Source organism: Python bivittatus, unplaced genomic scaffold (assembly GCF_059951505.1).
Source record: "Python bivittatus isolate LINGU-HERP-01145 unplaced genomic scaffold, Pbiv_v1 ctg000340_np1212, whole genome shotgun sequence".
Classification (NCBI taxonomy): Eukaryota; Metazoa; Chordata; class Lepidosauria; order Squamata; family Pythonidae; genus Python; species Python bivittatus.
Window position 1 is genome coordinate 18820215 of NW_028277056.1, and position 144179 is coordinate 18964393.

Sequence of the window (144179 nt, forward strand, 5' to 3'; positions counted from 1 at the left end):
TGTTTTATGTTTGTGGTTTTCCTTTGGCAGTTGATTGTGGAACAAACTGCCCTAAACTGGCCTTTTGGACAGATTCAACAAACCTTTCTCAGGTTGTTAGTTAGAAGTGAATTTCTTGAACTGGTGGGTATATTTAGAGTTTTGACCATTTTTGTGAGTGCTGCCACAAAACGACTTTCACCTGGAGGTCCAGTTTCTAAGTAATTTGTTATTAGTAGTGAGAGCCAGTTTGGTTTAGTGGTTAAGGCACCAGGCTAGAAAGCAGGAGACTGGGAGTTCTAGTCCCGCCTTAGACATGAAAGCCGGCTGGGTGATTCTGGGCCAGTCACTCTCTCTCAGCCCAACCTACCTCACAGAGTTGTTGTTGTGGGGAAAATAGGAGGAGGAAGGAGTATTACATATGTTTACCATCTTGAGTTATTTATAAAAAAAATAATAAAGGCAGGATAAAAATCAAATAAATAAATTACCAGTGTCAGTCTGGTCAGTCACAAAATATTTTACCAGGAGTAAAATATGGGGTCTTTCCTAGCTAATCCCTTATTAGCCCTTCAGGATGTTATCACCCCAGCATATCTTTGTCTCATGAAAGGCAGAATAAACAAGATAAGATGTGATCTATGTATGTGTTTTTAAAATAACCAATATATATATATATAATTGGGTAGGTGCCCATGAAGGTGTCTTTGGCATGTTGATGCCCATAAGCATCCTGTTCTTAAACATGGCCTACATGCCCCACAAGTGTCATATGCAGTTGCTGGGTAAAATTGTATGGAAATGTGGCACTAAAAGGTTAGCCTAGCCAAGCTCATAACCTGAGTGAGGGTAAACAACCTGATTCCAAATCTACATAGCAGAGTGCAGTGGTTCTGGCAGCCAGCCAGAGCATAAGCTTTTGTAACCACACTATACATAATAGAAATTGTTACAGAAGAATGAACTGATAAGAAAGAGAAGCCAACTGATGAATGGACCTTCCTTGCACAAACAAAGTTAAGATGTGGTTAGCTAAACATACAGTATCAGCCCACCACTGATTAGCTCTTGCCTTTATTATTTGAATATGTATCAAGGATTTTACTGCACATACTTCAAGTCAACAGGAAAACCGCAAATAGACGCAAAGGACACATACACACACTCTGGTCTGCAGGCTCAGGCTAAGTTATATAGAGGACCATAGCAAACACATTGGAATGTTCAAGCAATTCCTCCAGATATCTGTTTGAAAAGGAGAGTTCTTGCACTGCTTCTGGGCTGATGTCTTCCAATTTGTATGGTAATTAATAGTTGTAGGGGTATTCAGCACAATTGCTACCAATTTAGACATGGATGGAGGAAAGAAAGACAGATACACCCCCTCCAAAATAAAATAAGGTAGAGAACTTGAATAAAAATTATGTGCATAGATGAAAGCTAGAAGTTCTTGCTGTAATTCAGTAATGGGCAAGAATGTTGCTGACCTCCAACTCTTACTAGCCTAGATAGCATGATTTATTGTGAGGAATAATGGGAATTACAGCACAACATCTGGAGTTGTTGCTAAATGTTCATGTAAATTAAAAGAAATACAATACTTGCTGTCAGAGTGGGAAAGATTGTTACCAGATAACCTGTTCAGTTTGTTTTCCAAATTTGGATGAGCAACTGTTCTTTATCTTTAAACCAGACGTGGACTGAACTGCTTTTGAAACACATGCTGCCACTAACAGAGGACTGTCCTCAATTAAGCAGCACAATTGGTGATCATCCATCAACAATGCAAGGGCAGAGGACTTTATCAGGATTGCAACATCTATATTTCCCATATTTTATATTAACAGCTGAAAATTGTATTTCAGAAATATTAACAAGCATTTCCTTGTTTCTTTTTCTCAACAAGCTTTGGGCCAGTTTATTAGTATATCTTAACACTACTCTTAACTGATAAGGCTCTATTTGCATGTCTGGAGGTCTCCGTCACTCCCTTTGAGAATGAAGTTTAAGAATGTGGTCTGGTACAGGCATGACTCAAAGATTAGCCACAGTTCTTAGAAACCTGAGTTATTAAAACTTAAAAGCTTGCAACTTTTTGTAAAACTTCAATTAGTCTAGTACTGTCTCTATGGATTTTAAATTATATTTGTTTTCCCTTTATCTGTAGAAATGTCAATTCATAGGAATATAACTATGTCCAGCAAATTATGATTGACAGAAGACGTGGAATAGAATCCTTTCAGTAACATACATTGTGGAGAATAACATCTTTATTGGTCGTTTCAACTTGCTGAACTTTCACAGCAATAAAAAGATTTTTAAAGCCTATGTTCTTTAGACACATCAGCAATCAAAACCCATTCTAGGAAGGTCAATGTAGTTGCGACAATGTCGAGCTGTCAGAAGTGATTAGTATTTCCAACCTCCCCTGCACACACACACATACACAGCACATCTGTCTCTTGCTTTTGGGACTTTAATACAGTAGAGCTGTACATTGTCATGCCCAGTGGTGCATGACCACTTTTTAGAGATCTAAACAGGGTATTCCATCCAACTGTTTGGTTTACACCAAAACACTTAAGTGTTGGGCAACATTTGCCTAGGAATCACGGATACCTTGTATAACTATAGTTCCATTGGATGGACAACATAATACAGTGGTACTGTAGTACCAAATGGAACACTATTGTATACCCATTCTACTACTGTCAGCACCCAAGGTCATGGATTCCCATGGTCTGAAGTAATGAACCAAACAGGACGGAAAAGACTGACTTCTGGAATCTGGGGACAGTAAAAAACAATATCCTGAATCATCCCCATATCTCCTCTTGTAAGAATTCTTCTAGTGGGATTTGTAGGTTGATTTGCAAACCATGATGGTGTGTTGCACTGAGTCTGGATAAAATCTGAACTTTGCTATCAAGGGCAAGAGAAAACTCTTATTGCTGTAGTACCAGAATCCATTCCCATGTGCTATCACGTACTGGCCAAACAGACTCTTCTTATCAATGGTAAGTCAGTCCAGATTCAAACCACCACCAAAGACTGGAACTTTGAAATCAAGCAAAACTTTGAAGTCATGCAAAAAGCCAAGTCAAGTCACAGGGCAGTTACATCTGATATTGCTATGGAGTTATAGTCAGAGATATTTTCTGCTGCTTGGAAAGGCAGGATGCCTCTACCAAGAAAACAGTCAAATTCCTTTCATTGCCTGAGATTGAGCTGGAAGTTACAGCTACCTATTCCTCACAGAAATGCCTGGAAGTGGCCCAACAAGCAAGTTCGGTTGTTGACAATCCTGAGAAGCACTATAGAATATGAGCAGTGGTCATCACATTACCATTGTAATCCTCTATCAGATTGTATGAAGCCATACATTAGATTTTCCTTGGCTGCTTCTCCTACCATAGGATTTGGAGTAGAATATTAAAATAGAATTTGACACCTTTCCTGTTGAAGCTTGTACAATGTCTAAAGCCAGTTTTTGCAATAAATCTTTAGCTGGCTTAAACTGAGTTAGGAGCACTAGTCAAGTCAATGGTTCATAGGCATCCTTGAGTATTACCAGAAAAATTGGATTATCCACTAAATAAGTATACTGAAGTTTGACAGTGTATATCATTTGCAGTAATTATTCTATGATTATCTTCAGAAAGGAAGCCCACAAACTAATTGTTTGTGCATGGATCTAAAAAGGGAAACAGTGGGGTTTCCAAAACCCTGTTCTCCAATTCCAAAAAGCAGTCTTCAGGATAGGTTGCTGTGTTAGCTGGCTGATCTGTCTTTTCATCAGAGGTCTCAATTCCGGCCACAGTTGCATCTTCTGCAGCAGCATTCTTTCATCATAGCGGGGTTCCTGAACCACAGATTGAGAAGCTTCCGCTTCCCAGGTAGCAGTGGCACTAATCCAGGATATATTGATCCTGAAGACAGGTGTTCTGAACATCCTCCTTGCCAGGTGGCAGGTAAATGCATTCATAGATCTTAGACATCCTCTATAAAAATAAGGGAAATCTCACATAGATGCAGAGAGAGGCCCATAGCTGCTCCTCTGCTGAAAACTGGGAAATTAAGAATACTTTAAAAACCAAGCAGAAGTTGCTGAGATTGAAAAATAAGTATGGACTACTATGTCCCCAGTCTCTGATACACAGCTGGATTCTGTGGGGAAATTGAGTAATGTGAAAAGCAGAGGGAGCATCTATTTAAGAGTCCTTTTTCTTGGTTGAGGTAGGTAAAGGCCTAGCCAGGAACTTGTGTTAATTATGAGGTTTATTTTTTTGTGTTGTGCAAGTCTAATATTCTTTGACCAAGCTTAATAATTGTACTTTAGCTCTTTATGCATATATCAGGTTGTGCATGAGGATATTTTCTTTCTGTCAAATCTCATATGGTCTCTAGTATTAAATTGGAACTTGCCATCCTGTCTCTTTCATTTTATGGAGATGTTGGGGCAGTAAATATAAGGTAATGGTAGTGTTGTGCTAGCATATGATAGTGAATTCACTGAAAGGGAGAAGGGATTGCTGGGGCAATATGTTGGAAAGGTATCTATTTTTATATGGCAAACGCTGAAGCGAGAGCATTTTACATGAATTATTATGCAGACACTCACATTCACGATCCACATAATGTTGCTCCTTCCTTGATTTGCTCTGCCCCCTATTGGTGTACGATTGCATGTGCTAACTTAGTTGTGATTACAAAATGAAAAGATCACAGCATTAAGGTAATTAAATTGTACAAAACTACAAAGCAGTGGATCTGTGGAACAGAAATCCAAATGTGTTAGCCATTACACTTTGACCGCTTCCAGAAAGAAAAACTGTTATAAAATCCATTAAGTACCTAAGTTACACCTTAAAGACATGGTTAGCCATGATTTCTTTAAATATGCTATATGGAACAAACCTCAACTGGCTAGGACTATTGGCTAAATTACAAATCATGATTTAGAAGCTGCAATTGCTAGGTTCACATAAATATTAAACCAAAACCAAAGGAAGTATCCTGTGATCTAGTGAAACATATAAATCCAGCCAATATCTTAAGGTATATTTTACAAAATTGTTTAGGTAACTATCCGTTACTAGGTATGAACTATTTCTGACGGTGAAATCGGGAAGATGGCAACTTCCCTTCTCTGCAGCTCCCAAACCTGCTGGAGGGGTGAAATGCAGTGCAGTTTTGTGGGGTATGGGCAGAGAGGCAGTGCCCCTCAGCGGAGATGGACAAAGTCTTTTGCATGAATGTTTCCTTGCAAAGTATTGGATTCTTCAAAAGATGGATTCACTGCTCCAGTTCTTCACTAATGTAACATACCATGCTATTTTCTTTCTGGATAAGCAACTTTATACAAAGTACAGAAATTGGTAACTTAAATGCATGTGTAATTGAAATAATTTTGTGCTTTAAGATTATACACCTCTTATAGGAAGAAACCCGTAAAACCTGTCTGTTGTAAAATGCTACATATGTAGCTAGCAATATCTAAATAATCTAAATGTTTAGCCAACTTGTTAATTAAGCAGTCGGAGAGGAGAAGTCTGAGGTCAACTCGCGCTGGTTTTGGAGGCCCCATTATCACTATCATTGTGCCAGATGTGATGCAGGACTGCAGGAGGCAGAAGCATTTTGGAATGGTGCTGCAGCCATGAGCTCTCTAAATTCCTCTTGACTTCCTCTTGACTTCCTCTCTACGTTTCTGGAGAGTTTTTTAATACAGACTTGGCAAGTCTCCTTGATTCTGCACATTTTAATGGCTGACTGTATTTCTACTTCAGCTTTAGGAGAAGCTATGGTGTTCTAAAGGTTGATAAACTATAATAGCCAGCAATCTGTCCAGCATAGCCCGTGTTTGGGGATTCTGACAGCTACTGTTCAGCCAGATCGGGTTACCAATCCCGGGCTGCAAAACTCGGAACTCTCTAAACGGCAGCAAAATGTCAGGTTTGTGTATTTCTTTGCTGCTAATGGTCATCTGGCTTATAGCTGCTCAGTCGACAATCCCTACACTAGCTCTGTATAAGTGGGCTGCTAACCCGGCTGTTTCTGCAGTCGCCCCCTCCTCGTTCCGGGTGAAGAGCTTCAACTGTTACGCGTCTCGGATGTCTGGCTCCCATTTGAATGGTCCAACAGCAACAACCTCCCGAGGACGCCCGTTCTGGCCACTACTGTCTTGTTACACATTCCCCAAATCCCTAAACGGAAAGGGAGCCGGGGCAGCCGGCAGAAAGGGAGCCGCGTAGGCAGAGGGCAAGCCTGGGAAGCCAAGGCAGGCGACTGGGTGCAATCCCCAACCCAAGCGCTCCCGCCGAGGCACTCTGCGCATTCTCCGTAGCACGCATGCGCCCGAGAGCTTCATTTCCGTCATTCCCGTAACCCGTCTTCCATACAGGGAAGTCCCGTGCATTTTGCGGCACCTCTGACGTCGGCAGCGTAAACACCTACGAGAATAGCCGCTGTGGATTCTCCTTGGATAAACGGGCCGACCTTTGGATTTCAGCAACTGGTAAGTAAGCGGAAGTTGCTCGCGCTGCTTCTTCCGCCGCCTTCGTAGAATCGCTTTCGCCTGCCGTTGCAGCATGGCCACCTCAGGTTGCTTCCGTCTTCTCTCCCGAGCTGCGCCGTCTTCCTCCTGGCGGCTCCTGGCGGCTCCTCTCCGGACTAGCACCGGCTGGAGTAGCGCAGTCCGCCTGGGCCCTTGCCGGCCCTTCCACGCCGCGGCGGGGCTCAGGTAAGCGGCGGGGAGCAGCTCCATCTCTTCGCCAAGTCACCTTCCCGGCCTGAATTGGAGGTGGGCGGCCGGGTAGCTCAGTTCGCATTCCTCTCCTCTTGCTCCTAGGGAGTTAGCGGCTCCAGATCAGGGAAGACCGCGAGGTTGGCTCGAGGAAGAAGGGCGCGGTGCCCATCTCTTGGATAGTCGGCTTGGAGGTCGCAGAAAATGCCAGCCGTGGCTGCGGTCCCTTTCCCCGCCGAGCGCAACATTGTTGTGTAACACTGCTGTGGCTGGACTGCAAAAACGGGTTTTTGTAATCAGTTATGGGACCCCAGTGTTGACCGAATGCGGCCCCTGAGAGCAATTTATAGTTCAGTGTGTTGCGCGAGCAAACAAAAATAAATAAACCATGGTTCTGTTAACCATTGGTGCTTGTGTTTATAGAACACTCTAATCCAAATGGGAATCTGCTTGTTTGTGGCTTTGGGCTTGCATAACATACTTTGACTTTGACTTGTATACCACGGTTTATGATTCAGCAAGCTATGTAAGCATATTATTTAATATCTACTCAGTAAGCTTTTCAGTAAGCACAATTAAGTATGCAGTGGCCTCAAGTTTCATAGGCATCTAGTTTCATCTTACGAAGTGCACTGCTTGCTTTCCACATGTGAAAACAAAATGGTGTAAACAAAATAATTAGTTGCGTTAGGACAAGATATGCTAGCCTTTGTTTTTTGAGTTAAAGGAGAGTTGTAAGCAGTCCATTGTTTCTCCATGTAAATGCAATTCAGTCAACAAATAAATATTGTTGTGTAACACTGCTGTTACACAACCCCACACACAATATGGAGCAAGCCCAGCAGTTCTGTGCTCATATAGGCACAGGATCCATTAAGTTAATCTTGTTCTTTTAAAGTGGGCTGCTGAAATGGGAGTTCAAATGGTGGAAGTGAGACCAAGTGAGAACTCGCCACTATTGCAGGATAACCACTGTCCTGAACATATACTTGTCTAATCGCTCTCTGGCAGTTGCACTTTCTTTTTTTGCAAAGTAGAGGAAAACGTACCTTTCTCTAAGCATTCCAGATCTGCTCTGGAGGATCCCCCAGTCCTATGCACATAAGAGGAATAACCCCATGCAAGTTCTGCACATTGGATTCCACCTATGTTAATACAATGTGGTGTATTTTGTAATTGTGCAAGGCTTCTGCTTCCTTCAGCTAAGATACAGTAGACTACAATTCGTTTTAGAGTGGATGTTCAACATCAGCTGTTTGACTGTTTAAAGCCCCCAAACGGAAATGAGAAGTAAAGGACATATACCCCAGGGGCTTTAGTTCCCCTAGTTAGATAGCTATTTAATCAGCTGGTTGGCATGATGCTGGGATAATTCATAATTTGACAATCCACCAATGACTGCTGTTCATCTGCCACAAATAATCTGGAAAGAAAGAAGATGATGGGGGATTATCTGTCCAGAGTCAGGAATTTGAGATTGATATCCATATACATTGAAATAAATTAAACATCTATCAGCATATGTATTTGTGTGCACTTGAATGTCACATTTGGGATCAGAAAGGCTAAGTAAAATAAAGTATTCTTCAATCAAGCTTGAGTTTTAGTAACTGTAGATCTTGGAAACAACACGGAAGTAGTTTTCTATTGCCACTTTCTAGATTTTTTTTTTTTTTAATTTCCTGGCTTAGTCTTCATCCCTGAGATTTCCTGATTTCCCATTCAAATAGTATCCAGCTTCAACCTGCCTTACCTTTTTCAAGATGCGCCAATGTGGCCAGTTAGGGTTTTTTTCCCTTCTATGAGCAAAAAAAAAAAAAAAAAATTGTCTATCCAGACCCTCAATGGTCTGAATGCAGAATACCCAGAAATGGAAGCTGAGTAAAAGAATAGGATAAATATTCCAACCAGTACTGGCCAAACCAGTTAGATCAAATAGAGGGAAACTCGTATTGATCCCAGATTTTCAGGAGATTCAAGGGCTGTAGCAAGAAGGTGCAGTTTTTCAGTAGCAGCACTGACAGTGTAGAACAACATCCCAGTAATGATCAGTCCTTATTGATGTTCTAGAAGTTACTAAATATGACCTTATTGATGTTCTGGAAGTTATTAAAAATTTCCAAGAGCCTCTCCCTAACTTTATCATGCCATCTTTAACTTCTGTTTTTAACTGTTTGCATTATGTCTGGTTTATGCTGTTTTTATGAAAGTTTGTACTATGGATGTTTTAATTGGTTTTTATATTATGTAAACTACTGAGAGCCTTTGGTTGCTGTGAGATAGAAATGTGAAAAATAAATAATTATAGGCGCTATGGAAATGCTCAGTCCCTAAACTCTGAGCTGAGTGGTTTTTCTGATGGAGATTGGAGCAGAATTGGAGTAATTAAAGCATGTGAAAAATTGGATTAAAACAGAATAATAAAATACTGGATTATTTTATTTTTTTCAGCTCAGAAGAAAAAGTTACAGTGCACTTTATAAATCGTGATGGTGATAAACTAACAGCCAAAGGGAAGGTTGGAGATTCACTTCTAGATGTTGTGATAGATAACAATCTAGACATAGATGGATTTGGTAAGTAAATGTATTTACTTTCCTATAAGGAATTTAAATTCATTTTTAAAAATTGAAACTTGGTGACTTTTGATTCAAAGTTAATCACTTCTAAGCATCACTGGTATAAGTTTTTTTTTTACTAAAATTAGTAAAAAGAATGCCCTAATATTGTTGGTTTGTGTAATATTTCAACAGGTATGTGTTTATTCTCACATCATGTAGTTTATCCTTCTATATAATCTGTCCAGTTGAAGTCAGCTCTGCTTCTCAGTTTGAAAGAGTCCTCTATATATAATGGGGGAATCTTGGTTATACAACTGAATTTGGACACCCAAGGCTGGATTTGTACATTGTGTTAAATGACAAACCATGTTATAACCATAATCTTTTGGACAAGAGATGGCAGCAAAGTTCAAAGTAACCTCAACCCATCAGCAAATATTTACAGACATAATGATAAGATCCACAGCTATACTAAGCCAAAAGCAAACAAATTGTATTGTGGCTTAAATAAAATATGTAAATTCTTCTGAAACATATAAAGCTAGTGGCCAGCTGCTTTTCTGTTTATATTGCTGTCTTTGCTACGACAATTATCCTGCCTTCTTCTTTGGACTTAGACATGGTCCTTCCCAGTTTTGGTTTCTTTGATGCTTTATCTCACCAAGGGTCTCTAATGCACTGCACTGAGTCCAGTGCCACTTTAGTAAATCTATTTATTCAAAGACATACAGCCTTTTTTCAGTGAGTTTATGGAAGCTTACAAACATAGACAGCATAACAACAAGCATTTTAAAACGTAGATAAATTGTGATTAACAGAGCTAAAAATATCAGGAAATTGTAACAGATTTCCAGAAGGGTAGCCATAATAGTATTTTCCAGAAAACAAAAAATTAGCCTCAAACTAATTTGCATGTGTTAGCATATTGGAATCATATGGCATCTTAAAACTGACTTCACACTTTTTAATATTCCAGATACAGAAAGTAAAATTGGAAAGTTTAAAAATACTGTCCACATTTTAAATTCTCAATCTTCTAAATTATCAATTACATTGATAATGCCTAAAAAAGAAAATTGTGTCTGTTCCAACTTTTTTTATGTCACTAGGGGGCATGGCAGACGCACAAATAATATGCTGATGTTTCATGTTTTAAATATTTGCCTGCTTGATGAAATCCTTCTCTTGTTTAGCATAATTTTCTTTCAGTTAAAAGGTTCTGTTGCTGTTACAACACAAATATTCATGTTTTATCTTTATTTGTACTGTATCTGTACAGATCTAAACATATCTGTAGTTTATTTGTACTATCAGGATACGTCTTCTGCATACATTATACTAATTTGTCACAATTAATGTTGCCTTTGATGCTTCTTACTATATCTTTAAACTATTTGAAAGGAGAGAGGAACAAATATTGTAACTCTGCCTTCTTCAGCTTGGTGTCCTCAGATATGTTGAATTAAAATTATCCAGAAAGTAGTTATGAATCGTGGGAGATTTAGTCCAATACATGTGGGGTGAGTGACTTTACTGAAAATGACTTTACTGAAAATTGTGAACAAGACTATTGCTTCATGGTTAACAAACTAATTTGTGTTACAACTTTCATGGCACTTTAAGCTTATTTCATACATCTGTTTTGCCAAACTGTGAAATGTTAATTATGAGGAGGAAACAGCATAAATCCTTCCATTCCCTCCCCCCCTCAAAGATCATACACTTAATATCCATGAAATGCGAAGTTTCTGTACGAATGTGGTTGTCTCACATTAATGTATGGGACAATGTTGATGTTGAATGATGAACACTCAGTGATGTTGAAATGTAATGGAGAGCTCTTAAATGTGTGCTTAATTGTTTCATCTTTAGGTGCATGTGAAGGAACACTTGCCTGCTCTACGTGTCACTTAATTTTTGAAGACCACATATTTGAAAAATTAGATGCAATTACAGATGAAGAAATGGATATGCTGGATCTTGCCTATGGCTTGACAGAAAGGTAAGGTAGAATCAACATAAAATCTATGAGAATATCTTAACAGTTGTCATTCAGTTGACCACATGCTGCTTAGGTCAAGGACAGGCAATGCTTATCTGTCCATGGAAATTACTCTTGACAGGCATCATGCTCCCTTTTCCACCTGTCCTCTGTTATTTTTTAGACTTTAAAAGGAGAGATGGTATCATTTTATTTATTAAAACATAGGCCCTATAAGCATTCTTATATCAAAAAGCTACAGTCCAGAATTCTGTTGGAAGTGTGCTCACCTATTCAGAAAACAAAGATGCCCTGGAACAGTAGGGAGTGAGAGGGAATTCTGTAGAGTGTGGTATGAATTAAGTTCATTAATACTTTGTGATTGAACATACCCACTGTGGCTGCCATTAATGAACATTTTGGTAGAATGTTCACTACTACTTTCAAAATTCCAAATGTGCCCCCTAGCTAGTGTGTTTGCTTATCCTTGCTTTGAATTATACTGTCTAGTTTTTTTATCTGCAATGTATTACTGGTTATCAGGTCAGGAGAGGATCGGACATTTTTGCTTCAGCATTTAGTTAACGGTAGCTTACCAGTTTAATCCAAACCTAATCACAAAGTTAACTTTTGTTGTCCAGTCTTAGGCTCTAAACTTTGACCCTTAAACAGCTGGAATGTTAAGTTTCTTGTGCAAGGTATTGTTTGTAAATCCCTATTTTCTTTACCTTTCTAAGGTTTGCTTAGTGGCGTCTCAGAATTAATATCTAAAACAATGTTATATCTTCACAGAATAAAGGAAATTCATTTATTTAAGTTACTCTTCCATGAAGCTTTACCTTTGCAAATAATCTGCGTTGCCTTATTCTGTTTGTGTAACTTGAAATATTTCTGGAATTATCCTTTCTTGTGATCTTATATCAAAAAGTTAAAGGAATAAAGAGTTAATCACAATATATGTTGTACAGATTGGATGTAGGAAATTTAAAGTTTACTCTTTCTACCTTTCTACCTTAGCTAGAAAATGTGTGAATTACAAGAAGTGAATATGCAAAGCAGATTGAAAAGTCTAAAGTAGTCTTTCCCAGTCAAGGCACTTTCCAGATGTAGAAACCACAGCCCCCAGAATTGCCAAGCCAACATGGTCACTGCTGAGAATTTTGGCAGTTGAAGTCTATACAACTGGAGGGCCCCAAGTTGAGAAAAGCTGATTTAAGGCTAAGTATTTATAGAAACTCTTTCTTTTTAGTTTTTTATCCTTACACGTAATTCTGAATAGACATTACTTCATCAATATATTCTTACAAGTGGTGTTTGTAATATTGTAATTGTAATATTACAATTGCAATATTACAGTAGTACAGTGTTATAATATTGTCTTTGATGCAATATACTTTTTTCCTTCTATAGATCACGTTTGGGTTGTCAAATTTGCTTGAAGAAATATATGAACAATATGACTGTCCGAGTGCCTGAAGCTGTTGCTGATGCCCGACAAAGTATAGATATGAGCAATAATTCTTAAACTAGTGCTTAGGGCATGTTTTGTGATATTAAAAATATTTTACCACTTATTTTTAATTTTTTAATGAAATTTGCAAATACTCATCCTTTGATTATTTGTGTTAAAGTATGAATTTTTAAAAATTACAGTCAGCCTTATTTTAAGAGGATAAAACAAGAGATTTAGAAGGGATTTGTAGAATGATAGACACATGATAAAATACAGTTAAAGAGCAGGCACTTTCCTTGTAAGGAAATAGCTGCTTTTATTTTCATTTAATAACACATCATCACTGCTGTTGCATTCAAGTTTTCCTGAGGTAATAATTACATGCTGGGTTTACAGTAGCTCAAAATAAAAGTCCCCTTTTAAATTATATTTTTCATACTGAGGCACTGACAGTACATTTACCAGAGAATGAGTCACTAGTGATACTAGTCACTATCAGCTGATCAGTTTTGGCATAAATTAATTGTACAATTGTGTAATTGTGCAAAGTCCTCTTGAGACTTATAGGAGTTGCATATGCATAGCTGTATGCCATATTGTGGCCAACATGTCAGAAGCATTTTAAAAGATTTTTTATTAGGAATACTGCATAAGTACCATATTATTTTGAGGAAGTTGTATAGGCAAATATTTACATTTCTGGTGTTGGTCTTCTGGGCTGTGTGGCCGTGTTCTGGAAGTTTTCCAGAAACTTCCAGAACACAGCCACACAGCCCGGAAGACCCACACCAGCCATCGTATTCCGGCCGTGAAAGCCTTTGACAATACATTCACATTTCTGTTTTTGTAGTATGTTTCATTTCATGAACAGATGTTTTATTCCCAAGATGTCACTGAGAGGGAGCCATACATTGCATTGCCATGGGGGCTTTATAGGCATATAAATTTAATAAATAAATAAATAAATGTCCAACTCTAACCCATTTCCTCTTCTATCCACATATTAAAACTGGCAACAATATAATCACAGTTAAAATTTTAAAATAAAATTGTCTTTTTTTGGTACAAATAGCAACAATCAGGCGAGGTTCTCTGGTTAGAGAACATCAGAAACTGAGAATGGGCTTTTTTCAGCTACCACCCATCTCACATCTGATGGCACAGGCACCTGAATGAGGGGCTCAGATTATCTCAGCACATAGACAGCTGGGAAATGCATTCCTTTGGGTACACTGGTCCAAAGCCATGTAGGAAATTTCTTAAATAGAAATACCAAAGCCATGGTATTTCTTACATAGATCTTTTGGGTCTCTTCCATCTTCTTGAAGTCTTTCATATATGCTGAAGCACGGGCCTTCTAGACTACATAGGACATTAATTTGTGTTGTATGGCATGTTATATAAAAGAATGTGATTAAATTATTTCCAGTATGTACCAAGCCATTAAATAAGCTAAGTTAAAAATAAACATTGTCATCTTCCTCAATCAGTCTGTAAGAATTAAATAGCCACATAGATTATAATGAATCCATTTGAGAGGGGAGGGGGGAGGGAGGGAGGAAAGAAGGAAAGGTTATGCTTTCAGTCCTCTGTTCCTTCGTCTGTATTTTGAAGGTGGGGAAGAAATTAATATTACGTAAATGTCTTAGATTTTACTGACAAAAAACTTCATAGATACTGGATATTTTGATTTATCTTCATCGACCAAAACAACAGTTATGAAATGACAAACACAAACAGACTTTACTGTCAAGTTGATCTTTGCTTCCTTGGAAAAGAAAATGTTTCTTGAAATTGTTGGTATGAAAAATTAAACTAATGTAAACTAGTATCAATACTTAGTTTCAGTTTTGTACTTATAAATATTGATTATTTAAACTGCTGAAGAAGTACTTAGTATTTTTCAGTTGTTTTAAGAATCTGAAAATAAACCTTGTCTCTATTTTTCTAAGCTGCTTCCTTATGAGCAGATGTCTTTCATTTTCTGAATATTAGCAATCATCAGGAAATCTTTAACTGGAAGAAAGAGTTCTCTTAAAACAAATATAAATGGTTGAAGCAATATCTTCCATACAGTTGGGTGTTTTATTTTCCCCCATAATAATAATACTCTGAGATAGGTTGGGTTGAGAGAGAATGGTTTATCCAAAATCACCTAAAGAGCTTTCATGGCTGACAGCTGGTCCAGCCCTAATCTTCTATATTTGAAATGAACATGTTTTGGTGTGTGACATTTGAACAATAAAAAATAAACACTTTATCATAACCCTTCCCCACACAATAAAGTTGTATTACATTCCTCCTTAGTTACACTGGTTGTGGCAAAAAAGCTTCCGTACCGAGAAGAACTGGCAGAGGGGGACCATCACTCAACTCTTAATTTTTTTTGTGAGTGTGCTTTGTTTGCCCAATTGTGAAGTCTTCGCAAAAGAGATTTGAGAGCACTATTGTGTCTTGTACCACAGCTTAGTACATCTGGCTTTAATAGAAAAGCCAAAGCTGCATTCCTGGACTCTTGGCCATGCTTTGTGTTTCTTTTATCAACTATGGGTTTAAAGTGGAAGAAAAATTCACAAGCAGATGCAAGAGTCCATAGGCCCATTTAGAACGTTTTCCATCACTGATAATTTTACCAGTATGAGGTGGGAGATAGAAACGAATAACATTTCATTTCTAATGCCTGCTTGTTCTGTGTACTATTGTACTGTGACAATAGTTTGGAACCTGAAGAGTTACTTCATCAATTTTTTAGACTCTGGCTGTTGCCAAGGGCCATTGCATCTAATTCTGGGAACAGTGGGAGGCTGTATCTGGATTGACTGTCCTTTGGAGAAATGCCATATGAATGATCAGAAGAAACGTTTGTTTTAAAATCTAGTGTTTGAGGAAATAACACTGTTTCTGCTAAAAGATATTCTATCTGCCAAACCTGCATCACACTTTATATATCAATCAGTTGCTGCTTTGGTGGATTCCCATGATTTTTTAATTAATGATGCTCCCTGCTTTGACCGTTTTCTGTTGAATTAGTTTGTAGTAGGTACATAATTTGAAGCATCACATCTCCAGTGTACTGGAAAAACAAAGTGTATTAGCTTGAGCAGGTTCAAATACTGAAATGTGTATCAGTTGTCAAGACTGGCTGGCAGCAACTTCAGGAAATTACTCTTGCTCAGTTTTGCAGGGATTGTACAACTTGTTTTCAGATCAAGAAAGATTTAAGCATTTATTGAATTAATACTCCACCTTCTGCTCTGGTGAGCACCGAAAACAGTTAACAGAAGTTAATATATAAACAAAACATGGATTAAAGTTAAATACTAAAATCATCTAACCAAAAAAAAAAAAAAGATCGGTGAAAGAAATGCCGAGATTTGCCAAATCCCCAAAGGGGATGCATACTGAGAGCAACACAGGATGTGGTCCTCTCCTTATGCCAGAAGGATTGGCCTTTGACAGCAGGATCATCTTCAAAAGGGCCTCTCGGTAGACCTTAATAACTGGATAGGTCCATAATAAATTTGGTCTTTTGAGAACAGTTCTGACCTCATTAGGTTAACAACAACAACACTTGGTTAAATACAATTGGCTAATCGAGTTGTGCAAACACAGTCATTAACATGAACCAATTCTCTGCATGCCTTGCTAGCTGGCATTCTGAAGAGCATTACACAAACAAATATTTTGTTGCAGTTCCCACTAATTACAACCTAGTGAAAAGCTTGATCTAGAAGTTTCTTATAAAACAAGTATTAAATATATCTTGTCTGCAAAACAAGTTTTAAAAAAAATAATGGGCTTTTTTCATCTCAGGAATTTCAGATCTTGAAGATTACTGTGTGCTGGGAAGGAGAATAAGTTACTTTCTGTTCTCAGAATGCAGTGATTTTCCTTTTGTTTCTGACTGGCTTATCTCTTACAGAGTAAAGGCTCATCTGGGATTTCTGTTTGAAAGGATTGCATGAAACTAACCTTTTTGGTGTTCTCTTGAAACCTGTGGTATTTATAAGCAAATTCTGTTTACCTCTTCAAATCAAATTGGGTTGTCTACCAAAATGGCAGGGTTATAAAAGTGTATGTAACTTCTAGAACAATTCCTTAGTGATAGCTCCACGCTGTAGGATCTATTGAACTTTGCCACTTTTGCCAAAACAGAGAAATAATCTAACCTTTCACTTTAAAAATGCCTTTGACTACAATTCCTTTTATCCTGCAGGGAATGAAGAGAACTGCAGCTAAAATATCTACAGCATATTCGGCTGGAGAAAATTGTAACACTTGGTACTGAGATAACAACTTTGAACTGACCTTTCTCTGTTCTCCTTTTGGCAAACGGGGTAAATCCTCCAAAAGGGAGTAGGTTATTTTTTATTATTATTATTATTATTTTCCAGCTGCTTTCAATCTCAGGTTGTTCCTGATGAGTGCAGTTCTCTTGTGTTTAGAAATTTCTCCAAAATCCTGTTCCTGCAAGATCAGACACATTAACCTGTATCACCAATCATGTTTCTTTTTATATATACTGTAAAATGGAAGGGGTGATGACATAAATCCTCTCTGGCAGATTCCCTTTGCAGGAGTTCCCCAGAAAAAGGTAGCTATGATTCCTGACGCTCTCTGTCTGTCCAACTGGAAAGTCCTTAGCCCTCTTAGCCAGGACATCTTCCTTCAGCCCAACTCTAGGAAAATAGAAAGGGAGGTGCTTTGGATCTTTCTGCCTTAAGCCCCGAATGCAGAGATTATTATGCCTGTCCTGAAACTCAAAACTATGGAACCATGTGGTCTTGAGGAGGTTTTAATGAAAAATTCCCTTCTAAAATGAATAAAGCCAGATCTCTAGATAAAAAGAAAGGGTTTATTGGGAGATTTCCTGTACTGGGTCATAGAAGTGACTTCTGAAGCTTTTTATACTTCCGCTAGCACAGGGAGTCCTTAACCCGAGGGTCTGTGGATAGTTTTCAGGATGTCCATGAACTTGGATGGGATATAAAATTACAACTTTATTTTCACTAACCTCTACCTGAAATTTAGCTTTAATTTATATTTTCATTCAATAATAATGTAGGCAACAAAGTAATTTATGGCCTCCAGACTCCAAAAATGAGTGTTGATTTCAATAAATCTCACTATCTAAAATTATTATACCTTTAAAAAGTGAAACCAGAATACGTTTTATTGTGTGCAATACCCTTTTCTCCAAAGCCATGTAATTCATAATGGTCAACACAGTTTGTATTTCAAAGGTTCTTTTGTACCTAAATATCCATACAAGCCAGTAATATTTTGATAATTGTATTTGAGCATAATTGGTTTCCTTTGTTACACAATTTATATATACATATTTTATTTTATGCATCTAAATACATTTTTCTGAGAAGGGGTCCATGGGTTTCATTAGATTCTCAAAGGGGGTCATGGCCCCAAAAAGGGTAAGGACCCCTACTTTGGAATCTTTTTTCCAAATAAGTAAACTGCTCCTCCTGGAAAAGCTCTCCCAGAGAGACAAAGTCAAGTTAGGGTCAGGGTGTGCTACTAATCCTATTAATCAAAGTCTTGGAAGAGTGAGGTACCTCATGGGATAAACATATCAAAATGTATCCTTGGTCAAAGATCAAGGCAAAATAAGAAAGATGGTCAAAACCAATTTGAACAGAGAGGTTCTTTTAGAAAATCAAGTGTTTAAAAAGTAAAAATAAATATGTCCATTAGTTGACCTGGACTTCTGGTGACAGTTCTGAAGACAGGGCTGAATAAAAAGTGAGAGCCTTCAACCTTTCACTCTCAGGGGTCTTTTGTTTTTGTTTCTTTCACACCTTGACATCATCTTCTGCCCTCATCTTCCCCATCTTCTGGGGAATGGCTGGCTGGGGAATTCTGGGAGTTGAAGTCCACACATCTTAAAGTTGCCAAGTTTGAAAAACAGTGGGGTAGCTGCTTGATAGTTTCTACTGCCACCACCTATCTGCTTTGGGGTACCTTTACCTGGCATCTCCCCACTTAAACCTGTTGCAAAAGAAGAGATCTCCATAGCCTATGGCCTGACTCATAACCAAAAAGTGAAAAAAATGCTAAAACTGAAATGTTAAAACACTACTTGTAGCTTTGAGGCATGCAGCTAGAGAAATTGGCTCCCCCACTTTCCTTTGATCAATAGCACAGGATATAAAATACACTTTATTAAAAATAAGAAAACAATACATAAAGCTTCCATTTTAACTTTGGGCAGTCACATGCAAAAACAGTTAAGAGTGGATGATATAAGCAGCACAATGCTGATAAAAGCATCTTAAAGGAATCTTCCATAAAAAGGTGTTGGGTAGAATATACGCTTGGGGCAGATCCAAGGTGGTGGTGGGGAATCTGCTATGCAAAGAGCCCAGAGTGTAACAAATGTACAATAACTGAGCTGGGGCAAATACAATAAACCTTGATCACAATCATTATAGAAGGAAATTGAAGGTTACTATATAAGCAACACAGGAAATAAGGAATAATCATACTGTAATCTTGAGTAGACACTTACACCTTTTGAATGTGAAGCTCCTTCCTGATTCAGTTTTACGGTACTTGCTTTTTAGTTTTCTGGAAGTTCCAAGCTTAAATCTGAGACTGAGGGGAGATGGTAAGACCCACTGGTTCCCACCTTGTCATCCTTTCTGCAATGCCCCTGCCTCTTCTCACCTGAATAGGGAGGGATTTGTTATTTATTTATTACAATTATTTGTAGGCCACCTACTCAAACAACTCTAGGCAGCTTACAATCTGTTTACATTTATAATGTCCATGAAAATCAAGGAACTATTAACATAGTTAATTTTCTGCTTCATCTATCCCATAACCTAAATTCTAATTCTAACCCAAACTCTCTATGGATGAGGATGGGTTTAGCCCAGTTTCTAAAGGATCAAGGGCAAGGACTAGCCTGACTTCAGAGGATCAGCTGTTCCAAAGGGAGGAGACTGTCACTAGAAATGCAACTGGGTTGGGGGACTCTCTTCCTGCCTGTGTGAGCAGGCTGGTGTCATACTTACAAAGTTCTCGGTCAAGAATTTACACACCATGGTCCACATCATATTTGTTAATATGTAAATGTAAACGTAGCTGGATCAGACTTTAAATAATAAAGATCTGACTTGTCTGCCTTCTCCTGTTTGACACAGAAATAACTTCTGCATCCAGAAGAAGCATTGTTCCCAAATGAGCAATATAACTAGAAGGGAGATCTTTCTGACAAAAGCTTTATTTCAGAGAACAGTCAACTTTGCCAGCATATAAAATAAGCAAACAGATGCCACACAAAAAAGGTTGTAGAAATGTATTGTGGAGCAAAGAAGTAGAGACTCTCCACCATATGCAATGTTCACACTATTTTTAGTGGAAGAAAAGTGTTTATTTTAGGGGCAAATGGGATACTCAGTGCTGTAGTAAGCGAACAGATTTGATGCAGCCAGGATCTCACCTATTTTCTCCCACAATTAGGACTAACATTCATGGGAAATATATATGGGAAATAGAAACAATCATGAGCTCTTTGCCCAAGGAATTCTCATTCAAATTTTGTGGCACAGGAATTCCTGGCTTTTGAGTATGACCAACATGTCTGGAATGTTCTGAAAAAAAAGGCATATAGTTGGGTCCTACTGGGGGTATATAGCAAGATACAGAAAATGCTCTATCCCTTTTCTGCCATCTAGTGGTAGTTTAGAGTTTTGCCGCCCAGATTTGGTAGCCTTCAGCCTATCATAGAATGTTGAGGTGTTTCTTGCCATCATCACCATAGAAAGGTCTCTATCACCACACTTATGACAAATTTGCACACATACCAGAAAGTACTGAATTGAGAGTATCTTCTATTGTATGGCCCATACAAGGCCTAGAGGCCTTCTCAAATAAATGCTAGCAGCAGGATGCTGCTTTACAGCATGGTAGCTAGCTTCTGATTTACTTTTTTAACAATTAAAAAATTAAAAAGAAATTAAAGTTGATAGGAGAAGACATCTATAGGCACCTTCGTGCCTATGGGTGCCGTAATGGTGTTCTGGAGAGGTTATCCTTTATATTTCACGAACTGTAAATATTATTCCCATCAGGCATCTGATTTGCTTCTCAAGCAACTTTCTAATCTGCTAAATTTTAATTTATTGCTTTAATCTACTTTTTAAGCATAGCTTTTCCTGCATGCAGCTTAATTTTTCTTATCCCTGTAATTTATATTCTGTTTGATATATGATTCTTATGTTTGGTATATGATTCATCTAGAGCTTTCTTTCATATAACATTGTTTATTCAAAAATAAAGAAAATTTAAAAAACAATTATAACAAAAGCAGGGAGAAGGTTATACAAATTAGATGCTAATATCTGGAGACCTCTGTATGGAAAGCTGTGTCATGTATGACATATAGGAAGTGTAATGAACTGTACCTTAAGGAATTGCAGATCAACTAAAGTCATACCAAAATATACTAGGATTTAGTCAGGTTTCCCAACTATAGAGTTTAGCTTCATAGCCTGTCTGGAAAAATAATGATTAAAACAAATAGCTCAGAAGAGACATTGCTAAAGCTTATTGGTGAGTTTCAGGTGGTGGTCCTATATCCAAATACTGTCTCTAAAATTATGGAATTTTAACTCGGCATAAGGAACCCCATATTGAGTTTTTTAAAAACCCTTTTCCCTCTACAGCAGAGTGGCTCCTGTTCTTTTGTCTCCTTCCTAACCACCAACCGACCAGATAACAACTGCTTACTATCCTCATCCCTACACACACCCCAAGGAGTCAACCACTTTCAGGCCAGGTCCTTCTCTCTCTCCCTTCCAGGTAAGAACAAAGCATTGAACTCTGGCTGTGGGTACAGGGAGCCTCAAGATCTAGGAGTTTATCATCTTTGGTTCTTGACAGGGTTGCACTACCCCAGACAGACCCAGCACATAATCTGGGGGTGCTCATAGACTCATGACTCTTGTTCAAAGGACAGGTGGCAGTCATGGCTAGGAGGGCCTTTGCACAACTTCATGTTGTGCGTCATTTATGCCCCTTCCTGGATTGGGAGGCTCTCCGCACGGTCGCTCATGCCCTGATCACCTCCCAGTTGGATTACTGCAATGCGCTTTACATGGGGCTACCCTCCGGAAGCTACAGCTGGCACAAAACGCAGTGGCATGGACAGTTTTGAATGCCCCCAGGGGGCTCATATAACACCTCTGTTACATGAGCTGCATTGGTTGCCGGTTTGCTTCTGGGTCCAATTCAAGGTGTTGGTTATTACCTTTAAAGCCCTTCATGGCACAGGACCAGGTTATCTGAGGAGCCATTTTGCCCCTGTTATATCAGCCTGCCCCACTTGATCCAGAAGAAGGGGCATGTTGTGGACCCCACCGGTCAAGGAATTTCGACTGGCAGGGTCTAGGAAGAGGGCCTTTTCTTCTGTGGCCCCCGCTCTGTGGAACAACTTACCACCTGAGGTGCAGTGTGCCCACACTCTCAGGATCTGATGGGGGCTCACATCATTGGAATTGGCTCATGGGCTAATTGATTCTGTGCCCCCATCTTGAAGTTTATAGTCTTTTTATGTATATAGTCTTTTTACTGTATATATGATTTGTTTAGCTAATTTAATGTGGATATTTATATTTTTTACTGTTTTTGATATCTGATTTTAATTGTGAGCCATCTGGGAGAGATGGGTGGCATATAAATTTAATAAAGAAATAAAGAAACTCTGTGGTGGAGATCAGTGGCTTCTACCACGGCATATGGCAAGAGAACAAGGCGAGGTGCAGATCAACAAATACAGAAGGTATCAATTTCCTGAAGGCACAATTCTGCTTTCCAAAGATTCTACGTATCTCATTCATATCAACTAGGATAGCCTAAAGATTTTCTGGACTGTTATGGGACATGCAAGGTTCCTATCCTTTGCAAAAGCTTCCTTCTATGCAGAGATGTCATGAATCAATTGATAATAACTATTAATACTGACTTAAAAATTCAGCTCATGTTTTATTTAAAAAAATCCCAAAGTGGGTACAATGAAACAACAACAATTCCTGTGTGACCTGGGGACATTTCCCTTTTCTTGCAACATATGGTTTGCCTCATTTGTATATCCAGTTAGTATTCAAAATGCTTTCTGTTGTCATTTTCTATGGTCCTGCTTGCTCGCTGTCTCTTGTTCATTATGGCTCTTTGTGGATGATTGACAAAAGATTGATAGGGTGGGGGCTAGATTTGCTTGCAACAGTTGCCAGATTTAAGAGAACTGGAGCTGGAGAGGGGGAGTCATCTAGTTTCAATTTCTTAGTAAAGCAGAGAATAGAAAAGCACAGTTCAGCACATTTTACAGAAATGCAATCTCCTGTCCATTAACAGGCAATAACTAAATAAATAATGCAATATAATTCATGTTCTCTGCCATAGTCATGAATGCTGACAAAAAGTTGACATCTCAAGAGTGCATTTGATTCTAATTCCACTAATCACACATCATAGCTGATGATCTCTTTTCTTCTTCATGATTCAAACCCTACCCAAGGATTTGGGAATCATAAAGTTAATGTACAGTTGTGTGAAAAAGAAAGTACACCCTCTTTGAGTTCTATGGTTTTACGTATCAGGACATAATAAAAATCATCTTGTCCTTAGCATTCTCAAAAGTACAACCTCAGATGAACAGCAACACATGGCATATTACACTATGTCATCATTTATTTTACAAAAAGAAAGCAAAAATGGAGAAGCCATGTGTGAAAAACTAAGTACACCCTATGTTTCAATAGCTTGTAGAACCACTTTAGCAGCAGTAACTTGAAGCAATCGTTTTCTGTATGACTTTATCAGTCTCTCACATCATTGTGGAGGAATTTTGGCCCACTCTTCTTTACAACATTGCTTCGGTTCATTGAGGTTTGTGGGCATTTGTTTATGCACAGCTCTCTTGAGGTCCCGCCACAGCATTTCAATCGGGTTGAGGTCTGGACTTTGACTGGGCCATTGCAACACCTTGATTCTTTTCTTTTTCAGCCATTCTGTTGTAGATTTGCTGGTGCGCTTGGAATCATTGTCCTGTTGCATGACCCAATGTCAGCCAAGCTTTAGCTGTCGGACAGATGGCCTCACATTTAACTCTAGATACATTGGTATACAGAGGAGTTAATGGTCGACTCAATGACTGCAAGGTGCTCAGGTCCTGTGGCTGAAAAACAAACCCAAATCCACCACTGTGCTTGATGGTTGGTATGAGATGTTTGTGCTGATATGCTGTGTTTGGTTTTCACCAAACGTGGCGCTGTGCATTCTGGCCAAACATCTCCACTTTGGTCTCATCTGTCTAAAGGACAGTGTTCCAGAAGTCTTGTGATTTGTTCAGATGCAACTTTGCAAACCTAAGCTGCCATGTTCTTTTTAGAGAGAAGAGGCTTCTCCTGGCAACCTTCCAAACAAACCATACTTGTTCAGTCTTTTTCTAACTGTACTGTCATTTCTAATTGTACAGTACAACTTTAACATTTCACATACTAACTGAGGCCTGTAGAGTCTGAGATGTAACTCTTGGATTTTTTGCAATTTCTCTGAGCATTGCACGGTCTGACCTTGGGGTGAATCTGCTGGGATGTCCACTCCTGGGAAGATTGGCAACTGTCTTGAATGTTTTCCACTTGCGAATCATCTTCTTCACTGTAGAATGATGGACTTTCAATTGTTTGGAAATGGCCTTATAACCCTTCCCAGATTGATGGGCAGCAACAATTGCTTCTCTAAGATCATTACTGATGTCTTTACTCTTTGGCATTGTGTTAACACACACCTCAATGCTTGAAACCAGCAAACTCCTAAAACTTCAGCTTTTATAGAGGTAGTCACACTTGCTGATGATCAATTGATCAAGGGCATTTGATTAGCAGCACCTGGCTGCTACTTAGCCTCTTCATACCTACAGAAACAGTAAGGGTGTACTTAGTTTTTCACACATGGCTTCTCCATTTTGGGTTTATTTTTGTAAAATAAATGATGACATGGTCTAATACATGATGTCTTGTTGTTCATCTGAGGTTGTATTTACCTACTTTTGAGAACTGCTAAGGACCAGATGATTTTTATTATGTCCTGATATGTAAAACCATAGAACTCAAAGAGGGTGTACTTTCTTTTTCACACAACTGTATATATGAGGTGCCCAACAGTGTTGTTGTTTGTAGCTGAGCTGTCATGAGTTGTTCCAAATTTAGGCAATCCAGATTCTAAGTCCTCGTGTTATTGTACCTAGTGCCCCAATAACACTGGCACCAATGTCTACTATTTCCAGATTTTTGCAATCTCTCTATTCCAAATCTCAGTATTTTGTAATCTTTTTTGTAATCTTTTCCAATTCTATGTTTTCAACATTACTGTCTCTTGGAATGGATGCATCAACAAACCAAACGTGATTCTTTTCAATGACAGTAATGTCTGGTGTATTCAGTCTGAATTTTAAAATACCATAACATGTTCGATTACTTTGTGATGTCATAGTTCCAGGAATTCTTACTGATTGTGAATCCATATCTTTTATGTAAATACCAGTGTAATATCTTCCCAACTCAATCATGCTTTTTTCTGTATTCTGTGTCTGTGTAATTTTCCTGCCTCCAGTTATATCGTCAACTATTTCAACCTTATCTCAGCACAATTGGCATTTACTATCCAAACTGGTCTTTTCTATTTTTCTTTTGATAACGTTTGTGATAGTGCTTGTTCTTGGTCAATAAAAAACATTCCTTCTATTTCCTCTTTTAATGCACCATTTTCAAGCTACTGCCATATTCTGCTGTTGTACAATTTTTCTTTGCTTTGGTTTTCCGATTTTCTAATCTCCTTTCAAGCTGTTGCTTTTTATAATCATGTTTAAATTCCATTTCTGCAAATATCCCTTCCTTCTGACAATCTTTCAATAGTTTTTTTTTTTTTTTTACTTAATCGTTAAGTCCTTATTATTTTTTCCCCTTCTCTACTGCTTGACCTACCTGTAAAGCCGGCTGCGTGGCTCTGGGCCAGTCCCGCTCTCTCAGCCCAACCCACCTCACAGGGTTGTTATTGTGGGGGAAAATAGGAGGGGGAAGGAGTATTAGGTATGTTTGCTGCCTTGAATTATTTATAAAAATAATGACAGGATAAAAAAAATCTTTAAAAAAACAGTACTCACCCACCAGTCTTCCTTGGAAGATTTAATGTATCAACATTACTATGAGGTTGTAGGGCATTATTCATAGCAATCAATTTCTGGTTTCCCTGTCAAGGTTACCAAAGGGCCTCTGAGTCCATCCAACTATTCTTGCAGAATATCAAATCATTGGTATTGCCCATGAGCTGATGGCCCTGACTATTTTCCCATCATTCAGGCTAGATTGTAGGATTTTCCTTAACCACTTGCAATGTTTTTCTCTTTACCTGGCTATACAAAAGATTCCCAAATACCTATAAGCTTGCTCAGGTGCTAGACTTTTGATGGTTGTTCCATTTATGAGTTTATGAATTGAATATCTTCTTGGGAATTAGTGACTTTCCCTTTCTTTACTTCCACAATCACATATTTATCAAGTCCAAATCACTATCACTACTAAATATCTGAACAGTGTTTAGTAATGATTTCAGCCTGGCTTTTGATTTGGCATATAATTTTAGGACATCCATGTTTTAAAAGGGAGGTTTTTTTTTAACTTGGTTGGAAAATCAATGGTCATGTTTTGCCTTACTTAGCATCTTTGTCAATAGGATCATTGCCAAATTGAATGATTTCCCTTTTTATTCTGACTTGACTTAATTCATCATTATTAAGCATTTACTTTATCTTCCATGATTTTTTTGTTGTTTCTATAAAACCTCAGATATTCTAACTGATACCAAAAAATTCCATACTTTTCATGATCCAGCTATCTAGAAAAGTCATATCTTCTGTTTTAGTTCTTCTGGAACTTCAGCTATGGTTCTGGTTCCAATATTATATTGTTTTTTAGATCCAATTTCACTTGTTCCTCTTTCCATTCTTCTAAGTTTTAGATTTTTCAAATTGCTAAGGTTTGCCTGCAGACTGTTCACTTTCAATTCTAAATTAATTTTTCATTTGGGTTTACCTTTTTTAATGTGCTTTTGTTCCTTAATTTCTTGTCTAAGTTCTTTGGGCGATGGCATAAGTAGCAGAATATATTAAGCTGGTCTGTATCATCAGGTGTTGATCATGAAATGGTTTCTGGTACTTTGTGAAGAATCTCCAGTAAGGCTCTCCTATTTGTTTGCATTTAAGACAGGAAGTCTCATTCTTGCTATCAATTCCAATATTTTTTAATGACTTTTTCAGCCTTCCTGTTAGTTATGGTTACTTGTCTCTGCAAATTGCTACATTTTCTTGCCTAAGATCATTTTCTTGAGAATCTTGATCCTACTTTCTGTTTCTACTGATAGATGGGAAGGCCCTCTATCATGCATCTGTAGCTCTTCAGGTTTTTCCAATTGCCCATTCGATTCACGTTCCAGTGCTTCTAATTCAGCTTCTGCTAAGCATTTGGTATCTAGAATGAACCATCATCAGTCCACTGTTCAATAATGGCAGAATCTAGGTTCTTTTCATTCCAAATCTGGTACATCAATTTTTGAAATACCGTTGCTGAATGATTGGATTCAAAACAGCCTTTCATTCTGTTTTGAGCAATAGACTAGGATTTCCAGTTTTGCTTGTCTTCCAGATGCTTGGCAGTTCCTTTCCCTGACCGATTAGCAGCGGGAACTGTGTTCTTTAGCCCACTTGTCACCTGATGCCCAACAGCCATAACATCAGATGCAGCCCTGATTGACCAGCTGATGGTCAATCCAGTATGGAAATTTATTTTCAAGTATTCATAGTTGCTTGTGGGATGCACTTAGGCCAGGATTTCAGCTGACACCTTTCTGTTTGGTGACCCTTGTGATAGCTAGATTGTCATCAGATGTAGAGAGTGAGATGACCGTTACAGAGATTAGGCCAGATCCATTATCAAAGTGACAAGGGGAAAAACATGAGTTAAATCCAAAACAAGATGAAGGAATGCACAAGCAATTCAGGCAGACACCTCCCTAATTGACATGAGTATGTGGGGGGGGGGCGGGAGGGAGGAGTAAAGCACAGTCAGATTTGCAAGATTCTATTACTATTTTTGTTGTTGTTCAGTCGTTAAGTCGTGTCCGACTCTTCGTGACCCCATGAACCATATTGCACCAGGCCTTCCTGTCCTTCACTGCCTCCCTGAGTTTGCTCAGTTTCATGCTCATTGCTTCAGTGATGCTATCTAACCATCTCATCCTCTGCCGTCCTCTTCTCCTTTTGCCTTCAATCTTTCCCAGCATCAGGGTCTTTTCCAAAGAGTCCTCTCTTCGCATTAGGTGACCAAAGTATCTGAGCTTGAACTTCATTATCAATCCTTCCAATGAGCAATCAGGGTTGATTTCCTTTAAGATTGACTGGTTTGACCTCCTAGCAGTCCAGGTGACTCTCAAGAGTCTTCTCCAGCAGCACAGTTCAAAGGCATCAATTCTTTGGTGCTCAGCCTTCCTTATGGTCCAGCTCTCACAGCCATACATTACTACTGGAAAAACCATAGCTTTGACTATGCGGATCTTTGTCGGCAAGGTGACGTCTCTGCTTTTTAATATGCTATCTAGGTTTGCCATAGCTTTCCTCCCAAGGAGCAAGTGTCTTTTAATTTCATGGCTGCAGTCTCCGTCTGCAGTGATCTTGGAGTCCAAATAAATGAAGTCTGTTACTGCTTCCATTTCCACCCCTTCTATTTGCCAGGAATTGATGGGTCCAGATGCCATGATCTTAATTTTTTTAATGTTGAGTTTCTAGCCAGCTTTCGCACTCTCCTCTTTCACCCTCATCAAGAGGCTCTTTAGTTCTTCTTCACTTTCTGCATTATCTATTACTATAGCCAATATTAATAAAAGTAGTTTGAGCCTTCTTGTGGAATTGATTTCTTGGTCTGGTCTACATAGTGAGGCTGATACCAGCATGGCTCTCAACATCATTGGGCCACAAAAGCCCACCACTACAGTTAGGTGGCATCCCATGGCAAGTGAATTTGATGATGATGATGATGATCATCATAATCATCATCATTATCATCATCATCATCATCATCATCATCCCACTCTTCAGGGAAAAGTATACTTTGGAAATAGAACAGAGAAACACACTCCAAGGTTGCTTTGAATGTGATCAGGCAATTAACAGAGGGTAATGTTGTCCATTTCTGATCTCCAGAAAGAGTTGTCTGTTCATTCTGGGGGCAAAGCAACTGGACAGAATGGATAAGTCCTAAAAGACCTATTTTCAGTAAAGAATAGCTTCCATTTTATCCCATATCAAATTCAAATATCTGATTGTAAAATGCATTTGGTAAACTTGTCTACTGTCTTGGGTGTCCATAGGAGACAGCAAGCGGGTATAAATGATATCACACAGGTTATGGCACCATGGTGGTTTGTAACAGATGCCTATATCAAGTGTCATTATTTCTGGAGAAGTTAAAGTCAGGAGCTATCATAAATTTACCCTATACATTAGATTTAAGACATTCCCTAATCTCCTGACTGTGGTAGCTGGCCATAATCGGATTGTAGTCCAGTACTTCTGAAGACCAGCAGGTTGATTGATTTAGAGGTTAAAAGAAGATGGCAAGGATGAGCTGAAGTCAAATGTGTGGTTCTTGAGTAATTACTTCTGAGTTTCACATTGCTTTCCTCCTTGAATTTTTTAAAAAATGTATGTATGTATGTATGTATGTATGTATGTATGTATGTATGTATGTATTTATACATCACATTTATATAGCTGCCCATCTCACAAAGCATCAAATACTTTGATCCCCCTGCTGCCACTTCTTAATGAAGGAAATATTTCCATATTAGAATATCAGTTAATACTACATGTTATATCAAATCTATATTTTAAATTATGAAGTTAATAGGGAAGGCATCTTTAAAGATTTTTCCACATACCTATTTGGGAAGAAATTCTATTAATTTAGGTTACATGTGTTTTTTTTCTATCTATATGTTAGAAAAAACACATTTGCAACCAAAATTAAGCTTAAAAAAGATTCATGCTTGCTTTAAGTATTTACTGCAGCAGAACTAGAAGCAGTTGTAAACATCTGCTATGACCAAAAATGCCCACGAGTTTATCCCCCCTCCCAATGCTTAACATGTAAGCTTTCTTTGATAATATCACATGATTTCATATTATTTCACATTTCTTCATCTGGCACACTTGGCAACCAGCAATGTGGAACAATGGAACTTTGTGACAGTACAACATGAGGCAAGTTCTACAAGCAGTTATAGAAATGCTTTCTTTTCTGCCTCATTTCAGCTCCAGCTGGGTTGGAATAATTGCACTCTAAGTAGGGATTTCTAAGTGCTTAGGAGATAAATTTTCCTCCTTCAGCTAGAATTTCTGTTCCCCTGCTGTGCAATCACTATGTATGAAAGTCATGCATGAAACCAGAAGGCTGACAAGTTGTGATATACTGTTAAATCCTAAAAGCTCAATAGTAGGACTTACTGAATCTATACTAAGATAATATATGCATTTAATTACTCATGGATTAATAACTGTAAAATAACATTAACAATATTGCAAGGAGAAATTAAAAGAAAAATTAAAATGTGGACCAGCGATGAGCAGCAGTAGAACCACTGAAACACTGATATATTGCAGGAAGTTTAAATGGCATTTCAGAAGGCTATGTTTGCAGGGCACATCTTCCCATAGTTACTTTCCATGGTTTATTCAATGAATCCAGTTTTTTATGTTCACACAGCCGACTAAACTGTAGATAACTACACTGGCTGTGTTTGCACAACACACTTGGCTACTGTGTCATACAAGCATAATCCAAAACATTCTGACTTCATGCTAGCCCTCATTCACTGCACCCTGGCTAGTATGTTAGGATAACATAATATTGAGGATTGGCTTTATGCCAGAGGCAAAGTATATGATTTCTGTATACTAGCCCTGTTCATACAGCACATTTAATCAGATCAAAGTGGTATGGGGAGTTAGCATGTAAACAAATATAATTAATGGGGCTGGGGGTGTTAATGCAAGCTAGTTACTCATTTTGCCCTGGTCAGAAGCAAGAGGCCAGGCAAGCATGCACAAGAGGGTTGATGGGGCTGCAGAAACAGATGACATCATATGGAGTCACTCCAAGTCTGTGTTCTTTTTATGTCCTTCACCTTGTGGGCACCTAGGGGGTGTGGATGTGACATCCCAACTACATCTGGGGTGATGCTGAGAGCAGCTAGGCCACTACAAATATTTTTTTGCTCCAGGGGAAAGCAGAAAACACCCAGAAGTGGCACCCTCCCAGCCTCCTTTCTATTGCTTGCAGTGATGAGGGAAAATGCCCTCTATTTTTCTATTCCTCAGAGTCCTCAGTCATGGATGATGTGGTTAGTTAAGTTGTAAGAACATGGCCCAAAGATTGCACTCCAGTACCAGCCACCATCTCCCCAACCCTTGGACAGTGTTTGCTAATTAACACAATTCTGGGCTGGATGGACTAATGTTCTGACCTGGTATGGCATCTTCTGATATTCCTGATAAAAGAATTTAGGGAATATCATCCCAAATCTAACACTGGTGTCACCGGAATGTCATATGGTATTAATTTTCCATAAGGCAAATGGTACAAAGGGAAACGTTTTATCTAGATAAAATTGAATAATCACATCTAAATGAGGTGAGTCTGCCATTAACGCTGCATCCTAATTCATCTGAAAATGCAGCCTTCTTGTCTTTAAATGTTTTCATTTGCTAAACTGAAAAGTCTGCACATATGGATCTAATTTCCAGTAGAAGACATATGTGTGGTCTACATCATTGAAAAAAAAGTGGTGGTAATAAAAATATTTGCCAAAAAAAAGTGCATATACTTATACTCTGTGTGTGTGTGTGTATGGTGTTGTATCCTATAATATGCCTTTTCTGGTTGTAAATAATACTAGAAGAACTTGAATGTTGCCATGTATTTTTATAGTTTATATTCTCTCTTTCCTAAAAAAACTCCACGTGTTACATGCAGAAATTGAATACTAAACATGTGTTAGGTACAATTCCTTTAAAAAGGCACACAAAGGGACACAGCAAAATCATGAAATTGAATTCAGTGTTGCCATTGCTAGTAATTAAAAGATAGACTTGCAGGGACATCTGCCAGGGGACTCAAAAAAGTCAAGATAGCGGCTTCAATTGTGTGCTCGTGGATGCCAACATGCCATCTTTTTTGACACCCTTGTATATGCCCTTTAGATTTGCTAGTTCTGAGGTAATTCAGATATACACGTCTCTGAAGCACGACCCATTGATATGGTGGGAAAGGAAGGCTTGTACCAAACTATAGCCTGCTTAGAAGAAGAACAGCTAGTTTGGTTTTGGGGATATGGTCAACACTAAGCAGCCTCCTTCACCCTACCTAACAATTGACTGATGCTGGTCATCTGTAGGATAGGTGACAAGAGCCTTGTACAGTCAGTGAATGAATGAATATTTCCATACACAGAAAAAAGGTCATATCTCAGCTTGACAGAAATATATTGTTCTGCCACTATGACAAACTTTTCCTATCTACAGTTCCAGATGTATTGGGAATTGCAATTACTAGCATTCCTAACCTGCAAGGTTCCCAAGACATCCAGAAGAAATCATACTGGATTTCTAATTTGAATTTATTATTATGAAGAATAGGAAAATGGCCATAAGTTGATATACTCATGCATTAGCTATTCCTATGGGTAAATACATTTGTGTGAACTAAAATAGCAATAGGATATATTCAGTGAACTCTTAAGCAATTGCCAGAATTATCTCCCTGACTGGTGGCGCTGCAAGAGAAAGGAATTGCTTTTTTTCCCCAAATAACTTTAGTAAAGATTACAGATAAAAAGCCTAAAACCTATACAAACCACACATATTTAAAGAAAATAGTGTGAGAAAGAAAAAAAGAAAAGAGAACTTCCCCCTTCATCCCAACAAATACACACAATTTAAGTAATTTATCACTATCTCTTCAGTTACAGCATATACCCTCTTCACCCCATATCTCATCTCCAAACTAAACTAAAGCCTCGTCATTCAGTCCCTATCAGCAGAAGCCCAATAAGGGATGTCAGATATAAGTAATTATCTATTTTAACCTTGATTGAATAAGCCAACCTTATATTCCTTCTCTATACTTTTAACAATCTTAATTCTTAACCTCTTCAAACAGAGTCCCAGAGCTTGATTTCCTGTCATCCTTTTTTGTCTTTTCCCAAAAAATCTTTCAGAACTTTAGCTGGTCTCTTTTGTACATCCAATAAGAGGAATTCATCCGTGTGTGTGTGTGTGTGTGTGTGTGTGTGTGTGTGACTTCTCAAAAAATCCTTGAAGACTTTAACAGATCTCTTTTGTACATCCAATAAGAAAAAAATAATCCATCTCTCTTTTCTGGTTTAGTACTTGTATATCTCCTTTAGACAATAAAACATCATCCTGTTTCATCTGTAAGTCCAGTACCTCCTTTTCTGTATCCTTCTCATTCCTTTCCACATTTATATCCACATTCAGATTGATTTCAAACTTATCCACAGTGACTTGTTTCTTCTATTACTTCCTTAACAATCCCTCTAGTCATCACTTCTGAAAACTTCAAGGACTATTTTTAATGAATTTCCATCAGAAAACTCACTGTTAAAATATTTCCTTCCATTCTTTTTGTTATCCTCTAGCTCCCTCTAGTATCCAACGTTCAAAGCCCCATTATCTTGTTTTGACTTAAAGAAAAACCAAACAATGTCAATTTCCCACAGGAGGGGTTATTCTAATAGTTTAAAAATTATAATTCCAAATTCATCTGAGCCCTTAATCCATTGTTAATTTTCTAAACTCCATATTCTCCATATTCTATTTTGCTGTTTAATCCAAAAAGTAATATTTTTCAAAAACTTTAAAAATTGTATTTAAAAATACTTTCTCTAAGGAGAAGGTGACTCACCTAGTGAAAGCAGTATAACTTACCATTCTGACAGGTCTTAATCCTTCTAAATCAATAACAACAACAAAAAAGCAAATCCAAAATGATTAAGAAGTGAGGCTTGGTCAAACTTAATGTCCTTAAAAAAGGCTGCATTCATGATTGTGAGCAAAGATGGTTCCTCCCACAACTCTCAGCCACTCAACTCATAAACTGATTGCAAAAACGTCAATTCCTGGGGTCCACTCACAAGGAGCAGCTGTGCTGAGTACAGAAGGGCAATCTCAAAGATCTTTCTTTAATCCAGAGAGAATTTTGGCGGCCCAGATCCTGTGTCCAGCTGCTGACTCCATCGTAACGGCATCCCTCTGCAAAAAGGGACATTACCATGGCTCTCAACCAGAAGCTCCAAGAGGAAGAAATTGCTGATTAAGAAAAAACTAACTTCAAACAAGACAAGAAGAATGTTCTTAAATCCCCAAACCTCCTTTTTCAAGCTGATTGTTTTCATACAGCCTAAACCTGAATAACCCATTTTCTTCCTGGTTGGGGCTTCAGCAGATGCTATCTGGGCTAGAAATATGAATAAGACAATCCTCCAAAGAAAGCAGCCTTCCCCATTTGGAGCTTTCCACATCTGTTGGACCACAACTCCCATAATCTCTAGACAGCATGATCTAATGGAAATTAGAGACACTACAGTATGACACACCCTGCAGGCATCACATTAGACCAGCTAAGGAAGGCATCACATTAGACCAGCTAAGGAAGGGTGATGGAAATAGAGGACCATCCTTGGTTAATAAGGGCACAGGTGATCATTCTAGGTGGTAGCCCCGTGTTGTACAGCCTGGAATAAATGTGATTTTGGCATTTGCATTCTCTGAGCTGCCCCCAACACTCAAACTTTCACAGACAAGAAGATCTACAAAAGATTTTCTCCTTGAGCCAGGATTTTTCATGAACATGAAGTTTTGGCTTTTGAAAGTCTCTTAGTTCTGATTTCCAGGCTGTTGTTTTCCATTTCCTGATATTTGTCTGGCACAGGGATGCCCCTTCCATTAGGCAGCCAACTGGGAGTAGCAAATTGTGATTTATTATCATGGTGTCATTATCTCCTGAAAGGGGAGTGATGCTTATGTGATGCTCTGTCTCAGTGGTCAAAAAAACTAACCATGTTATGTGTCTTGACTTAGAGGGTTGTACCATTTGTGGCTAGACCACATGCAGTAAGATAGATAGATAGATAGATAGATAGATAGATAGATAGATAGATAGATAGATAGATAGATAGATAGATAGATGAGAGGGAGGGAGAGAGGGAGGGAGGGAGGGAGGGAGGATAGTTGGCCTTATCCGGAGAGTAGCTAATGATTCACTTGTGATTTAGGCTTGACCAAGCTTATTATCTTACACACAAAATTCTTTTAATTCTCAGAATCTAGATTAATGTTCTTTGCTGAATCATGGAACTAAACAAGCATCAAGTTAAAGTGAAACAACAACATAAGAGAATCCTGAAATCTTTTAGTACTAAGAACTATTTGGCTTGTCAAAATACTTGACCCAGTTGCATCTATTTCATCAGACCCTGAGGATAATTAATACCATGGCTTACCTGTTAATTTATCACTTTCACAAGTCCCAGAGTACAGTTTACATTGTTTCAAAGTGTAGTATAGCTAGATTCCATTCTCTGTTTAAGAGCTAGTTTGGCATAGTGGTTAAAGGCACTTGGCTAGAAATGGGGAGACCATGAGTTCTAGTCCCACCTTAGGTATGAAGCCAGATGAATGACCTTGGGCCAGACACTCTTTCTCTCAACCATAGGAAGAAGGAATTGGCAAACCACTTCTGAGATCTTGCCAAGAAAACTGCAGGGACTTGTCCAGGCAGTTGCCAGGAGTCAAAAACTGACTTGAAAGTATACACACATACACAGAAAACCCTGAATCTAAATTCAAAGCATACATGGGCACGTAGCCCCTGCTGAAAACTTTTTAAACCAAACACAATTTTTCCCATGATAGCACTGTGTTGGGTCATCTCAGTAAAGGACAAATTTCTTTATGGAGCTGTCAACAGAAGTGTTGACTTGACATGGAGCTCACACATGCTCCAAATCAACTTTTTCTGCCTAATCCAGAATGCTGCACAGCCCTAGTGCTTAAGCCTGAAATTAGAACTACTGTATATGTTGAATGATTATGTGTTGCTAAAGTTAATGCTGATAAATGCAGACAAAGAGTATCCAAAAAACACGTACATTATTTCAGAAACAATGCATTTTATGTTTATTTAGTATCATGTCATGTTATGGACCCAGTATCAGTCTGACATTAGCAAGGAAAATGAAATGGTTGAAGCAAAGATGGATAAAGTAATACTGTATATTTTAGCTGTGTTTGATTAGTACACTAGGCAATTCTTTTATATTTATTTATACACACACACTCTATATTGTTTTCTAATCCTTTCTGAAATGAGCTGTCTCTGTTTTGGACTTTGAGTCCAAAATGTTCAGTTCATTTTCTCAGCAGTTAGATCATAAACTGGTGGAAGACTTAATGATTTCTACACCCTGTAAATCAAAAGTAAACAAGCACAGAAACTGCAAGTTCAGAACTGTAATCTTGATGAACTGTTACACCTCTTTCAATTTCAGGATACGCTTTCGGTAACGACATCCATTCTGTGTTTTGTAAGAATTCTGCTTTTTGTAATGGTTTTCTGCTGAAGGGCAGGGTATAGATTCATCATTTGTAATGGTTTTCTGCTGAAGGGCAGGGTTCATAGATTCAAAGTAAAAATAGTAAGATTGCTTAAAGGTAGAAACTGTATATTGCTTTTTGCAAAGCAAACGCCCACCTGATTTATGTTTCGCAGGTTCGTTGCAGGAGACGTATTCCTGGTCTCTGAGGGCTCTTTGGCATGTTGTGCTGGCTTCTCCTGGCTTACTGGAGCTGCTAGGGAAGGGATGAGTTTTAGAAGTAATGGGAGAGGGATTGATGCCATCATTCTTAAAGGAGGCAGTGATGGGATGGGAGGTTCTAGCGACCGTGACTCATGCTGTTATCATTTCACATTTGGACTACAGCAATTTGCTGTACATTGAGCTGCTCTTGAAGATGATTTGAAAGCTACAGCTGGGGCAAAATGCAACAACTTGCTTGCTGATAAATGAGAGCCATTATAGCAGGATAACATCTACACTACAGGAGCTGCATTGGCTGCCAGTTGGCATCTAGGTCCAGTTCAGGATGCTGGTTATTATCTATAATGTCCTTTACAGGTTGAGTTTTGGTTACATTTGTGATAGCTGTAGATAGAGTTTGCATATCCCATATGAGTCGAGTGAGAGGAGATGCTGTGGATATCCCCATGAAGGATGGAGGATGAAAGTACATTTTTTCAGTTTCAGCCCCATCACTCCAAAACAGCTGGCCACCTGGTCAGCCCCCACCTACTGACCTTAGAAAAAGTCTTCAAAGCAGAAAGTGTTGAGTATTTGAGGATGGCAGGCCATGGAATATCTAGGATTATATTGGTTTCTCTGTTGGTTGATGGTTGAGATTTGATTTACTGTTGTTTTTTTTTAAAGAAATACTGTATTTTATTGTTTTATTTAGTTGAGAACCTCCTCAAATCTTGGATGGAGGCAGTATACAAAATATGGTATATATATATAAATGAATGTGTCCCCAGGAAATAGATAATTCATGCCATGATTGCCCAAGCTGGATGGTATGTATGTAACCTTAAAGCAGGTTATATCACCAGTCAAGTGATGACATCTTTTAAATCATTGCTCTGATTTTATAAGGTTTCTGACAAGGCTCGGCAGGAATGAAATTTAGTATGGCAGATCATGGAAACCAACTTAACCCATCTGTAATAATGGCACTAGGCAATTCCTGAATGCAAGAGACGTTTCTCCTGAATGAAATTGTGAATAAGAGTCATAAAGAAGTATGTGTGTGTCCTGGCAGATCACTCTGTCCCACAAAGGGAAATCAGAAGTGTCTGGGGTCAAAGTGGAAAGGCAACAGTTCCCTTTTCCCCCTTGTAGCCACCAAGTAAGTGGAATTCAGTAGTACTCTAGTTGATAACTCCTGAGAAATTGGTCCTCCAGAAGCTGTTGGCTTACAACTGCCAGCAACTGTCAGTAAGGTTGCTTTAATGCTCTGTAAATTAGAGCTAGACATCATAAGTGTACTAGTCCGATACCTATGATAGGCTCCAGATTGAAAAAGACTGCTCTTGAAAAGCTGCCAACTCAGAGTGCCAGCATCTCATTTTGGGCAGTGATACAGCTGTCGGTTCCTAACCACAATGGTGCCAAAATGATGAAATGTGTTGTGATGTCATGACACATGCTCTGCCCTTTCATATTTGCATTATGACATCACATGCAAAGGGCAGTTTGCATCACAATGTTATTACATGCATTTGATCACTTGCCTCCCCTTGGACATCTATGTTCAAAACCAAGGATTGAGGTTGGTTTGATGACCTGTGGTGTGGTAAAATTCCTCTTGGCAATTTCAGCAATTGAGTTTTGTTGATTCAAAACATCTGCCAGTTACAGTTCATGAGGTTACAGAACTCACTGCCCATATGCATTATACGGGTGAGAGAAAACCTCTCAGATGTGTTCTGAGAAATGATGGCTCAGCTACCTTCCCACCTACGTATATGGTCCATATATGTCAAGCTATAATGTAGTTTGGGATAACATGTTGTCTTGCAGCAGTTACGATTTATTCACAAAACTAATTAAATTATGGCTTAACACAATGTGTGAAGCCAGCCATTGTCAATTGGCACCATCTGAAATGTCACAGGTTCTCTATGGCTGGATTCAGGATGGATTGGGGTTCTTGTAACTGCAAAGAACCTCCTGCTAATTAACTCCAAATGGGGCTTTTATTGTGCCATCATATTTCACTCAAGGCATTTTATGACTGGTATAGAGATGATCATGTCCTTTATTTGTAACCCTCCTGTCATTTCCTTCCATTTTTCAATCTATAAAAATATATTAAGGTGGGAGATGAAAGTCGTATGGTGTCTTTTGATTCCTAGGACTAAGCCTTCTCTCTGGAAGAACTCAGAAGTCTAAAATTAAAAATGTAATTTAAGGATTCTGATAGACATCCCAACATACCGATTTACTGGAACCACAAGCAAAGGAGCAAGAAAATATGGATTTTGTGATATAATGGAACCCATACATTTGGAATTCTCTCACAGGCTTCCTGAAATTCTTAGGAGGTTCCAGCATTGGTACATTAACATAAAGGTGAAGTAGCTAGTGTCTGCTGAATTCAGTCCTATTTTCTTGATCCTATTTTTCTACATCATTTTCAGGAATATGTGTTAGCTTAATAAGAGAGAAGCAATTAATCTACAGTAATATAACAATATGAAGTTCTCGAACAACACTGTAAATATACTGCTTTCTGAATGAAGCCCTCCTTTTCCTTAATTCATCAAAAATGGAATAACAAAGAGGAATATTTTTGGATTTCCATTCTGGGGAAATGGAATTTTCAGTGCTTTTTGTCTTTGAATTATTTTGGGGAGAGTAGAAATTCACAAAGGATCCAGGCTAAGTTTGTTGGAATTCCCTACTGAAATGAAAGGAGCTTACAACATGTGAAAACTTATTACATTGCTTTTTGTTGATTGTTGTTAGTTGCCCAGAGTTAGTAAGTAAGATGGCCATATACCTTTTCTAAATAAGTAAGCTTGAGATTTACTGATAGGGGTTATTCTTTTATAGTACCTACAAGAAAACAAAGATAATGCCTATCTCCAGGCTGTTAAAATGTGTGATCTAGGGTATGTAGGTATTTTGTTCCTGCCACATACAAATCCTCTGAACATCTCAGATGCAGTGGGTAAATAGCCCCAATTGCCTTAATCCCACTCTTGCACTGGATGCTTGTTAGTGAATCACAGGCTTTTAAGAGGAAAGATAGTAGGTACCACTTTCCTAAAGCTTATCCATCTGATTTACAGGAAATAAACAGTGGCTTACAGTAAACTGAAAAGCAAAATAATTTAAAATCCCAGATTGTAGGGACTATCCTCTGAAGAGTCGTGATTACTTTTCAATTGCTCCTCACTCAAATTTTGACATTACCCAGCATGTTCTCTTATGAACAGATCAATAGAAGTTCCTTGCACACGCTCTTCCATATGCTCATATAACTGATGGGTGAGAAAACACATGGCATGTGGGCAGCCCTGAGCCCACGAGGCAGCACTTCTTCTTGGCTGAGGAATTCTAATTATGCTCCGGTTCTCAATGGTCTGAAGACTCCATTTATTAGTTCTTTTGTTTTCAACAAAACAGCAAAGCAGTAGGGGCCAGAATTACAGCCTCCCAACTTCAAAACCAGAGTTTTAGTCTTCTTTAGCATGACATAAAAAAAAGAAAAGCTGAAAAGAATTTGTTTTACTGGCTGATGTCCTGCCACATCAATTGAATCATCAATTCAAGCAGTTCAAGGTAAGAGATCACAGAAGAGTAGCTGTACTGAAAGGAACTGGGGGGGTGGGGGGTTGCAAAAAGAAGAAATCAGTGTTCCAATAATTAAGACTGATGATCCATTTATATATACAACCAGCAAACACTCCTCACTCAATAGTCACTCCAAAATATGCTGCCAAAATTTTGTCAAAATATGACAAAAAAGGAGATGTTTTAAATGAGTTGCCACATTAACTTCAATTTAATCTAAATTTAGTGGTTTGACCTGGTCTTGCCCACTTTTTGAAGTGCAGTGTTTTGTGTGTCATTAAATATATATGTATCCCTCACACCCCCAAAAAACTGCCCACTCCTGTTTTAATTAACACCCTCTCAAAAGCTGGCATGCAGCCAAGCCTTGCAGAGCTCACTGTCATGTTTGGGTAGAATAAGTAAAACCCAAAAATCGTCAGGTGGAACATTTGCCAGCAGTTCTCATTTCATCAGCTGTTGGGATGTTACAAGAAAGTTACAGGTAGTACTCACTTAACTACTGCCCTGTTTAGTGACCATTCAAAGTTACAACAATGCTGAAAAAGTAACTTTACGAGTGGTCCTCGCACTTGCGACTGTTGCAACATCCCCACAATCACATGACCAACATTTGGGTGCTTCTCAACCAGTGGGCATTTATGTCCATCACAGTGTCCCATGGTTATATGATCACCATTTGCATGCTTCACAGCCAGCTTCCAACAGAGTCCATGGAGAAACTGGCAGTGTAATTGCAAATTGCGGTCACATGATGTCTCACTTAATGACCATGGCAGAAGCAAGGTCATAAGTCCATTGCAGTCACGTGATGTCTCGCTTAACAACCACAATGCTTAGTGATAGAGTTGCTGGTTCCAATTGTGGTTGGTAAACGAGGACTACCTGTACTTCTGTATTTCAAGCCAGTGAATTACTTACACATCCCTGCCAGGGCCCCAACCACTCAAAAAGTTAGTATTTTCCACAAATACAAAAATACACATTTATTTCAGAACATATACAATAGCAAAAATTTTACCAAGATATATTATACAATCTCGAAGCCTTTTGAAGATATTGCATTACTTTCAATATATTATAATAAAGACGCCTAGAATAATTATGTAAGCTCTGCCTGCAATGCCATCACCATCACCGCTAGCAAAACGTAATGCCATTGGAGAGCATCATCGTGAAACAAAAATGAAATTAACAAAATTTAATACCCAGATGGAACACAGTAGGGTGATATACACATAACTTGGAGTTTTAAGTTACAAAAAGGTCAAAAAGTATCCTTTATTTAAAATTCTTTCTTTTGGTAAGGGAAGAAAGTGACTGCAACTACTGAACAGACACCTCATAAAACTTTAAGACATCTTTTCTTGGAAAACAATGAAATGGACCATTGGCTTCAAAAGAGCAATACAATATCAAAGCTATGGAGGCCAGGCCAATCTTACACACTACAGCCAAATCACCATGGACACAAAACATAAATTTACAATGTCCAGAACATACATGAGTTATTTTTAAAAAGTTACATAGCAAGCACATACACAAGTGTTTGCTAGTGTTATACAATCAAGTGTTTCTCTTAAAACATTTCATGTGGCCTTCCCAGATACCAGGAAACGTCTTTAAAATCACAAGACTATAGCTAAGAAAGTCATTCCACTCATCCCTCAAATAGCACAAGTTCCCTCAAATCCCTGATGAGATCCTGTCCCCTGGGATATTAAAGCAACACCAAGTTAAATTGAAATAACATTCTTTGATACCAGCTGCTCAAACATAGGATTCCTCTGTGAAAAATTTCTGGTCTGCATCCTTGAATTTGGGATCACTGCACAACTTTTTCAGCCATTCCATTTTACTAACATCAGTTCCTCCCGGTGATTTGGAGAAGCTATTATTTGAAGCAGCTTGAAATGAACATTCATCCTCAGCCCCGGCCAAGTTTGAAGAGGCACAACATTCATTTTCCAAGTTGATGTCAGCATCTTTGGACTCTCTGCTCAATGAAGATTTATCATTTTTGGAATCTTGCTGGACTGCAACCTCTGTGAAATGTGCAGTTTCATTTAACTTTCCCTCAATGACCCACTGACGTTCAGCCCCCAAATCAGCATCTGGCTTGGGTTTATTTTGAGATGGTGGATTAAGATGGGATGGTTGTTGTTTATAAGAAAGAAACAATGTAGAATTTTCCTCTTCTTCCTCTTCCTTGCTCTGCTCTGCCAAAAGCTCTAAGGCCTTCAGTCGCTTCTCTTGGACTTCCACAGGACAAAAAGGAAGGCTACTGAGCTGCCCAACCTCCTGAGAAGATCCACTACCCAGGTCCCCTGTTACAGAATTAATATCTGTTGCACAATTATTGCCCATTTCTTGCTGCCCCTGAGCTAAACTACTCTCAGAAGGACATGTTTCTGACTCCAAAGTTATTTTCACAGAACTGTTCTTTTTCTCATCTTGCTTGGAGGCTCTTTCCCTTTTCCGTAGAGTCCAGTTTTTCATGGTGGAAGCACCACTTTTCAACCATGTGCTGGGATGGAGAGTGACTGGGTTTTTATGGGGAAGCCATTCCAGGCTCTCTTTCTTAATAGATACCAAGCTGCTGGTTTGGTTATTGTTGGCTTGGTTAGGAAAAGAACTAACTCCAGATCCAAGGTGGATTCCTGAAAAAGGATTAAAATCAGGAGAAACTTCTCCAAACTTCCTCTGTGGCTGAAATGCACAGTCTAGAGGAGAGGAAGTCTCAGTTGGGGTAAACACCGAATAGTCCGAGAACTGGGAAAAAGCACTATCAAGAGAGCTCATTGAAGATCCTGAAGGGGAAGTACCCGGTGATGAGAGGCTAGAACAGCTAGTCCTTGAGCAAATATTTAACCTAAGTGGTGGTGGCAGGAGAAGACGGTTAGAAGCATCTTTCTTTTCACTGGTGTGGCTTTCAGGACCATCCTTGCTGCTTACTTCTATCCCCATAACCAAACTCTGATTTATAAGTTTCTGGCCTTCCACTTGGAGAGAACGAAACTGCTCGAGATAATCTTCATTTGTGTGGGACAGAACAGCATCACAGCTGGCTTTGCGCACAGCACTTTCATGAAACCCACTGAGTGGTGTAAACTTGGAGTCAAGAAGACCAATAGTGGGCTCAGAACAGCGCCTATGTCTTCTTGAACTTTTCAAAACATCTGAAATGGCTGTTGATGAATAACCTGACGTGATGGAACACAGAGACTCATTCTCAGAGTGCTCCCGTGATGAAGATTTGTGATGGAAGCCAACAGAAATAGATACTGGCTGAGACTTGATTGGTAATTTAATCTGAGCATCTCCTGCTTCTGGTGGGTCCAAATCACAGTCACTCAAAGTCAAAACAGAGTCTCTACTCCTGTTCTCCTTTCCACGCTTTTTAAAAAGATTGTTAAATGTGGGGTCTGTGCAGTCATTTAATTCATTTTCCAAACTATCATAGGAGGAGTCATTCAAATGAAAAGAAGAGAGATCTGCAAGAATATGAAAATAGGTGTTACCAAACCTTGAGGTGTCATCAGCTCAGTCGAGAGCAACAATGCTGAATAAAACAACAGCTTCATTTACTATTTTACAGAGGTCAATATGCTTTTCAGTTCTTAATCTAATTTTATCTATTCTCAGAGGCATTCTGAAATACTGTTCAGCAGAGTGATGGCTTTGCTGAAGGCCGCTCAGTCAGCTTCATGCGACTTGTTCCTAGGAGTCTCTTGTATTTAGACCGCACGGTGACCAGCCCCATAGTGTGATACAAAGCACATGTTGCAATCCTCATAGGAAAGGTGCCAAAACAACAAATTTGTGGAGACTAAGTTAAAAGGCTAGAATACTACACTCCCCTCCCCTCCCACCCCACTTGTCTGGTTTTTTCTTTTGTCTATGTTACCTGAACCATCTTCCCGGTTGTCATTTTTGGGCACAATATCTGCAAAGACAGAAGTAATTTCCTCTCCAAAGATCCTGCAGCAATTTTCGATGAGAAACTGTACAAGGACAGAAACCTGCAAACGAACAAGGATAATGAGATTTATTTTAAAGCGTGAAGGTCACCGTGGAATTTAAGATAAATCTGAAGTCAAAGGGTTCATTACAAGATTCCAACTTGCCTCTGCTGGCCCACCAGGTGGAAAGTTCATTTTAACTTGTTTTTACTTTTACTCCTTAAATTCATGTCACATCATTTTCAGTGTTGGCATTGTGTGTTATGAAGAAATGTGCAGTTATGTAAACCTTTCCTTATTGAACACCCTTTAATAACATACATCATCCTATATATAAAACATGTTCTTTCAAAAAAAAAAAAAAAAAGCAAGTGCGACTTCCTTCTAGTCCCGCTGTTCTCTTGGCACAGAACAGGCTCTTTCCACAGCTCCTTCTTCAGCTCAGTATTAGAACATTTTCCTTGTTATCTCTTGTCAGTTATATGCTCTCTGATTTCTATGCCAGTTCTTTTCCTCCCACACAAATCCTCCTATTGCAACCTGTTTGTTCTAGGCTGCCTCCCAACGCAGGGTTGGACTCTGAAAATGTTCTACAATGATTACTGATCATGCCGGAAAAAGAGAAGTAGTACAGGAAGATGGCTGCTCTTGATCTGATAGTACCTAGTGCAAATTCTTATCCATGAACGCCTCTATATTAGCAATCATATATTAATTACTGTGAGAAAAACAGAGCAACACCAGCTTGAGGCCTGCTTAAATATTCAAACAGAGGAATATGGGGAAGGCTACCATCTTAAACCACTTCAGGTTGGATGCTTAATAAGGAAAGTATCTGCTTCTTAACATGCACTAATGCTTGCTGGGAAGACAGAACAGTACAACGTTGGATGGTAGAAAAAAGTAAGCCCTTTATAGCAAAAGTCACTTTGGAGCCACATCCCGTATTACCTTTAACTATGTACAGATCTTTCTAAGATGTTATGGAAGAGATCCAGGCCCATTCAGAAATAGAGAACTACTGGCCTATCTCCCAAGGAAATAGAGAAGCATGAGTAAATCTTCACACTCCCAACTCTTTCAAAATGGGCAATACCTATTCTATCTCCCCTCTTTAGACAAGATCCATAAGAATGAGAAGATTATGCACACTTCACTCATTCTTTCTCTTGTGCTGTTTCCTTGGAACATCTGAAGTGGCTCCAAGCGAAGAACCTGAAGAACTATTGCTTGGTTTACCTTCTTGGTGAATTCTCCCTCAGTCCCAGGGTTTGCAGGAGCTGAAGGCCAGAGCAAGCTGGGTGCAATGCACACTGCTAAATTGAATGCGGTCATCTGGTTGTCTTCAGACTGCTTCTGTATGCTGTGTAAGACTCCAAAGAGGTAACGCAACAGCACTACATTGGCTCTTGGAAGCTGTTCCATTAGTCTAGAAACACAAAATCAATTTGTTTAAGCACAAGAAAGGGCTCCACAACTGACCCTCCAAATTCTTCCTTCCTTTTTTTTCCTAATCTGTCCTCTCAGTTTGAAACTTATTTCCCACTAAATGGAAGGTTACTGGAGGAAACTAAAATATCATGGTGTATGAGACACAATCATCAAAATGTGTGTGTGTAAGGACCTATACATTTCACACCTCTACTCCCCCCCCCCCCAGTTTCTGACAAACTGGCACAGGAAATTATACAAGCAATGTTACCCATGGACGCTTTTTATTTTCTCTTCATGGTTCCCTTCATCCATTAAGGAAACCCACAGATCACAGAGCTCGGATGAGAAGATGCTCCCTGGGATGTTACGAAGGAAATCCTTATTGAAAGAGAAGGGAAACAACATACATAAGCAACCATTTCAAGAATACAACACCCTAGAACAACATGACACCCTAGAACACTCCCAGAATTCTGAGAGTTGAAGTCCACACATCTTAAAGTTCCCAAGGTTGAGAAACAGTGCTGTAGAAACTATTGTGAGAATGAACATAAAAGTTGCCACAGGAGGGACAGGGAAATGTACAATTCTTCTCCTGCTGGATTTCAGGTCACACATAATTCTTTCTTAGGCTCCTCATTCTCTTTGATTATTGCAGAAATGAAAGAACAAAAAATGCTTTGATAAAAACAAGCGCAAAGCAATTACTTTTCTCAAATTTAATTTTGAATATATTCAAAAGCAAGCCGTTAGAACTTCCTATGAATCCGGCCTCTCCCACTTCACCAGATGTCTGTTCCTTTCCCTTTTCATGCACAAATGGCACCAGTCCTGGTTTCTAAGGACTTAGAAAATGTTCTTAAGAAAGCTTAAAATCTGAGAGCCCAGCTGTTCAATCAATTATATGCAGAATGGAGCCCTAGAATTCCAAAGAGAAGTTTCAAATGAAAAACTTGGAGGATTCTATGATTGGGAAGATCAATAGCTTATAGAAATATCTTAGCACTAGACTACTATACATGTTGCATGTATTAGGTCTCAGAAGTGTTTGTTATTGTTGTCTTAAGTCTCAAGTTCAGGTAGTAGGGTTGGGAGAAACTTCTTTACCGAGTTGTCTACAAGTTCCTTGAATTAATCTTCACTGAACAGAGTTCTGGGTCAATTAAAAAAAAAAGAAAAAAAGATTATGTTCAGATCCTAAATTAAAGATAGGTAATTTCAGTGGTCAAGTAACTCTTACACAGAATGTTAGAGAGAGAGAGATTCTCATCTACCTTAAATACAGAGGCTATCACAAACACGGACTCGCAAAGTAGGTGTACATCTTCACCCGAGTCAAGCTTCTCTTTCAGCTCTCTACAGGATTTTGCATTTGCTGAACGTCTGAAAATACCCCGAGTAAAAGGTCCTTCTTGATAGAGAAAGCAAAGCATATCCTACAAAAGAAATATATAATCAATATATGAAGTCTGAGCAGGGAGCTGATTTTTAGCAGATACTTATTCTGAAAAAGCATCTAGCACAACTATTTTCTCTTCACTATCCTACTCACACACAGAAGGTTTTGGCAGAGTCCTTCCCTCAAGCTGCCTGTCTCAAGTTGGCCTATGTCCTGACTTCCACAGAAGACTCAACACCTGAGTGAGGTGCTTTGGAGAAAAACACTCAAGAGCTCTATTGTGTTCGCAGTGAGAACAGAACTGTAGTTTTGCCTGTGCCCCAGTATGGAGGAACATGGATCAGACAAGAGTGACAGATTTCACATTAGGGGGTTTTGAGTGCTGAATCTGGCTGAGTGCTGATAGAAAACCCAGACTTCTTGAGAAAAAAGTTTTGAATTTATATTATCTATCAAAGAAATGGCAGAAAACTAGAAAACTGTGCTATGGTTTACATAACAGATTTTCCCTTTTGCATAAGCAGTTTCAGCAATCCCTTACACAAACCAGAAAAACATTTGCATGTGGCCGACAGTAAGAGTCTTCCATCACTGCAACACGGTGACAGTTCCATAGTTATTACCTCCCAAACAATTGGAAGGAGTCTGATAGCACTCACGAAAGCTTATGCCTTTTAACATGTTAGTTGGAAAAGGTGCTACCAGACTCCTTCAGATTTTTTGTCACCACAGACTAACAGTGCTCTCTTCCTACAATTCCCCCCAAACAGCTGCTGATGCCCAGCCATCACTTATCTACTGTCCTCCCGAGACACTTTAATCATCTCCAAATCAATTGATATTGCCTCCTGTTTTCTCACCCTGCACTTGTGCTATATCTTCATCTTCCCAGCTTAGCCCATGCACCCACTACCTCCGGCCTCCACAGAGAAGGAAATATGACTTCTCTTGGTCTTGACACTACATTTCTATTCATGCAGCCTAGGATTGCATTTGCTTTTTTTTTTTTTTTGGAAGATAGGAACATTTATCCTTCTCTAATCCTCTGGTACTATACCTATCTTCCAGGATTTCTCAAAGGTCACAGAAGGGGATTCAAGATGATATGTGCAAAATCCAAGTTCTCAGTTGTAATTTCCATTTCCATTGAATTTGGTCTTGGTAACTAAACTGATTCACAGTAACCAGGTGCTCCCTAACCCTCTCTTAAGTTTCCACTCCTTCCAAGTGTCAATCCTGCTTAAGTTCATTTAAGAATAGTTCCTCTTTCAGGAGAACACCAAAGCAAGGTAGGGGTTAAGAAGCTCTGCCCTTTCCCCATCACCTGTTACTATCATTTAGTAATGCGCCCACTCCTTCAATTTTTTTCTTATTACTACTGACAAAGCCAAAATAAACCCCTTTTTGTTGCTCTTTATCTTCCCTTGCAACCCCAATTTTCTTCTGTGCTTCAGTCTTTCTATCTGCAAATATTAGCTATCTGCCCATACACCAATTTTCCATTTTCTGTACATGTCCCTTTTAACTCTTAGCACAGTTAAAAGTTCCCTATGTGGCCACAATTTTCAAAGTCAAATCCCAATTTTTCTTTATTGGGATGGCACATGACTGCACTTCCAGTATCTTATTTTTCAGAAGTTTGTAACCTAATCCCCCTATGCTTCTTCTAACATGGGGTTTCTCTCCATAATATTCTGTGTAGTACTTTTCTAAGGTTGTTGAAATTGACTCTCCTGAATTCTAGTATGAATATATAACTATTCTCCAACTTCTCTTTCTGTGATATTCTGAAACTCAAGGTGACATAAGTTTTCATATTTTTACATCTTTGACCAACTCTTCCTTAGTAACTAGTATCAGATCCAGAAGAACCAATCTCCTTATTTCTTCTTCAACCTTCTGGAAAGTGAAATACCAGCAAGACCACTGAGGAATTTGGGAGACCTTGTATTCTTGGCCAAGTTGGTTTTCCAACAGATGTCTTGGTAGTTGAAGTCTCTCATTATTACTATGTCTCTCCTCCTTGAAAGTTTTGTAATCTGGTCCAGAAATGTATTATCCAGGTCTTCTGCTTAGTTTGGTGGTATACAGCATATCTCCACAATAAGTTTCCCCAAATCTTTGTTATTTCCCCATCCTTCTGTTCTTACCCAGATACTCTTAACTGGATCCTCATGCTCAGATTTCTGGATCTCAATATATGCATGCATTTCCTTAACATATAACATCACTTCTCTCCATATCTGTCTGGCCTGTTCTACTCTTCTATTCTTGCATTCCACTCAAGAGTTTTGTCTCACCAGGTTTCATTAGTGCCTATTAAATCATCCTCACCTTCTAGCATTAAAAGCTCTGATTTTTTCTGTTTCTTCCCCATACTTTGTCCATTGATATAGATATACTGCACCCTTGGGTTATGTAGTTTGATCTATTCTTTCAGGTAGTTATGTCTCATTATAGGATGCCTCCATTTCCAACTATCCTCCCAATCTCAATCCCAGGCATTGCATTTCTCTCTCCACCACATGATTCAGTTTAAAGCTCTCCAGATAGGTTTACAAGACGCCTCCCAAAACCTTTATTCCCAGTTCTTTCAAGATGCAGTCCATTTCTTGCCAGGAGTCCCTTGTTTCAGAAACATATCCATTATAAAAGAATTCAAACTGTTCTTGTTGACCACATCTGTGCAGCCAGTTGATCGTTTCCCATATTCTCTTTCTTCTTACTTCATGTCCTTCAACAAGGAGTAAAATACACCAATAGTGTCTCCAGCTCCTTCAAACTCCTGCCCCATGTTTCACAGTCCATTGCAATGTTTTCAAGGTTGTGACTAGCTGTGTCATATGTTCCTCTGTGGATCAATGGAATAATATATTTTTCAATGTGAAGAGCTGTCACATCTTGAATGCTCACCCCTAGAAGTAGGACACTTTTCTTGGTAGAACTGCTGCTTCAGTTCCTCTTAGTAGAGAGTCACATTCACCCATCTCTTCCTGCTCTTCAGGACAAAGGCATCCCACAGAGATCTCTCACCCAATTCCCAGCACTTGCAGCAGCTGTTCTTCCTCCAGGAGTCCAGAAATATTATCCACAGTGAATCCTTGGAATCTGCTCTGAAGCACCAGAATACCTGGGACATTTCTTAACAGGTCTGGAACTTTGTGTCATATTCTTCAATCTCCTGTTCACTCAGCTTTCTTCTATCTTCTGGGTGGCTTGTCCACTTCCTGTCTCTAATTCAAGAGATTCCCATGTGGTTCAAGAATTCCCTATTTCTCTGATTAGATGGGCAGGATGGGGTGGGCAGTCAGGTTTGTCTCTGGCTACTTAACCTGTCCAAGTTCCTCTCTGTCCCATCTTACATTAAATAAAATCAAGACGGGTTTTTTTGTTTGTTTGTTTCTTTCTCACACTCCCCCCTTTCTCAGAACTATGTAATCTTTTCTGAATGTTCTCCCTTAATGGCTCGCTCATTCCTTCCCCATCCCCAAAGTCACCTCTAAATTTCCTTACAGATTGAAGCTAGGATGCAGTATCTTTTGGACTTCTGGGTAAGCTCAGCTATGCAAATACATCAAACATCTTAGGGGAGTGTTTAAGAGACTCCTGAAACTTCCAGCCTGCATCTTGTCTACTTCATCTGTTTATCATTCATATTTTGCTATTTGTGTTGAGATTTCCATTCCCTTTTCTTTTTAAGTATTTGGGACTTGGCTAATCTGAAATTATTCTTCATACTGATCAAATGTTGCAATGCAACAACCAAAGCTAGACTTTATTATTATATTTTTAGTTTAACATCAGAGTTATAAGGCACAAAGTTCTTTCAAAAAAGCTTTAAACCTGGCATTTTGGAAGGAACCATATGTCTAGGCATGTCTTATTTCCAAATATAGTAACTGTAGGAGTTGTGGTTTATGCACAGATTCCTGCACCCTTCAGGGGAAGATAAGCACAATGCTTATTTCCAATTTGTATGAAGCAACACCAAATGGCAAGTCTTTGTTTGAGAGATCTATGCATACATCAAAACCTGCATGGTAAATGGTGAATGCTTCTTCTGAAACCATGGTTTGAAATCAGTTTGAAATTTTACAAACCACAGTTTCAAGAAAAGCAGTATTACCTCTGACACACAAATAATACAGAAATCAAATTTAGTATGAAGAAAAAGGAGCAAAGTTACTCTAAAGGGGAGGGAAATCCTGGAAGGGGCTCCTGATTTGCAAATTATGTTTGGCAGATACATTCCAACTTGTGCTTTAGCATTAATTATCTCAATAGAAATCCCAAATGTAACAGAGGAACACGTCCTAACATTGGCTGCTTATTAAGGTAATACTCAGGCCTTGTACGGTTCATATTACAGTACTCCTAACTAGCAGCACATATTTGCTTGTTATACTACGCAAAAAATACTATACACAAGAACCAAGTACCTTACATGCTCCACTATCACAGCAATGTCCATACATTTTTAGGATTACCTAACGGCTCCATGATTGGATGAAATGAATTGTGATCCACAAAACTTAATGTGATAATAAATTTGTTAGTTCTATTTTTGCTGCCAACCTCCCCACCACCACTAAAACAACACAGTTTCACTCTAGAAAGCCTAACTTCCTGGGAATCAAGATGTCTGTTATTTGATACAAATATGGAGTGAGAAATAGGAAAATATTTACTCCATTATAATCACATGACAGGAGATGCAGTAGTACAAATGATTATGCAAAACTACCCATTTGCAATTTGAATTGCTACTTAATTGGTTTCACCAGAAGAAGGACCTGAGCAAGACTCCAAATCCCTATTGAATGTTCCTTTGCTCCTCCTGCCATAATGTACCAAAATCTTATTTCTTGCCTAGAACAGCAGTAGAAACCTATTGCTGTGGGCGTCAGTGTGTCTTGTAGGCACTTCCCTTGATGTTCCCCATACTCTTTGCCCCACCTAATTTTTTATAAAAAGATTGGCCTGTCACATATTTACTATTAAGAACACTCTTGAGCCATACAAAGGTCCCACAGAGATGGTAGAGCATTTCAAAGATCTAATTTGCCATCTGCAAACTAGATTTCCCATGTGCCCACAATGGCAAATATCTTCTCAATAAGGAGCATAACTATTACATATTCTCAATAGTCCAAATGTGTGCACCGTTAGCCTAGAGAGATGCCACCAATTTCCATCATCTGCTCTGAATGTAAAAGTGACTTACCAAGATTGGTCTGGGCAGATTATCATTCTCGCAGATGGATGAGAGGGAAAGCCCGAACAGCTTCCCTGATTTGGAAGATGTTGGAGATGGCACCAAATGGTCCACTGGAGCGCCTGTTTCTCGCCAGAAGGCCCAGTTTATAATTGATCTTTTCCTTTTAAATGGCTTTTGGCTTAACTCTAAAGAAAGGCAGGAAGGAAGAAAGTAAGTTTTGCTTTTTGTTTGTTTTAAAAGAGAAGGCTATTTCTGTTTCAGAAAGCCAATGCAGTTTGTGGTTAAGGTATTGGATGAGGGAGCAGGGAGATCTCAGGTCAAATCCACGCTCAGCCACCGAAGTTCACTGGGTGACTTTGGGCCAGTCACTCTCTTTCAACCCAGCCCAACTCACAGTGTTGTTGTTGCAGACCTCTTGAATGAAAGATGGGATATAACTCAAATAAATAAATAAGTCAGATTTATATCATACCTCTTACTTGTTACAGAGGTTCAAGAAATGGGAAAAGGCCACAATTGGCTCCTATAGTTAAAGTCTACCTCTTTCCCTTGGAGCCCACACTGTGCATACTTAAATAAGAGGACTTTCCAGGAACTGTACTTAGCAATAACTGAATTCCATCTCTACAGAGAGAATTATAAAAATAATCCAGATTACTGCCTTTCTTTGCATGTTGATATCAGAATCAACATATCTATTCAGAATCATGTTCATATTTATACTTATGCAGGCTACCAGGTTCAACCAATTCATGGAGGTCACATGGATCAATGTCTATTGGCCTGGACAGCAGTGGGATTGCCTCTGAAGGCCACCTGCGGGGAGACTAGCGGGCTTCCTTGTGCAGTTGATTGGCCACTGTGAGAACAGGATGCTGGACTAGATGGGCCAGGGGTGCGATCCAGCAGGGCACAACTTTTGTGAACAAAAACAGCTGCCTCCAACACAAATTACAAAGCTTAGAGACAGACAGGCCAACAAGTTTTGAGCTGAAATATATGACAACAGCAAAAGTTTTTTTGTACTGCTAGGATGTTAATGTTTCAAACTCCAAGAAATGAACATTGCAGATGCGTCTATCAGTATGTGAAGAAGCCCTCTTCATAATGGGACAGAACATTTTAGGTTGAACTGTTCTGACATAGTTTTGCCGTTATATTGCGACTTGACTAATCAATTATGTTAAAAGAAACAGAGCAGGAGCATGTCTGCAACTGCCAAGAAATGTGCTGCTGTTCTGAAACTATTTGTCAATTTCTGATATAAGCAAATTGCCTGTTTCTGGTGAATTTGAGGAAAATTTGGTCAAGCTGAATTACAGCATCTCAGCAGGTAGAAAAACACAGACCGAGTGACAAAATAATTACATTTACATATTCTGAAAGTGAAAAAGTTGAGATTATGATGTTCCAGTTAACAACCTAGTAATCTGCCATTGAAGTTTTAGATATTATCTGCTTAGCTCCAGCTATGATGCAGCACTGTCCAGACTATTCACTGTACTTTTCAAACTTTGATTACCATAGTTTCAGCCAAGGGGAGGGTCATGAATAGCAGAGAACTGTAGTTAGCTCATGGAGTAAAAATCCCCAGTGTTGAAATGCTTAAAAGAAAAGCTCGAGTTCTTAGTTCTTAAATTTCTAACCATTTTGTTATACCAACAACAACAACAAAAAAACCCTGAAATGTAGAAATGGACAATATCCAAACACTGCTTCTTAGTGTAGCATCAAGTTGCCACAGTGAGGTGCTTTAAAAACCATATACTGTAACACTTAGAACAGACTTCTGATAAAAGCAGAAGAATAGGATCTACATTTCTCGTGTACAGGCAAGGGTGTACAGGAGCAGGTAGAAAGGATGAGGTATTAAAGGGGCATAGTATTAAGGGGCTATGAAGGAGCAGACTCAGGATGCAGCATGAATCTTAGAAGACTGGAGTGGACTTATATGAAGCTTGAATATGCAAAATTTAGGATCTGATCACAGAATCATGAAATAAGAAGGGGGAATTTAGATTATTGAATCCAACCTCCCTGCTTAGTGCAAAAATTCAAATTAAATTATCCCAGACAGAAGGCTGTTTGCTTTTGATTGAACACACCCAACAAAAGGGAGCCCACAACCTCTATGGCTTCCACTGTCAATCGGTTCTGTTAGGAACTTTTTTCTCCTTTAGTGGAATCTACCTTCAAGCAATTTGAATCCAGTATTCCACATCCTGCATTCTAGAACAAGAACAGGTCTTGATTTTCTTCTATGTGGCATTCATTCAGGCAGTATTACATCCCCATTCAGTTGTCTTTTCTTAAGGCTAAACATATCCAGCTCCTTCAATCTCTATTCATAGGACTTTGTGTCTAATTCCCTGATCATCCTAATGGCCTTTCTCTGTTCCAATTTCCTTGAATCTTTAAAGTGGGCATAGTACTGAAGGTGAAATCTGATCAAAGCAGAATAAAGCAGACTGATTATTTTCCATGATTTTGAAATGATACCTCTGTTGAGGTAGACTAAACTGCATTTGCATTTTTGCAGCTGCATCACGCTGCTGGCTTACATTCACTCTGCAATCAACTATGGTTTAATATCTTTTTTGCAACCACAATTAACAAATTAGGTATCCTGCATCTAATACTTCTGCATTTGATTTTTGTTTTTTAAATTAAGAATTTTCTACTCCATTAAATTTAGTTGTATTAACTTGCAGCCCATTTCTCTATCTGATTAAGATTGTTCTGAACGTTGTCTTTATGACATCTACAAATTTGGCAAGTGCTTCCTCTACCTATTGACCCAACTGTTAATGAAAATATTAGAGGACCCACTCTTGTGGTCTTGTGGTGCCCCATTCAATACCTCCTTCAATCTGAGGAGGAACCATTGATGAGCACTGTTTTAGTATCATTTCTGAGCTATCTAAGTATGCCCTTAATTGTCATACCATCCAGTCCACACTTAATTAGCTTGCTAATCAGCACATCATGAAGTACTTTATCAGTTGTTTGCTGAAATCAAGATATGTGATGTCTATAGAATTCCCACAATCTACTAAGAAAGCTACCCAATTAAAAATTCAGATAAAACTCACAAGCGTTGTTCACTGACTGACTTCTGGTAATTACCATATTGTTTTCAAGATGCTGACAGATAGACTTCTTTATGATTTGCCATAGAATCTCCCTGGGCACCTGATCTGTAACTTGCTTATCTTCCTTTACCCATTTTTGAAGCAGGCAACTTTTGTTCTCCTCCAGTCATCTGGCCTTTCACTAGTGTTCCAAAATTACTCAAGGATACCATATAAGAGTTCTGATAGACCATCAGCTATTTACTTGGTCCTGGAGATTTAGTATCATTCAAAGATATTCCCCAACTATATTCTTATCAGTCTCAAGCTTCAATCCTGCCCCTTTATCCTATTCTCCATAATTTCCTGGTGGAACATATAGTTTTTTGGTGAAGAAGACTGAACCAAAATAGAAGCTGAGCAGCTCTGCTTTTTCTTTATCTGTTAGCATTTTTGCTATCTTCACTTAGTAGCTTGTACAATGATTTTTTTTTTCCTTTTTTATTTTCAACCCATCTAAAGGAGTTTTTCTTATTCTTAGCACCTGTTCCTAATGTCAGTTCACTCTGAGCTTTCCTTTCCTGATGCCAGCTCTACAGTTCTAAGCTGGCTTTCCATACTCTTCCTTTGCAACCTGGCCCTGTTTCCATTTCCTTTATATGACCTTTCTTGTTTTCAGATTTTCACTAAGCTTTGTGTGTACCTACATGGATTCTTCTGACAATTCCTTATTGGACTTGTTTGCAGCTGCACTTTTAGTATCTCCTTCTTTAGGAATTCCCACCATCTTGAGCTCCTTTTCCAATAGAAGAGAATATATGTAGCCCAGGGTTGAACTGCGGAGTCCTTGGTGCTCTCTGAGCTTGTCTGAGCTCCTATTCCCACCAGATTCTCCTACCACATGACCATTGGTGAGCTTTGAATTTCAGTAAAAGCTTCTCTAGTATTCTTCCGTTCTAGAATATGACAACCTACCTTCCTCTGTAATGTACAACTACAAGAGAGCAACTGGGAATCCACTTGTCATACGAAATGATAATGAAGCTCAACAGGCATTGCATATTACCTAGTGGGCTACACCTACAACACTACTGGCTGGGCTGGGGGACACGTGCTGAATGAAGCCTTCTGTACATGGAAAGACTCACCATTCAACTGATGCCCAGTGGCCAGGCGACTTGGCTTGAGAATGAACTGGCACTGAAGTTCACGGGGCAATTGTTCTATTAGGAAGGCTCCCTGAAGATCCAGAGGGCAGTCCCCATCCTTTGATCCCTTTGTCTGGGGCAAAGTGTCACGAATGTGGCTCATTTTAATTCCAAAAGGATATTCATGCCCTGCTCATGAAAGAAGAAGAGAATTAAATTTGCATATGTGAAGAACAAGTAATATAACAGGACCTGCCAGGGATGTCACAGTAATATTTATTCTTTAAAAATGGACTTTATTCGCTAGAGTAAATATATCCTGACTTATGCTAAGTTCTTATCTTTATGCTCAATTATTTTGTACTCAGGATTTTCAAAATCCTTTCTGTCTTCCCTGACTTTCTAGTCCAATTTCAGATTCTGCCTGCTAAAAATGGAAGATTTATGGTGTGCCATACTTACTGACAGTGCTGGACATGTGGGCACAGACCAGCCAAAGTGAAGGACTGACACCTCCAGTGGATTTTAAAGTACATCCACTATTATTTCTTAGAACAGCCTCTATTATTTCTCCAACCAGGGCAAATGCAGAGTATTATGTGTCAATCAAGTCACCACTGTGCATTGAAAGCCTAGGCTTTTGTATATCTCAAATGAATAGAAATAACAGAGATTTCTGACTTTGTAGCCTGAGGCTTGCAAAACGACATCTGGATACCATATGAAAACATGTTATTCTTTTCCTCCCCTTCTTTTTCCTTGATAAGCACTATATCCCGCAGCGTAGGATAAGTTAGTGTGTATCCCTACAATAGAAGGAATTAAAAATTGCTTAAGGAAGCCAACTTTTGTTACTCTGGCATTCACAGCAAGTCTCATTGTTTTCAGCATAAGTCTGAGAAGTCCTTATGGTGAACCAGGTGATTGGAAGAGGATATGAGAGCGGGACGCAGATCAAATCACTTCCTGGTCAAACCTCTGCATGAGGAACTCTATCTCTGCATTCAACTTATTAGCCTTTTAACTAGATAAGAAAAAAAAAGTTGAAATATTAAAGTCTTTTTGTTAGCTTCCTTTCTTGAAGGAAAACATGCACATGTTGTTTGAATTTTTTCTCACATATAGCCAGCAATAAGTATACTTCAGATTGGTTGGCTCTATCCTGCTATTTTACTAGAACTTCCAAGATCCATCAACCTGAGTTAGCTACAAGGGACAAGTATTTAGAATTAAAGTAAGAGTAATTAAGAAGCTAGAATCTGTATTCAGTACCAGAACTGAAGTCCACAGTCTTTCCACACAACAATTTCCTGGTTAAGCTAAACCTGGTTTAGATTCCTGGTTGTTGGAATCTTGATTTGTTCTTAGATATTTGTAATATGTTTGCTTTTAAATAAAGATTTAAAAACACCTTCATTTCATCAGCTAATTTAGGAGCTGCTAATTTTGCTGTTGTAATCACTGAACAATTGGGACTCAAAAATTCTTTCTAACCTTTTGCAAATCATCCAAAGATCTACCAACATATCATCATCTGCACCTCTAAGTAAAGTATCAACAACATTTCACAGCCAGAGGCCATACTTCAAAACAAAATTAAAAGCTGCAAGTACACAGCAAATAACATGAAAATATCATTAAATGGGATTCTGTTCCTTGCAGTGAGCAAAGGGTTTTATTTTTAAGTAAAACAGATTTGTCAAGTCAAGCAGAAGCTTAACATATCTACTTTGCACCTTATTTCACTAAAAAATATATAGGTTTTTAGTAGTTCCCCCTAGCCTAATTGTATGGTTTTTTCTCTTAACAAAAAATAAATATTTTGTTTTTAAAAGTAACCATCCAAAATTCCAGCTTTCTTTGTTGCACTTGAATCCTCTCCAACGTATCACCCTATCAGAGGGCTCCTTCAAGTCCAGATTGACTTCTGGGGACTACATAGATGCAATTTATGGAACTGTATGGAAAGAGCACAGAAGTGGTTTGTCACTGACTTCTTTTGGGGTGTGTTGTGACTTCCCAACTGAGCTTACAGCCTAGGATTCCTTGGTGTTCTCCCATTCAAATACTAAGCAGGCTCAACCTGCGTACCTTCTCAGGCCAGACATAGTTGAAAAGGTTCTGCCACCTGTTCACAGCACATGTCAAACAGAGCTGCAACATGGAAAAATCATAGATACAGAAAGTGGAGATTGTCATTACCTTAGATGACTTAATAAGTTAGGATTGGTCCTCTGATTTAAAAAAAAAATACCTACACAAAATACGTTGCCCACTGCCAAGCTACGATAGTGCCAATGGAACGATCATGCTAACCAGAAGGGATGGTTATGATTTGGCTTGACTGCTCCTAGAAGCGTCTCATTGGCCACTGTTGGAGACGGTGTTCTAAAAGCACATGGACAGTTGGCCTGACTCTCAGAAGTACTGTAACATTCCATTTACGACCGCCTTTTAGATCACAACAAATATGGCCGTGGCTAAGGAACTTTATGATGCTGAAGAAAAAGGAGGTATTTCAACATTAAATTCAAATTTATATTTGTCTTGTTTTAGAATAATCTATTGTATGCCTATTTGCTTTAGTGAAGCTCTGCAAAGGCTAAAACATTAAAAAATGCACTAAGTCTGTCCGTGGGAGTAATGGCAGACAAGGAACAAAGCCAAAAAGCAACAATTTGCCTTTCGATGTGCATCTGTGGAACACCCACTGCTGATCAGACAGACTTGGGAACAGGACCTTTGGCATCCTTCATTAAGTTCACAGGAGCACATCACAAGATACTCCATCGTGCTTTACTGCTTAATATGGGTTTCAGTAAGAGAAAATGATGTCCCACACTTCCAGGGGAGGAGGCTTTGTAAATCCAAAAATTCTTCCATTTGCTTACAAGAGTGTCAAAATCTTATGAACGGTATGCAAAAAAAAGAAGAAAAAGAAAGAAACGTAATTTAAATGAAAGGGGGTCCAGCCTTTTCTTATAAAAATAGCCAGATTACTAGCGATCTGTAATAGTCATGAGGGGATAATGTCTGGATTTTACTGGATAATTATTTTCAATTAGTGGTTTATGAAAGCCAGCCATTCACCCAGACCTATCTTCTTGAGAGTAACAAAATACAGTGTTCTGCAGGTCAGAGTTAGAAATGCAGTTCTCAGTAGTCTGGGCCCACATCTAAATCTACTGCCACTAGCCACAGGCATGCATGTACATTCACACACGCTCCGAAGAAAATGTCAAAGGCAGCTGATAATTTCTTCTGAGAGAATGATATAACTCCATTACTGATTTGTAATGTTTCTGGTTTAAAATACCAAACAAAAGTCATCATAAAAATTCCACATTCAGCAACAGTCCCCTTTCTTTTACCCTAACTTAACTACCTCAGTGTGCCAAAACCACAACACATTATTTTTTAAAAATAGGAAGTAAAAGTGGGATGTTATAGTAAGTTTTCTGAACTTGTGTTCAGAATTCTTTTAAAAAAAAACATATTTGACAAAATCAGCCAAGAACATGTCATCTTATTTTCAGTGATTGCGCCAAGAGCAATTGCAGATCAGAATCGCATTTGGAACAACTCTGTGTTGCTTTTATGTACTGTGATAAACCATGATTTGTCCACAGGTGTTGTTGCTGCTTTGCCCAACATCTGAAGCCATTTATCACATTTTACAAACCACAGTGGCTGGATATACATACAACCCAGCCAAAATCTTACCATATAATGGCTTCGTGCAATAAGTGAAGCCAGTCTCAATTTCTCAAATACGGAATTAAATTCCTGATGAGCTTTTGCCTTCCTGATATTAACAGGTTCCAATTCCCATCAATCCAACAGAAAGTCAAAGATTACAGAAACTCTAACCCCACAACAAAAGAAAATTCCCCACTCTTGTTGCAACCTATTAGCTTAAAATATATTTATTCTGGTTGTCTGCTTATAAAATGCTCATAGTAAAGATTTTCCAGAAGACTTGAAAAATATCCTTATTTAGGCTGTCTTTGAATAAGGAACTCATGAGTGATTTTTAATATTATCTTGCTTTGAAATTGTGTATGTTGTTCATTATTTTTTTAGCTGTTATTGACCCTGAAACCCTTGGAGGAACATAATACAAAGCAAATGCTTTGTATTATGTTCCTCCAAGTATCATTAGTATACCCTTCCCAGATACTTACCAATAAGGGGATAAGGGGCATCTTCTTTCCCAGAATTAACCCACAGCTGATAATCCTTCTCAGAACCCTTTAAAAATACAATCCTACAGCTGTTAGAATGAACAGGAAGCTGATTTATTTAAAATTATAAATTAAAACATGTGTCCTTAACACAGCTGTTCTAGACTACAGCAGAGGTCACCTACTTTTAACAGAAATCAAATAGCAGAACACTTAAATATTTACACTATTTGCACATCTGTTGTAATATGTGCCCTGACAGAGCTTTTGACAGGCTCCCTATACATTTGCAATAGGTAAAATACTAAAGGCTGTATTTTGACCAGGCGTGACAATTGTATGCAACCTAAGTGCTATGGACAGGGCTCAGCTGCAGCTGCTGTTTCTACGTATGGAACTCCACAGACTGTGGTGACATGGTACGACTGTGAACTGAAAATGAAGGAAATTAAAGGGGAAAGGAGAGGAAAACATGGTATTTCTTCCATCTTGTAATTTATTTCCATGCCAATTGATTTCATGCTTCCAGCTCTCCTTTGCAAAGATTTTCACTAAGCTGGAACATGTCAGAAAGCTCTTTTCTAAAAACAGTATTTTCACAAAGCCAAAACTGAGCAACAACAACAACAAAAAAGGGAACTGAATATGGGCTGCCTTGCAGATTCACTAAGCCACCTGAGAGTAAGAACTGCAAAATAACACAGAGTTACACTAAAAACCCAACAAATTAACCTACTAGAATTGCCACATACCCTGTGCCAATAACCGGCAATGTTTAATTTATTTTTATTACTGGTATTTCTATACCATTCTACTCCAAAAGGGTTCTGAGCTAAAATCTGTACCAGTCAACTGTGTTACCCTTCTAGTTTTCAGATCAGAATAGGAGAGATTGCAGGCAGAAAATTAAGCATTTTTCCTTTGCCCACATCCCATTTTCCTCCTGGGCAAAACAGAATAACCGGGACGGAAAATAAAGAGTGGGACACATCTGTTCCATGTTTTCAAGAAATGCTGATGGGAATAGGGATTGGAGTATTTGGTGCTCAATCTCTATAGGAAAGCTTTTCAGCCAGTCCCACATTTGAAGCACTGCACTGATGGACCAGCTGCCAATAGGGACCTGGCCTTTCTGGATCACAACACCTCTGCTTTGCCCCGCAGAAATGATCCAGGGATGGCTAACCATCCATTCAGAATGATCTGGAGTCTTTTTTTTTCCCATACAAGAAAAATCCACTGTTTCTTATCATGCCACTGTATCATTATTTCCAAGATCCAAGGTGACCCAAGCTACACTATTTAAGCATTTTTAGGCATTGGATAAAAATGTCCTTTGAAAAATTGCTCACTTGTTTGGAATAGGGATTCCTGATAATTTCTGGATGGTTGTTCCTAAAATAGAAGTATACAGTTGCAGCTTCATGGAGCTGAAGGCATTATTCTATACTCCTGGAAGTGGGGGGTGGGGGGGCTGTCAAAAGAGGCAAGATGGCGGTCATGGCATTGTCAAAGCCCTGCCCCTTTGCGTGCATGTACAAAAGAAATGGGACTTCAACTGCAATGCTGCACTCAAACGTGTCTCTTTTAGGCTTCTCTTGGTTGCCACTGGCTGGAGGACAGCAATCAGTTAGGGATCAAGCAGCCCATCTCTTCAACAGGTAGGAGACAGCCCAACTCTGACTGGCCTTCCACTTGAGGAGGGACACTTTTGAAAGTGTAGCCTGGACTGGCTGATGCCCGCTGGCCAATCCACTTTTTCAAGATTTCAGAAACACAAATCTGGTTGGCTGCCTAGGAACCTGACCTGTGCTTTCAAATTTGTTTGTCCTTCTGAGGGGAACTTCCTGCCTTAAGAGAGCTTGAAAGATGTGAATAGGATTGCTGACAGCCAGCCCAATGTTCCCTAGCACCAAAGAGCAAAGACAAGGAGTAGCTCTGGGTCAAGTGAAACTAAACACGTGAACGTTAACTGAAGGCATTGACCTCCTACAGTCCTATTCAAGGAGGCTTTGAAGCAAAGACTGGTTTGGGTTCTCTGCTTAACAGAGGAGGGAAGGGGAAAAACTGAATTCAGGCAATATATTTCCTCCTCTGAACTAACTACTTTCTTTTTCCCAGTAATTATTTTCAACATGGCCCAACTTGTACAGTGCAAAAAGACTTTTTTTCAGGCATCAGGATTACTTTATAATATTGCAAACGGTATAATTATCTGCCAACATAAATAAACAAACAAACAATCAATCTCACATTAATTCCAAGCTGCTGCAGGGCCAGGAGGATCACGTCATTTGCTGTGTCCAGGTTAGTAATGGTTAAGGTTTTTGACTGTGAAGAAGAAACAGAAATGCTAGAACCTGCATTATTGCTCAAGAGAACAACAGCTGAAAATGTCAGCCAGAATTTGGGTGTAACAACTCTATGTAAGCTCAAACTGATGCAAAAAACAAAATAACACAAAAACCAAAAACCACCAGATGCCCTAACCGCATGTAAACTAGATCTGCATGAAATGGTTTGGCAAAGGGTTTTTCTTAGCCTGTCTTATGTTGAGATTTTAAATAACAAGGGATTTTACACACTGGCTATAGTTGCACATCATACTTTATTGCATTTCAGTGCAAACTGCATAAGCAACAGCAGGTTTGGGGTTTGTAGACGTCTTCCACTCTCTTTACAGGAAAAATAAGGAACGTGGAAGCTTTTCCTCTTACCTTCCCTTAACTGCAGGTTTGCTGTACAGTCTACTATAACAAAATGTGGTGAGCACCAATGTTTTACTTCCAAACAACTAACATTATTCCTGGATTTGGCCATAATATTAAGCCTAGTTCTCAGTTTGTAAGACATAAGCAGCCCTGGTTAATTAGAACTTGATTCTGAACTCCTTCATTAAGTGTCTCTATACTCTTTCAGATGTCATGATCTGTAATTTCAATCCTTCTCAAAAAGGATCTCCAACGAGTGCAAAAACTTAATCAGGAGCTCTTAAGAGAGCTATATAAGTTAGAAAATGTTCTTTTGGGAGAAGGATCCCTTCTTTTAAATAAATGTAAATCCTAATTTTTCCCCGCTGGTGCTTTTAATATCAGAAAATGGAAATAGGTATCATTGTTACTGAGAAGACAGTAGTTAATTCAAGTTGGATTTAAACTTCCATACTTTACTCAGAAGACCATTCTGTTCAATTCTGTGTCTGGTTTTAAACTTAACTGTGAAAGGTTTAATATGTATATTAAACCTTTCACAATTAAGTTGAAAACCAGCCACAGAACTTCCAATTCCCAAAACTCCGTGAGTTTTTTTCCCACCAAATGTTCAAAACAGCCTTCTGCCACAGAGATGCAGAAAATTATACAGTAGGCTGCCACAGAAGGTAAACTGAAGCAGTATGAACTCATCTGTTTTTGCTCCAGGGTGCACCTGAATAATTATAACATAAACAAAACAAAGTTAACATTTCTGCAAAGCAGTGATATCTGGCACCCAGCAGCAAGTCAGCAGATTTGCATACAGCTTGTCTTTGGTGAGAATATGATAAACTAATTTGGGTTGCCTATGCCATCTCCTCCTCCCCTTAACCCCAATTTGCACATAAAATGAAGCTGATCCCCTGAGATGCCCTGCTGTTCTAGCTGAAAAAGAAGAAATCGGCAGAAAATTCACAAACATTTTTAGAAAGCCACTCTATTGCCTCCTCACTAATATTTCTGGTGCTATTATATTTCATTTTGAGGATGACCAGTCCCGGAGAGAAATGTGTGGCTTTGTGGTAAAGTTCTGCATTACCATGTAACTGCTATGTATTCATGATAGACAGATGCCGTTTTCAAGCATTTAGCCAACCTTAGTTCTGTTGGCCTCAAACAAGCATATCTCTTGATTAGGAAGGAGGGCTACCACTAACCGGTAGCCACAGTAGTGAACCAAACATCTGAGGAACCAGACACAGTGGCCAAACAAATAGAGAAGATTGTGAATTCGGTGTACAACTCAAAAAGGGCAACAATCATCTGATTCTTCACAGCTGCTTCTGAAGGAGCAGATGTAACATTTGCATTGGACACACTCTTCATTCAAACTGGGAGTTAGAGATGCTTACATATGCACAATTTCCAATATCCTTTGCAAGAATCTTCAATGGAATACTCTTCGGATAGTCTTTTGCTTTCTCTTCTTTGATTCGACTGTCAAAGCAAACAGAAATTGAATTAACCTTTATAAATAAATTCACAAAACAGAAGGGACAATGCATTCATTATTTGCTACAAACATTAAGGGAAGACTTCATCTTTAGCAAAGGTAGCCAAAGAGGTTTGTAGGATCTTTCCTTAAAAAATGGTAACTGCCTTTAAATAGATAATTTTTCAAGCTATATCACAAATTACATTCAATAAGTATTCAGTCAAATTCAGTCACCCTAGTCATCTATCAGTCTTTCTCATTTGGCTTTATGACTGCATCTCTGAAGACCATAAAATAACCTCATTTAGACTAAACTTAGGGACCATAATGTCTCCACAGACACATTTCCCAGCACCTATCAGACTCTTTGCCTCACCTGACTTCTTATATTTTTCAAAAATATAGAAGCTGGCATAGTACAAAGCAAAACACCATCCTCAAGCATCAACTTCACTTTTAAGAAAGTACTCTATAAACTTTCTTCCAAAATAAAAGTAATGGGAAGTACATCTCAAAGCTTCTCCTTCTGTCTGTCTGTCTGTCTTCTTTGAAGAAATGTGCTCACCTGCCTGGAAAAAAAATGTAAGCTAGGATAGTACAGAGCATTCCAACAGAGTTGGTGGCAAGAAGTATTACATTAAACCAGTCCTTTATAACTGGTCATACTCTGCCTGGAAGTGCCCCCTCGAAAGCTGTTCAACAAGAACAGTCACATATTGTCAAAGTCTCAAATGTGCCCACTAGCTCAAAAACAAACTGGGCATCTCTGAACTAGACCCACTAAAACAAGAAACTGTCTAAAGTTTGATCTAAATTAGATAGACAAGATTTTGCAACAGCTGTTTTGAGTTCAAACAGGTTCGTTCTGACCTTGCTGGAAGTGTTCTGAACTAGAATGTTAGAACAGTGTCAGAATACTTCCAGTTAAGTTAAAAACAGCTGTTTCAAATTTAAATCTGAATATTTTGTGCTTGAACCTTTTCAAATACAAATTTTGCACCTGGCTACTTTGCACTGTCTTCCTAATATGCATACAGAAAAAGCAAAGTACCTTTGAAGGGAAGTGAACCACTTCTCTTTTTGCTCCGCGGAACTGAAATAATTAAGAACATGTTTTTAAACTTTAGCAAATCAGTTCCAAATGGAATCTCTTTACAGTATAAGCCAACTTAGATAACAGTTCAGAATACTTGGATGGAGTAGCAAATAAACTATCAGAGCAGAATACGCAAATCTGCAAAGCAGGGAGGCCAATAGGCAAAATCTCTTTGAAAATGAAAGATAACAAAATAAAAGAAAATAGCAGTAAACCCAGACTGCAATTTCATTTATATAAAAAGTCCCTCCTCTGGGTTTCCATCTAGAACAGAAATTTGTTTTGCTACTGAAATGCCACTACACAAAGTGCTTTGTGGGTGGAATATACTGTACACTCAAGAAGAACCTTAACCATATTGCTAGTTTAATTTTAAAAACTTTTATGATTCCCACACTCAACAAGCTGAAAACTACAAAGAGCCGAATTATATACTGAATGGATATTTTGGAGAATTTAATTAACTTCTATAGTATGTAATCATTTTCCCCCTATATTCTGCACTGGTTATGCCACACCTAGAATTTCCTTTTGACAGAGACTCCAACATTTAAAGTTGGACTATTTCAAAGTCAACATGACAGTCAAGCAAGAATATCTATTAAAACATATTTCTTCATTGATGCAGGAGTTCAAATAATAATCATAACAATATCATTATAAATCAATTATCTACTTTCTCAAACTGTGAAGTTGAATTCAATGAAACTCCTTAGTGTAAATGGATTGTAGATTGCAGGGAAAATGGGATAGATACGGTAGGTCACATAGAATGTTCTTTGTAGGTACTCATATAGTCACACGTAAATCTGCTTGCCTGACTACCAATTTATTTCAATATATCTATCTTGGTTGTTAAAATCCTAAATGGTATGAGACCAGAATACCTTCAAAAAGCAGCTTCTTCTGATCCGTAAACTGCCCTAGAACTTCATGTATATTCTGGTGTTCTACTGCCTTCACAAATTATTAGATTCTTGAAAGAGCTATGACATATTTTCAGCTATGACATCCAAGATCTAAAACAGCCTCCCAAGAAATGTTCCCTCAGCCTCTTCACTGCTTGATTGCCTTTTCAGGCTTTTAATGCCAAAAAATAGCTTCTATGACAACTTCTAATTGTTTATAAATTGGGACATCCAAGTTTCACTGATCTCTTCTACCTACTGTTCATCTGCACATATTGTGTCTCAAATTATTTTCTCCCATCCACCTATCACAAATAGTCTAGGACAGTGTTGTCCAAACTTGGCCACTTTAAGATGAGTGGACTTCAACTCCCAGAATTCCCCAGCCAGCCATGGGGACAACACTGATCTAGGTGGATAAAAGAAGCTAAAAAGACCTGGAAATATGGCAAAATTAGGTACTTTGATTTGAATTAGTATAACTGTATTCTGCTAAAAGTAAGTCACAACTGGGTGCAAACCCTGATCCTCATTCCAAATTTGCATTTGTACAATGAGGGGTATGGATCCACTTTTCTTTAAATTCCATCACTGAATATTAATTGTTCAGAATATAGTTTTGACACCGAAAGTAATTCTTGAGCACTGACTCAGTTGGATAAACGCAACAGTAGAGCAACCAATGAAAAGAATCTCTCATACCTGAAACTAGCCACACAGTTGGCTGTGGGCCATCCTAAAACAAAAGATCGATCCGCATTAGTGCTGCCCTCACAGACCTCTTCCATGCAAGATGCAGTCCACATTTCAGAGAGGCGTGCCTGGCTCTTCAGTTTGAAATGCAACTGGGACCTGCAATTAAAAAAAAAAATGCCAGGATACCTCATGGGAGACCACCGACCGGTACTAACCCTGCCTTTGCAAACAGGAGTTGCAATGGAAAGCCTGAACTCTTAAACCGTTTTAAAAAAAAAGTACTTGCTTGGAGAATCTGGTTTTATCAAACAAAATCTCACCTAATGCTGTAATCTAAGATTGGGGGCGGGGTGGGGGGCCAGGGGAAACACTAGCTAATTTAAAAGAAACTTCTTCAAAAAAGTAGAAAGTAGGGTCATGAAAAAGTTATAATAAAATGCCACAGAATTTTGTAAAGTCTCCTTTATTTATTTAATTTACTTATTTATTAAGCTGCATTCAAATCTTTAGGTGGAAAAGCAGCCTATAAATGCTAGTATAGAAATCATAATAGAAAACATATACATACATACACTTCCTCAGTTTACTGTCAGATATAATACTGGCTAAGGCAGTGTTTCTCAACCTTAACAACTTCAAGATATGCTGACTTCAACTCCCAGAGTTCCCCAGCCAGTTGTTAAGGCTGAGAAACATTGGACTAAGGAAATAACAGGGAGTAATAACAAGAGAACTTTCTATATCCTTATAGGGCATATATTCACATGCAGACGCATACACATACACAAATATTTAAAATCCCGCAAAGCATTTCAGTGAATGGTAGCCATATTTCAATATCATCCACAATTAGTCTACATTGATCAGTAATTCATTTGTAAGTTGCTAAAACCATCAGGGCAGCAGGCCACTGGAAAGTAGGGACCGTACATTTTATCTTTCCAGTGCTGAAGAATACATCCAGGTATCTTTATGCAGGATCTCAAACCATTCTGAAAATATACAAATAGGACAAACGTGCTTTCCACTCCGATGGAGAGCCATTATGCATCATAATGAATATATAAAATGTTTATGGTTGATTATTAAATTTTTGTTCATACTTTTCAAAGTTATCATTATTGTTAATACCACAACCCTTATTTCATACTACCAATGACTTACTAATAACATCAGGGTACTCTTTAAAAAATGGCGACTAACTATATTAATAAATAATCAAGAATGTTTCCTCTGGGCATTGAGCATAAATGGAAATCTACATGAAGTAAGCCTTCATACAGTATTGGGTTTGCTTGCCTCTGTCCCTCCATTTATAATGGAAGCTCACACAACTGCAAGCATGGCCCCTACAAATTGTCCTAGATTACAGTTAGAAGCCTTGCTTTAGATGTTGGCTATTGAACAAATGACAAATGGTGGCAGGAATGTTTCTAAAATTTCTAGAGCTGTGCTGCACTAACTGGCCACTGGTCTTTTAGGAAAGACTGAAATTCTTTTCACCAAATAACATTTCATTATGCTTATTGTTGCTTCCCACTTTAAATTACAATTAAACCCTTCTTCCTTTTGGAGGTTTTTACAGGTAGTCCTTGACTTATGACCATTTGTTTAATGACAATTAAAAGTCACAACGGCACTGAAAAAAGTGACTTATGACCGGTGCTCGCACTGATGACCACTGCAATGTCCCTGCAGTCACATAATCAAAATGTGGGCACTTGGCAACCGGCAGGCATTTACAAAGGTTGCCACATCCCAGAGTCATGTGATCATCATTTGCAACCTTTCCAGGAGGCTTCCAATAAGCAAAATCAATGGGGGAATTCAGATTTGCTTAACGACCGTATGATTTGCTTAAGGACCACAGTGATTTGCTTAATGACCATGTGATTTGCTTAATGACCACAGCAAAAAAGGTTGTAAAATTGGGCGCAACTCACTTAACAACCACATCGCTTAGCGATGGAAATTCTGGTCCCAACTGTGGTCATAAGTCGAGGACTACCTGAACTAATATCAGGCCATAGAGAGACAGGTGCAATCTGAAAAAGAAATCCAATTATTTATCCTTAGAGGTATGGGCATCTTCAAATTAGTTTAAGCTACAACATAGACCTAGCATCAACCACATCCAGCTCTTTAGGTCTCAAATATGAATGCATCTAAACTTTAAGGATTTCAGAGGACTGGCTTATACTGATGATGCTCTATTCTTCCAAAAACATTTAGTTAAAAGCAGCATTTTTTGCCCCAGAGAAATTGACAGCCACCCAAATGGCCACAGATGCAAACACAGCACTGCACAAAATTCACTGGCAGCTGTTGCCTGCATGATCCCCACAGAAATAATGGAAGACTCAAACACTTTTCTTCTATTACACAATTCCCCTAAGTTCCATTGTGGTAATTCCAAATCAATTGTTTCTGGATTAGTACTTGAAATTCTCAGGGGAGGGAAAAAACTGATGCAAAACCCTAAGCCAACACCTCAACATGGCTTTCACAGATCTATGCTCAGTGCCTCACTAATCTGACCATATCCTTTTTATACAGCTTCCATGTCTACTCACTCAATAAGGACAATAAGTGGTTTACGAATGCAAATAGCCACTGATGAAGCACATCCAACCAGTATGGGGCAGAGAAATATAAACATAAATTTCTTGCAACCTATCAAGGATTTACTCTCTTTTTAGAAAAACAAAGATTGAAAATTCAAATGAAGCCCATGCACTCCAATAAGTAGATGTTACAAGTAGGGGTTCTATGAGGTAAGTAGCTAATTAGAAAACATGTGTGAAGGGCCCCTACTTTGCTTCATGGAGTTGTCTTGATCCAATCACTGGAGCGACTCTCTGAGAGGGGGAAAGCAAGGCCCTCCCACTCAGTGACTGCAGTCTAAAGTGTGGAAACAGGCCATTTTCCTCCTCCTGGCCACATGTGCAGACCACTGAGGATTCCCACAGTGATCAATTCACACATGGCAGCTCTAATGTAGAACCAAGAAGTGGTCTCTTGCTTCATGAAGTTGCATTAAAAGGGAGCTTTGTTGAAGCCTTAATTAAAGTACACCACCCGAGGCTTCACATTTGCTTATTATGAGGGCTGAGGCTAGCAAGGTCAGCTGTAAAGACCAGAGAAGATCATTATGTAAGCAAGGGGTGGATGTCCTCTGCATTCCAACCTGGGAAATTAGCAGCCAAAAGTCCATTTCCACAAAAGAGAAAGAAAGAGACTTAGGATTTAAATTCTGAGCACTGACACACTCACATATACATAGATTTCTATATTCCGTAGACACTGATCTACCGATATGACTACTGCAATAACTATTAGCCAGTTACCGAGTGCAGGGTCAAATATCTGGAGAATTATGAAGCCATGTCTCCATGAAGTCTGATACCTATTAATTAGTGTCATCTTGTATTCTTCCACTTCCACAAGGCCAAGGGAGGCTCATTAGCCCTTAAAGGTAGTAAGGGGCAGAAAGCAGAACAACTGACTGTCTATCCCCTCTTGAAGGCTGGACAGAAAATTGGTAGGTTGAAAAGCACAGGGAAGCCTTGGTCCAAAGATATGGCCTTCATATCTTCCAAACTGATGATGATGGAATGAGTCTGTTCCCTTGTCTGGCATTCTAACTTAGTTTGGTTTTAACAAAGCTTTGTCTTCTGGACAGGGCTGCTGCAGAATTTCTCACCTAGTAAATGGACTGCTGCTCAGGATTGGAAGATCTGATGTGAAAGTGGGTTCACCTAAAAAAGGAACCTTAATGCTCACGTGAAAGTTCCAAGAGGAAAAAAAAAAGGGCAAGAGAAAGATATTTATAAGCATGCAAATCAGAGAAAATACCAGTTCTTAAAGTAAGAACTGTGAAGAACAAAAAATGTCTGCACTGGAAAGATCATCCAGTTCTGTTAACATAACAATATTTTTCACAAAGTAATTGAGTAATACTTTGGTAGCAAAGCATGTGAAGGGACAGGACTCTTGTGCTTACTGCTCCATTGGATATAACTAGTTATGTGCTTTAAGACATAACTACCTGTCATAAAACATCAGTGGCTGATTTTTTTCCCCTAGGGAAAAGCAGCTTCAGGAATAGCACTGGAACAAAAAGACCTCTGTTCAAATGACATTGGAGTTCACCTATGGAAAGTTAAAACTGGAACAGGCAAAGCAAGCAAATATATAAACCAGTTCTTATTTAGTCTGAAAAAACAAAACCCTGGCCTTTACACCGATACTATCTCAGGAACAGGTTTCTTGGAAGTCCAGTGTTTTGAAACTATGTACGTTACGTTTTGTCTTCCTCATGTCTCTGAATTAACAGAAAATGTTCGGAAGATGTTCCTAAACAGAACAGAGCTTGAGTAAGCTGTTTGTGTGCAATCAGGCTTGACACTGATCTTAGATTATTCATTTGACCATTCGCAATTAATCAAACTTACAAACTGGAACTCTGACATCAGCCTCATTGTACTGTAGTGTTTATAGCTATAGACAAACCTGAGCCACAATTCATATGCAATTATGCATTAAAAAAACCTATGAAGAAAAAGACATAATGAAGCATCTTCCTTTGTCAAGGATCAGGAGTGGTGGGCTGAATGTATATCTTGAGCTTGTGGCCATGCAGTCTTCTCTAGGAAAAAGTAATTATGCAGACAGCTGGGGACAGTCAGAATAGATATATTCTTCCATGATTATCTGGGGGGATAAACTATCCTCTTAGTAATCTACTTGTAAGTTTCATAAAAACATCTGGATGGCCACTGTTGGAAAAAAAAATGCAGGACTAGACAGACTCTTGAATTGATCCAACAATGCATTTCTTATTAAGTCAGGCGAATGAGAGTTGAGCATACCATGAGAACATGGGGGACAAGCCATAAACACAGCCCCTCCATCATATTTAATTATATGTAAGATTTGATGTGTATTTTTCCAGTGATAATCTCAATTGGCAAAAAAAGTCAAGAACAAGCTGCAAAAGAAACATTCCTTCCTTTCTCAACATCTTCCCCTCTGGTTTCAGTGGTGAATGGTCAATGTAGAAGTTAAGGCTACTTGGGTTCCTCAGTTAATTTAATAATCTCTGTTTAGTGAATACCTGATTACCCATTATAATGGTGCTGGGGGGGGGTGTCTTATATGAAAGGATATGGAGGAAATATGAATAAGCAGTGCTCCTAATGATACCTCACCTCTTAATCACAGTTATGCATGTAACCTGAAGTTACCAATGGACAGCTTTTCTGAAGCCCCGAAAACATTTGTAATTGTACAGATAAATTCAGAATCTAAGTTCTTAGCAGAACATAGCTAGACTCACTTTCTTTGCAAACCATAAAAGGATATTTCAATTTCCACTAACTTAAGACTGTATAAGGCCATACAACAGCAACAGAAGAATTGTTTTTTTTTCATTAAGCCTCAATTTATAGTAGTTACTAGCTCTGAAGAAGCATTCTCAAAGGTCATGTTAGACACAGATAAATGAAGGGGCTTTTTGAAGCTCCACATTCAACTACTTAATAGCACTAATCATTTTATTTCAGAGCCAAAGAAAGCAGAGGGAAACAGAATGATGACAGCCACTGGAATCCTCTGAGCTCCCAATCTCATGCAAGTTAATGATACAGAATTTCACATTGCTTGATATTACCTTGTGAAGAAGCAAAAACATTTCACAGCATTCATCCTTTTGCCCTCATCACAAAGCAAATGGGGCATCTCTCTTTCTTTTTTCAGATGAAGAGTGTATTGCCTAGTAATGAAAACCCACACAGAATAACAAAGGCTATTAACTTTTGCTAACTAGTCTCCCAATCACCCAAGCTTAGCATCCAACGATAATCTTCTGCTTACATCTAACATCCTGAATAATTAAAATAATAATTAAAAGGAGATTAAAAGTCAGTAAGCAAAGCAAAGCCATTCTGAACCTCTCACAAACTCCATAAAATAAAATGCAGTAAGAGTTGTTGAGTTATCAAGAAGGGATATTCTGTAAAAGAACTTACTTGGGTTTAGCAACCACAAGGATATCAGTAAAGAGGAACAGGTGTCGTTCCTGAGTCTGCAGACCTGTCTTCAGTTGTACGTGCCCATCCAAAAGGAATGCTCGAGTTGGAGAAAGGAAGGACTGTACCAGCGGACATGTCTCTGGACTGATTGGAGAAAAGCAGCCTTCCCTGTTACAAAATCAAAAGAAAGATACTATGAGTCAAACTGGACTGATTTCTTAGAATATGATGCTCTTACCCATTTTGGTATTCTACAGTACTTCATTAATTCACATGCATTAATTTAAATGATCAGCATTTATAATTTATAGGGATAAAGATTACAGTAGATCCTTACTTTGACAGACCAATGGGGGGAGCTCCATTAAACCAAAATATCTGTTGAATATGAGTAGGATTTTACACATGGATCTTTTACCTATGTGTGAAATGGCAAATGGATTTTTATGCATGCATAAAATGGCAATGTACAGGGGTTTCATGTTTGCTAAACTGGGGTTCATAAAACTAAGAGTTAATCAGTCCACACTCTTGCAAAGTACCGAGGCACAAATGAAACTTGAAATCTGACCCAAGGTTTATCCTCTATATATTAACATTTGCTGGAGGTGAAAGCTGGTAGTTTAATTCCACTATTTTCTTCCAATTTTTCCCTTCCCCAAAGTTATAAAGAAAAACTTCCTCAAAGCCAGCCAGATTCCAATCAAACTTTGATTTAGATATTGCTACAATAGGGCATGCAAAATCAAGTGTTATCATTGGAACAAGCCAGTTTTATACATAACTTTCCTTTCCTTTTCTTCGCTTGCATCTGGCTATTGTACATTGCTTCCAGACTCCTTAAACCTCCCTTGCTCACTCCTGCTTGTTGGAATGACAGCAATGGGAACAGCTGGCCACCCAAAGAATCTTTCAGGATCTGGGTAGAGAGACTCATGCTGTGTTTGGCTCCTTCCTAGCTTCACCATCTCAGTGTTTGTTACAACCCTTGCTGAGTGCAGCTGGAATATTCAGGGGGTCTAATAATATTGCTGACTTGGGAAACCCTAACAGCTGGTGTTGGAAGGACATGAACTTCAACATGAGCATGACTCACATTCACTGGCAGAAAGGCAGCTATCTGCAGCCGCCTTGCAAGTCAGCAATAATCCAGACTTATCATCTTATGTTTCTGCTTTGTAAAGAACACAGTACTTTATTATTTCATAATTCTGTTACAAATGTTCAATTATCTACTGGCTGTTTCCACTAATAAACAAGTGGAAATAAATGACTGTGAGATAATTCTGTAGATTAGTATCTATCTTCCACACTAGATACAGAAATTAAGTAAAATAATTAGATTTGTATTGAAAGTGCACTTACTAAAGTTTGATTTGGATGCAATCTGGCATTTCTAAGAACTGTTAAGAGTGGATGTGATCCTGCCTCCTACATGCTATGAATCCTTTCTAATTTCCTTCAAGTAGAGAATAAGGATGTTGGGAATCAATAAATACTGCCAGTTGTATTTGATATGACTCTCTTCTCAAGATCATAATATGAATTAAGAGCAGAGACAATTATTATGGAATTTGCTTAGACAAAACAAAAAAGCTTCTAAGTGGCCCATGCATTTCAACAAGAAGGTGTGGTTGAAACCACCTATATTAAGAACCTTACAATTTCTGTATCTGGTTCATGACATTAAGATGAGTTGCCACGTTTTTTCTGGTATGCCTCCTGTGTCTTGAGGAGCTGCACAGAAATTCAGCCACTGAAGATCTATGGCAAAGATCTATGGTGATGCATTCTCAGGAGCACTGACATTCTTTGAATACTTAATAAATAGATGTACATATATCTATTAATATTGCTACATTCATATCCAGACTTTCTTCTGGGAGCTCAAGATAGTGTACGTAGGTGGAGGGCTCCCCTCATTTTAACTGCACTAGAGAAATGTTTAGCCCAGAGGATAACTAAGCTGCAGGTGTGATGGGGATTTGATTCCGAATCTCCCCAGTACCAGTCCAAAACCTTAACCACTGCACCACATTGACTCAAATAATGATTTTTTTCCCTTGAAAAACAATTTGCTCATCATTCATGACACTCCCCTACTATATACAGCTATAAGGGTATGTAAAGTTTGCTCTAGGTCAGTGTTTCTCAACCTCAGCAGCTTGAAGATAGACTTCAACATGAAGTTGAAGTCTATACATCTTCAAGCAGCTGAGGTTGAGAAACACTGCTCTAGGTTATAGTTTACATGGGTCAATAAGGAGGCCTAGCAGGCTTGGACAGTATCCTGCATATACTAAACATGTAGCCTTAGATCATGCCACAGAATCCTCTGCAAGACTCTAAAGTTTCATCACAGACGTTTAAGGATTCCTTGGCAAAACAAGGTCCAATTCAGAAGCGAAGTCCACATTTTGAATCAGCATATATTAACAGGGCTTTTCTGGTTAGTCCTGCCCCCTGCTGTTACAGTGCAAAATCTTCCTACTGGATACAAAAGCATTCCTGACCTAGACATCTGTTCTATTTACAAGGATGGCAGTAATTTGATTTATTGAACTTGCATTTAATTTAATTGATTTAACTTGTATGCCACCTGATTCTCAAGGACTCTGGGTGGCTAAGGACCACGCTAATGGGCATAGCCCATTACATGCCAATTGAATCTGAAAATATCATTTTTTTTCCAACCAGCCTAACAAAAACTGCTGCAGTTCAAAATATGCAGTAGAAAACTGAAAGTGGCAATCTGAAACGCTATCCTCCATTACTGCTAGAATCAATGTTAAAATACCCTTCCCACAGTCCTATATAAACTGTTTCTTATATACTTTCATTCCCATTATACACATACAAAATTTATGTTTATTTATTCTGGGTTGGGGGTCCTTAAGCCAAATCTTACATTACTGCCCTTATCTGTCTGTCTGTCCATCCGTCCGTCCATCCATCTATCCAACCATCCATCCTGTTTAGAGTTAGGATCTAACTTTGTGTGACAGCTAAGGACTTCTAGACTTAAAACTAATTCCAGTGCTGTACTTTGATGCCATCTAGCCAGAATCCAAATCCCATTCATCGATCAGAAAAAGGGTGTGGCCATCTTTAGCCTCAGGTGTGTTGTTCACAAAACACTGGCTTTTTGACACAGATTGTTCACCAAACAAAAATAAGGCTGTAATACCCAAACTAATCATTCTCAAATAGCCCCAACTGACCTCTTTTGAGAACAAGCAGACTCTTACTTCAGAAACAGGAAGTATCCTTAAATTACCTTTATTATGGCTTCTTTTTTTAAAAAAAGTACACACACAAAGTTTTCTACTGCTTCATTTGTGTTGTATCAGGGCATTCACTTCAGATTATTAAAATCAATAAAAGTCATTTGTGTCTCAGGTGAGAACTCTGGTTTGATTTGTTCAATGATCCATTTCTTTAGTTTCTTGGTGTTCTCAGGAACCTTCTCCAACACCAAAGTTCAAAACCATCAATATTCTTTGTATCCTGCTTCTCAAAATCCAAAGTTTTGCTTCCATAGAGTGTCACAGGGAATCCCATGGATTGCACTTTTCTGATCTTTGTAGGTATAAACACATCACAGCATCTGAATATCTTTTCCAAATGTGACTAGCTTAGCTAGGCTGAATACATGGATTTTATCTGAAATTCTGTGGGTGTGATTATTCCCTTCCCTTGTTCACCCTATATTACTCTTTTACCAATAATCTCCTTTATTATACCTAAACATTTGGCTTCATTGGTTTTAAAGGGATTTTTTTTTCATTAAAACCTTACCCTTTCAGGATTGACAGAAGATTACTTAAATTCTGTATTTGTGGGTTTTGGGCTAGAAGAATAAAAGAACCTTCCTTTTTTTCTCTCCACCCCACACAGCTGGGCTGAAGAGAGAAGTCCTAAATAGAAGGACCAAGAACTCCCTAGCTGAATGACTAAGGGTGTCCGGAGTTTCAGCCTGATGGCAGCCTACTGTAATAATATTTCATTGGAGAACCACTGGAAAAAGGATTCTGCTAGGGAGATTTTAAATTATTCCCTCTTCCAACTTTTTGAGAGGTGGGCGGTATCTAAATTTGAAACATAAACAAACAAACAAACAAACTTGTAATACATTAACACATAACCACTCAAATTTCAGACACTATGTCAGAAGAAGTTAAAACAGCTTGAGAAGAAGACAATTGATTATTTCTATATATGATAACAGCAGCAAGGCCTTTATATGCACAAAGGTGGAAAGACTTGACATTATTTACAATGGAAGAATGTATGTTGAAGTTGATGGAGTTGGCTGAGATGGTGAAGCTGATGGCTTTGATTAGAGAAAAGACATGGAGTAATTTTAATGCTAATTGGAAGCCTTTTTTGGACTTTTTGTGTGAAACAGAAAAAAATGCAATTATGTTGTATGGATCTGATGACTAGAATCAATACTGGACAATAGAAAAAATGAAAGTTATATTGTAAACTTAGAGTAAGAGTTTAGTGTAAATTGTTACTTATATCTGTTGTGACAAAGTCAAAAGTCATTCTTTTTGGTATTTTTTCTTCTTTTCCTTTCTTTTTTCCTGCACTTTTGACTTTATTTTTTTCTCTTCTTTTTCATTCTTTCCTTTTTTCATTCTTTATCTTTAATATTAGTTTTTATTAGTTTTTATTGTTCTTATCTTAAAATCTAATAAAATTATTTGGAAAAAAAAGAGAAGACGACAATTGAGGCTAAAGACACAATTTTGTAAACCTAATTATTAAAAAACCAATAGGCAGTTTAGGATGCCCAGATTATTGTAACACTTGCAGGATCATAAGTTTTGATTTTGAACATATATTTAAGTTCTTGATGAAATAGGAAGGCTGAAGGCTGAAGGCTGCAGGGGGGTTTAACGTCATGGGCGCAATGAGCTGCTGGGATGCATATGAAGAGATGTATAGAATAAGTTTGTGTTGGTTGTGCTATGAAAAGGATAACACTACTATACATTAAAAACATCTCAGAAACAACCAGCAGACTATTACAACCACATGGTATCACCGTAGTACACAAACCAACTAAAGCCCTCCAAAACATCTTAAGTAAATCAAAAGACCCAGTAGCCCAAGAAGAAAAAAACAGGAGTCATCTACAACATATAGTTGTATGATGTAACAGCCACTATGTAGGACAGACAGGCAGAAGACTAGCATCCATGAACACCATTTATTCATTCATTCATTCATTCATTCATTCAGTTTATATAGCTTATTAATTAGCAGTCAGAAGACATGATGAAAACTCCTTAATCTCACAACACATGGACAGACTCAACCACAGTTTCAACTGGGAAACTGTGAGCATCCTAGGCCAAGCTAAATCCAAAAATGCTAGGGAATTCCTGGAAGCTTGGTATTCAGACAAATCAGCCATCAACAGACACAAAGAGATAAACCACATTTACACATCATTCAAAAGAGACATTAAAAAGCTAAGAAGGAAACAAAAAAAAACCAGTACACAACCTCTCCAGTAGCCTAAACCCAGATAAACAGGGATTATCACCAGACCAACAATCAAGCAGGAAACAATACCCTAATCAAGGAACTACCATGGAGAAAACCACACCCCCACCAACACTGACAGGGCAAGCTACTGTATATAAACAGGGAACAAACCCCATACCCACTAGCACTGATGTTACCTAGTGGGGTAATGAAATGTCTGCAAGCAAACAACCAATCTCAGAGAGCACCAAGGACTCCAGAGTTCAACCCTAAGCTACAGATATTCTCTTCTATTGGAACTGAGCAATGTTAGAAGGTGCATGAACAAATTTTATTTTTTAAAAATCAGAAATACATTACTGAAGATGAGGAGGAAACAAAGGCAAAAGGTGGAGTTTCTGTATTAGACAGTAACATATATGTTACCATAAAATGATTTCTAAAAACTTTTTCCAAATATATAATGGAAAAAGGGATTGAGATGAACTAGTACTTAAAAAAAAGAGAGCATACTTGCTTAAAATAAAGCCAAACCAGTCAGCATATACAGAGAACGTGTTTACTAGTCAAGTACCTGCACACTTACCAAAAAAAATAAATAAATAGAAGCAATAAAATCAGTACAACTTTCACCTATCAGTTCAGCCAAATGAAGTCAGTAATATCAGTGGTCTTAATGACCAAAACCTCCCTTTCCTACTGTTTAATTCATCCTTGCTCTCTCATTTATTATTTGCGCAACTGGCAGTTCTCATGCTATTGCAATCATTAGCATCTGAGTTCCAAAATTAAAGATGGACATAACGCTGCAGCTTTTGATGTAATCCACTGCTGTTGTTCCCATTCAAACCATTCTGCCAACTAAACTATTTTATTGTGAGAACACAGAAGACAAAGCTGCTAGTTTCCAGTATTAAGCCTAAGCCCACGTGTAAAAGACTATTTTCCTCTAATTTGGTCACAGGGACAGAAGGAAAAGAAAAAGAAAAAGCACAGAAAACAAAGAATGCAATTCAAACAATTAAAAACCACATCATATCTTCTGCTATCAATATACTCTCTCCAAGAGAAGAAATGCTTAAACTTTTAGGGAATACATGTTTAGGCACGGTTTGGAGAAGGCAGGATAAGGCTCTCGCCCACAGGCCAGAATAGCCAAGTCCTGATTGACTGGTGGTTCTCTGGGAGTTCTACACACAATAAAATGGCTGTGTTCCTAGATCCAAAAGTAATCAAAACAGCCCCCCTCAATCTTGGGTACTTTTTATACTGGATTCAGAACGACTGGGAGACAGTCTAACTGTCTGGAAGAACCCTGAATACCATAAGCTCAGGAGAAGAAGAAGCATAAGCAGAAACAAATTCTTATTCACTTCATCTAGTCCACAGGAGATACCGAGAGGAAGCAGAAAAAACTGAGTTTGAATGGAAAAGGAAGTCAATCTTCTTCTGCAAGATATTAAACACATCCAGATAGGGAGCAAAATTGGATGCAAACCTTTTAAGCCACTCCGCCACATTTATTAGTGATTTACAAACAAAAGACCTCATTAAAGGAATTAATTATGGAAAAATGAAGAGCACTGGCTGTAAACAAGGAGTTTGAATCAATAAATCATTACCCAAGTCCACTTTGAACAAACCAGATCTAAAATTTAAATACATTTGCAACTGCTAGGTTATATTTTCCAACAGCAGCTGAGGCTTGAAACGGAATCCAGGATACCTTACCACTTGAAAGTTTACCGCAGCACCTGGAAATAACCCAGAATCCAGGCACACAATTTGATTCCACGGCACATGGCATTCAGCCAATAAAAAATTACTCAGAGAAACCAGATTGTATGATGTCATTGTTTTTACTGATAATTTTGGCCTTAAATATGACTTCTTCCTAATTTCTGAGATTAAGTAAATCTGGTAGGACCATTTGGAATTTAGAGAGCATGAGATGGCTGTTCACAAGAAGCAGTCACAAAGTGCCAATAAATCAAAATGTTCCTTGCCATCCTTCTGTCTGCTCACCCAGCAGAATGTTCCTCTGAGCACATTTACAAAGAAAAGCAATTGCCATCCGTTTTTATTTTCCTAAGAAAGCTTATAGGGTTCAGGAGCGTACTTAGAAATAAAGGTGACACCAGTAGTGCTTTACAGCATGACAACTTTGTTTCCTAATTAAATAATTGCTTAAAAAAGATTTTAAAAGGGGTGGATCAGGAAGTTGTCCATGTAAATATTGGTTTCCCTTCATGTCTTCTTAAAATATAGCTATACAGATTAAGAAGTTTAAGTCTTGCAAAGAACAAGGATTTCCATACAATACAGCTTCACAGTAAAGCAGTCATTCTGACTAAATTAATTCCTTTGCAATCTTGTTGTTACACAATATCCTGACCTCTGACTTGACTACCTGGCTATTTAAGTTACCCTGAAAGAGTTTTCTCAGGTGGCATGCAATTCCAAGAATTAGCTGGTCTGTGATTAGTATTAAAAACCTAAAATCAAATATTAAAAACGAAAAGAAAATTTCAAAAAGGTGTTCTCCTAGAAGTCATTATAATGGAAGCACTAAACAGCAAAGAGAGAAAGAGTCCATGCTATGTCTGGAGTGAGAATAAACATGGTGATGTCATCTTCTCGAGAAAGTTAAAATAGAAACCAATTGTGCAATAGAGTTCCCCCCATTCTTCTAAATAAATGCCATGTTTTTATTATGTGAGCTGTGCATTAATATGTTTATTTTCATCCTGGGATTTTAATATCTCCCACTAGATGGAACAATAGCAAGAAATGATGATGTTAGTAATCTAATGACACAATGCTTAAACCAAAGCATTGGCGGTACATGTACACCCACCTATTTGAAACTGCTGGCCTCCTGCAAGTTGGGTTACAATCCACAAAGAATGGAGAATAATGCAGTGAAATGGAACAAAAGGAACTGACAGAAAGAGGAACAGGACAAGACTTAGTCTGGACTGGGTACCGTTGCATTTTTAAAAGAAGGAAGGATGATTAATGACTAACCTGAAGTGTTTGGCAATAATATTATTTCTGTACAGCAGATAAAAACACGACTTATTTCCATATATAAATGGAATTTATACATGCTATAAAAATATAACTAAATAATCTTAAGAAAGTCATAATTCCATGACTTGTTTCTTCTCCCTCAATATAATGATTATAATATTGCTATCACCATCAACTTTTTTTAAAAAGCAGACTCTCTTAAAGAACACTAGAGTAAACTAAGGAAAATTTTAGGAACACCTGAAATCCATAACACATTTACCACGTTTGAAGCAGCTCTTTTTTTAAAAAAAATGCTGACTACCATGCAGTCTTTAAAAATGTCCTTTGGGAAGATCTTCATTTCCTTCATAAACTTTCAGAAATAAGGAAGCGAGTAACATCAGGGAACACACAAAGGCTCAGTGTTGGGTGAAGAAAGGAAACTAAATCTCTCATGCTTGCAAAGTCTCGGCATTAATCAGAAAGCTTTTGTAAAAAGAGGTGCAGTTTGGTCAGTCCATCAAATATAAAGCTGATGTATTTGCTCATGGTTTCATCAAGGCGGATACCTCACCCATGCAGAAGATCAATAATGAAGCCCAGCACACAAGCAACTGATATGGGACACAGAACACCGGCTGTACGATAGATACAATCAGAGTACAAGTATATCAAGCATGATATAGGAAGGACAAGGAGAGTCTAAACCAGCAAGAAAAAAATAGGGAATGAGCTGGGCCATACTACTCTAATTGTTAGGGTACAATCATTTTAAAACAGGAAAGACATGCATATTCATGAAAAAAACATGGATTTTTAAGCATGTTTTCTTACTCTTAGACAAACCATACTCCACTAACAATTCCAAGAACTTGCCTCTTATTACTTTTATTTCCACTGCTTACAAGCAGGTGATAATAAAACAGTGTCCTAATGTACAGATTTAGGCTCCAGTTAGTGAAAAAGCTAGGTTTTATACTGTACAGGTTAGTATGAAAGAGTATTTCATGACTGATTCTGAAGGTGTTTGCACAATGAACTTTCATTTCACTAGACCAGCGTTTCTCAACCTTAGCAGCTTGAAGATGTGTGGACTCCAACTCCCAGAATTCCCCAGCCAGCCACGGGAGTTGGAGTCTACACATCTTCAAGCTGCCTAGGTTGAGAAACACTGCACTAGACAGATGATTTCATCAAAGCCTGGGATACAACTTAGGAGCTTTCTTACAAGAAATAAGTCCCTTCCATGGCTTATGACTACAAAAACAGAACAAATAAATTTCACCTCCTACAACCATGCCTGGGTCATTTGCCATATTGGCTGCTAAGGAATGATTGGCCTGGTGCAGCTAATTCACTGTTTCCTATAAATTCACTTACAGGAAATAGTGAATCTCCTCCAACCCAGCTCCCGTCAAATGATCTCTATAATGAGTTCTTCTATTCTGTACATCAGTGACCCTCCATATTCAGCAAAGGTTATCAGCCTTGGAAGCAAGCCCACAAAATCAATCAGCCCACCTATCAATATGAGCCAGTTCCCGACATGTGACAACAGGCAGGCAGGTAAGCAGGCAAACTGCTATTAGCACACATGGATCTTACTATTTGTTCCCCTAACAACAATTTTTAGGCAACAATTTTTTACTGTAAGCAAGTAGCTATTTATAAGCTTCTATGTTCCATAGGATGTGCTGGAGACAAGAAACAGAGAGAAAGAAAAGGTTGCTGCTTATATGTCCTGGTTGGATTTAGAAGTTCTCAGTAACCAGCTGCATGCCAAAGTAATCATTATTTTAAAGTAACATGGAAATCTGACTCCCACTTTGGAGCACAACTTTATCCAAAATGCAAATTCTACTTTCTAAGGGTTTCATGCAAACAACTTAACTAAACTCTGAAAGAGAAGATATGAATTTATTTTATATACACCACTTACGCCCTTTCTAACTGAATACATTTCAAGCAGCTATTTAGTGAACTAATTTGTATTTTTAGCATCCCTATAATATCAAAGGGAACAGCAGGTGTATTATACTACTAGAAACTTGAGGAGTCTCAAAGGAATCAAAACATATCTAGAAGCTTTTGAGAGGGAAGAGTTGCCAACTGAACCTCCTGTTAAAAAAAACACACACACATTTTCTTTTTGGCAGTGGAAAAATTGTGATGGGAAGAAAAAAGATGAAGATAAGGAAAAGAAGAAATAAATAAATAATACAATAACTATACCTACATTTTGGGGGAAAAAATAAAAACGTCAAAACATGTAGAATGAATTGGAGGAATGGACTTTGCTTCATTTTAATATATTTATATTTTCCCTGAATTGGAACTATATTTTAATATTTGGAGAAACAATGCCAGCAAAGAGGTGAGTTGACTAGTTTGGTTTGAAAAGTACAGCCCATTACTTGAATGTGTGAAGTTAATATAATCATTGCTGAGTCATCACGGATCATTAACTAACAATAGGAGACAACTGGTAGGTGGCAATCACATCATGTGAATCAGGGTTAAGAACCAGGAACTAGAAAAATCCTAGGAGATACAGAAAGAATATATCTCTGCTTTCTCAGCACTGTCACCATGGCCTCCTAAATTCAAAGCAACATCTAATTCATAATTTTAAGTCAGAGTTACCACAGCAGCAAGGAAAAAGAATATGAAAAAAATTGTGCTTGCATTCCTGTACTTATCACTATACACATTCCACCCTAAGACTATTTCTCTTTGGTAGGGCACCAGATGATTTCTGGTCCTACCTGGATCTTTGAAACTCTCACCCCCAAGCACTGGCAACAGATCCTGCTTAAGCTGAACGTGTTAAATTACCCATCGGACATTAAAGATACAATCTGGACAAGTCATGTACACTTGCAAATCCATAAACTGGATGGTTGCAACACACTTATAACTGAACATCTGTAATTATTCTTTTTTTCAGATATATCAATGGGAATCTTAACAGCTGTAAACTCTGCAAATTATGGCACATGCATGGGGGGGGGGGAGAGGATGCTTTTATCAAAAATCCTGAACTATGACTAGAAACTACTTTCCCCCATGGTCCAACCATGAAAATATTATGTTAGAGCAAGGCTTCAACTGAAATCATTTAAACTAACATTTCCATATCAATACTATTCTATGAATAATTTTACTCTTTGGTTTTTGCAATTTGCTCTTCTGCTTTGAATTTAAAAAATTATATGGGGGATCCATCACAAGCCAATCTATATGACCATAATCTTATCACACAAGCTAAAGTTGAATTCAAGGGCTGAATGAACAACACATTCCACCTTTATTAGTTTTAGTACTGGTTCAGTTCTCTTATTAAACCATCTGCATTAAACTTTTTTTTTTTTTTTAATGTGAACCAGTTTGGTCTAGTGGTTAAGGAACCAGGCTAGAAACCAGGAGACTGAGTTATAGTTCCGCCTTAGGCATGAAAGCCAGTTGGGTGACCTTGGGCCAGTCACTCTCTGTCAGCCAACAAGCCGGTCAGTCAATTCCTGTCACAATCAAATGGATCAACACTCAGTTGATCTGAAAAAAAGCAGACCCTGTACCTGCAGGAAAATTTAAAAAAAAAAACAAAAAACATTAAACATTTTTTATCCTGCATATAGTGCTGTGTGATTTTCTTTCAGTAGTCATTACACCAAGATGACATTTTGAAAAAAGAGATTATTCTGTCAAGCAGATGGCTGCCTTCATTTTGTTATTTCATTGCCTAATTTTCAGATTCACAGAACAATTCCTCCAAGAAGAAACCTTCAGAACATGATTAATTCAAGATTTGTTTGAAGAAATGTGACTTATACACGTAACTAACTGGATCTTAGCAACAAAAGTGAGTTCTCATTATTAGTAGACTTCAAAGTGCTGATTAGTCAATGCCATCTGTCTAGATCATTTGCATTTAGAGCTCTTATACTGTTCTGAACAATTTAAAGAGGCTTGCTCACCCTCAGATAACAAGAACAGTAGAATGTAACAAAAGTATTTACTACTTTTATTTATATAGCACTCAGTGCTGCAAGAATATACAATCAAATTTCACCCAAGATGTAAATTATATTTCATCTAACATTGCACAAATATTACAGGATCATATCCACTTGGTTCAGCATTGAAGTTCTTGGAGCAGCTTGGGCATTACTAACTTGCATCTGTGCAACCATAACTTAAATTTTAAAAACATATTTTAAAAACAACGTATGTTTGACTAAGGATACTCTTTGCACAAAGAGGGCATGAACAAAGGATGGCAAAGAGGACATCATGGAACCAACTTCTGCCATCTCTCTGTGTGTATACACTTCAAAAGAGCACCTAGACAGACCTTTTCTTCTTCTTTGCCATATATTACGAACAGCATGCTTGAATCATAGAAAGTGTATTTCTGTTGATACTTTGGTTGACATACTGTTTCTTCTCTTTCTATATGGAATGTTTATCAGTGTTGTAAAGCTGACTCTGGGCAGTGTACAATATTAAAATACAAATTAAAACAAGAAAAAAAACCAGAAAAATAAAACTGTGAGCATCCAGGTCGAGTAAAGCAACACACACTCTTACACAAAATGTTCTCCAAAGGGTCCACCCACCCACTTGGGGGAGAAACCAGGTTTTAAGAGCTCCTTTGAACAAGGTCAAGGTAGAGACCATACAGATCTCTGGGGGATGCTGTTCCAGGAGGCAGGCACTGTTATAGAGAAGGCCCACTTCCTGGGTCCCATCAGATGACACAATTTAAGTATAGAAATATATAGTCTCACAAGACTCTAGCTCTGAATCAAAAGCAGCTGGGACCCAGAAAGGAAGAGTATCTGGCTTTGAAACATTGGCAGATCAGAAGAAGCCATCCTTGAAATGAGATTTAAAAAGAAAGAAGTTCAGAGACTTGGGGTGGGGGATAAAAACACATGAGGAAGGCTGAAGGCCTTCAAAGTGCAAGAAGGAACAAATGAAAACTGAAGCAGTAAAAGTGAGGAAGTATTAACTTATCAGATTTATAATCACACACCCCTTTCATTCAGGAGATCAAGGCAGTGTATACAGCGGTCCCTCCTCCCATTTCCCCCACCACAACCACTCTGTGAAATAGGTTGGGCTGAGAGTGTGTGATTGGCCCAAAGTTACCCAGTGAGCTTCTATGCTGAGGATGGACTTGACCTTGATTCTAGTTCTAGAGAGATTCTAGTCTCTCTAGTCCTAAAATCATACAATTGTTGAGTTGGCTTCCCTTGCCAAGTCTTATTTACTTTCCTATCCACTTGCTCAGTCCACCTCCTAACATTTACACCACACTAGCTTTCGTGGAAAGCATGACATATCACAATGCACTTTTGATTCCTTATTGACCAACTACTCTTATCATAACTATTTTAATCACACTGAATATCTACACAGCTTGCTGGCTATGGAATGTAGAAGTTGTGATCCAATCCAGAACTCTGTTTGGGAATGTATCCCTATTGTACACCTATTTTTCTTGGGTAAAACTCATCTTGTCCATGAATGGAAAATTCTTGCCATTTTCTGGCATTTGGCAGCTTTTGACTGTGAAGCACTCAGCAATGTAAACCTACTCTTCACTCCCTAGGTAAATCTAACTCCTTTTGATTTTAATTGCACTTCTTAAAAATTACTGCTAATGGGTACTTTTTAAGTCCTTAAAACCTGAACTTTGCCCATCAATCATATTTTTGTGTTTTTATTATATAATTGACAGATAACAGATAAACATATATTGTTATACCTCACAGGTGCTACATTTAAATAAATGATTTTTAAAAATGCTAGATATGGAGCCAAGCCCTGGAATCAGTTGATTGTTATCTCTGGGACAGACACAGAATTAATCAAGCAAAGAAATGGAGGATTTGGGGCCTGGACATTGGTACTGGGCAGTAGGATAGAGTGAAATAATGTTAGGAAAGAATCACACAATATGGACAAGAGTCTGTGAAATTGGAAGAAGTCAACACCAAAGGGACTTGAGATGGAGAAGACAAGAGAGGACAACTGGTGCCTGGATTCAAGAACAAGTATAGGTTTTCAGGCAAAGTTAATAAATGATAAGGTCTGTTCTTCTGAGGAGAGCAACTAATCACTACCTCAGCAATGAAAAGAAATCTCAGAGAGTTTCTAAACTTCTTGATTTAGCTAAAGACACTCATAAAAAGAAGAAGTAGAAATTGCCTCTAAGGGGTTAACCTATTAGGTTAGTGACAATGTTAGGACTTTTTTTCCCGATAGGGGCTTTGGATTGGCTAAAGCAAAGGTGGTTTTTTTTCCCTGAGTTTACTAGCAGGACAGAGACCTGCAATCAAATAGCCATTTGTCACAGACTGGAACCTTTTCTGAAAACTCCCTTAACATAATAGAGGATAACCTTTTAAATTCAATCAAGAAGAACGTACATAAACAGTAACAATTAATAGCCTTTTCTACCACAAACTTCCTTTTTTGGTTTCCAAGATGCAGTGGGAACTTTAAGCTAAGAATTTCAGGCTATGATTATGAAAAATAAAGCAGCATACACAAGTGAGGGAGCAAATTCTAAGGCATCTATTCAAAAATGTCAATTGAATTCAATGATGGGGGGGGTAAAAAATAATCACGTTGCAACCAACAACATTTCCAGACAAATAAACACACACTGTTGTTTTGATATGCTGCTTTGAAAAAGTTACAAAAGAAAGTTTCCAAATTTTCAGTGAAGGTGAAAAATTATACTCATATAATAGTCAACAGAAAATACACAGAGAAAGAAAAAGGAACCAAAGTTTTGTTCTTTTAAGGATAACTAATCCTTTTGAAATCTTATCATCAGCAGGATCTTTTCAAGTGCTAAGACTGCCCAATTCCAAGAATGAAGATGTTCTGCTAACAGTGGAATTTTTTTTTTTTAATAATTCAAGTATTTTCTGAATTTGAGGGGAAAAAAGCAGTGTTTTGTGAACGTAAACGTATTGAGTTTCAAGTTATTTTTAATTTATTTACTGGGGGGGACAGCTGTAGGCCCCTTATCCAGAACATATTTCTGATTCAAATCACATCTCTTTTACACACATATACAAACAGGCACACACACAGAGAATTATTTGTTCTTTTAAAGTATTGGTTATTCCCGCCTGAAGATCTAAATCACAGATTCTCAGGTTCTTTTTAAATAAAAGAGGTAACTTAATCATCCTTCAAAAATGTTACAGAAAAGATGATTGGTACTTTCTATAGCACCTGTCTGCTCCAATCAGACAAAAGCCCATCAGTAGTTTAAAACCGAGATTTTGTCATCATTAGTTTGCTGGTGTTGCAACAGAACAGCATTCCCCAACCTGGTGTCTATGCTCCAGTATGTCACAACTCCCATTGGCTGGGGATTCTGAGCCTTGTAATTCTAATATATCTTACTGACTGATTATGTGCCACCAAGTCAGTGTTGACTCTTAGCAACCACAAGGATAGATTTTCTCCAAGACAGGATGTCCCCAATCTGGTTCTTCAGGGACACCAAAGCTGCACAAATCACCACTGTAATTTAGTCCATCTACCTTGCTACTTGTCACCCTATTCTTCTCTTCCCTTCCATCTTTTCCCAGCATTACAGATTTCTCCAGAGAGCTAGATCTTCAAATAATATGTCCAAAGTATGATCAACTGAGCCTGGTCATTTGTGCCTTGAGTAAGAACTTTGGGTTAATTTGTTCAATGATTCATTACTTTGGGTTTTTTGGCTGTCCATGATATTCTCATGAGTCTTCTCCTACACCAAAAAGTAGTCTTACTTCTTCAAAGTCCAACTTTTGCTTCTACAGAGTGTCACAGGGAATACCACTGCTCGCACAATTCTGATCATTGTAGGTATAGACACATCATGGCATTTGAATATCTTTTCAAGCCTTCATGGCTACTCTACCAAGTACTAGTCTGTAGCAAATCTCTTGACTTGAAGCTGTTTCCTTCATTGTAGATAGATGATCCTAAAAGGCAGAGGCCATCCACTACTTTAATATATTCATTGTCAATTCTAAGGCTGGTTGCTATACCTGTCGTCATTACTTTAGTCTTCTTTATGTTTAATCTTAGTCCCATTTTTTTCACTGTGCTCCTTCATACTAGATTACTAGAGCTTGCAGATCCTTTGCCGGTTCAACTATCAGAGTAGTGTCATCAGCAAAGCACAGGTTATTGATATTTCTTCCTCCAACCTTAAAATCATGGTCATCTTCTTCCAATCCAGTTTCCCTCAATATATATTCTGCATATAGGTTGAATAAATAAGGGGACCATATATAGCCTTGTCTCACTCTTTTGCCAACCTGGAGCCAGTCTGTTTCGCCATGTTGTCCAGACTGTGGGTTCCTGTGCCATGTACAGGTTTGCATGAGGACAATGAGATTCTGGGATTCCCATTTTTCTAAGCACAATCCATATCTTGACATGACTGACACAAGCAAAAGCCTTTCTATTAATCACTGAAGCACATATTTGATGCCTTAATGCATCTTAAGGCTGCTATGCTCCAGTTGTGTAAAAATGTGTAAAATATCTCAGGACCTAAAATAAGAATCTAAAACCCAACATCATCAACACCAGCAGCTGGAAAAGATTAGAACCATACAGAGAATTGGAAATCAGAGTTTATTATCAAATGTCTCACAAAAATTGTGCAATAAAATTGTTATGTCAAATGGTGCTTTTCTATTCTCTAAATGTATTGCCAATTCATGTCCCAAGACTATAATGGATAGTTCTCTATTTTTCCTTTTTTAAAATGTGCTTGTTAGAAAAATGTCAAGGAATCTACCGTTCTGAGCAAAAGCTTTCCAAAGAGTTACTTTCCTGTATGTCCCAGTTAAAGCCAACTTCTGCTGTCAGTCAAATTCAGACTTTTACTTGTTTGTTCTTAGTGTAACCATGAAATAATTTTCCCTACTACATTAGAAAATTAACACTTCAGCATTTCAACATAAACCTAAAATATAATTGATTCAGCAGTGTTTCAAAATTCAGTCATAAATAAAAACCCATTTCAACTCCTACCTTCTAATGGCAGCAATTAAAAGATCCCCAAGTTATTTCTTCTGCTATCATCTTAACCACAAAAATCTGGGTTGTTTTGAGGATTGCCAAAAGAAATTCTCTATTATGTTGAAACATATGCTAATAAAGCATAAATTACAATAATAATATGGATAAATTACAATATTACAATAATAATAAATTACAATATTTTAATATGGATCCAGCCACTTAAGTCACCTGCTTTTTCACAGAACCCTAGTCACCGTGCTTCTGCTGATGCATAGTCTAACCCAGTGTTTCTCAACCTTTTTTTACCCTTGTCCTTCTTCCAACCTTATTTTTCTCCTGTGGCCCCCCATCCAGGTCCCATTACCAGATATGGACATGGCAGAATATTTTGTTTTCTGGTGTCAGCAAGACAGTATAATACACTTTACTTTTCAGTGGCCCCCTCGGCAGATGCTGTGGACCCCTTGAAATATCCTATGGCCCCTACTGAGAACCACTGGTGTAACCTACACAGGGGATCAGTTTCTAGCAGGCACTAGGGAAGGTTGGTTAAGGCAAGAAGTAGAAAATGTTCTGAAGAATAGAAGGATGAAGTAACTTCTATCCTGTCTCAAGGAAACTGTCAACGATCCTGGGTTTCAACCGCAACTTTCATTCACAGCAGAAGCTAAAATGAGCAGCGTTCCTGCTATTTCATACATTAAATGCCGTTTTGTCTTTTTAAATAAACAGACAGGTGGGATTTATTTTTGTCCTGATAACAAGGTCTAAAATAAATACATTTTTAAAAATCAGAAAAATGTACAGGGTGGTGGTAGTGATGGTGGTGAATATGCAATCTGTGTCAAGTTAAACAATCCAACTCCACAGAAACTACAATAGTGTGCAATGGATTAAAACGTTCCAATTGCCACCCAAAGATAAGATGTAAAATGGGCAACATTTTGCATCCCACACAAGTTCTCTTAAATCAGTTGAAGAGATAGATATCAATCAGTTAAAGGACACAGATATCAATTGCTATTTTGCCAATGGCTATATATCTTTTCATCGATAAAGATAATCATCATATACAACATATGATGTAATGTACTGGTTAAGGTGTTAGGTCAGGAGCAGAGACACCAAGGTTCAAGTCCATCCTCAGCCATGGAAGTTTGTTGGATGACTCTGGGGCAGCCACTCTCTCTCAGCCTAATGTGCCTCCCAGGGATCTTGTTGTGGGAAAAAGTAGGAGAAGTGAGCAGTATATATACACCGCCACTGACTCCTAAATGAAAGGTGGGATATAAATCTAGTCAACAAATACATAAAAATAGTACAGTCTCCTCATTTTTGTGAGCAAGATTTTCTTCAATACATCTTTATAGTAATATTCTTCCTTACTACAAAATTACTTCTTCCAACTGTTCAGAAAATCAGGGTTATAAAAATACAAAATTTTCATGGTGTAAAACAAGCACATAGATGTTTCTACTGTACAGAAATACCAAATGCAAACCAGACTTCAACAAGACAATCGGGAAATGTTGTACCTCCTTTTGACAAAGAAAGTAGAAAGTTTTTCTCCAGGCTGTAAAACTTATAAGACTGGCGGGATGTCCAAGCACTTTCATGGCAATTCCCACCATCTCATCAACTTCAAAATCAAGAAGACTAGAGATTATATGGCAATTTATTACTGGCTTAGCTGCACAGGGTGAAACAAGCAAAACATTTCATATGTTGCTAAAAATCCCTAGTGACTAACCTTACCAAAAGTTTAGTCCAAATTCAGAAAGGAGGAAAACACAATAAAAGTTTTGAATTGTTTGCAAATTTTGAATGGTTTCTTATCCCATTATAATGGGGAGATAATGTATGGATCACATGTAGCGTCCCTCCCAGAGCCCCAACAATGGGTTGGGCCAAAAGTTTCAGACTTTTTTTTCAGTGTGTTTTACAGAAGCAGCACCTTTAATCTCCCTCCCCCAAATCGGGCTGATTTGCTCTGTTGGGGGTATTATGGTGCAAAGGGGGAAAAAATCCAAATCCGTCCCTATTCTTGTTTATATTTTTACATCATCAGCCATACCTATCTGTGAATTCCAAAAAGACCATGTGGAGGAAATGCAGTCCCAGGCCAAAAAAGATTGCTCACCTCTACATGAAGGCATGAACCACCATCTTGAATCTTAAATGGCAGAACCAGTTTCACAACTTTAAAAAAATATTTTGTCCAAAACCATGTTCATACTTTGGGAGTACAGTTAACAGGAGTTACACATAACTAGAATCCTTCCATCAACAGTATGCCAATAACCCCACTTTAACAGCAGCCTAATCAAATCCATAACATATGAGATTATTAGGCATTGTGGGGAGAGCACGTTAAAGGATAAGGTTCTTTACAGTGCCTTGGATGGCCTTTTGAGTGGTTCAATTAGATTGGATATCAGCCAGGCAGGAGTAGACCAGACCATTCCCTTCTTTGCCAGCTTGGTGTTTAAAAGTAGTATTTTCAACACTGTAAACGCTTAAGCACCTCCAAGTAATTATGCAATTGCCTGAACTTTTCAAGCTAATAGATTCCACATGTCAGACTAAGTTCCATGTTCCACAAATAAAATATAAATTTCCTGGGTATCTGTTTAAAATAAAGCTGTGGCCTAGTTATTGGAGGTCAAACTAAACCTCAAATTGAAATGCGAAAACACCAGATAGCTACCAGAAGATCAAATCAAGCAACCAGAGCTAATTTAAGAGCATGATCTTGATTTGCATTTAGAGCTTTGCATTATATTTTGATTGTCCCACTATACAGAAATTACCCTCTACAGATTAATCCCTTTTTGTTTATTCTTCTGAATTTGACAGCTGTGCCAAAAGTACAGTACACACACAATGACTCAAATTCCACCTAACCCAGCACAGTAGATTGATAAATGCAGTTGGCATTATCTTCTATAAGCATCACATTGTTCACTCAAAGGGCAGGGCCTCCACTTTGCTAAGCACCATGGTCAGAATCTATTTTGGTTGGAGACGATGTGGTAGCCACAGCTGTATTCTCTACTGCTCTAAATCCATTAATGTCCTGCTATTCATATGATGAAAGCCTGATGATGAAAGCCAGGCTTTCAATTGAGGATAAGGCTATTCATGGCTACTAACTATACAATAGTTAGCATGGTAGGCAATGTGCTTCTGAAAACAAGTTTGGATCTGACTGGGATTATTAAAATGTTCTTCTTCCCATGGGTACATGACAGGCCACTGTGAAACACAAAACTGGACTATATCAGCTTTTGATCTGATTCAAGGGAGATGTTTTATTTCAAAACATTTAAAATTGATAAATCGATACAGAGTCATTTACTCGTCGTCTTTCATTCAATACAGATTATTTATATTCATCATTTCTGCTAGAAGTGGGGAACTTGTGGCCTTCCAAATGTTGCTGAAGAAGAACTCCCAAAAGCCTTCAAACAATATAGCCAATGGTGAGGAATGCTGAGAATTATAGTTCAGCAAAATCTGGAACGCTGTAAGATCCCCATCCCTGCATCAGAAGATAATTTTATATTAATATAATTATATTTATATTAAAAAAGGAAAAATTTATATTAATCAAGAAAAAACCTAAATTCTGTTCAACCCCCATCTGAGGGAAAACTATTGTAGCAAACTCATCTCATGAATGAGACAAAAAGAGGCACATTACCCACCTATAGTATCTCTAGAGATTAAATTACTAGGTAAACCAGCTTCAAAGCATTGAGAGGAACATGTACATCCTAGAGTACACTAGAATACTAAGATGACATTATCGCATACTTTGGAAATGATCTGAAACTACTGCCAAACTGTTATAGTCAATGTGGCAAAAGTTAAATAAGAAGTATGATCAGTTTCTAGTTACGTAATGCTTGCTATTATGGTTCGGTGTAAGGTGCTCCATTAGTCCAAACAAATAATCGAGACTTGAGATAATCTCTTCACAATATTTATGGGCCTCCAAAGCTACCAGAGATAAGCAAATTTAACCAGTGGTTCCCTAATCATAGGTCTTTGATGTGTAGCCTACACATCCAGTGAAAGGCAATACCTGGTTTTATCAATATTAATCAAATCAAATCTTATGCATCACTTCTTTGTTTTAGCCAAGATAAAGGTCACAAGAGATTTTAACCACATGCATCCAATTTTTGCTCCTCAAAGAATGTTTAGTTTCTTAGTATTTATAGATTTTTGGGACATTACAAATTATTTCAGTTAATTCTTCAGCTCTTTCAGAGTGATATGTAGGCTAGGAGAAAAAATATCTACAAGATCTAAAAGCAGTTTCTTTTCGCATGATGGGCAGTTTGCTCACTGATTTCAACCACTGAGAAAGTAGAAGGACAGGCAGAAATTCTGTCCTTCTCACAATGAAAATTATTATGAGAATTTTGGCTGTGGAATTATTTTCTTTACTAGAAAATAAGTCCCAAGTAACTAGAATCATCCATGTAGAAACTGATCAGTTCACTGTATTGAATAAAGAAGATAATATTTGGAATGAGAAGCGCATCAGGATACACTAGACCATCATGAATATTAACTCAGTTAAGAGCTCTAAAAATATAAATCACATCTTGTTTACAAAATGATAAAATCAATCACTAATTGGATGTATATTAATTAGGACTTTAATAATGCTTTAAATAATACAAAATCCCAGCTGTAATTTGCATTTCTCGAGATTCACGTTTCAGTTCTCCTCTCAAATCACTCTATAAAATCTGCAAACTTTGAGAAGATTCCTCTGGAAATCACACTGCCTACTTCTGATGCCCTTCAATTTTTAAATGTCCAACTTTGTCCCTTTCAGATATGTTAGCACGCCAGTATCAGGCCTCATGAAAGAGGACAATTTGGAAATAGGCTACAGAAGAACTTTTCTACTATTTTTATTAAGAGGTACAGTATTTTTTAAAATTATTTTTGCTCAAGCTAAGCCACATAATTCTGCACTGCACTTCATTAATATATAAGGTGTACCAAAAGTCAGGCCTCAGGCACAGTTTATTATATTAATTACATTAAATGTTCAAACTAGTTGCCATTTTCTAAACACTTCCTTGCTCATTTGATGCATGACTTTTGAGAAAGTTCCTCAGTAAGCCCATGTTGCTCTTTATTAATAGTCTGTATTAATTATCATCAAGCTATTGTTACAAAAAAAAAAATCCTCAAGTTGAAAAAGGAAAAAGATAATTACACCCAAATCATTAAAAGGCATAAGGTGAAGCCCCCTTTGAATCAAGCTTGATTCCAGATGACTTCACAGGCATTTCCTTAGTATTTTCATATTATTTCATTATTTCAAAATAATATAGAAGCGGTTTGCAACTGCTGCTTATGGGATGTTTTTAGATTTCCCCATCTAGCCTACAGCCCTGAGATTTGTCAGAGTTCTCCCATCCAATTACTAAACAGGCATGACCCCACTTAGCTTCTGAGTCAAAGCAGACATAAGACACTAGAAGATCCAAATAGAGAGTCCCAAGCTTTCTGGGCTGGTAGGCACATTGTGAAATGTGTTGTAGGTGCTTTTACAAAATATTTGAAACAATCCTTGTATATGAAGCAGGAAAATTTACCCATTACAGTTTGCGCTTTCTGTCTCAGGTAAGGCAAGGGCCATTTCCAGTCATAAATACTATTATTTTACAATACACACCTTCAATTATTTCCAAAGCTAGTAAGACGTTAGAGGGTGGAGGAAACCAGAATAATATTCGACAGCAGAATAAACCCCAAGATCAAATTTTAAAAGGCTATGGAAAACAAGACATCTTCTTCTCCTAGGGCTGGAAAGTCATAAAACTAGGTGCCAGGTAAGACTTCCCAGAGAAGGCATTCTAAAAGGCATGGCACCACTGCTTGTCCCTAATCACCATCCAGTTAACTTCCGAAGAGGTATCCAGAGAAAGACTTCTGAGGACAGCTTGAGTAAACAAGCAGAACAAGAAGGCACGATTCCTTGTACCTTCATCCTGAAGCTTTTAAACTGATTTAGAACTTTGAATTTTGCCTTTGTACTTTGATTCTGCCTTCTGAAGTGGCAGTTCCTTCAATCTCACCAGTTCTGAGACAACATCTGAGGCCAATTTCAGTTCATAGCAACGTTACAGGAAAAATCTATCTATTGAAAAGTATCTTATGACACAGTCCTTCCTGGACTATAGTATTTCAACCAGCAGTTTTCATTTTCTGCCTTGGATGCTAGTTTTATATGTGTAGGATATTTGGATGTATGGGATAGAAACGTCCAAAATTCAAATCACACAGAATGACAGCACCAAATACTCTTGCATGTCCTGACCCGCATACCAACTGGGATCAAAAGCAACGTGGACATGTGCTTTGCATATGGCTGGTTTCCTAGGTCAGTGACACATTCCATGCTATGGCTGAGAGAGCCAAAAAGGAAATTTTGAGGTTTGTGCCAAGTGACATGAACAGAAGAAATATGGAAGGAGAGGCTACGAGTGGATAAACACAGAAGGAAAAATGGAAAGTAAAGGCTACCTCAATCCCACAGCTCAGTACCTCAGAACAAGAAAACACAGCTTATATTTTCTTAAAACATATATGTCACAAAGGAATGCACTTTTTAAAAAGCTTTTTTCACTTCCCCATGCCTGAAAACTCTCTCCACTTTGGGCTGAATAATAAGCATCTAACAGGGAAGAGTAGATCTTTTGTCTGATCAGTAAATGGCAAAAGAACTTTACATTATCTAGTCCTCCATATAGAGAGCAGTGCCAGGATGAAAGAAGGTGTTTTCTCAGGTGTGCAGGTCATATCCTTGTTTATCCTGGGAATCCTCCATAATAGCAACAGTGTTTGCCCTCATAACTATGAGGTTAGATGATTTTAATTCTCCCTCGGTAGAACGCTCTGCAGGGTCCATCCATGACTTGCAGCTGAAGATACAATAGCACAATTACTCAGTGTGATAAAGTTACACATTCAACTGCTTGCAGAACAGTTGTAGGGCACTGATACATTTTCAAAGCTTTAAATTCTGAAGCGCAATAGCACTGCTGGTCTTGCAGATTTTTAGAAATGAAGAAGTACTCAGTCTCTTTGCATACAGTTGTTATAAAAGAGCTCAGCTTCTACACACCCTACATTCTCAGTTTTACTTGAGTAGGGTAGACTAAGCTGAATGTGAGCTACTAGAACAAGCAGTGAGTCAGGGATGTATAACAGAAAATAGGCAAGGGAATGACTCTCATCGCTACATACAAGGGATACAAGATCTTCAAAATAAATAACAATGCCCTGCTCTACTGGTCCCTAATGCAATCACGACACTCAAAAGCACCATTTAGATGGCTTACTTAGAGCTCCGAGAACAAAGTTCTACACTTGAAGCTCTAACACGAGGAGAAAGATCAGCATCTGTTATGGATAGATAACGGCAGCTTCTGTTCAGGTACCTTTGACTCCATGGGCATGTCCAAGTCATCTTCTTTGTCCCTGCCATTTTCTGGAATGGTTTCTCCAATCCCCAGGCTAGCTACAACCTTTGGATTCCTGGAGGTCTCCTATCCACATACATCCACTTCAACTGTGCCCACAGATTCACTTTTCACACTTGTTTCAATCCGCGATGAGAAACAATTACAAGCTTCCTTTAGAGATTTTTTTAAAATGGCTTCTTCAGCCCTTACTTGACTGTTAAGTTCACACTGTGCTAATCCAAAATTTGTTTTAATTGTGATGTGCTGAACAAGCCATAGGAGCCTTGTTCACACATTAACATCACCAGACTAGAAACCAGAGTTTACAAACCACATAATGACTTAGCATGATGTGTGATCCCAACCTGGTAAGAGTATATATTTGGGCAACCAGCACCAACTGTATCACCGGTGACAGGAAACAATGCCCATTCTATTTTTGAATCCATTTTGATTGTTTTAAATATTCTAATAAAAGGAAAACTCTCATGTCACTTTTCCAAACAAAATTAAAAGACTTCATAGTATATTCTCTTCTATAGCAATCCTCAATCACTAAAGCCAACTGTTTTCTCTTTTATTTTTCCTAAAATAGGCGTATTCCAGTCCCATAAAAGCACATATTCTCCTTCTATAAGAGCAGAAACAAACTTCCTCGCTTCCATCTCTGTAGACTACTTTACATGATCACTTCACACCTCAAATCTCCCCCAAAACAGCAACTGTCTGCTGTTTTTCAACAGCAACAAAGGAATGTATTTCTTTTTGAAAAAAGTATTTTTATAGAACCTCCAACAATATTATTTGCTTATTTTAAATAATTATATGTCAATTTCTTCTCACTTCAAAAATTATATTCAGTTTTCCTAGTCAAATTTCTTTAAAAAGCTTTATAGTAAAAAATTACTTTCATAAAACAAGACATCAATCTTCATTTCACTGTTTTTGGAGGGTGGGGGCTGGGTTTGACTCTTAGCAACACTCTGGGGCTTGTTGCTCACTAGGCTCCAATCTCTATTTCTGTGTGTTTTCATCAGTCAATTTAGGCAACTGCAGAGCACAAATTCAGCCTCGGGGTTTGTGCCTGGTATTTCAGAGCCTTACAGTGCAACTATCTAGGTGACTGCACTGAGAACAAGGATGCCACTGTGGATTCCAAAAAGCTAAACAGGTTCAGACCTGATAAGTAGTTGAATGGGAGACTAACAGGAGAATCCCAGAGCTTTAAAACAGATTAGGAAACTTTACAAAATACTGGAAGGTAGCAATGGCAGGCCACTTCCACACTGTTTTCAAGAAAAAGTCATCAGGAGTCAAGCTCATCTTGAGATTTTTCTTGTTGAGAGAATGCTTTTGCTACTCAGTTCCATCATCCCAAAGAAGATGGGGTGATCTGGAAGCTCTGGTCACACCTGGGGGAAAAAACCCAACAACAACCCAGGTAATTGATGCTGCAATCCTTAGCCAAAGGTAGCATTTAATCCCAAGAAACAAGAGCAGTTTAGCTGTCTGAACTTGGAATACCTTCTCTCTTTGAAGTTGAAGTACTGAGAACTAACTGGACATATAAAATGGGGAGAAAAAACCCGTTGCATTGATCAGCAAAGATTTCTCAGGTTGAAGCACATCTGGGTCTTCTGGTAAACCTGAACAGCAGTTATGACAGTCATGAAACTTAAAGGTGACAATAGAAGAGTGGCCATGTTTATTCGTTCTCTCATGTGGAGATAAAAACCTATAAACATTGAAAATAAAAACGAATGCAGAGGATTAGGCCAAAGCTCTTTTTGCTTTAGAAAGCAGCCCATAGGGCATGTTTTTAAGAAACACTGTCTACTGGAATTGGACAGTTAAGGTCTTTTGATAATTTACATTTACTAAATCTTCTACTATCTTTCAGTCACATAACTCAGATGATCCAAATTAAACCCTCGAGAACACACTGTGCAATTCTTTAAGGTACATACTGTATTTCCATAGTAGAGCTAAACTGATTGCATTACCAGATAACACATGTGAACACTGTTATCTAGGAATATTTAGCATTTGGCGCAGAGCTGAAAAATAACATGTCAAAATCATTTACTGTGATTTAGACAAGAGGAGAATTTCCACGAAACATGGAGCTTTGCTATTGTTCATCATGGATGGAAGAAATGCCTTAAAACCACATCTTCTCCTATGTGCCTGCAAATCTAAACTTAGAATTATGAATAGGATTCTAATAGATTTTAAAGCAAGACTATTATAACACAAAATCCCTATTGCTATATATTCCCTGTCAGTTTCATGAATGTCATCTCCATTTTAAAAAGTATCTAAAATCTGCAAATTATATAAAAGGTTCAAAAATAGGTTACATTTCAAAGAACACTAACTTCATGTACATGTTAAATAGAAACAGGCAGAGAGTACAGCCCTTAAGCACCCCACAAAACAAGGATGCAGGCCTCCCCCCCCCTCTTCCAACACCAAGTGGAACTGGCTTTGGAGAAAAGACCATGCTTCCCATTCCCAATTTCATGAGCTGGTCCAGAAGGATGCCATGACTGATGGTACTGAAAGCCTACTGAGAGATCAAGGAGGACTAGGATTGATATACCACTCCCACTCCAAGCCCACTAGAAGTCATCCACAAACATAATAAATGCCATCTTAGTACTATATTCTGGCCTGAAACCTGACCATAAAAGGTCCAGATAATCCTTCTGGAGTTGTAATCTGATCACCTTCTCAGCAATCTTCCCTAAAAGAGGAAGGGTGAAGACTAGATCAAAGTCCAGTTGTCCAGTTCCACTGAGTTCAGCAATGGCTTCCTAAGGAGGAGGGTAGACAACTGCCTCTTTCAAGGCAGGCAGAACTACTATCTCTCACAGAGAAGTATTCACCATCACATGGACCTAACCATATGTCATCTCCCAGGAGACTTTGATCAACTAGGAGGATATGGATGTAAAACACAAGTGGCCAAACTCACAGTTTGAAGGATCGTGTCCAATTTAACAGAGCCCACATGTTCAAATTCTTCCCAGATAACCAGGCTTGGGGTTACTTTTAATTTTATCCCCACAACAACAACCCAGTGAAATGGGTTGTGTTAAGAGAGTATGTTACTGCTCCCAAATCACCCAAAGAGCTTTGTGATCAAGTGGGGAATTCCAGTCGGATCCATTTTGGCTTCTGGTAGATGAATAACTATGGAGGACAGAGACACAATTTGCAGATGGTCAGCCACATCTTCACCAAATGAGCTCTCTCTATCACTAGCCAATATCTACTAGAATCAACACAGAGAACCATCAGAAAGCTGTACCTATCTTTAGCCCTCTGGATTTGAATGCCAGAAATTTTATCCATTTTTAACACTTCTGCTCTGCTCAAAAGTGGAAAGAAATATAATATAGTTTCATGATTTATGCAAACAAAGGTCTCTTGTGCCCATACTAATAGAACTGTTAACTAGTCTTGATTTCAATTAATACCTCTCCACAGAAAAGCATAAAAGAGATAATTATTTTGTTTCAGACAGATCTGAAACACTGCATGAAGAGTCAGCACTGAGACACTTCCCACACAATGAAATCTCAGAGGTAAACAAGTAGATTATAGCTGTATTTTCCATATTCACAAATATCTTCTTCAATACATTTTAGTGGAGCTAAATGCAAGATCCATTTTTAAAAAACAAACCATAAGTGAGCAGATGCTGCTTGATGTTGCCACTTTCAACATATGTCTAGTGTGAACTTGGTTACAGTATTTTCAATGGAGGTATTACTTATAGAAGAAGCCATGCCAACAATATCATCTGACGGCCGAGATTATGACAGAAAAAGGAGAATCAAAAAATTATCTTGCATCCATAGAATTATGACAACAAACAAACAGAAGAGAGAACAGGATTTTTTAGAGATCATGCTGATTTGTAAATGCCAGAGACAGGAAGTGATAGGACACCATTATTCATGTTCTATTTTTGCTTCATCTTGCAATTCAGATTGGACTTGGATATTAGAATACTTAGATATAAGTGTTACTTAATTCAGATTGGACTTAGATATTAGAGCACTTATATATAAGAACACTAATGTGTTCTAAAGTTAGTCTCCAACAGTGTTTCTCAACCTCACCAACTTTAAGACATGTGGACTTCAACGCCCAGAATTCCCCAGCCAACATGCTGGCTGGGGAATTCTGGGCATTGAAGTCCACATGTCTTAAAGTTGGTGAGGTTGAGAAACACTGGTCTGAAATAATAATGATTAACTGACTTGGTTAGATAAAAGTCAGGAGTCCGCTAGCACCCTTTCCTACTAACAACTGTAACTAAAAGGCATAAGATTTTGTGAACTATAGCTCACTTCATTAGATGCACAAATATCTTTTCAAAAATGTGTTAGCCTGAAAAAGTGCTACCAGATTCCTTCTGATGTTTGCCTACCCAAGACTAACACAGCTCTCCTCCTGAACAATTTTAGATAGATTGGTTGATATAATTGATGTGCTTCAATTTTCCATCATCACTTGGTTCACAGTACTCAGCCAAGAGGATTTAGGTTTTCGTTTTATTTACAAGGAAACTGTTTTGCAATGACAAACAAGAATGAGAGCTCAAAGAAATAACACGTCTAAGAACAAAGGAAGGCTAGGGCCAAAAGAGGAGGGAGATAACACCTCCCAAAGGAAGCAACATCACAAACTTCTAGCTATGCTTCTGGAGCAAGTGGGAGGGAAATATCCACTATGGAATGCCCTGATCCAGAAATAATTATGAAACCAAGTTTTGAGAGATTCACAACTAACTAAAGAGTATCACAGGTTGATCTATACAAATGCACAAAGGTCACAACCCCACTACAGACTTCACTTTTATACAAGTTCCTTAATGAAGCTGAAAACTAATTTAGATTTACAAAAAAGTGTGCAGAAATAAATCACAGCAAAGTAGAATGACTAAAGGCTCACAATAATGATTAGAAATGGTTACTTTCAACTCAACTCAACAAGACCTATTTTGCCCAGCGTCAAGAGCAATTATAAACCAAGTCTATTTTAAATTATTTACTGTGTTTTAGCTATTTTAAATCAGAAGCCTATGGCCAACATTACATTTTGATGTGATTGCCATACATCTAGAAGAAAGCTACATAAGAATTGGCTTTAAAAGGCCAGGAAAATATAAATGTGCCAACTTTTCCAAGTATTTTCTGACCAAACTCATTAAGGTCAATAAATACAGAGATGAATCAGCTGCTATGAAAGGATATTCACATAAACCCCCTGTAGATAAAAGATGAAGCTGGGAAGGAGTTTTGTGATCTACTAGTCATTAATCAAATACTAAAAAGACAGTGTACTGACTATTAACATTAGCATTTGGCACCGAAAGAAAACTATAATCTATTTAAACTTGAACTCAATACTTTGTTTACAAAATGGTGAATAAGCATTAAAGATTATATATTATATATTACATAATTATATTATATATATATATATTACATATATTATATTACAGAGACAGGTCGGTCTAGTGGTTAAGGCACCAGGCTAGAAAGCAGGAGACTGGGAGTTCTAGTCCCGCCTTAGACATGAAAGCCGGCTGGGTGATTCTGAGCCAGTTTCTCTCTCTCTCAGTCCAACCCACCTCACAAGATTGTCGTTGTGGGGAAAATAGGAGGAGGAAAGAGTATTAAATATGTTCACTGCCTTGAGTTATTTATAAAAATAATAAAGGGGGGATAAAAAATATAAAAAAAACAGCTTTTACAACAAAACATTTGAGGAGCTAAACATACCAGAGGTCATGCCACATATTGCTCTTTCAGGAGATAAAAGGAATGATCCACAAGAGTTAAGCATTTACAGAACACACAGAGTAGAAAATCCAAACACCATTTGTTTGATTATTGATGAAGAGGAACAATTCTTGTTTACGGAGAAGAGAAGCTACTTGGGGAAGGAGAGAGAATCAACTGAATGGAGCCCCAAGTATTGATTTAAATTAGCTACTTGTGTTTGCCTGTAATTTTTCCAATCACTCAAACAGCTGCGATTCCAATAATTTATAAGAATAGGAGAGATTAGTTATGAAAATACCTTTAGAACTTTACTGGATAATAATTAAACATGAAGATATAAAAAAAAATCTGTTCATCTTGAGGTAGCCAACATAGATGCCTTGGAGAAAGACATTGCAGGAAGAAAATGCTATACAAACATCTCAGTAATTTTATCATCTGCTAACCATTTTACAGCGAAATGTAGTTTTGCAGAAGTTGGCACCAAGCACGACATCTTGCAAAGTTTCCAATGAAACTATGCTTGCAAAGAATTCTGGGATTTTCACACTGAAGGTTTGGGGCAGACCAGCTTTCTAATTCATCTTTCCTTATTACACTGGATGTGCCCATCGTGTATTCAGTTCACACAGTTGAAAATTTAATGTCAAAACTCCCTGGCCTATATTCTAGGAGAATGAACTGAACCTATAGCTACAGTCTATATAAGAAGCAGAAAAATACTACGCTGGCTAAAAGTTACTCCTAAACAAGTAACTTTGCTATATAGTATAAATCATTTTCCCACATATTCATGGAGATTTCTGTTATTGGTCTATACACACTTTTTTCTGAAAGGAGAAATGTCACCTAAGAATGCAACCTAAATTAGAAACACTGGTAAAAAAAATTATTAAGAATGAAATTAAGGAAGCATAGAGTAAACTCCGATGCCTTTAGCTTTAACCAAAAGCATCTCAACTATAGATTTCTTAACTAAAACTGTATCATTATTAAAATCTTCATAACACACGATGTACATGAACAATCTAAGCATTTATGGAAATCTGAGTTGATACAGAATAAAAAGAATAAGGCTTTATTTTTCCACCCAAGCTCTCTGATTTATAGTTGCTGGAAAACAGTTGATCTCAGAAGCAAGCCAGAATTTTGGATTCAGATATAAAACCATAGTTAAAACAAGGCAGGATCTGTAAATAAGCCATCATGGTAACAAACTCTGCTTTACTGGTGGAAACAAAGTATGCCTTTTTTGGGATGAAACCTCCCATCATGCCAACTCTAGAAAAAAAAAAAACCTCATTATTGCTTTGCAAAAAAGTACACGCATCTTTGCATCACTCCCAGACCAGGGAAGTTCAGGACACAGACTCATTTTTTTGGGTCTATCCCAGTTTATCAAAGGCTAGAACAAAGAAGGGCTTTTTTGGTCAGTGCTAGGGCTTGTGGTCAGTCTATTTTTCTACTAACTTTGCTTTTTCTTCACCGCCTGCCAGTGCTCAAGGGAAGAACATCCTTCCTTAGCATCTTCTCAACATGCTCTTCGAGGGAAGGAACATAACCAATATTATCAACATACCAATCTTAATATTTCAAATAAATTTCTACTTTCTTTTTTCACAATCCCAATAAAAACTGCCCTGCGTTATTTTCTGCATTTTGACTTCACCCAGCCTCCCAGCCTCTGAGTCTAAGCAAGCCAGCGCACCCCTTCCTCCTCACACATTACAACCTACACTCATGGTTAGGATGGCAGCAGAAAGTGCCTGGTTGAAAAATGCTCCAATGCTATCCATGCCTTCAACATCACAGTGAGCAGAGGATTTTAAGGGAAATAAAAGGAATGGTGCCCTCACAGCAGGATGGCTTCTCCTCATAATAATTATACGGATTGTATGAGTATGTACAATATTCAATTTAGTGCAGTTTATAAACTGATACCAGGTTGCATTAAATGCAGGCCAAACTTCAGTTAGTGCGACACTAGCACACGCGCAGTTGAGGCTAACGCATGTGGAGTTGCCATTGGGGTTTTAGATGCTAATCCAGTGTTTCTCAACCTTGGCAACTTTAAGATGTCTGGACTTCTTAACTCCAACAGCAGGGCTGGCTGGGGAATTCTGGGAATTGAAGTCCAGACACCTTAAAGTGGCCAAGGTTAAGAAACACTGCATTAATCATTGTGTATGCAAAATGGAGAAAAGGAAGGTTCCACTCAGAAAAGAAGGGGCTCGTTTTGAAGAACTACAGAAGATTACAGGAGATAGCAAGTACACTTTGGCTATGGGTTTATCCTCTTTTACTGATATACAGTATTTCATTAATAAAAATAACAATTATGTTTAAAAAATTTAATTGCCTACCTATTTCCATCAAGCTGGAACCAATTACCTTATTTTCCCTAGAAACACCACTTCAAATAGTGTGAATTCAAGTAATGGGACTATTTCATGAGATTCTTTAACTGCACTAATCGAGATCTACCTGTATATATAACAAAATGCCAGAAGAATGCATGCATGTAATTAAAATGTGGATTGACTGGGGGGACAGCGGCCTAACAATTTCCCTTCTGTGTGCGTAGAGTGGAAGTGAGAAGGCTTGCTTGTTTCTACCCCAGGAGTGTGGCAGCTGTTTGATCCCTGTTTGAGTCCTGTTCTTTAAACTCTCTTCCTAGTGAACGGGAGAGAAAACGAATCCCGCATTTGTCTCCCTATCTCAGCATTTGAAACCCAGCAGAAGTTAAGGGCCCAATTCAAATCAGACTGTGACCGAGAGGGAGGGGATAGAAACAAACAAAGACTGTACCATGTAGAAGTGCCAAAAAAAAAAAAAGAAGGGGAAAGTAAGCAAATATTCCTGAGTTCTCTATAATCCTTACAGAGAACCACAACCAAGTGTCATGTTTTTTAGAACTAGCAAAAAAAAAAAAAAATGCAAAATATACCCCGATATAATTATAGGAATAGATAATCCTATTCCCATGTTCCAGAACAGTGAAAACAAATATGCTAAGCTATCCTCGGAGAAACAACCACTTTTGATCTGAAATAATGGACACTCCATTATACATCAGACAATCATGCTTCCAGTTGTTTCACCATATACATTTTACTCAGTGAAGAGCATATGGCTGTTAACACTGAACTTATGAAATCTTGATTCAAATTAGTAATCATTAGTAAATGTGTAGATTGAGATGGGAAACTTGAGGTCTTCCTGATGTTGCTAACTGCTATTTCCAGTGTCCTATTCCCTCCCAGGCCATTATCAAGTGATGGGCCACAAGTTCCCCATTCCTATGTTGTTACTAATTCTTTTTAATCAGTTAAAAGCTCAAATCTCCTTCAAGTTGAGCTCAACTCCTGGTAATTTCATGGGCATGAACATACAATTGTCTTGGCAATAGATCTGAGATATTTTCCAACTTCCCAATCTAATTTATAGCCCTAGAATTTCTTAATAATCTCCCATCCAAGAATTAACCAGAACTGACCCTACTTAGTTTCTGAGCCCAGAATAGGTATACCATGTACTGTCCCATGCTGAGACTCTATTTTAATCAGTTATCAATATTAAAAAGGATTGCTCTTTAGGCAAGAAGTTTAATTTATTGAGTTTTGATAACATTTTGCTCCATGCATCCATACTATTCAGACACTAAACACCATCCTGAAAAGGTAATAGTGGAGATAGCTTATAGTTCATCCTCCAGGCACTGGTTTAGCCACGGATGGTACAGTTACTCATCAAAAGCACACTATGATGAAATGGAGCCAGAAGGAATAAGATTCCATCTTACCTGGCACTTGTCCTGGCTTTGTTCAGAGCTTTGCTGAGAACCAGGGATGGTGCTGACTGACGTCTTTGGGCCAAGCTCTTCATTTTCTGCTGAAACATCAAAACAAAATTAAATGCGATTTTTTATAATAGTTGTAATGGAAGAAAAATCTAAAAATAGAAAGAAACAAAGCTAGTTCCAGTTGAAGATCATTTAGGATAGACAAGCAGAAAACTGTTTTCTCAGTCCTAAGAACAGAGGAGGAAAATTCTTTAGAATACTTCATACTATTTAGATTAGGAGCAAAAGGTATGGCCCACTGTACCCCTGTTGTGTTCCTTTTTTTTTTCATTGGGGTGGCATTTGCATTTTTTTTTTCATTGGGGTGGCATTTGCATTTTACCCTTTATAAATGGAAGCCTCTAAAACTTCAGTTCTGCCCCACCTATTTTAGAACTACAGCACTGCAGGAGCAGCACCATCTGTCAGTCTGCTTCTGGGTCCAATTCAAGGTGCTGCTTATCATCTATAAAATCCTTTATGACATAATCCTGGTTATATTCAAGTCTGCTTGCTGAAGTAGAATCTGTCCATTCAATACAAGCAGGCCAAACAGGAATAATGTGGATTCCACTCCCTGGCCAAAAAGGAATACAGTATGGTGGATTCTACTCCCCGGGAAGGCAGGAAGATTGGAGCTGCAGAGGCAGACCTTCTCAGTCAAGGTCCATTCATTCTGGAACAGTCTGCCAATCAAGGACAAGACAGTTTCCTCCCTACAGCATTGCCACTTAGAAGGCCTGTCAAGAGGCCTTTGGGTAAGGTATTAAAAGGATAGGGCACAGATGTCCAGGGAGTGGTTGGTTTCAAGACCGGCTTCTGCTGTAGGATGGCTGAGATTTTTTATTATGAGTTTTTATATGATGATTTTATGAAATATGGATTTTTCTGTTTTACAGTTTTATTGTTTCACTTTCAGCCTTGGACGGAGGTGACATACTAAATAAATGATGACACTCAATATATAAGTAATAAACTAGAATTAAACTTATTTTAATTAAAATAAAATCACATTCTTTTTAGTGTTCCTCAGCAAGACTTTGCTTGTTATAACTTGGCTCACTCTTGATTTAATTAAGGGCAGTTCTATTACATAGTTGAGCCAATTCAACCATTAACAGAATCAGCACACATTTTGGTTTGTAACAGCAGTATTTCATCAGTTGAAAAAAGGTCCCTCTATGGATTTGTCTTTTAGTACAGGCAAGAATGCTTAATAATCATTTACAAAATGGTTCCTCTTAATCACCATTTACAAAAGCAGAAAACTGCTTTTAGCTGAAAGAGCTTCTCAAAAAACCAAAATCAAATGACCAATATTAAAAGGGAAGTGTAAAATACAGGTTAACATTTTCCAATTTTCCAGTTCAAATACTACCCATTTGGTTGCTACTCTGAGCGGATAGGATATAAGGATATATAGGATATATGTAACTGACAGGATATGAGTTAATATAATAAACTAAATACTGGTGTCTTCTGTGTCCCTCTCAAATAAGCACCCAAAAGAATGCATCCCAAAACAGATTTGCACACATTAGGCTGCATTACTGAATCACTATATTGGCTAGTCAACTAAAAACACTGACAAGCTATTTTTAGAAGAAGTATTTATAAGACCTGCAGATGGCAAGCCCAATGTTTAGATGCAGAATAAGGATAAGTTAGGTTTATATGTGTTTCATCTAAAACAAGAGAAGTATGTTTCCTTTCTTTCAATCAATCCAGATTGATTTTCAATATTGAAATATGCCTCAGGGCTGCTGGATGCTGTATAGTCTCTCCTGTCCTACCTGCAGTATTGAAATGATGGGCTGTATTGATATCAGTAAGATATTTTAAAGATAAGTCAATGTTTTTACATATACACACAAAGTTCAGGTGACAGCATGAAGTCATTTTGCTGCAGCTTCTTGTCTCTGGGTGGAAATACAAAGCTGTACTATAAATCTAAAACTCTGCCTTTTGTGTGTGTGTGGGGGGGGGGGGACAACTTGCATTTCTGCCAAGGAAGAGAAAAAGATTAGAAGAAATCAAGAAGTTTCCTCTTTAGACAAATGATTATTTCTCCAAGCCTAGTCGAGATCTATTTACTCAGTCACGAAATAGGTTTTTTGTCTCCTGTTTCCTGAATGAAAGGAAAAATTTCACAGCGTCGTAAGAGACAGCATTCCTAGCAACTATTTAAGAAATGTCCGACTTGGGATTTAGGTTTACATGTTGCATGAACTGAAAGTCTTCATATCCTTACTCCAAAATAGATTTATGCTATAATTCTCTATAGGACTTGTAGACTAGCATAGAAATAGTTGGGGACGAATTAAACCTAATGAAATAATGTACAAAAGGGGTTGTTAACAATGCATTTTTAACTATTGCCACATACATTAAGGTCTCGAAAGACATGCATATAAAACAAAAAGGAAGAAACACACACCAACTATTAGAAATGGCACCCATATTCCCTTTTGCCTTTAAAATCTTGGCAAAGAATGCCCAACACACATTCCACGTTTTCCTCCACAATCATGAGAACTGGAAAACACTTGAGGTGGCATACAAGTCAATAAATAAGTAAATAAATAAATTTGTTCCCTCCCCCAACACACACAAGCAAGAATTGTTTGCCAGGATATAAAATCTGGCTTTAAAGTAATCATAGCCACTAAGATACAATCCAGTGCTACCTTGTGATGTGCAAACTATCTATCTTGGTCACCTAGAGTTCTTCAAAGTAATTTCAAGCAACCAAGTGGGAGTTGCAATGGAAGATTTTATTCACTACACAAAACCAAAGCAAACCAGAGCTGGGATGGGGAGGATTGTAAGCCTTCAAAGAACTGCAACAATGTCCTGACAATATGAGAGCACTGCAACTCTCTGCCATGCAAGAGTTGCATTAATGGGCTCCTTAAAGCAGCAGCATCTTTTTTTCAGCCTCACCCAGAAGGCTGTTTTAATGAATTGCAGGCAGGTGCCATACTGGCAAGAGCACTGAGGCCCTTCTTTCAAATCATGTTCAAAGAGTGTATAGTCTTAGTAACGCAACTCTCTTTCAGACACTACCATCAAAATAAAGTTTTTGAAACATGTTCTTGGAATACTTGAAGATAGGCAAAATGTTTATCTATTAGTCTGCCCTGAAATTGGGATGAAATACAAGAAATAAAGAAAAATTAATCTGTATAAGAAAGGACTATTGTGATTTCAACTTTTCAATGTAAAACTTTGCATAACCTCCCACATGTGAAGGAGAAAGTATAGGGTTAAATAAACCAGTAGTCCAAATATATGGTAAATCTGCCTTCTAAGAAATTCAGTATGGCCAAGCAAACAGAATGCATAATCTTGGCCATAAAAAGTAGTTCAACCCTACATCCAGGGATTTGCTACACATGATCAGCCTCATTTTTCCATGTAAAATTGAATTATAAGGATTTCATTCCCGCAGCTGTCCCAAGCTTGAACAGATGGAGGCCTATAAAGCATCATGTATATTTTCATCATGTAAAAATTGATGATATCTATAGACAATCAATAGTGAAAATAGGGAAAGAACTACCTGATTTAAATTAAAGGTATAAAATGAGAGAAATGTTACAGCTTGATATCACTTATCATTCCATCAGACTAGTATGAAACAAATAACAGTTTTTTTAAAAAACCACTTTGGTATGTTTAAAAGGAAAGAACATCTCCAGTAGGATTTAATGCCGAGATTACTTTACAGAATTTCAGCACAAATCATATTCTTTAAAAAAATTCCAGCCATTCTTCAACTAAGAACTCACATGAGTGCATACAAATAAAGCAAGCAGATTAAAGTGTGCCCATCCTCTTTTCCAATAGGAAATTAAAAACTAACATACCTTAGTTCTACGCTTGTTCCAAATCACTACTGGACACTACTACACAGGTGAACCAACACAAAAGGTGCCAATTTCTGATGTTTAAGGAACCCCACTCAGGTATCTCATTAACATGCAGAACAGCTTGTCTTGGATACTATTATTCAGCAAAGCACTCTCAAGAGCTTAGACATTATAATAAACTGAATTAAACTTCTTGCCTAACATAAAATTCTAAGTAAACTGAGTGACTTTGGATTAATTATTGGATATAATTATGAAGCATGGAAACAAGAGAATTACAGCAATGGAAAAGATGCAAAATTCTAAACATTCTTCCTTTAGAGTAGGCCTATGACTCATTCACATCACAGCGAACACCATATTCAACCTACAACATCCAGATGATATATGATCTACTTTGGTATCATATCACCCAAGAATTAGCAATATATGTTTTGCAGTGCAGCGAAACCATAACTGACTGGACCAGTTGAGGAAGAAGGTGTTCATTACTGTTAAATACCAAATTACATCTTTTGCATCAATTTATGTCACTTGACATGACTGGCATAACTGATGTCATCTGCATAATAAATTATTATGCAACTGAAACTGCTGCAAATTATTCATGTAAAATTCACATACATTTAATTGCCTTATACAGGCTACTTTGGGTACAAGATTTGTGTTTGTTAGATGGGGGCAATAGGTAAATAAACATTTGGTCCACTGCATTCAAGTTCATACTCAAGTAAATTAAGGCTTCATCGTATAACCTCATCCCAATATTTCTGGTCAGATACATTAAACAGAGAACAGGGCAAAAGTTTTAGCATCTCACACACATGCTATGTTCCTGAAGGTATACACACAGATGTACTAATATCTACTGTTGGGCATAGTATGTGAGTGAAAAAAATATTAGACAGAGCAGGTGTGCAAGAAAGAAAGAAGGAGTATGTGCTCAAATTCATGTCTTAAAATTTGGAAAGTTTGCTAAGAACAAGAAAAAAATGCTCTATGACCAAACATGGTTTTGGGTCACTAGTTGGTTATTCACATTCTAGATAAACTGAAGTTATCCAATTAATTTTGGGGATAGCAAAACAACTGCCAGCTTAAAACAAGCAGCACCTGATAGCCGAAACCTTGCTCATTTTCTTCAATGATCTCTTCCTTGCAACTTGGGTAGGTTGTATTCATCATTACCACTTCATATATATCATCAGTGTATATGGTGCTTTATAAAGAAATAGCAAAGCATATAATATGGATGGAGGGGACCTAGGATCTGGCAACTATACATATTTTTTCTGCTGTTCGTTTATTCGGGAAATCAAATACATTTTTGTTGCTTTCTAGCCTTTTCCTTTTTTAGGAAAGCAATGAATCAGAAAACATTTAAAACTTCATTCTGATGAAGTTTTACCCCAACTAAATTGTAGCCAGATATATATTCAAGGCTGAACTTTTCAGACTGGTAATTTTGGGCATATAGTCAAATCCATATGAAGGATACCAGATGGAGAAAGGTATTCCTGGCTGAAATAGATAGGAGGTTAAAAGAAAGAATGTCACGAAAAATATAGTAAATTGCACATTGAGGTCCCCTTGCTATCCTGAATATTTTGATCATGGGAAATTGAAACATGTCTGCACTACAAACCAAAGCCGCTTTAGCATATAGAGTGCCACTGTTAAGAAAGCAGACCTTGAAGTTCACACTGTGAAGAGACCTAAAGCAACTAATTTCATTTTCCACAGTTCTGGACAGAAACGTTTCATAAATATATTCTGAAAGAAAGAAAAAGAGATGCCTTCCAAGTACAAACAAGTCTTCAAACACACTTGATACATTCTTTATCACCTTAACATAACAATTCTCTATTAAACTGACATCATAAAACTGAGAGAAACAGCTGAGAAGGTAATTTAGTTGAAAAGATCATCCAACCACTTAAGCATCAAGGAATAAAATCTTACTGCAAGTATTCTTCAATTCAGTTCAAAATGGCTTTTATAGGAAAAAAATATTTTCTGCTCCCAACACAATCAGTTGAAAGTGGACGTAAGGAAAGAGGTTGAGGAAACTGCCTGGAACAGTTAAAAGAATTATGTTACTGCGCAGAGAGTGTGAAATTATGTCAAACGAAGAATGAAAAAAGGATGCAATGTTGTAAAAAATAAAAGTAAAGATATTGTGTATTGAATATAGAGAAAAAAGTTAATTGTAAAGAATGTACGTAGTCAAAGGGAGCATGAAATAGTTGGGATTAAAAGAAGCAGAGAAAATGCATAGTGATTTTGCTAGAAATAAAAAAAAATGTTGTGGAAGTACAGTAGATGAAGAGGGCTAAATAAAGAGCATCCTGCAGATTGAATGGAATTAAAAATTAAAGGGATGAAACCATTTGGGATCAAAGCGAAGGGAGAAAAAGCTGGAAGAAGTATTTTAGAGAAGTATATGGGAATGATAGTGATATGTTGAAGAGGAGAACTGAAACAAATGCTATAAATGTTAGCATCTAAGCATGCTAAATATTCCATTTAACACCTAAGACTAAACTGAATGCTTAGCAAATGGTTCGGCATACAGCAGGGAATAAAATAAGGGGGAACGATGTCCCTTCAGTTATTTAATACATCAAGAATGTTTGTAGTAAGAATAGAGGTGTGTGGGTTGGGAATGTGGCTGATATAGCTATATTTCCTTTCTTTTTTTTCTTAATTCATGCTTTAATTCCTTTGGCTTACTATTTTTTCCTCCCTTTCTGCACTCTGTATATTGCCACTTTCCTCAAAAGATGATAGCAAGATGGGTATGTATGAACATGTGGCCATAATTACAACAACGGACAAATGTGCCACCCTGACATCAACAAGGGAAAAATAGTGAAAACTGAAGGAATCAAGATGCCCAATGGAAATAACATTAAGAGTCTGGATGAAGAAGATCACTACAAATACCTGGGCATCCTTCAGGCTGACAACATCAAGCACACTGAAGTCAAGAAGAAGGTTAGTAGTGAATACATCAGAAGATGTAATTACACACAAGTAATTACCTGATCATTTTTGACAGATATGATCATATGATGTCAGGATAACAAAAGCACTGACAAAAATGATTTAAATAGATCAAGAACATCAACGAGTTCAAGGGATTCCATATACTAGCTCTAGTTTCACCCATCTTAGAACCATTCTGTTTCCTAATAAAGCCATGTAAGACCTTCCAAGTTCAATAGAGCTTACATTTAACTGTGCAGCTTTAAAATGAGGGTCTCATCATACCTGTTCAATCCTTTTTCCAGCATTCAGATAATCTAGGTTAAAAGCTGGGGTAACATTCCTTTACAAACTATATTAAAAATGAACACAGCCTGAATCCCAGGCCCAATAAGAAGTTCTCTAATGTAGCAATTCAATATGCAAGGGCTCGATATATAACTTTAAGGCGTTCAACGTAGTCACCTGATGCCAGACACCCAAAGCAACAGATTTTTATAACAAAGAATTCTTAGCTTCAATAGTTTCATGTAAAAAAAAAAAAATGATTTATGAACAGGAACAGCTTGTCATACCAAGAGCAATGTTCACAAGTAGCTTTTCTGGCAGGACTCCTGATACAAGACAAGCAGAAATTCATGCAGCTCTTAAGATAATAATCTGTTGTTGTATTAAACTTTTATTCACCTTTTGAACTTCTGCCTGCTACGCAACTACCAAAAAAAACCCCAGAGATGCTACCCGAAGACTTTGTCCTGTTCATACCTTGGTCATACAACTGCATCATACATAGTATGTTTTTTTGGCTTTGATTTAGTGTGTGAATCCAGCCACCGTAGATTTTCAGTGCAAATAAATCATGATTTATGACTTATCCTATTCAAACAATTCCACAGTTGGCTGGATTTGCACAAGAATCATGGAGTTTGCAGCCAACATTCCTACAATTCTGAAAAGTTACAGTATGGTATTTCTGGAAAGCATTATGTTGAAGAAGGCTGGTATAAACAATGACTCTTCCCCCAATTCAACCTGACCCAGGTAACATGCTAGCCAGTGGATTATGAGAATAGAACATCTAGATCAGTGTTTCTCAACCTTGGCAACTTTAAGCTATGTGGACTTCAACTCCCAGAATTCTGGGAGTTGAAGTCCACATAGCTTTAAGTTGCCATGGTTGAGAAACACTGATCTAGAGAATATCAGGATGGGAAAAACAACTCTATGTAGTACCTGTAATAGCTTTTACAAAATATACCTTATATTCCTCTTTGGAGATTTGTTTTTATCAATGAAAATCAGATTGAAATTTGGTAAAACAAAATTAAAATATTAAAAGATTGGACTGAGAGAGGGTGACTGGCCTAAAGTCACTTAATAAATTTCTGTGGCTGAGGATGGACTACAACCTGAGTCTATCTACTCCTACTTCAACACTTTAACCAACACCACACCGGCTCTCATATCCATCATCCCAATCAGCGTGGTCGTCTATTAGGTCCTGCTAGATATTATGCAGATATTATCCATTTTACAAATATTGCATCTTTATGCAATAAATCAAGTGCTTTCAGGGACTTTAGAGGGTTCCCCAGGGAGTAGAGTTTTACACAGAAAATACTATAGTATACAATATATATATACGTTGACAAACATCTCAGAATATTTACTGTGCAATCTTACTTATGCATATGCAGAAGCTAATTTAGTGGGACTCACACACTCTGATACCAAGGGGTCTTGTTTAGATTAGATACTCCAATGGTTGAAGGGGATTCTAGTCCTCAAAAACCTTCTGCTACAGCAAATTTGTTAAACTTTTCAGACATCCTGAGTGTTTTTATCCCCCAGTGCAACAGACTAACATAGTTACTCCTGTGAGGATAAACTAAAATGATTTGTGGAAATCAAACATTCGACTGAATGCCAAACTGCAGAACATTTCAGATGCTCAACGTCCTTGACTCCAATGAGCTGTTTATCAGTTCAACGGTCTTACCCTGGGCTTGAAGGCTGACATCCAAAAGAGAAACTACATATATGGAGTTCCCATTTTTCTCTTCCCAACGTGATCAGGACTGGAAATATTTATGAAGTGCTCTATAATAACCCAGGCAGGCTTTAAAGCCCCAATAAGCATCTGGCAGGCTGCTGCACTAATTCTCTAAGGAGAACACGCTGGCCGGGATTTAATGACATTTTAATGCAAACCCTGCAAATAGGAGATTTCCTTCTTAGCTTGGTTCCTCCTTTACTCTTCATTCTATTTTTTCTGGAATAGTCCCTGGCAGGGACAGAGTTTAACAAACTGGGGAGAAGGAGGAAGATGCTGAAGTGTTCTGGCCCCCAATGTATCTCTGACTCATAAATCATACTCTCTTTTTCCAGATTTCTCTCACAGTGGCAAGCCCACACACACAAGAGCGAAAGGGAGGAATTTTGTACAACAGAATACAAGCACTACAATACCATCTTAACAGTCCGAATATCCTAACAACCAAAGTGATGGTTTCCACTGAAAACTCAGTGACCACCTTATTGGTTACATCACCTTAACCCAATATTTCGCTGCCTGAAGTGGAACTCAAATGCTCTTCTCCCACCAGATTCTGCAATTCTTTATTTTTTTAATCTCGCTGCTCCATTCAGATATCAACTGTAGCCTTCCTCATATTGCTGCCTAAAGGTGGTCACTCACCCCTGCTTGTACAGTACTGTATTGCTTTCCTAGAAATCCTGCTGAAAATGTATGAACTCAGATTTTGTAAGTGTTGATGCTCCACACTGAAGCTTGAAACTCCAGTTCCTAAACCAAAGCAGGCAGACTTCAAGCTTGCAAAATCCATTTTTTCTTTTTCAGAGGACACCGAGACATTCATGCTCTGAAGCCAAGTGCAAGCTAGTGGCTCACAGTGACAGACTTAAATTATCAATTAAGAACATGCTCAGCCCAAAAATTTGGGATCAGACCCAGAACCAAGTCCGCAAGTCTTTTCACCCAAAAAAGACATCCCTCGTTCTCTAACATCACCACCTCTACCTGAGGCATTCTGTTATGGCAACCACATTTATGATCAATGGCAAGGAGAACTTTTTAACGATTACTATTGTAGGACCAATACAATAGTCTGCAACCTTTACCAATCTACTGTAAATCACTCAAAGGTCTATCTACCTGTCTAGATCCCACTTGTAATTCAAGGATGGGTCTAATACATCACAGTACACCCCATCTCTAGTCTCAGGAACTCTTCTAGAGCGAGCAGCTTGGGAGTCAGAAAACTGGTGATCCAGAAATAATTTAAAAAGGACTCATTTATCCGCATTCCAGTTGTTGCAAAGGTTTCTGTACTCAATAAGTATGACAGGAGCCCCCCAGAGCAGACTGTATAACAAGAATGGTCTCACCCATCTTCTACTCATAACTATAGGAAAAAGCCATCCAGATTTCATAAATGGTTGGCAATAACTAATGAGGACAGAAGTCTGCTAGAAAGAGAACTGGTCTCTAAGGTACTGAAAGGGACAACACCGTCATTGTCTTGAATGCCAAGGTGAGAACATGTACAAGAATGTGGGAAAAAAATAAAAGAATGACTAGCTCCAAGTGTAAGAACCACTAGCCACTACCAACAACTAAGCTATATACTAGGAAGAAATTCATTCTTTGAGTTGCACCCTTAAGCAGCCAAAACAAGCATCTTCCACACCCAAAAGAAAGATAGTGGAAGGCTTGGGAGAACCTTAAGGTTTAGAAAAATAGAAGAACAAGGATAAGAAAAAAGAACTGCATAAGTGGGTGGGAACAGCCCAGTGTGGATTGAAAATTACTAGTGGCCACAGATTCCCATCTGGCTGGCCACTGGAAAAAAGGAGAAATGAAATACCTGGAGCAAGGCATGGCTGGCCAGCCAACCCTGAACCTGATTGTTCAACACTACAACGTTTTGTTATAGTTCTCTAGATGCCACTCCAGAGAAACTGTTTTGAAATGCAACATGCTATATTCCTAAATAAACTAATATTGAAAAGCAGCTCCAGGTTCAGTAGGTCTCACAGGACAGCTGCTGTCAGGGGAAGGCAAATACAGAAGGAGCAGATATCATCCTAGCATCCTGTCTGTGGGTCTCTAGAATTCCTTGGCTATTGGAATTTGGTTGAGAGACACCCACCACACAAGCACAAACACAGACGAAGTCCAAATAACTCACCAGTGATACACTTATTGGCCAGCTTGAGCTCAGAGCATTCACCCCAGTCTCTTTCTTCCCCCCTGCAATCTAATTTGGGAATACCAACACTAACCTCCCTTATGTAAGGTTGTTTTAAAGGTAGGAGGAAATGTATGTTTTAAAGGTAGGAGGGAATGTATGCGAAGCAATGGGAGTCCCCCCCCCCCACATCACCCCTGTGTATTAGCAGCTAAGCCTCACCATTCAAGGTCCTACCCAGGACTGCAGCCTAGGAGGAAAAACTCAGAATTAGATACCCGGGAGCACTTTCCGGGGAGAAAACCACCCAAACCCAAATGGGGTGCCAGCCTTTCCCGGACTTACTCCTCTTCTACCGAAAAAGCGCAGAGGGATACGGTCGCTGTTATTCCAAAGGCGATGTCGGCAGAGCAGCCGCTCCTGGCGATGAAGCCATCTTCAAGTTAGCGAACCGCGGACTCCCTCCACACCCACGCCCCAGTCAGAAAGGGGGTCTTTGGCAGCCGCGGGCGCGCTCTCTGCGCGGCTGCAAGAGCGCCCCGCCGCCCCGCCACCATCCTTCCTCCGTCAAGCGCGAGCACCCCACGAGCCAGCAAACCCGGGCAGGGGGCGGCAAGGGGGGGGAATAACGCACCTCCCCTTCCAGCCACGCGGAGGGTTCCCTGGTGCTTTGAAAGGCCGCGACGCGTTGCGAGCACACGCGCGCTGGAGAGCTGGGCTCGGCCGTGGGCGGGCGGGCGAGCGAGCGGCTCTTCCGAGTCACGACCCGCATCGACCGACGGCCGACAGTCCCCGGAGGAGAAAGGGCTCCGCCGCGGCCCCTGCGCGCGTCCCCCGGGGAGCCTCGGCGAGTGGCGGGAGGCGACGCCGAGGGCAGGCTACGGGAGAGGCTCTGGGCAGACCCGGGACGGCGACCTTCCTAGGGTCGCGTTCGCACGTTTCACTTCCCCGGCGAGATGCGGAGCGTTAATCAAAACAGGGGTAAACCGCCTGGGGTTGAGCGGCGGGGAGGGAAAGCCAAAGGGAAGGAAGAGCCGGACCAGCGCCCGGGGAGCCCCAAAGAAACCAGCTCTTTCCTCCACGGACTGCAGCGCCATCCCTGATCTTGGAGGGAGTCCCGCCGGCCTCGGCGGGGCTTGCTCCCGAGTAAGCCCGCCCGTGCTTTCAGGCTGTGGCTGCACGACGCCAGCCTAGGAGCGGGAGAAGGGTGCAGTCACCCAGACTGACTTCCGAGGAAACGTGCGCACGGAGGACCATCCACCTGCAAGCGTCGGGCAGCGAGCGGGGAGGCAAGGAGGGAGACTCCGCGAGCCTTCCTCCCCGCCCCGTCTGCCTAAGGAAGGAGCCGACTCTCCGTGCCCCCGGTCGGCGATCTTGCGCGGGGGAGAGCGGCGCCGGAGCTCTCACCTTCTTGCCCTCCGCAGCGGCGGAGCGCCGAGTCCCGCCGGTCAGGGAGGAAGAGCGCCCCTGGCCAATGTGGTCCTGTTGCGGGGACATCGCTTCCATCAGATTCCCCTTGACCTCTGCGCTGCTCAGACAGCCCAAAGCAAGCCTGAGGTCATCCCAGGCGCGTACTCGACCCAGGGCGAAAGGCGGCCGCCCTCCCCGGAACCCCTCCGCGCGGCTCTCATGGAGAACTGAGGCAACGGCGCAACGAGGAGCGCGCAAAAAGCAGCGCCGCCGCCGCGGAAACGGCCAGCGCCAGCAGCGGGTCGAGCGCAGCCAGAGCCAGCGCGAGTGCGGCAGACAGCGGCACGGCTGGCCCCGCCCACCCCGAGGCCAAGACTACTCAAGTTTTGCGGCGAGGCTCCACCCAGAAATGGAAGCCGAGGCACAAGCCCCGCCCCTTCCCCTGCGGAGGGGAATCTAGCCCGGCCAGCGTGCTTTGTAGCCCCGCCTCTCATTTTAATCCACACCGCTAGCCCCGCCCACAAACGAGACTGCAGAATTCCGAGGTGGGGGGTGGGCGCGGCCGTCGGCTTGAGTTTTGTTTTTCAGAGGAAAGGAAGGGGATGTTATTTTAGTGTTCATATTATTATATTTTTATCCCTGATTATCGAGTCTTTGGACTCGCAGGACTGAGACAGAAACCCTTTGCAAATTAAAACAAATTAAAAACGGTTTTTTCCTATCATTTGATCTCAATGTTACTAAAACAACCGCTTTCCCATAATCCTCCACTCCCTAACCCGTCACGTTTTTTAAATTAATATATACTTGTACCGTAGATCGAGTTGATTAAGAAGGAACCTCAGTCGTGTTTCATCTGGAATCCATCAAAACTGTAAAAATATTTAGTCAGACTCCATGAAATTGCTAAGGGCACAAGGGGAAGAGTTGGGTGAAACGTTGGCAACTCTGATTGTGAAACTGAATTGGAGAAGTCAACCAGGAACAAGCCAGATCTTGTGTCAGTTTCCTGAGAAGGCAGTTTTACTGAGGTCATGGGGTCTTGCTCCCAAATAAGTGCAGTATGCTTTGAACACAGCCTAAGTGAGATCCAGCTCCAGTCCAAGACAGGAGAGAGAAAAGATGCTTCCAGCCAAAGCATTCCCTGGATACATTGCCACGTTCATAGAACCGTGTATGAATGGAGCTCATTCTTAAACGGGGACTACCTGTAATACAGAATAGGTCTGGAGTTGTATTTCCAGGCAGAGCTTTTATACATTTTACTCTTCCTGCACTTGGCATTTTATGAGAGATGCAAAGAACAAGTATCTTGGTAACCCGTACTTTCTTACCACTCCTTCTGCCATTTTCTTTAAAAAGGAAGGACAAGGAACAGGACAGCTATTTTTAATTTTGAGTTAAAGCTATGAAGCGCAAGGTTAGATCCCTGTCTACAGGCTAAAACACAGCCACATTATGGTATGGTTTAGTATAATGTGGGGAACCAGCCACAGCCATTAGTTTGATGGTGGAGGAAGCATTTGGCTGGAATCCAGGGGTGTCCTCAGGGTATGGTCAAAACAGTCAACATGGTGTCCACAACATGCAACTGAACCTCTGCCCATTTTGCAATGCACACAAAAAAGCAGGTGGAGATTTGGTCACACCATTGCAGCCACCATCTTGACTGTTTTGACCATACCCTGCTGGAATCACCTGAATTTAACTGACATGAAATTGTTTGTTTCTTGCAACACACGGAACCATGAACTAGATGAATTTGCACAACATGCTAGGCAAAAATGTGGTTAGCAAGTTTGTGATTCTTCTAGGAGATACCTCTGTGTATGTGTGTGTGCGTGTTTCCTGTCTAGCCTACAGCTCTGAGATTTCTCAAAATATATAGCCTGAAATCATGTGTCTCAAAAAATGCAGTGACTCAGTGTTTAAAGTGAAATAAAGAAGTTGTCATGAAAGCAAAGTGAGAAAGAAATGGAAAAATATATTGACCTGATTCACATATTATAATGCAATTTATTTTGTTCTGACAAAGTTTGTTGTATGAATCTAGCCATCGTGGCTTGCAAACCATGGTTTCTTGTGAGTCAAGTAAACTCATCCAATTGTGGTTTATTCAATCAACCATGGGTAAACAAATTGTAACTATGAGTCCGTCAAACTTGGGTGGCTGTTACAAATTTAAATAAATAAATAAAGTCATTAAGGTTTCTTTCACCAATGACAAATCAGAATGTATATGTTAGTATGTAAAATAAACCTAGTCTTGCATTCCTGATATTTTTAACTGAACCATGTTAAGCTCATTGATTAGAATATACTTTCAGTTTAAAATTTCCATCATCTTTTTAAAAAATCCACATTAACACTATTTGAACAAATAAAGAGGCTCATACTGATGCTGTATGAAGATTGTTAGCATTGCAGCATGATACAGTATTCTATGGAATTACAGAAATAAGGGGCATCTGTTAAGTTCCTCAAGACTTGTGATGTAAGGAGGAAGAAAATGCTTTTTTAAAATAAGAAACATCTGTAAAGCTGTGTGGGAGATTAGGAAGAGGAGTAGAGCCAGAAATCTTAAGTTTATATTCTTGTTTGCCTTATCTTTCTCATATTCATACTCGTTGCTGATTTAAGGGAATATTAGATCTCATTTTAAAGCAATTTTTAGCTGAGTTTTCAAGTTAAACGTTCTCATACTATGAGAGCAAGCAGCACTGCATACTTTTGTACTCCTTGCTATTACTCATGTACATTTCATCCTATCTTTCTACTTGGAAGAAACTCAGGTTTTTTTCACATAACTTTTCTGAAATCAAACAGCGCACTCCTGTATATCATGCAGAACTCATAATTCTGAAAAAAGACAATGGTATAGCCAAGTGACACCCATCTAACACCCTCTGTATAGTGTTTTTGTACATACATAGTGTTTTCTACTGTGATAACTGAATGTATCCCGCTTATCAACAGTGTTTTGTACCCACCAGATGGTTTCTCAAATAGGGATTACATCGCTTTAAAATGCAAGCACATTAAAATGACCAGATGTTCAAGAAGGCACATGAGAGCCAATGTGGCATAGCTGTTAAGATGTTGGACAGGAACAGGACCCCAAGTTCTAGTCTACCTTCAGCCCTGGAAATTCACTGAGTGACTTTGGGGCAGTGACTTTCTATCAGCCCAACTTATCTCACTGGTTTGTTGCTGTTGTGGGGAAAAATAGGTCTTGTACCGATTTTAGAAATAAGTGCATACTCAATACTACTATAGGAATGTATGTTTTTTTCTACCCTAATAGGTGTATGTCTTTAAAATGTTGATAAAGTTACTTTTTTTAACTCCTGTGTTATAGTCTGTACCTGACAACATCCCTTCTACAGAATTAAAAGTATTGGAAAACTTGTACCCTAGAAAAAAATAATCTCCAGCATCTGTTTATCTTACACATTTTCTGCATAATTCTATGCGTGCTTACTTAAAAATAAGTTTTAATGAAATCATTCTCTGGTAGCTGTATTTGGAATTGCAATTCCTTTCCTAGATTTTTGCTGATATGTTTCCAGTCCTGACTGGCAGACACTTAATTATTTTTCCTGTGTCAATTGTTTCAATGGACTTGAAGAAGACCTTGTAGAGAGCACTCTGGGATAAAAGGAAATAGAGGTGTAAAGCAACAGTCAAATAAAAGACAATACTTCTAAAATCTTTAACAGTTTTGTAGAACCACTAAAAATAGATCTTAGGTTTGAGGGAACTATTTAACATTTGAGGGTTCTCAGAACCCCATGATCCACCAATAGTTCTGTAGAACTACAGAATTCTGAGGTTCAGGTTTTGAGTATCAATATAAAATGGGTCTCAGAATCCCTCCAGTACATGAGCATAAAAATTATCTGTTTAACCCAAGCTGCTGCCATGATGATAATGATGACGAGGGACTTTCATGAGCCATTTTGTTGTTATTATTGTAAAACAGTGGAGTCAAAATATCCTTACCAATGCATCAAAACGACTGGCCAGAGATCAATGAATAGACTGAGGCTTATTTTGCTGGGCCACTGTAAAGGAGGGACTTAGGACAAAAGTAGCTGACACATCTTGCCAGTATAAAGAGAAATAAGGCTTCTTCTCCAACACAAGGTGAACACATCTATGTGGCTTGGACTTCTGCATAAAAAAAAATCACTTCTAGTACCCCTCCTGTTAATTAGCTATAGAGAGCTACAGTAAAACCGGTGCTGAATCCAAAAGAATTGAGTGAACTAATGACCCTACGTTCTGCAGGTTCAGGTTACCCTGAAGATATTGAGACAAGGAAACTATGATTGACTTCCACTCCAGAAAAAATAATTAATACATTTGTCTCCTTTTTGGGGCAGAATTCAGAAGTTCTTGGCCTTGCAGAGAAGAATTAAAACAAAACAAACATGAATGTTTTCCATTTTAACTATGGTTTAATCAGTTAACCCCAACTATTTGGGTTTTCATAGCAATTGAGTCAGAAAATGAACCACATGGGAGGGATTCAAACAACATATTAAGCTAACATTTGGATGACTTGTTACTGTGGTTTAAAGCGTCATACAAACACAGCCATTGATGGTCTTCATATTTAAAGTTGAATAATAGGAATAATATCTTTATTACATATAGCCACTGACCAGTATGTTATACAATTCTGGGGAAAAAGGTTACAAGACTCAAATACATAGACATTTTTGAATGATTAATAGAAATGAATAACATGGTTCAAAGGACAAACCATTACATTATAAGTGGTAGAATACAAATTGACTAAATTATAAAACTACTCTGTGAATAAAATGCTAAATTATTAAACTACTAAGTGTGTCTTACACAAAACTTTACAGTGGTCAGTGAAAAGTGAGATGTAAAACAGCATAGAAAGTATTAAAAAACTTTGTATATTTGTAAGATCCAAAAATTAAGGGAGTGTTTTCCTGCATGAAACAATGGCACCTGAAAGACATTATATTAACTCTGAGCGATGAACTGGGTAAAATTATATTAAAGGCAAGTTATGTAATACCACCTAAATTGAGGGAAAGAACTGAATCCCTAGATGCAGAATCCCTCTGCAAGTATTAAATGGCCAGATTGGGTAAAGCTGTATTAGAACATTGTAACAATTAGAGAAATTGTACCCATTTAGATTCTTAAAGGAGATTTTTAGTTCCAGTGTTTCTCAAACTTGGCACCTTTAAGACATGTGGACTAACATCCCCCTGAGGATGAGTGAGGAATTAGGAGTAAGACATCTACATCTCAAAGACTCTACTAATCACATCTCCTATTGTCCCTTCAACGAGCCTATTATGCTAGTAAGAAACACAGCCACCCTGGAAGACTTTTATGGAGTCCCCCTAACCAACTTTTTTAGACTGAAGAAGGTGCTTGGACAAGTAGCGAAACATCTCTAACCAAAAAGAAAAGAAGTCCAGTTGCTATGACTCAACCTCCGGACAATCCTACCTGGATGACTGAGAATCTTCATAAACACACGTCTTAAAGTTGCCAAGTTTGAGAAACACTGGAAACTTTGCTCCTATTATATATCTTGCTCTTTGTGCCTTAACTACAAATACCAGAAATTGCTGAATAACCTTGTCTTCGGCTGTCTAGAGTTTAGAAACTCCTTTCTTCTCTTTGATGATGGAAAATGGACACCGGACTGCATATTAACCCCAGGGTGAATGGAAGCTGGATTTAGGGTACTATTGCTCAAAACATGGTATGTATTTGACCTGAAAGCTTGCTTTGGGCTAAGAATCTTTTTCTGATTTTCAGTGGGACTTTACAGACAAACATCCAAATGTTCACTTAGTCACATGAACGCTAACATGTCAAGAATGAAGATATTTGCTTTGTAATTTTTTTTTAAATGGAAATACTGCTTTTTGGGTATCAGCAGTAATAGAAAGAACACCATGCTGGGTGCACTGAATTATCTATCAATTTATATTTAAATCAGGAATTAAGTATGTCACTTAACACCCATTTAAAATTTATGAAGTTTTTAATCCTACATTTTCACTACTAAAAACAATCCCAAAACTAGGTACAATTCCCTGAGGAAAAAAATAGTTTTAAATCATTATCATTCAGTGAAATTATGACAATGTTCCAAATTTTAAATGAGATTTAACTGGGATGTTGTGACTATGTTCATGTGACAAGCACAAGCCTGCTAACCATAGTTTAACTTCTGGTGTTATGCAAAACCAGCCAGCATGGTTCATGATTTGCTGCAAATGCAGAAAATAAGGTTAATTTAACACAGCTAAGTAAAAAGAAACCTGTGCTTTGTTTTCACCACAAATAGGCAGATATCAAGCTTGTGGGTCCTAATTTATCATTTGCTTGAGCCACTAATTAGAGGCAGGTGCAGAATATCAGTGGAGGAGTAGTGAAATCCATTATCTTCCACTTTCCATAAACTGTACATTGTTCACTATGCTAATTCATCCACAGGGTTTATACAGTATATTATTAGCTCATAATTTACCTTAATGAATGAAGCTACTTGGTCAGATTCACATACATACTGATTCATAAATTAACCACGCTGGCTGGGTCCATACAACAGACTGAGACAAACTAGCCAATTGCATATTAGCTTAGGGTGTCGTGCAAATCCACGCTAACTCAAGGTTTGTTTGTAGGCTAAGCCTTCACTTCTTCACTTAAAAAATAAAAATGTAATGACCAGTATAAGATGGGGAATACCTGGCTTGGGAAAAAAAACAGCTCACAATATTGCAAATGGAATGTGAGCCTGCAAAAAATGTGGCCAAAAATGCATTAACAGAAGTTTATTTCCAAATCATGTAATTGTTTCATTTCATTTGATCAGAATTTAATTTAAATACTGTGTCCAGTTCTGGGCTTGATACTTTAAGAAAGGTTCAGAGAAACTGGAACAGATTAATTAACAAATTCACAGAATACGTCATGAATGATCAAAGGGATAGAAATTAAGTCCCGTGAAGATAAATGTGAAGGAGTTGGGCCTGTTTAGCCTTTGAAAAATTGACTCAGGAGGGCAGAAGCATCTTCCACGGAGATTGGCCAAAAAATCAAGATAGTAGCGGCAATTGTGCCGTTACAGACTGGTTGTACACGCAGTGCTCATGAAAAAAGAGTGGAGCTTCAGGCATGCTGCAGTGGCCACCCTCTTGATCATATGGAATCTCCCATCCTTATAGACACCTCTGGAGGGTGGATATGATATTTGAAAGGATGTCACAGACTTTCAGAGTGTAAACATGGAATAAAGAATTTAAGATACAGAAAGGTGGGTTCACTTTCAAGATTATAAAAGCTTGTTAGCAATAAGATTAGTTTAACAGTGGAGCAATAACACGTAGAGGTGGTGAGCTCCCTTTTACTGGATTTGTTGAAGCAGAGGCTAGACAGTCATCATACTAGGACATTTTGATTTCTGCACTGTACAGTGGGGTTGACATTTTGGCTGAAGTGGCCAGTTTTATCTCTGATTCTATTAAGCCATAGTTGGCTGGGTTTGTATAACACAAATCATAATTCATGATTTGTAAACCATACTACCTGGATTCACAGAATATACAAAAGCAAACCACATTTTGACTTAGCATGTGTGAATCCAGCCATTGTGATGTACTCAAATCATGGTCAAAGAAACATGGCTTAGCATGATGTGTGATCCGCTTATTCCTGCAAGCTACTGACCTCTGGAGGATTGTGTTTGATTTGCATTAGCAGACAGAGACTTATCAGAAATAGAACCAGACATTATGAAGCTTAATAATGGTCCTCAGTCAAGTTTGCTCTATTCTTTTGTTGCTTTTTTTTAATTCACACACACCCTCAATTTTTTAAACCAAATTAGTTTGAGTTTTTGGACAACTTGAGGTTTTTCTAGCTTTTTGTGTTCTAGAAAAGTCTTGGAAGTCTCAACAGCTGGAGCTCCTTTGAGGGTGAAACAAACATGACATAATTATAGAGATGCTACGAGTTAAAACCAAGTTCACATATTTGACTTTTCTCCAAGCTCCACTGGAATTAACACCAGAGGAACTGAGAGTCATACACCATGACAACAGAGGTAACTAAATACTCCTTTTGATGTTCTTCTGAAATTTCATTATGCTTAAGAAATTCACACAAGGTAAGTGAAGGACAAGCGCCAGGTGCCACATACTCACACCCTGTGAGATTGCTCAGATTGGTCTCAACTCTGAAGGTGTGCACACAGCAATATATTTTGTCACTTTTTTTTTTTTTTTGCTTTTTGTGTTGGCCCACAATCAATGTTCTTCACACTATGTTTCCTTCTCCTGGAAATGTCCAGCTCCATTTTTACTTTATTTCATTATGGTAATAATTTATTCACACATAGCACAGCACACTTCTCTATATAAGGGACTAGATGAGGGATTAGAGCAGTGTTGTCCAAACTTGGCCACTTTAAGATGAGTGGACTTCAACTCCCAGAATTCCCCAGCCAGCATTCCCCTAGACTATTTGTGATAGGTGGATGAGAGAAAATAATGTTAGAATTCCCCATGGCTGGCTGGGGAATTCTGGGAGTTGAAGTCCACTCATCTTAAAGAGGCCAGGTTTGGACAACACTGGATTAGAGGATGATAATATCAGCGGCTGTTACACGGGATGCTCAGGGAAAATGCATCCGTGCATCTTGAAAAGATGGTGAAGCATTCTATTATTACTTTGTGTTCTGTACTGTTAATACAAAGTCTTTTAAGATTTTATTCTGGCTAATGCTAGAGAAGGGATCCAGGTTATGATGTACTATTATAATGGAATAAGGAACGTCTGGTAAATACATTGACAATAGTACATAAATGGATTTTTTTCCCCAACTTCCCAGTCTGGTCTACAGCCCTGGAAATGCCTGGTGATTTCTCATCCAAGTATTAACCAGTTTGACCAGCCACACTTGGTTAGGTACTGCAGGCTAAAGACAGAATTGCTGTGATGGAATGGCATGGGACTGGAAGGGGGGTAAAGAACATGATCTCGTCTCCAGAGCAACGCACTGGAGATAAGAGGCGAAAGCTGACACACCCCTAACATTCCAGGAGATAGTGAATTCCTGTTCCTGGGAACTAACCGGCAGTCTGAGAAGATTCTGTAAACAAGCACTAGCTAATAAACCTTGCTGATTGAACCTGCACAGTCTCCAGGAGTTCCTTGGGCTAGGCCTGACAATTGCAGAGTTTCCCCTCTTACTCTCTATATTGTCTAGAACAGGGCTAAAAGTTGTGTCTCTTCATACAGCACTGAACTATAACTATAACTCTCTCTCTCTCTCTCTCTCTCTCTCTCTATATATATATATATATATATTTATATATATAAATTATATAACTATAACTCCCAGCACTCCTACCTAACAATGCCATGCAGATCTTGCACGTTGTAGGTCACTATTACGAGAAGGACAGCCTTTCCCTATGGGTGCCCTTCAGACCTGATGGAGAATTCTGGGAGTTGTAGTTCCTACACATCCAGAGAACATCAAGTTGGGAACACTCATCTAAGACAACCCACTTATTAATCCTTTGTGGCATTTCAAAGGGCATTCCTCTTCATGCAGACCTTGCCAATTATGTGGAAGAAGACTAGAAAATATAGATTTGAATTACTCATTGTAGTGAGCCATAGTTGGTTTAGCCACAAACCAGAATAAACTAGGTTAAATTTCATACAGGATAACCTGAGTTAAAATCACACTAAATCATAGCCTAGAGTTTATAAATCATAGCGCTGGGTATACATACTACATGTTTGGTTTGGGATTAGAATATTATGTGAACCCAGCCATTATTTAAAATAATGTGATATGTGAATCCAGCCAGGCTTACGAACCCAGGATGCAAATAAGTTTAATATACCGTGAAATGCTACCCACTGACTGGAATCAAATAGTTGTCACTTCTGTACATCTTTATTGGCCTTTACTGATCAATTACTTTCCCTCTTTAGTCACGAAAGCCAGCAGAATGCTGTGTGCAGTAGCTTTGCAACTACTAGACATGACTCAGAGGAAACAGGACTAGATGAACGATGCTTCCTAGAAGTTTCGGAACATATAGTGCTTACAAGTCAGCTGAGAGAATAGGCACTGTGTGCACATATTATGAACACAAAGGCAATCTTGCAAGTACGTAAAGACAGATCCTATTAAAAAACGTCACATCTTGCCTCTGTGAGTCTTCTGGGATATAAACAAGCCAACTGAAGCCACCAAGAATTGCACAGTATGGAGCACAGTAGCAAAACTGAGTGTCGCAGTAGAGGATTAAGGATTTAAATAATGTTGGGTTTTTTTGTGGCTGAATCAGAGTTTTTCAAGCATTTATATGACAGGTGCCTGATCACAGTCTGATAAGGAAATGTTAGAACACTGATTCCAAACTAGCAGATTGATATTCCTGTTTATGTATGAGGAGGAGGGAGTGTTTTTCCTGAGTTTTCTCTTCTCACTCAGTGCATGAGGATGGGAAAATAACAAATGCTGGCACCCGCTGCAGAGTCGCTAAAGGCAGAACTGACTGAAGTTGCAAACACAAGCACATTAGCTAAAGAGTCAGTCCTCATGAACACTTTGGAATTTACTTCTGAGTAAATAATTTAGGATTGCAGCCTGGCAGGGTGGTCCTAAGCATATTAATTCAGCAAAAGATTGCACTGAATCCACTGGGACTTACCTTCTATCCAATGTGCCATCAGATAATTAGAAGGTTGCATCAAGTCCAACCTTCATTTTAGTGCATAAATTCAATTCTGGTTTCCCAAGCAGAATACATCCAAACAATATCTTGAGGTCATTGGTTTCACTGTTGCTCTGCTCTTATTTTAGGACATTATTCCTAATATCCAACTAGAATCTGCATTTTTATTATTGAAGATCATTATTCTGTGTCCTGCACTCTACAACAATAATGAACAAGTCATAGGTTTCATTTGTATGAACTCTTCAGATGCTACTATGTACCTCCTGAGTCATCTTTGCTCAAGGTTAAACATATACAGTTCTTTCAATCTCTCCTTACAGGACTTAATTTCCATTCCACTGATAATCTTTTGCCTGTCTTTATCTTAATCCTCTGTAGTGTCCAGAACTGGATTAGATACCGCAGGTGATGTATGCCCAATATAGCTCCCCTTGATCTGAAAATTATATTTCTAGCGATGTAGCCTAAAATTGCATTTGTTGACATATTCAGTTTGTGATCAGTTAAAATGCCAAGATCCTTTTTACAAATACTATTGCCAAGCCAGTTAACTTCCCCTTAGATATGTGCATTGTAGAAGACAGTGGAAACTGGCTTCTAGCAAACCATACATCTTGTTGCTTTATAAAAGTCTGTTTGTATGGTCACGTTTTTGCTATTTTATCTTCCCACATTAGAAAGGACTAGCCATGTAGCTGCAGCTTCTTCAGTAGGGTTCGTTAGGGGTAAAAGCAATATCTGAAATATTTTCTAAGGAAAGTTAAAGCCATCATATTCCTCAATTAGAAGAGATAGGTTTACCAACTATCACTGGTAAAAGAGCAGTGATGTTGTTACCCTTCTCACAATTAGAATCTGAAATTGTTCAGCAACGCTGATCAAAAGTAAGTAAAGGAAATACAGTTCACCCTACACAAACTTAATGGATGGGGGTAGGGATAGAACAGAGAAGTGGGCAGGATAAGAACAAAAACTAATTTTTTATTTAAGATATATTTATGTTTTATTAAAATTAATTAAATGTAGTTAATGTGAGTATTCCCTGTGCATTTAATCATTTTCCCCTTCTCTTACATTTATGTTGCAGAGTGAAACACCACATTTCAGAGTCTGGCTGTCTTGTCCTATTCTCCTTCCCCTCTAGTTTCAATGCCTTCCCCTTATCCTGCCCTTCCCCAACAATCAGGGAAGGAATTGGTTAACACAGTGTGCTAAGACAGGGCTGCAAAACTTCAGATAGTCACTAGACAGCAGCAAAAATTTGGAGCTTTCTGCATTTTTGGAGCCCAGGTCTGATAGCTGTATCTTAGCACATTTTGCAAAGGAATTAACTGTCTGCTGGGATATTATTGGGTTATCATGTTTGAGAACCCAGGCATTATGGTTATTCATTCATCTACCTGTCCCATGAGGTCTGGCAGGAGGAACATGCTGTGGGTCCTGTCGGCCGAGGAGCTTTGTTTGGTGGGACCCAGGAGAAGAGCCTTTTCTGCTGTGGCTCCTGCCCTCTGGAACAGTGTTTCTCAAGCTTAGCAACTTTAAGGTGTGTGGACTTCAACTTCCAGAATTTCCCAGCCAGCATGCTGGCTGGGGAATTCTGGGAGTTAAAGTCCCCACATCTTAAAGTTGCTAAGGGTGAGAAACACTGCTCTGGAACATCATTCCTCCCTGAGGTGAGATTGGCCCCAAGCCTATTGGCCTTCCAGAAGACCCTTAAAACTTGGTTCTGCCATCGGCCTGGGGCTGCCGTGGAAATGTGGAACCCGTTAAATGGCTGTATTATGTGTAAGTTTAGAATGCTCTCTCCCCTGTCTTTTTGTTGTTATAATTTTTAACTCTCTTAACTATATTTTAATGGTTTTGTTTTAATTACATTAATTGTTTGGATTTGTGTTTTTATTTGTGTGTGCCACTCAGAGTCACAAGGGTGAGATGGGCAGCCATATAAATTTAATAAATAAATAAATCAAGGTGACTTAGCACAATATGTGAACTCAGCCAGTTATGGCACATTTAAGAAACTGTAGTTTTAAAAGCGTGGCTTATTCTATGCTCACTGAAAACGGTCAGTCCTCATTTTGTCTTGTTCCCTTGGAGGTTGCTAACAAATTGTTATATATGTAATGAGCCTTTACATTCCTGAATCCTACCTCTTACATATGGATATTGCAATCTTAGCTATATAACCAGCAGCCATTAAACATCACCTAATCACCAATTCCTGATAAACCCATTAAGTTCAGATCCACTTAGTTACACCATTGCTTTCTGGAACTAATTTTCATCCCTAATTCAATAGAAAAAAATCATTTTTTAAAGACATTATTTAAATAGTAATGTCAAGAAGAACACTGTCTTTTCTCAGTCAAGAGGTTCTTCCAGGTGAAGAGTGCAATTGCCCTGCCTCTTTTACTGATTATTACACAGGTGGGGAGTCTAGGAGTGACAGATTCTGCTTCCAACTTCCCTGCATTTTCTTACTGCTTCTAATCATGTATTTGTGTCTGTGTTCACGCACATGCATTTTGGATGGTGGTGTTAGGAGAACTCCATCTGGAAGCCCCCAAAGAGTCTTTAGATCTTCTATATTCCTCCCTTAGCTCCATAAAGAGATTAAATCCAACACAAAGCTGCTAAACACAGTAAGAGAGCTAACTTGAGTCAGAATACTAGAGATGAACCAAGGGCCTGATTCACTAGAAGGCCTTTTTATGTGCTGACATCATTTGTGGAAAGGTATTGTTTGTTCAAAAGAACTAAACAAAGTTTCTGGGCTATGCTGGTACATCTTGCTTGATATCTGTGTATGGTATAACAGTAAGGGGCTGGACTAGGGAGATCAAAGTCCACCATCAACCACGGAAGCTAACTGGGTGATTTTGAGCCAGCCATTCATTGTCACAGAGTTGTTGTCATAGAGAAACATTGGAGGGAAGAGTGCTATGTATGCTGCCCTTGCCTAATGGGAAAAAAGCAAGATATAAATCTAGCAAATAAATAAGGGATTAGATTTTGTCTCAAATGCTCAGAAAGCCAATATCTATCAGTGCAGATTAGCATTTTTCAGATCTCTTGGACTTTCAGTTCTTATCATTCTCAGTCAGCATGGCCATTGGGGTGTTAGAAGTTGTAGCCTCTGGAGGGCACTAGGTTGCTGAAGAGCCAGATCAGGGATGGGCAGTCTTATAGTTCTGGGAAACCACGGTTAACATTAAAGAGTTTGGTCTTCCTATTGTGAGGGGAGGGAAGGATATTTGGATTTTTCTTTAAAACAATGTTAAGTCTATCGAACAGCTTACCCTGCATTTGACATAGATTTCCTGCCTCAAAAAGGCAAGAAACGCACCAGGTTTTGCTAATCTCTTTGCCAAAATTCTACAATCTGTTGAAAGAGGTTTCAGGGCCTCAAAATAGGATAGGAGCCTGCATGCAGCCCCTGGGGCCACAGATTGGTCACCTCTGAGCTAGATGGGTCAATAATGAAATTCAATCCCAAATCATTTTCTATGTTCCTAAGAATGTATCAGAGAAACATTTGGAAGGGATATATTGAAATATGGCTGTCTTTAGTGGGCCTGGGAAACAGAGGCCATTGCCATTCTTTGGGTGGTCTCTTCCATGTGATAGGAAAAAGAAAATTGTACTGTATATTGTCAGACTAAAAAGCAGTTTTAAATAGATGACAGTAGCCAAACTCCTCAAGAGATCAACTTTGAGGTTATGCCCCTTTCTTTGCACTTGGCCTTCATTGCTGCTTAACCAAACTCCTTGTTCAGTTTGAACATTAGAACATAGTTACTGCCCAGCTGTTATAATGCCTCGGTGAAGAGTTGTTACAGAAGACTTCAAGTGTGTTGGGTTTGTGAACATGTATACTTTGGTGCCTTATGCTTCGTATCACATTACCAAGAGACTTGGGCTTAAGACTTCAGTTTAGGCTCCATTTTGCTTTGGAGGAATGTGGCACAGCAGAAGTTGGAGAGACAATCAGGAACAAGAGAGTCTTGATTGCTTTGTTTGCTTGCATGAATAATTGGATTAAGAAGAGGTGCCTGATTAAATTTCAGGAAGTGAAATCGTGCATTGCCTATCAAATTAAGAGCCACCACCCTGCCAATAAACCCACAAAAGCAATCCTTTGCATTGGCCAATTTAGAGCCGTCTTTGGAAAAATAACCCAATTGTGAAGCATTAGCACATCTGTCCAGGTCACCAAAGTTCATGGCAATTTGACAGCGACAGTAATTTTCTGACAACACTCTTTTATTTCTAGACTCTAGTTCTTGTATGCAATCAAATAACTCATCCAGGTTTTTGTTCACTAATTGGGACACACCTATAGTTTTCTGTGTCTTGAACGATCCTGAATATAGCCCAAAGTCATTAAGTCTTGAGATTTTGTCTGGAAAGCTATAACTGCCTCAGATCCAAGCCCAATTGTTTTATTTATTTATTTTTTCTTTGCCAACAGTTGCGCCTGTTGGCTATCATAACTCACTATCTCTGCATTTTGATTTAGTTTAAGAAAATGCCTTAGCTTTCATTTGGATTTTCTGTGACTGCTACCTATGCAATCTATACAGGGAATGGACGACCAGCTGCCTATGGACCAGCTGCCCATAATAACTCAAATGCAGTACACTGCCTGTGTGTGAGATCTACAAACCACTGAGTCACCATAGTCTAGGAAAAGGAAGAGCTGAGGCTGGAGCTAGGATAGAAAATCCAAAGTAGCTATACATGCATAAAAGCCAATTGTGGAGTGTGCAGAGGGGGGGAAATGTTTTTTACCTTGTTTTAGTAACATGTGCATGCATATTTATTTGAATGATTTATGACATACGTATATCAGCCTTCCTCTGAGGTACTTGATGAGGCTACCCTTTCCCATTTCACTTGTCAGAAGGATCTTGTAAAGTAGGCTAGGTTCAGTGAGAATGATTGGCCTAAAATTATCTAATGACTTCACAGCTGAAGGAGGGCTGAATCCTGCTGATCCCCAGTTCTTAGTGCAGCACTCTAACCACTTTAGTGCATTGATCCTCTTGGTGCAAAAGTAAATTCCTGGATAACACGGAAGTGGTTTATCTTTGCCTTCTTTTGACTTTCCAGACTAACCCACAGTCCTGGAGTTTCCTGGTGGGTTTCCACATAAGTAGTAGCCAGTTCTGGCCCTGCTAAAGTTAGCTAGATACTGTAAAATTTTCATGCAAACACTGACGATGTAAATCATGACTTTGTAATGCTTTATTTACTTATTCATCAAGTTTACATGGCCGCCCATGTCATGAAAAAGTGACTCTGGGCAGCATACAACAAGACTATAAAACATTTAAAATATATAAAAAAATACTATTAAAAAAATTAAAAATCACAAAGGCTGAGAACAGCAGATATTAATAACAATGGAGCCACTTCAATAACTCACTGGTCCCCTGAGGCCCCCAGGCCTGATGGCATAACTAGGTTTTTGAGGGACTTCTGGAAAATCAACAGGGATGCAGCCAGCCTCACTTGGGGGTGGGGGGAGGATGTACCATAAGGAGGGTGCCAAGAGAAGGCCCGCCTCCTGGGACCTGCCAGACGTAGCTCATAGCATGCCTTTTCTCCTGGATCTGATAGGATGGGCAGATGTGATCTTTAGTATAAAGCTTTAGTATAAATCATGAGTAGGTAGTAGAACAGAAACCTAGGAGCTCAAATCTAAGCTCTGAGAATTTACCATTCATTCCATCCTTTGGGGCTCCTGATTTAGACTTCCTCTTATATGCAGATTGACTGGTCTCTTTTAAGCTGAAATCTAAACAAAAAATATTTTAACTCCTTTACTGTCTCCTTTCTAAGATAAGTATAGTGAAACAGGGTTCTGCTTTAATTCTTCCCTGGTCAAATCAATCATACACTCAGAAATGGAAGATATGAGACACACAAGGGAAAAATTGTTGCTATACATCTGGGAGGAGATGGAAGAAGCACCCTTTTCCAGTGGGCGTTAGTTGGCATCAGGAGAGCTAATGTTGTGGAATTCTTGGTGCTCTCTGAGCTTGGTTGTTAGATTGCAGACGTAACATCATGATGTTGTCTAGTTGGGTAATGAAACATCTGCAAGCAAACAACCAAGCACAGAGAGCACCAAGGACTCCACAGTTCAACCCTGAGCTACAGATATTCTCTACTATTGGAGAGCTAATGTTGCTGTTCCAACCACCACCTGCTCACCCAGCCCTTCTTTTAAACAGGGCTGTTTATCCTCTCAGAGCCTGTAGTAGGCAAGGAATGGAGGTGCAAAACAAGAAACGAATGCAGTATTCATTGTGTCAGCCAAGTTAGAAATTAACTCCCAAAAGCCTAGCTACAGAATCAGTTAAAATCAAATTTAATACAATACAAATTTACCTGATAGTTCTGTTTCACATTTTGTCTGTGTATTTATTTATTTATCATTGCTTGCAGGCCAGGAATTTTACAGATTCATTCATACTGCCAAATAACCACTTATCAATTGTTGTAACAATTTCAAGTTGGCAAAACAGGTGAATGTGTGTAGATTCTAAATAGCCAATCATTCAAACCCAGGTGCTCCCACCTGCTGGGCTTCCAAGAAGGGGGAAATGGCTGCTAACTAGGTGTTAAGAATACCCACATGGGTATTACTTGAAGATTCTGAGATGTGTAGTCTAACAATGTTTCTCTACCTTGGCAACTTTAAGATGTGTGGACTTCAACTCCCAGAATTCCCCAGCCAACATAGAATTCTGGGAGTTGAAGTCCACACATCTTAAAGTTGCTAAGGTTGAGAAACAGCAGTCTAACACATCTGCTGTGTGTCTGGTGGAGCAACCTGTACTAAGGTGATATGTCTGCATTTTGGAAGACTTCTTTCTGATTTCAATCTCTGATCTTTCTTCTCATCAGCCATTCATCTCATTTTGAATGTTTCATTCAGAAACAAACTGATAGTAGGGTCTTGGCAAATCTGGACACTATCTTTAGCTGCACATCTCCCGGTTGATTTTCCTGCAGAGCCTTAGCATTCATGGCTTCTGATGATCTCACCAGAGCATTAAGATGTGACAAAGGGCCATATGGAAAGCAATGCATCATTCATGTTATGCATCGGTGCTGTATAGTCTTTAAACATAGAAAGAAGGAGCTAAAGAATAAATCATTTAGCCGCATGTGGCAGCTCTAGGTAAAACTAGTTCCAGCTGAGATATTGGGTGAATGTAAATTACTTGTCCTAACACAGCAATTGAATGTAGGACAACAGAGGGGATGTCCCAAAAGTCAAGCTCACGCCTGCCAGAGTGTAAAAAAAGTCATGATGGGTTCCTAACTACACAATAGAAGCGCTGCCCATTTCCTGAGTGCATTGTGGCACATTCAGTTGTAGATGCCATGGACTTTTTTGACCCTCCCCCGACATCCCTGATGACAAAACAAATGGGTGCTATATAGTCTATACTACTAGAATACTTCACCCAGGGTGCTTATTCATATTTTACTTAACCATGTTTTACTTGACCTGATTCCTTTCTGATCTGGAAACACAGACTCACCACGTTAGATGAGCCAGCACAACACACAATTATAAAAGGTGATTATCTAGTGGTTAAAGGTGCCAACCAAAGGCAGCCATTGCCAAAGTTTGAAACAACTCTAGGTCTGGGTGCTTTCTATATTTGGGAGTGGGAAGAGGAGCTTTTATCTTTTATCTTACACAGGAAAATGTCCCTAGCTGGCTGGGGCATCTGCAAGAGAGGAGGTCAGAATCTGCATGGTGGTGGGCACAAAGTTATGATTGAAGCCCTGACCCTTTTGTATGAACAAATTTGCAGATTTTGGCAGACACTCTCTTTGTGGACACCCATCCTAATTAGCATGATTCATGTTCTCCCCACCCCACACAGCTGGTACAGACTATTTGCTGAGCATTTAGCAAAATTTTGCTTTTTCAACATCTCATTGTAGTATGTTGCCCCACAAGGCCTTGCATAAGAGTTGGGGTTAATAAGGTACTAATGAGACATTTGTTTTAGTATCACAAAACAGCTAAATAAATAACTCATACATTGTTGACAATGCAGCTGAATCTTTTAGATATCAAGAATATTTCTGGGTGCATTTATCATCTATGTCTATAATTTCAAATTTAAAATTATAATAGCATCTTCAGATGACTGGGGTTAGGGTCTGCCCAGGGTCTGTCAAAATGTTACATTGTGTTCAAAATTAATATTTTTTATTAGTATTTCAATTTCAGTTTCATAATAGGGGGGAAAAACCCTATTTCTTGGCTCTTTGATGATGGGATATAGGAAGAATATAGATAGGTTTGGAGGAAATGCAGCCTGTCCTGAAATATGATGATGATGATGATGATGATTGGTTGCACAGTCAGCCAGATGTTTAGACTGGATTTGGCATTTTTATCCACCTATTGAGTCCTTCCCAAGGACCTGGGATAGGCAGATGTTGTTGTTTGATGGTGTTAAAGGTATCATCGCAGGATATAAGCTGTTCCAAGTAAAGCTGCCTTTTGCGATTGACTGATAGTGATTTTGTCAGTGCTTATGGTCTTCAAATGGTGCTCCAGATGTTTTGGGATTACACCTAAGCCGCCTGTAACTATTGGTACTATCTTTGCTTTCTTTTGCAATAGTCATTCTACTTCTATTTGCAGGTCTTTATATTTCTGTGATTTCTAGTTCTTTCTCTTCTCTTCTACTGTCTCCAGGTATTGCAGTGTTCACCATCCAGACTTTTTTGTCTTTCCTATCAACAATTGTTAAGTCTGGGGTGTTGTGTGGCAGGTGCTCCTCTGTTTGAATTCTAAAGTCCCTTTGTCTGTTTTGTGGTCCCACCAGTTTTTCCTGCAGGCAAATGGCATTTCTTGAAGATATTCCAATGCACCATTGTTGCTACTTTGTCATGCTGTTGCATGTAATCAGTCCGTGCGATCTTCTTGCAGCAGCTAACCAGGTGGTCCACTGTTTCTTCAGCTTCTTTGCAGAGGTGGCATTTTCTGTCTGTTGCTGTCTTCTCAATTCTGGCTCAAATATGTTCTTAAGGCTTGGTCTTGTGCAGCCAGAATTAGCCCCTCTGTCTCTTTTTTCAACTTTCCTGCTCTTAACCATTGCTAGGTCTTGTGATCTGCTTTGCCTGCTAGTTTGTGTGTGTGTGTGTGTGTGTGTACTGACCATGTAATACTTTGCCTATTCTTCATTTGGTCTTTTTTATTTTTCTTATTATATACACATCAACATGAAATCACAGCTGCCAGTTCTTTAGCTGGTGTTGGCCTTCATTCGCATGGAGTTCTTCCTTAAGAACTTAAGATGTTGTAATGTATCGGCGTAGTATATGTGCAGATCCAAGCAGTGTGGCCTTCTTTAATAGATATTATTTTAAATGTACATGCACTCCCAGCAACTCAGGGCAGTTTACGAATTATGGATGAAAACGTGTAGTTTCTAAAGTAACTCAAATAGAGGCTTGTTTTAATGATTTGATGAGAATAAGCCAAAGGTTTTGTTCATTGATTTGAATGATAATATTAGCATTTTGTTAACTCTTGTACACCTAGGCTTGACAGCGCTGCTTAAATAGAACACTTTTAATCTTATGCATATTGTCCTGGAAATAATTCTCTTTAGTAAAGTAGGGATTTTAAGTAAGCGTGCATAGAGCTTGTAGTTATAAATTTTTGAGCTTTCAGAGAAGTTTATATGCAATCACTGTGGTCTCACATAATACTAAGCCATGGTTTTTAACGCTTGGTTGCTTGAACAAACCTGAATGACCTGATACACATATCACACGAGCCAAAAACAAACAAACAATATTAAGGCTTAATCCAACATGTAACCAGTCATTATCTCAATAGCCCTTGCAACAAACCACCACGAAGGTCAATATTATCATTCCCATATTGCAGAACAGCAGGAGGACTAAGGGCTTATCTGCACTACCCACTTGACCCATCACCAGAATCGACCAGTACCCATTTTTAGAGGCCACAAATAGGCAATTCAGTTTTCTACTCACCCCCCCCCAACCCACAAATGCTACTTCTGGACACATTTTCCTGTTCCAGTTTTAAAGTACTCTTTTCTTCATGTCACCTCAAGCGCTCCTGTCTTGGGCTAGTGCACTTTTCCTTCACTCCAGGCTAACCTCAGCAATCAATAGTTACCATGGTCTCTAACGTCTTCTGTATTAATCAGGAGTCTTAAAATAGCACAATACTGTAGTTATAACAGTTGCTCTTTAAAGAGAAAGTTGTGGGTTCCAAATATTGCAAGATTTTTTTTAAAAACCCTCAAAGACTTTTTTTTTTTAAAGGTCCTGGAAAAAGTAGGCAATTGAGGGAAAGAAAAATAGTGATCGGAAATGTTTTTGGCCAACGTTAGAGACCATCAGGGCAATTAGAAAGGATTTTTTAATGTTAAAGCAGGTTGTTTTGCTTGCCTGCATCTGCATTTCCATGCTTTCACTTTGTATATATAAACTCAGTTCAACTTTGTAAGGTATATACATCCTGGAAGTCTCATCTAGAGGAAGACATACAATTAACAATTGCTTCCCTAGAACAAAAAGTGGGCAGACGTGGCAACAGGGGAATTAACCACAGGAGGACATGTTCGGTGGCCCACTGAACACTTTACAAGCTGTTATCAGCGTGTCTCGGCTTTGACAGGATTTTCTTAAGCTGGAAAGCTGGTATGAGCACAGGACAGGAGCAGTTTAAGGGCACCATACAGATATGCTCTAAGACCGAATGACTTACTTAATGACCAAGCTGAGATTTTAGTCAGGGACTTTCTGGTTCATGGACCAGCCCTATACTATAGCACCATCTGTCAGTTAACTCTCATTATTAATATCTTGTCTCATTTACGAAGCACTTCGGGATTTAATTTCTTTATCTTCAAAGAACTGTAGAGCAGTTCACTATTATCCCAATGTTATAGATTAGCATGCTGGTGTTAGGAAGAATTTATGGAAGCAAAAATTGAACTCTGGTCTCCCCAAACCATTTTCCATTCTAAACCTGTTTTTTAAAAAGTTAGAAAAGAAGATTAAGCTTCCATATCTTCAGCTGTTGCAGAGGACAGGATTTCAGAATGCTTAGGTTGTCATAGACACTACACCACTTGAAATTTTCTCATTTATGGACCTATTAAAATGCAGCAAGTTTGTCCTCTTGCACCTGATCAATATCTTTAAAAACGTATTGCTGATGTCATCATAAGTCTTCCAACAACATACAACTTTCTTCCACATGAGCTGGGAAGTAGTAACTAATTGAGAATCTGTGATTAAAATGTCAATAGATCTCTTTTACTCTAACAGTTTGTCTTTAAAAAAAATTGCTCCAGATTTTATTGCTTATAACAACATTCCCAATACGGGTTTGAAATGTGTTAGAACTGCAACTTGCAAAATTCCTAGCCAGTATTGACCATACTAAGAAATCTGGAGGGCAGTAGGCTGTGAAAAGCTGCCAAAATCCAAACGAAACAGGATTGACAACAGATAGATAACGACAGATACATTATAATGATAATCACCACACTGCCAGCACAGCTTAATAACAAATAATATACCCAGTCTTTACAATTAAAATAAACAGATTTAGAGACCAAAGATACTTTAAACACCAGATATTGTGATCAAGATCACATACACTTTTGTATATTCTTGCTGGCGAAGCAAAATTTATTCTGAAAACTATCCATGTCTACTCTTATTTTCAGATACTGTATATAACCTTGATTTTAGTTTTTGCTTTTCCATCTTCTTTGTTCCACTTGTTCATTCTGTTGCCAATTATGTACCTTCTCCCTAAACAGCTTTTAAAAATATAGCTGTTCCTCTCTGTCATCTTGGAGAAATGTTGGTCCATGTCTTAACTGTATGGACTATCATGACTATCCAGATATTGCTTGTCTGCAGTTCCCATCAACTCTGTCCACTAGCTATTTTACTGTGGCTGATGAAAACTGGAGTTGAACAACAGGTCATGGGTTCTTCCCTTTGTTGTGATGATAGCCTAGCTATTGTTGAATCCAGCACAACCTCCTTATCTTTTCTTTTACAGCCTTCCAAGCCCTCTTTTATTTTTTTTTCAAATTCTTCTCAAGCTTCATGTTACTGTTTTCCAGGAAAATTTTCACTCCATCCCCTGGGGTCAAGAATTCTGGGAGCTGAATTCCAATACAACTGAACACACCCACCAGATAGGAGAAGACTGCCATTACAAAAACTGTACCTATAACCAAGGTAAGCAGTTGCATCTGATCTCCTGGTTTAGTCCTCTCTGCACTTCTCACCATTTCCTTTGTTGTTCTTCCCCCATGGAGAATTTTAGATTGTAAATTTACCATGGTAGGTAAACCACCCTCTTACACTTTGCAAAACTTTGTAAAGTGTCTGTACAAGATGGCAAGGTTAATGTAAGACAGTTGTCTGAAAGAAGAATTCATGCCTGCATTAAAACAAATCTGCATAGTTTAATTTGAATATGTGATGGGTACACTTGCATGAATGCCATGTTAAGCCTATTCTGTCTGTTAAAAAAAACTGTACATACAACATGCTAAGCCATAAAAAC

General features: G+C 38.6%; 2 protein-coding genes across 4 annotated transcripts; one reads left to right on the forward strand and one right to left on the reverse strand.

Annotated features, from left to right (window-relative positions):
• The first annotated feature begins 6502 nt into the window (after nucleotides 1-6502).
• Nucleotides 6503-60599, forward strand: FDX1 (ferredoxin 1). 2 transcript variants are annotated; one of them, XR_015796104.1, is made up of 5 exons: nucleotides 6503-6721; nucleotides 9176-9300; nucleotides 11158-11287; nucleotides 21404-21539; nucleotides 57398-60599. XR_015796104.1 is itself a non-coding variant. In XM_007430823.4 (4 exons), exons 1-4 carry the CDS (start codon nucleotides 6570-6572, stop codon nucleotides 12789-12791), a joined length of 522 nt encoding a protein of 173 aa, XP_007430885.1. In that variant the 5' UTR covers nucleotides 6503-6569; the 3' UTR covers nucleotides 12792-13470. The 2 variants fall into 2 exon arrangements, 1 of the variants encoding a protein (XP_007430885.1); XM_007430823.4 differs by lacking the exons at nucleotides 21404-21539; nucleotides 57398-60599 and adding an exon at nucleotides 12677-13470.
• ARHGAP20 (Rho GTPase activating protein 20) lies at nucleotides 41237-121202 on the reverse strand. 2 transcript variants are annotated; one of them, XM_015888543.3, is made up of 15 exons: nucleotides 120795-121202; nucleotides 108278-108363; nucleotides 73611-73781; nucleotides 67588-67737; nucleotides 65933-65974; nucleotides 64799-64883; nucleotides 62947-63024; nucleotides 60694-60760; nucleotides 56510-56698; nucleotides 52297-52475; nucleotides 46948-47109; nucleotides 45942-46051; nucleotides 45479-45668; nucleotides 44185-44299; nucleotides 41237-43771 (listed from the first exon to the last, which is right to left on the reverse strand). In XM_015888543.3, the coding sequence occupies exons 1-15, from the start codon at nucleotides 120891-120893 to the stop codon at nucleotides 42048-42050; spliced, it is 3447 nt and encodes a 1148-aa protein (XP_015744029.1). In that variant the 5' UTR covers nucleotides 120894-121202; the 3' UTR covers nucleotides 41237-42047. The 2 variants fall into 2 exon arrangements, with proteins under 2 accessions (XP_015744029.1, XP_025024101.1); XM_025168333.2 differs by having other exon boundaries at nucleotides 108278-108366.
• Nucleotides 121203-144179: the final 22977 nt, after the last annotated feature.

Coding starts and splice junctions, on each gene's coding strand:
- FDX1 (XM_007430823.4), top strand. CDS start 6,570: ATGGCCACCTCAGGTTGCTTCCGTCTTCTCTCCCGAGCTGCGCCGTCT. Junction 6,722..9,175: donor CACGCCGCGGCGGGGCTCAG/GTAAGCGGCGGG, acceptor TATTTTTTTCAG/CTCAGAAGAAAAAGTTACAG. Junction 9,301..11,157: donor TCTAGACATAGATGGATTTG/GTAAGTAAATGT, acceptor TTTCATCTTTAG/GTGCATGTGAAGGAACACTT.
- ARHGAP20 (XM_025168333.2), bottom strand. CDS start 120,893: ATGGAAGCGATGTCCCCGCAACAGGACCACATTGGCCAGGGGCGCTCT. Junction 108,367..120,794: donor CCGCTGCGGAGGGCAAGAAG/GTGAGAGCTCCG, acceptor TTGATGTTTCAG/CAGAAAATGAAGAGCTTGGC. Junction 43,772..44,184: donor CAACCGGGAAGATGGTTCAG/GTAACATAGACA, acceptor ATATTCTTGCAG/ATCTCTCTTCTTTTCATTTG.